Source organism: Humulus lupulus, chromosome 8 (assembly GCF_963169125.1).
Source record: "Humulus lupulus chromosome 8, drHumLupu1.1, whole genome shotgun sequence".
Lineage (NCBI taxonomy): Eukaryota > Viridiplantae > Streptophyta > Magnoliopsida > Rosales > Cannabaceae > Humulus > Humulus lupulus.
Window position 1 is genome coordinate 64,862,067 of NC_084800.1, and position 132,946 is coordinate 64,995,012.

The 132,946-nt window shown below is 34.3% G+C and overlaps 3 protein-coding genes and 1 pseudogene across 4 annotated transcripts; all 4 read right to left on the reverse strand.

The window, feature by feature from the left end:
• Window positions 1-4,416: 4,416 nt before the first annotated feature.
• Window positions 4,417-49,722, reverse strand: LOC133795514 (uncharacterized; annotated as a pseudogene).
• A 4,024-nt stretch (window positions 49,723-53,746) lies between these two features.
• Window positions 53,747-56,601, reverse strand: LOC133797566 (uncharacterized). Of its 2 annotated transcripts, none has more exons than XM_062235509.1 (4): window positions 56,580-56,601; window positions 54,993-55,877; window positions 54,215-54,376; window positions 53,747-54,125 (listed from the first exon to the last, which is right to left on the reverse strand). In XM_062235509.1, exons 2-4 carry the CDS (start codon window positions 55,824-55,826, stop codon window positions 53,868-53,870), a joined length of 1,254 nt encoding a protein of 417 aa, XP_062091493.1. In that variant the 5' UTR covers window positions 55,827-55,877; window positions 56,580-56,601; the 3' UTR covers window positions 53,747-53,867. The 2 variants fall into 2 exon arrangements, with proteins under 2 accessions (XP_062091493.1, XP_062091491.1); XM_062235507.1 differs by lacking the exon at window positions 56,580-56,601 and adding an exon at window positions 56,362-56,500.
• A 9,453-nt stretch (window positions 56,602-66,054) lies between these two features.
• Window positions 66,055-68,907, reverse strand: LOC133797568 (uncharacterized). Its single transcript, XM_062235511.1, has 4 exons — window positions 68,741-68,907; window positions 67,448-68,288; window positions 66,699-66,860; window positions 66,055-66,610 (listed from the first exon to the last, which is right to left on the reverse strand). The coding sequence occupies exons 2-4, from the start codon at window positions 68,276-68,278 to the stop codon at window positions 66,353-66,355; spliced, it is 1,251 nt and encodes a 416-aa protein (XP_062091495.1). The 5' UTR covers window positions 68,279-68,288; window positions 68,741-68,907; the 3' UTR covers window positions 66,055-66,352.
• A 25,304-nt stretch (window positions 68,908-94,211) lies between these two features.
• LOC133797567 (uncharacterized) lies at window positions 94,212-97,911 on the reverse strand. The gene is made up of 4 exons (XM_062235510.1): window positions 97,809-97,911; window positions 95,444-96,269; window positions 94,784-94,945; window positions 94,212-94,672 (listed from the first exon to the last, which is right to left on the reverse strand). Exons 2-4 carry the CDS (start codon window positions 96,257-96,259, stop codon window positions 94,430-94,432), a joined length of 1,221 nt encoding a protein of 406 aa, XP_062091494.1. The 5' UTR covers window positions 96,260-96,269; window positions 97,809-97,911; the 3' UTR covers window positions 94,212-94,429.
• Window positions 97,912-132,946: the final 35,035 nt, after the last annotated feature.

Genomic DNA, 132,946 nt, shown 5'->3' on the forward strand with positions numbered 1-132,946 from the left:
ATGTAGGCTTTGCGGGAAGCACAACGTGAAAGAGCTCTCAAATATACTTCGAGGCATCGTACATCTCGTAGAGGGCTTGCCAATGTTAGAGAGGACTTGGTAAGTAATTCACATCACTATTTTATAACTGTCAACTTGTTATGAAGAATATTGCACTCACCAACTTTAATTAATTGTTGAATGTTGTAGAAAACTAAACTAGGTGTGGCAGATGTAGAATGGTACTAAGTATGGATAAGAGCACAAGAAAAGAGGAAGGTTCTTGTCACAGATTTGGACAAACAAATTGAAGCAAGAATTGTAAGTGGTTTCAAGCAAGTATTTTAAAGTAATTTAGGAATGATAAAGTTCTTATAAGTCACTAATATAAGTGACCACTGGTTTGTTCCACAGAATGAGCTGAAAGAAAAAGTTAGTAGTGGAGAAATCATTGCAAATGGTCGGAATGACATATTAACGCAAGCTTTAGGGACACCTGAGCACCTAGGGCGTGTTAGAGCACTTGGGTATGATATTATTTTTTATTTGTTGCATTTAACTTAATTCTATAATATTTTAGTTTTAAAATAAATTTGGTTGATTATTGTAGGTCGTTTGCGAAGATTTCGTCCGTCTTTGGAAGAAAACCAAAAATAGCAACAGAAATGGCTGATGTTGTTAGTAAGAAAGATGCAGAAATTGCGAGGCTCAAAGCAGAACTTAAAGCTTTAGAGGAGGAAAAAGCTAAACAAGCAGGTGGGATAGATGATATGGATGAACACGACAATGATGACGAGCAGAGCGACGAAGAATACCACACACCGTACATGCAGGATCACCGTACATGCAGGATGTGTTACTTTGTTCGGATAATATTCATAATGTGGTGGCAGAGGGTGTTATCATTGATGGGGTGGGTCCTCTGACTATTCATGGTGTTCAACTGACAGACGAATACGCGAGGGTGCGAGTCACCAAAATGTTACAAGAGGATGCTGAAATCCCATGTTCTGTTGGGGAGATACACTATGTTCGAGATACTTATGACACATTCCTTCCTTGGCCAAAAGATTTAATTATGACTGACCAGGTATAAACGAATTCTTTAATTTGTTACCTATTAAAATATTTGTTGGTCCAGTATTTTAATATTATTTTTACTTGATGTTGCGTAGGGTCCTCTAAGAAAGAAACCTCCTATGTCAAAAAGTTCATCCAAGGATGTTATACCCAGATTTCGAGCCGTAGCAAATATGACCTCGAAAGCTGAGTTCGCATTAAATGGTCTCGTGAGGGTTAAGGGTATGCTCTACGATTGTAAATCGGAGCCTGCAAAGTATGGTACAGATCTCGAATATGGTGACCTCGAAATGATCTCGATCTCGAAGGATAGCTCTGTGAGCCCCTCATCTTCAGAAGCAACTTCGGAGCAGGGATCTCGAGCTCGATATGCCATCTCGAAAGAAATGTAAGCTCGGGAAGTGTCAGCGGCTCGCACATTGACGTGAAGCCTTGGAGATACGCAATGACTACCTTGAATATCTACAAGTGTTGTAGATATGGGATATGATCCTCATTTATTAATGTAAATCCCCAAGAATCGTGGGATATTATTTGGTCAGTTATGCGTTTCCTGGTCTTCAGGGACGTTTCCTTTTATATCTGATTATAGGCATTTAAAGCCATTTATTTTATTCACAAAAGAGTAACTACCCAAAATATGTGGGATAGTATTCTGCATCCTTCTCTATAAATAGAGAAGGCATGCACCATTGTAAAGGATCGAATTTCTGATTCTTGAGAGAAAACTCTGGAGAATTCATGCTAAAGAATTGTTCAGAGATAATCTTGAGATTAATAACAGAGACTCGTGGACTAGGCAGATTTAACTGCTGAACCACGTAAAAACCGCGTGTCTGATTCGTTTGTTTATTTTAGCCATTGTCTTTAATTGTTTGCGTGCTCTCTTCTTTTATCTGTTGACGAAAAGCGGCGTCAACAAAGGATATGTCAATACCTCCTATGACTAGCCCGCATCTGTCATCAGCTGGGTCTCACGTCAATCCAGAAAACACTCTGACCGAAGGCCAACCATTTGCCGATCACATCATGAATCGCATCCATGTTAGCCTTCAGTTTATGGTGAGAGAATTTTGCATAGTTAAGGGAATAAACTCAGTCGTCTCCATTCCAGTGGACCCAACATTCATGAATCGCGAGTCAATATTCCTAACTTTAGAGGATGTGGAACAAGTTGCTACCTTGCATATGATTGGAGGCTCAGCAATGATATTCGGATTAAGGTATCCCTTAAACTAATTCTTTGGAATGATAGGAATTTAGAATCAGTTATGAGTACTGCTCTGTGATCTGTTGAAAATTTTCATAGACATTGAATGTTTACAGGTTTGGGAAGTCCTATTTATAGGGGAAACTCTGCCGAAATTTTTCAAAATATTTAACACTAAAGAAAATTTTGCAGATGCATTTGGGAGTCCCTATTTCCAAATTAGCGTGTCTATTACAAGTTTTATGACATTGAACGTCTTAGCATTAATAATGTTAACGATGTAGAGCGATCAACCATTGACTTGGCGAATTGGTTGATGACCATGGATAGAGTTGGTCAACTTTACTTTATACCTTGGAACATACGGTAAGAAATAATGTAAAATTTTCTTATTTGATTAGTCATATATTAAAAATTTAATTATTTTACTTAACATACGCTTCTTATTTTAGGGAACATTGGATGTTGGTGATTGCTATGCCAAAAGGAAAAATCGTGTTCTTAGATCCATTGAAATCACACAAACGTCTAGAAGAAATTGATTCAATGATAATGAGGTAAGTTTTAAATTTTTTAAAATATTTCTTAATATGCAACAAATATTACATGTTACTACATTTTAATAACTTTTGTTAATTTTCTTTTTAAATAGTGCATATTATAGAGCTTCTTCCAATGCATTACTTGGCAATCCCACAAAGATATTCAATGTTACATGTCCAAGACAACCACAAAGTCATGAATGTGGTTTTTATGTCTTGAAGTACATTAGAGATCTTGTACGGGCATCAAATGCAATGACTACCCTAAAAGAAAAAGTAAGTTCATTTTTTATAATTTATTTGCTATCGATAATCTATGAAATTAATTTATATTTATTAATTTTACAGTTTGGTGGGAAGACGTAATATTGTGAGATTGCAGACCTCTTGCCAATCCAACACGAATGGTTAGGCAAATTGATACCATACATTTATCAGTAAGCCTATTTTTGTTTAGTTGTAAGTTTAGTCTTTTGTAAATGTATTAATGTTAAGGCTAGTTATCTTACTTAAGTACTTGTATTTTATATGTTTATGTACAACATTTTTAATTAATAAAAGTTATCATATTTTCATTCAAAAAAAATTCTTAACCAATTTCAATTGTAAAAATATATATAATTGTAATATCATATAATTAAATTGTTGAAAAATAATTAGGCCAAAAAAAAAATTTAATTAGATCAATTAAATAAAATTAGGCCAAAATATATATATATATAAAAATAGAAACCATCCATTTAAAAATAATTAGAAACATATATTAAATAAAAAAGGCGGGCACTTTCTACTTCGGTTTTACCTAAGAACCGAAGTAGAAAGTGGCCTTTTACTTCGGTTCTTAGGTAAAACCGAAGTAGAAAGTGCACATTTTACTTCGGTTTTACCTAAAAACCGAAGTAGAAAGTGCCCAGGATGCTAGCGTATATACACTTTCTACTTCGGTTATTATGTAAAAATCGAAGTAGAAAGTGGAGATTCTACTTCGGTTTTTAGCTAGTTTTTACTTCGCTCCGAACTACTGCGGTTGCGAATTTTAGCGAAAACCGAAGTAAATCAAGCTTAAAAACCGAAGTAAAAGTCATTTTTCCTTGTTGTGACGTAAAGTCAATATAGTAGTACACTTATATATGTTGCTTCCTTACCATGTGTTTCTTCTTTTGTATTTATAATTATACACATTGCCCTTATAAATTTTTCCTAGTCAATATGCTGGTAGTGGAAGATGTTAAATATTACATGCATAAATAGTATTCTAGTATATCATCACAAGCTTAGTTATGCTTTTACACTGATCACAATACATAAAAAGTACATCGAACTCAAACTATTTTACAACTTATTATGAATTCAAGTATATTCAAGTTAATACATACCATACAGCTTTTTTTTTTTATAAGGTACATAAATACCATATAAACTTGTTTCATATTGTTGCTGTCATTGAACAGAACCCAGTACTCTTCAATGCCATCATCATCAGATCATATCTGCAGGATCAAAATTCAAAAGCCACACACACAATCAAAATTCACTAATTAGGCATTGATTATTATATTAGACAGACAATGCATGTTTTGGATTAAAAAAAAGACTCACTCAGACTCAGAGAGGAGAGTGACCAAAGATCTTCAATGGGTTTGGCAATTGATCTGCAACTAGAATGTAAAATAGCCCCATAGCTCCAGTATGTGGTTGGCTGCTACTATGACTGGACTCATGTATAAGAGTCTCACCATCAACTATCTTGACTGAGCCTGGTTCAGGATAACAAGTGGACATACCCACAACATAACCGGCCTCATTCCCTGCCTTCTTCCCATTTCCATAGATTGGAATTGAAGAACATATAACCCTTCCATCCTGAAAATCACAGATCAAAATATGATAGTTTTTTTTTATGACCAACAGTTAGCTTGTTATGCAAGGCAAAATCTCACCCTCTCCATATAATGTGGAACCAACTCCGTTTGTATGCTGATGAGCAACACCATAGACAGCATATCCACTGGTTGGAGCTCTAAACCTTTTCCTTTTGGTGTCAATGCACCTGTGACTTGTCCCTCTAGTGCCTTTGCATGATTTTGCAACATCATATTCAAGCTGGCACACAAGCAGAGAGCAAAATATTACCCTCAAAATTACTAAATTTGGCATGTACTTATAGCCCAATCCAAGGGAACAAGATTAGAAAATTATGGGGTGAGCAAGACAAGGTAAAATGAATTCGATCAATGAAGCTTATTGTAACATTAATAATACTCCACCAGAATAAGGTCTTAGAAAACTATGCAAAAGCACAATATGTTGATTATAGTCATGATGCATGTGTTAATGTGTCAAAACAAATTGACATCTTAAGAGCATTCCTAATGGTGGAGGTAAAATGTTTTATTTTTTATAATATAGAAAAAAAAATAGTTAAATAGTCTTCCAATGGGTATTTCTCAACACTATTCATCAAACTATAAATATATATTTTTTTATAATTATTTTATTTCTTAAAATAAAAAAAATAATTTTAAAAAATATAATATTTAAATAATGTAAAGAAAAATAGAGAATCAAATGTATGATATAATGTCAAAATATTTCTCCGCGGAATTTGACCACCTAAAAGTGTATATATGTGAGAGCGGAGTTGTCTTCATTAAACTTGAAGATAAAAGAGAATCCAAAATATCTTCCTAATTCCAAAATATAAAAGAGAAAGTACACTATTTGGAAATAATTCAATAGAATGCAGGTGCAACTATAGGCGGACCTACCTATTACCCAGGGGGGCAATTGCCCCTGCTGACTTTTCCAAATCCTTTTTAATTATTTGCTAAAAATATAAAACTTTAATGCCAATTACTTCAATCACGTGTAGTGCCCCCCTCAAATATCTCAAAAAGTAACTTTCTACATAAATTAAAAATAATAATATAATACTTCAAAAAAATAATAATATAATAATATAATAAAATAAACTCTTAAACTTCTATCAATACACATCTTTCCACTCACACCACATTTTTCTATCTATCACTAATCATTATCAGACTATCACACTTCTCTATAATCTTACTACTCTCTCTCTCTAATCTTTATTATTATTTTTTATCTTCTAACATATCACTTATCAGTTCTTTATCTTCTAACACTTCTCTATAATGCTATTTACTTCTAATCTATTCCCTGTACGAATCTTTTAACTCAAAGTCTAAAATCTAAACCTACTCCAAGACTCCATGACTGGATCTGGGACCACATTTTCAAAAGGTAAGTTTATAATATATAATATAATATTTTACTTTTTAGAATATTTGATGTTTAGACATTTGAGTTATCTTTAATTCTTTATCTACATTGCAATTGTCAATAGGTTTTAAATAGACAATAATTTTTTTTCCAGTTAGTTTCAGATGGGCTTTGAATTGAAATGCATGCCCATTTTTGTTATTGTTTTGGAAAATTTATTTTTAATTACTTATCCTAAAAAAAGCCAATAAATTGGACAAGAATAATATATAAATATAACAGATCATAGATTGGATTTAAATTAATAGACAAATTGACATTAATTTATTAACAATTAATATATATGTAATATGTTTATGTTTATGTGCTATATATATATTTGTAGCTTTATAATTATAATTATGCCTCATTGTCCATGTTTCTTCTATAAACAAATTATTCAATATAGACCATTATTAATATATTTTACAGATAATAATTTCTTGTTTTATAAATTTATTTTTATTTCATATTTGAAACAGGTATGGAAAGATATTATAAAAGAATTGATCCAAATTTATCACATCCTCCGGCACCGAAAGTAGATATTGAATGCAATACAAAAAGCCATTGCAGTACAAAGAGACATTGCATCTCAATTGATATGAGAGATCTTCCTACTGATCCTGGACTGCGAATTCCAATTTCAGATTATAGCCTGAATATTCAAGATCAAATTCGAAGACATTATTTGCAGCAAGGGCCTTGTCAACCAAAAAATCATAAATTTCTTCCGAAACTTTTTGGAGGTGTGGAGCGTCGGTTCAACATTGAATGGTATGATCAATTTCCTACTTGGTTAGAGTATAGCATTGATAAAAATTCCGCATTTTGTCTATATTGTTATCTTTTTAAGCAAAATAATGAAAAACAAGGTGGTGGTGAGATATTTGTTAGTAAGGGTTTTTCAAATTGGAAGAAAACGGAAACATTTGCAAATCATGTTGGAAAACATGATAGTTCTCATTACGAATGTTACAAGAAATGTGAAGCCTTGATGAATGAAAAACAACAAATTCAACACATTTTTGTCAAGAAAAATGACAAAGATCGAAAAAGTTACCGTGTTCGATTAACTGCATCAGTTGACAGTATTCGATTTCTTCTACGACAAGGTCTTGCATTTCGTGGTCATGATGAGTCTGAAGATTCTAATAATCAAGGTAACTTTCTTGAACTTCTAAATTTTTTGGCTGATCATAATGAGGAAGTTAGAGCTGTTGCTTTGAAAAATGCTCCTGAAAACCTTAGATTGACTTTCCCAAGGATTCAGAAAGACATTGTAAATGCATGTGCTATTGAAATAATTGATGTTATTATTAAAGACATGGGAGATGCTGTATTTTCTATTTTAGTTGATGAATCTCGTGATGTATCTATAAAGGAGCAAATGGTTGTAATGTTTCGTTATGTGGACAAGAGAGGGTATGTGATTGAACAATTCATAGGCATTGAACATGTTCCAAATACAACAGCAATGTCACTAAAAATAGCAATTGATAAGCTATTTTCAAAGCATGGGTTGAGCATATCTAGACTACGAGGTCAGGGATATGATGGAGCTAGTAACATGAGTGGAGAATTCAATGGTTTGAAGAGTATTATCATGAAGGAGAATGAATGTGCTTTTTTTGTTCACTGTTTTGCTCATCAGCTTCAATTAGCACTCATGGGTGTAGCCAAAAAACATGATTTAATAGGTATTTTCTTTTCTTGTAATTATATATTAATACTTGTTATTTAATAAACTATGTAACTATGTTTCCATTTAATGATTTGTATTTAATAAAAAAATTAGGTACTTTTCTCACTGTGGTATCCAATGTGGTGAATATTGTTGGAGCATCATCTAAGCGTCGTGACATTCTTCGAGAAAAACAAGCTCAGAAAGTCATTGAAGCCTTAAAAAGTGAACAACTTTCAAGTGGAAAAGGCTTAAATCAAGAAAATGGGATTAAGCGTCTGTTATATTATTTTATAATATAATGTAATATTATATTATTTTATAATATAATGTTTTAGATTAAATAAATGTGACATAGAGTGTCACATATTGTAACATATAATAGAGAGTTACATTATTTGGATATATGTGAAATATCCAAACATGTAACATATTTGGTGTTACAAATTCATCACAAATTTGTAACTCCTAAATATCACCCATTATTGTGTAGATTTGTTGTTACACAATATTGAGATGAATTTCTCAAAGCCATATGAGAAATGGCTGATAGAGATGTGATTTTAACTCCCATATTGTGTATGGAAGTTAAAAAATCATGTGGGAATAAATTTGAACGTTTTGAAAAAAACTGAAAAAATGTGTTGCTGAAATTGACTGAGGGCCACGGCGCCTGGAACAAGCGCCGCGGCCCTAAAGGCTGACAGCTTCATATAATTTCGGTTTTTATCCAATTTTGAACGATTCCAACAGCCAAGTAACTCCCAAATCTCTATTTTAATTCCATAAAACACCTAATTAATCATTGGTAACAGCCATGGGGGTTGGTGGAATTTAAAATTCAAAGGGTGCCTCTAAACTCTATAAATAGGAGCCTAATGCTCACTTGTAAGATACACCATTTTTCTATCCACTAGAGCACTTGGCTAGAAACACCTTGAGGCTTGATTATTCCAGAAAGCATTTCCAAAATCTGAGAGAGATCCCTTAGTGCTTGAGTTAGGGGGAAATAAGCTTTTGGACAAAGGTTTCAAACCTTGTTCAAGTTGGTGATCCCCAATCCTCTTCACTTAGGTTGTGTAAGTGAGAGTTTGTTTGTGGTTTATGTTCTTCCTTTTATTCTATTGTTCTTCTTCTTATTCTCTTGTTTTATTTACTTGTATATTTTGTTTAAGAGTTGTAATCTCTTCATTTGGTCCAAACACTTTATTTTATTTGTAACTTTTGTTTTGAGTTGTATTTTACTATTCTCTTTTTCTTCATCATTTCCTTTGTTTTATTTGTATTTTCAGTTATAGAGTTGTAACACTTTATTTAATCAATCTTGTCCATTGTAATATTTTGCATAGAGTTGTAACATTATCTTACCATTTCCATTGAGGCAATATTATTTTTCATAACATTCAAAAGCTGATCCCTTTTTGTTTCAATGGAAGGGGAGACAATAAAAATCATGAACCAAGACCTAGTGAGATTGGATAGGTTTGATGGATCCAATTTTACTAGGTGGCAAGACAAGGTGAGGTTTCTTTTAACCACTCTCAAAATCGCCTACATCCTTGAGTCTTCCTTGGCACCTCTAGCCGAGCCATCCAACAAAGACACTCCTGAGGAGGTGGAGAAGAGAAGGAAGAGGGAGGAGGACAATCTTCTTTGTAGGGGTCATATCCTCAACGCCATATCCGATAGGCTCTATGACCTCTACACCGAGACCAAATCGGCCAAGGAGATATGGGATGCACTTGAGAAAAAGTTTAAGGCGGAAGAGGAAGGTACCAAAAAGTTTTTGATATCTCAATACTTCGATTTCAAATTTTTTGGTCATAAACCTATTCTTCCTCAAATTCATGAATTGCAAATTATTGTTAATAAATTGAAAGTGTTAAAGATTGAGCTTCCCGAGGCCTTTCAAGTTGGTGCTATAGTGGCTAAATTACCACCAACTTGGAAGAGCTATAGGAGAAGAATCCTTCATAAAAATGAGGATTATTCTTTGGAGGAGATCCAAAAACATATTCGAATCGAAGAGGAATTGATATGTAGAGATAAACTTGTGGAGGGGTCTAATGGAGAGACTTCCAAAGCAAATGCGGTTTCACAACCAAAACATCCCAAAAACAAAGGGAAAAAGGGTAATGAGAAACCTTTGGGTCCAAAAACCAACCCAAACAAGTTTAAGGGCAAGAAAGGTCCTTGCTTTGTGTGTGGGAAAAAGGATCACTATGCTAGAGAGTGTAGACATAGAAAAGACCAACAAGGACCTAAGGTGAACGCAACTCAAGAGGAAAACATAGTTGCTACCCTTAGTGAGGTGAATGCGGTCCAAGGCAAGGTGAAAGGGTGGTGGTATGACACATGTGCCACCGTCCATGTCACCTATGACAAATCATTGTTCAAGACCTTTGAAGAGTCAAAGGGCAACCATGAGATACAAATGAGCAATGAGGGCAAATCCAAGGTACTTGGCAAAGGTACTATTGATGTCTACTTCACCTCCGGCAAGAAAGTTACATTAGTGAATGTACTTTATGTTCCCGAAATGAGTAGAAACTTGGTAAGTGGTGATTTGCTTGGCAAGCCCGGCATTAAAGCCGTTTTTGAGTCTGGTAAACTTATACTTACCAAATCAAATGTATTTTTGGGAAAGGGGTACTCTTGTGGGGGTATAGTTAAATTGTGCACCAATGATGTAACTTTCAATGTTATCAATAAAAATGTTAATTCCGCCTATATTATTGAGTATGATTCTTTATTTTTGTGGCATCTTAGACTATCGCATATAGGTTTTTCAACCATGAAAAGAGTAGTAAAATGTGGTATGATTGCATGCAATATTAAAAACTATGGTAAATGTGAAACATGTGTTAAGGCAAAAATGATTAAGAAACCATTTCCTAGTGTAGAAAGATCATCTAATTTACTAGATTTAATCCATAGTGATCTTTGTGAATTAAATGGTGTTTTAACTAGAGGTGGTAAAATGTATTTTCTTACTTTTATAGATGATTTTAGTAGATATACCTATGTGTTTCTTTTAAAGCATAAAGATGAGACTTTTGATGCTTTTAAATTGTATAAATTAGAAGTTGAAAACTAACTAAATAAAAAGATTAAGGTGCTAAGAAGTGATAGAGGAGGAGAGTACTTCTCTAATGAATTCAATACATTTTGTGAAGAAAATGGTATAATTCATGAGTGCACTGCACCTTATACACCACAACACAATGGTGTTGCCGAAAGGCAAAATAGGACTTATCTAGAGATGATAAATTCTATGTTGGTGTTTTCTAAGTTGAACTTCAACTTATGGGGTGAAGCGCTTTTAACCGCTTGTCACATTCTTAATCGAATACTGATGAAGAAAAATGAGATATCTCCATATGAGTTATGGAAAGGAAGAAAACCCAACATAGGGTACTTCAAAGTGTGGGGGTGTCTTGCATATTGCAAGAAAACCGAACCTAATAGAAAAAAGTTAGGCTCAAGAGCCATAAAGTGTACTTTTGTTGGTTATGCCAACAATAGTAAAGCTTATAGGCTATTAGACTTAGAGTCTAATATTGTGATTGAATCTAGAGAAGTTGAATTCTTTGAGAATATGTTATGTGACAATAATTCTCAAGCTTCAACATCTCTAAAGGAGAATTTGTTATATGAGAATAATTCTCAAGCTTCTACATCCAAAATTGATTCTCAAGAGGAGAATTCTCAAAAGGATGTAAAGCAACCCTTTGAACCTAGAAGAAGTCAAAGGCTTAAAAATCATAAAAGTCTAGTAGTGGATGAGATAGATTCTCAACGAATTTCATTCTATATGGTAGAAGGAAATAGAGAGGAAGTCATTAGGAAAATTCCCATTGTACTTCTCGTTGAGGATGATCCTAAGACTTATAGAGAAGCTATGCAATCGAGAGAAAGTGCATTTTGGAAAGAAGCCATCAATGATGAGATGGATTCCATTCTTTCCAATAACACTTGGGAATTGGTAGACCTCCCACCAGGGTCTAAGCCAATTGGGTGTAAGTGGGTATTTAGGAGAAAATATCACACTGATGGCACTATCCAAACCTTTAAAGCTAGATTAGTAGCTAAAGGGTTTAGGCAAAAAGAGGGTATCGATTATTTCGATACCTATGCGCCTGTTGCAAGAACAACTTCTATAAGAGTTTTGTTCGCTTTAGCTTCTATACACAACTTGTATGTTCATCAAATGGATGTCAAAATGGCATTCCTTAATGGTGACCTCAATGAGGAGGTCTATATGGAACAACCCAAAGGGTTTGTCCTACCAAAATATGAACATAAAGTTTGTAGACTTGTAAAATCCTTATATGGATTGAAACAAGCTCCTAAGCAATGGCATGAGAAATTTGATCAAGCCATCATGTCTAATGGGTTTAGACATAACAATGGAGACAAGTGTTTGTATTCCAAAACTTGTAAGGGATATGTGATCATTGTTTGCTTATATGTGGATGACATGCTTATTCTAAGTAATAGCATGAAAGGGATAGAAGAAACGAAGAGGTTTCCATCATCAACCTTCATGATGAAAGATCTTGGAGAAGTTGATACCATACTCGGTATCAAAGTAAAGAAACATAGTGGGAGTTTTGCGCTAGGACAAGCCCACTACGTTGAGAAAGTATTGAACAAATTTAACCATCTCAAGGTTAAAGATGCCAATACTCCATTCGATCATAGTGTAAAACTAGAGAAGAATGAAGGAAGAGCGGTGGCTCAATTGGAGTACGCTAGTGCTATAGGGAGTCTAATGTACGCTGCCCAGTGTACTAGACCTGATATAGCATTTGCAGTAAGTAAACTTAGTAGGTTTACAAGTAATCCAAGTGTGGATCACTAGAAGGCAATTGGAAGAGTCCTTGGTTATCTCAAGAAAACCAAAGGACTAAGCCTTCACTACTCCAAATTTCCTTCGATATTAGAAGGATATACAGATGCAAGTTGGATATCCAATCTTGGGGACAACTTGTCCACAACTGGTTGGGTATTTACACTTGGTGGAGGTGCAATTTCTTGGGGTTCCAAGAAACAAACCTGTATATCTCATTCCACTATGGAAGCGGAGTTCATAGCTCTAGCTGCTACTGGCAAAGAGGCCGAATGGTTAAGGGATCTGTTGATAGAGATTCCCCTAATCAAAGATAATGTATCTACTATATCGATACATTGTGATAGCCAAGCAACATTGGCTAGAGCATACAGCGGAGTGTATAATGGGAAGTCTAGACATATTAGTCTAAGACATGGATATGTAAGAGAATTGATTCAAAGAGGAGTCATCTCAATATCCTATGTGAGAACAAGTGAAAATCTGGCGGATCCTTTCACTAAGCCACTAACAAGGGATTTAGTGGCTGCATCATCTCGAGGGATGGGACTTAAACTCCCTAAAGAGATTCACGATTGATGGCAACCTATCTTAACACTAGTTATTCAACTAGTGTTAGGTTCAATAGGTAATAACAAGTCAATCAAGTGAATATTAGTTGTACTCAAAACAAGTCCCATCTGAGATATTGAGTACTTGTGTGTTACCAAGTGGAGGGTTAAAACCGAAAGGTTTTTTAATAAAATTCAATCTTGTAAAGACAAGTATTTCTGGTAACAAAATACTGTAAGAATTCTACCTATATGGACCTAGGGGTGGTGCCGCCTCTCATGAGAATTGGGAGTATTCTCAAGAATGTCCATGAATGGAAAGTGCACATGGCCATTAACGGTGCAAAGCGAGACATAGAGGTCTCAAGTGAACATCGCAAAGGTGTGTGTGATAACTCTACAAAATAGAGTTATTTTACCATGTTTTACATGCTAATTGTTGCTTAGTTCATGAGTTTTTAATTAACTTATTAAGTTTTTATGTAATTTTTAATTTATTAGTCTTATTGTAGTTTTCTAGATTTTTATATGTTTTTATAGATATGTTATTATAATATGTTGTAGTTTAATTATTTAAAATTAGTATTGTTAGTTTGAATGCTAAAAATATGATTTTATTGAAATTAAATGTTATGTAAATTAAATTTTAATTAATGTTTTCATGGGAGTTATATGATATATTTTATTAATGAAAATATTTAATTTTAATTTAGTTTATAATTTATTGTGTAGGAAAATTATTGCCCTTGAAAAGCAAGAAAATCAAAGGAAAGATGGTAATTTTGAAAGAAAGTAACAAGAAAAATGGTGTTTCTCCAAAAGCCCAACCACGTGAGGCCCACTCTAGGCCCAACCCGTGGCCCCCCCTCCAACACCCAACCACCACATTGCTGCCATTTCCCTTATTGAGCCCAACAAAAATACATTTTGTCCCTTTGTCCCCTATGACAAAAATGCCAACTTTTTACCCTTTTTCCTACACATTTTCACCACAACATCATCATTACACCCTATAATTTACCTCTACATACCATATTTATTTTATTTAATTAATCTAATCAATTTAATTAATTTAAATTGATTATTTTAATAAACTCACTTTGGCTATAAATATGGACTTTCAAGATCATTTTTGGGGTGCTTAATTTTTTTGTTACCATCTTTTTCTCTCATTTTCTCTCTACCATTCTCTCTTCCATTTGGGTTTTTCAAGAGCATTTTGCAAGTATGTATGTCATTTATTTTGTAATTTCTATTCTAGTTATGTGCTTCTAATCTTTTTCATAAGATTATTAAGATCATGATGAAGCAACTTGTAACTAGGTAATATTTATGTTGTATGTTGATTTCCCTTGTAATGCAACAAAGTCTATGGATTTTTCTTCTTCATATATTTCTTTCATCTTAAATATCTTGTATTTTAGATTGTTAGAACATTTTTACACTTTGTTCTTCATTAGTGCATAAACATAATATTCTTTGTGTAAGATGTGTCATTAAATTGTACACATCCATGCTTAGAACAAAAATATTATGTTTTGCCTTATAAATAATGTTCATTGATTTATTTGTTATTTCATTAGATTGATTTACACTAAATGCTTTGAAATTATAATTTTGAAAAGTGAAGAAAAATCCTATCTTTTTATAAGAAAATTGTGCTTAAAATTATAAATATTTTTGGAAAATGATAGTTTAAATTATTTTAACTATCACTAAAACTTGGGAATCAATATACTAATAAATATTATTAAACTTACATTTTGTGGATTCTAGTATCTTAATAATCTTTTCTTTTAATACTTATTTTCAACTCATTATTGGTATATTTTCATTATCTTAAAAAGCTTTATTTTTCAATATTTCATTTTATGTTCATACTATTAAAACTTATCAATCTTTGGAACTAGGTTAGAATTTATTACTTTTGATTTAAAATAGTTTCATTTTCGATTTTAGACAACTCCTTTGGGTTCGACATCCTTGCTTACGATCACTATTCTATATGGACGATTCGTGCGCTTGCGATATATAAATTTTTAAACATACCCGTTTAGGGTCCATCAGTGTGTATTATCATCGATTTGTCATCATGAAAAGATGGTTCAATGCCTAGTGCAACCAAATTTTCGACAAATTTTGTGATAATTACACTATAGTAAAGTTCAAGTTGAAAAACACTTTACTTTATGCATCAATGCAATGACTCCTATAAGAGAGAGTTCTTATTTAATCAAGTGGGGGATATGTTATATTTTAAATATAATGATTGATTAAATAAGTGTTACAATAGATGACTATTTAATCTAGTGGGGGAATGTTATATTATTTTATAATATAATGTAATATTATATTATTTTATAATATAATGTTTTAGATTAAATAAATGTGACATAGAGTGTCACATATTGTAACATATAATAGAGAGTTACATTATTTGGATATATGTGAAATATCCAAATATGTAACATATTTGGTGTTACAAATTCATCACAAATTTGTAACTCCTAAATATCACCCATTATTGTGTAGATTTGTTGTTACACAATATTGAGATGAATTTCTTAAAACCATATGAGAAACGGCTGATAGAGATGTGATTTTAACTCCCATATTGTGTATGAAAGTTACAAAATAAAGTGGGAATAAATTGGAACGTTTTGAAAAAAACTGAAAAAATGTGTTGCTGAAATTGACTGAGGGCCGCAGCGCCTGGAACAAGCGCCGCGGCCCTAAAGGCTGACAGCTTCATATAATTTCGGTTTTTATCCAATTTTGAACGATTCCAACAGCCAAGTAACTCCCAAATCTCCATTTTAATTCCATAAAACACCCAATTAATCATTGGTAACAGCCATGGGGGTTGGTGGAATTTGAAATTAAAAGGGTGTCTCTAAACTCTATAAATAGGAGCCTAATGCTCACTTGTAAGATACACCATTTTTCTATCCACTAGAGCACTTGGCTAGAAACACCTTGAGGCTTGATTATTCCAGAAAGCATTTCCAAAATCTGAGAGAGATCCCTTAGTGCTTGAGTTAGGGGGAAATAAGCTTTTGGACAAAGGTTTCAAACCTTGTTCAAGTTGGTGATCCCCAATCCTCTTCACTTAGGTTGTGTAAGTGAGAGTTTGTTTGTGGTTTATGTTCTTCCTTTTATTCTATTGTTCTTCTTCTTATTCTCTTGTTTTATTTACTTGTATATTTTGTTTAAGAGTTGTAATCTCTTCATTTGGTCCAAACACTTTATTTTATTTGTAACTTTTGTTTTGAGTTGTATTTTACTATTCTCTTTTTCTTCATCATTTCCTTTGTTTTATTTGTATTTTTAGTTATAGAGTTGTAACACTTTATTTAATCAATCTTGTCCATTGTAATATTTTGCATAGAGTTGTAACATTATCTTACCATTTCCATTGAGGCAATATTATTTTTCATAACAGCGTCCATGTGATACACGATGGGGATCACACTTTGGCACTTTGGTAAGCTTCACTATCATGTTTTCATCTATCCTTGATGTACTTGAGGAAATTACAAATGATAGTTTGAATAGTGACCAAAAATATGAAGCATCTATTATGTTACAAGTGGTGCAATCATATGACTTTGTGTTTAGTTTGCATTTGGTAAAAAATATACTTGGAATCACAAATGAGTTGTTGCAAGTCTTACAAAAAGGTGATCAAGATATTGTGAATGCCATGGATTTAGTTAAAGTATGCAAGGAGCAATTACAAATAATGAGAGATAATGGATGGGATTCCTTCGTAGAAGAAGTTTCTAAGTTTTGTGTGGAATTCAATATCGATGTTCTAAATATGGATGGAATGTATTGTGCTCAAGGAAAATCACGACGTAGAGCTTCGAAGCTTACAAATTTTCACTATTTTCGTATTTATTTTTTCAACAGTGTGATAGATTTACAACTACAAGAGCTAAATAGTCGTTTTAATGAGGCTAACACTGAGTTGCTACTTTGTGTAGCATGTTTGTCTCCAAATAATTCTTTTGATGCTTTTGACTAGGAAAAGCTAATTCGTCTTGCTCAGCTCTATCCTCATGATTTTTCTACAGTCAATTTGAGGGTACTTGAATTTCAACTTCAAACTTATGTTGATGATCTGCGTTCACATACTGAATTTTCAGAATTGAAAGGAATTGCTGACCTTTCAAAAAGATTAGTGGAGACAAATAAACATGAGGTATATCCATTGATATATTTGCTTATTAAATTGGCATTAACACTCCCAGTTGCAACAGCTTCAGTAGAAAGGGCATTTTCAGCTATGAACATTGTGAAAAATCAAATGCGCAACAAAATGGGAGATGAATGATTGAATGATAGCTTGACTGTGTATCTTGAAAAAGATATATTCAATACTATTGACAATGAGACTATTATTCATCGTTTTCAAAACATGAAAACTCGTCGAGGACAACTTTAAATATATGTGTTGAATGATTGCTTTATTTTGTTAACTTTTTGGAATATTGAGAATGCTTTTTAAGCATCTGTTTGAATGAGTTTGTAATCAATATTAACTTTTTAAATATTTACAGAGTAAATTAATTTTTTTTTTTTTTTTTGGCATTGAGAAATTTTTTTTTATGCCCCCCTAGTATCAAATCCTGGGTCCGCCACTGGGTGCAACTATTCTAATGCGTACAATACAACAAACATGAAATAATGGAAAGATTTAAACCAAAAAAGCAAAATAAAACACGGAAGACATAAAAAAATTAATCTACAATAAAACAAATGTATATACGGTTTTAGTATTATGCAAATTTATCAAAACAGAAGTTTCAAGACAGTACAAAGATGCAAGGAAATTAACCAATCTCAGTGATCATGATTTTTAAATGAATTAACCATTCACACACTCATACGTAGCAGAGACACTGAAGAAACAAAATAAAATAAAGCAACAACAGCAGCGGGCAGAAACAAAAAATTATATAGATTTAGTTTGTAGAAAAAACTGTTCAAAAAGGAAGAAAAAAACAAAAAATTTACAAGAATTTAGGAATTGTGTGATAATTATGCAAAAGATAGCCAAAGATGAAGAGAGAAAAATGAGGCTAGAGTATATTGCAAAAAAGAGAGAAAATAGTTCTAGGTTATAAAACTAATTAGCCAAGCCTTTTATATAAGGCAAAAGATATAAAATAGCAATAATTAAGAAAAGACTAAAATACCCTCAAATAATAACTCTAACACCCCTCAAACTCAAGATGCAGCAACAATAAGCATCTAGAGTTTGCCAACTAGAAACTGCAAACGAGAAATAGAATGAGACTTAGTAAAGAAGTCAGCAATCTGTAAAGAAGAAGGAACAAAAGGCAAAATGATAGTGCCAAACTTCAGGTGGTGACGAGTGAAGTGACAATCAATCTCAATGTGCTTGGTGCGTTCATGAAAAACTGAGTTGTGAGCAATCTGGATGGCACTCTGATTGTCGCAATACATAGGAGTGGGTTGAGAATGACGTACACCCATATCTATAAGCAGCCATCTTAACCAAACAATTTCTTTGGTAGTAGATGTCATAGCGCGGTACTCTGCTTCAGTGGAAGATTGAGAGACAACAATTTGTTTCTTACTTTTTCAAGAAATAAGAGAATCACCCAAAAAGATACAGAAACCAGTAACAGACTTCCGATCCGTGGGATGACGACCATGATCAACATCAGAGTATGCACGCAGCTCTAAGGAAGAAGTGGAGGGAAACAAAAGGCTTTGAAAGATAGTACCCCGAAGATACCTCAAAATGCGAAGAACAACTGTCTAGTGAACAGTAGTAGGAGAGGCAACAAATTAACTAACAATGTGAACAACATATGCAATATCGGGGTGAGTGATAGTGAGATAAACCAAACTGCCAACAATAGTGCGATACAAAGTAGGATCATGCAAGCGAGTGCCATCAGAGGGAGAATACTGAACATTGAGCTCAAAAGGGAGTGGCAACTATTTTTGTATCTGTAAGACAAGCACACTCAATAATGTCAAAAGTGTATTTTGACTGAGAAAGAAGATAGCCTTTTGGGGAGAATGCAACTTCAATACTTAGAAAATACCGAAGAGGACCCAAATCCTTCATCTCAAACTGAGAAGCTAATTAAGACTTTAACACTGCAATTCCATCTAAATCATCACCAGTAATGATCATATCATCAACATATAAGGAAAGGAGAATACGACCTACATTGGTACACTTAACGAATAGAGCTGAGTCATGATTACTAGGGAGAAACCCAAGAGAACTAATAACGTTGGAGAACTTCTCAAACCATGCTCGAGGAGCCTGTTTGAGACCATACAGAGCTTTCTTAAGCTTAAAAACTTCTCCATGATTGTGAGGGACCCCAGGAGGAGGAACCATGTAGACCTCTTCATGTAAATCACCATTCAAGAAAGCATTCTTAACATCCAACTAGGGGTGTGCAGAAACGATCCGATCCAATACCAAACCGACCGATCCAATGTGAACCGACCGATAAAAATTGGATATCCAATCATGATTGGATTGGATCGGATGACATTTTTAAAAATCCAATATTGGATCGGTCGGTTCTTGGATGACATGTAAATCCAATGGATCCAACCGACCGATCCAATCCAATAATGATCCAATACCATCCAATTATATATATTATATTTTATTATATTTACTTTACTGTTCAGTGTTTACATTACATTTAAAAACATTTATATTCTAAAAGAAAAAAAAAAGCAAATCCCTAACAGACCTCTCTCTCTCTATCGTATTCACATTCAGATCTCTCTCTCTCTATCGTATTCAGATCTAAGCCGCCATCTCCACTCGCAGACGATCGAAGACAGTTGACGACGGAAACTCTCCACTCGCAGACGATCGAAGACACCGCAGCTTCTCCCCTACTCGCTGACGACGACGACGTCTTCTCCCTCAGTCACCGACGGAAACGACACAGCTTCTCCCTCCCCGACGACGGCACAGCTTCTCCCTCCCCGACGACGGCACAGCTTCTCCCTCGGCAGCAACTCATTGTCTGTTCGCCCAGGTAGATGTTCGGCTATCACTGACCACCTTCATAATATATATATAAATATAGGCATGTTAATTAATATAATATATATATATATTCTAGCAAAACCATGAGAATGTCAACTCTTCTCATCTATAAATATTTATATATGTATGTATGCGAAAGTAATCTGAATTAACATGCCTATATTGATAAATGAGAGTTCCAGTAGTTCTTAATCTCATTGTCCGTTCGCCCAGGTAGATGTTCGGCTATCACTGACCACCTTCATAATATATATATATATAAATATCAAGGTTAAAATAAAATGTAACAACAATAATTAATGTTCATCAAGGCCAGTCATTATTAATGTAGCTTCAATTAATTAATTAATATAATACTAATATAAGAGTGTGTGGTATGTACAAAGGCCAAGTCTATATATTATGCTGCTTGTGGTCCTAGCTAGCTAAGCTATAATTGATATTTTGTGAGTGTGTATTGAATCTGAAATGTTAGAATATACATTGTTTTGAATGAGGTGAGTAGTTGTGTTCTGTTGAACTTTATACAGGGCTATTAGCACTTAATTTGGATATAGGAAAATCCCCAGTTATTTTTAACTTCTTGTAAGCAACCAGAAGTCAACAATGGGAACATTGAATATAATTTTGTGGGACCAACTATTGATATTTCGTTGTTGTTTGACCCATTAATCAAAACTTTTTGATACTCTCTGTAGTTTGAAAAATTATAATTGCTTTGATATTTTATGAATTTTTACTTAAGATAATGAGAATAAATAGGACTGATTTTAATGTAAGAATGTCAATTAAGTGTGGTTAGTTTGTGATGATTGAACTAGTGAGTTTATTGATTGGCAGAATGAAGTGATTAAGCCAACAATAAGTGGAATGTTAGACATAATGAAAGCATGCATTGAAGCAAAGACAATAAAGAAACTAGTGTTCACATTGAATATATTATTGGTCCATACATAACCATCTTTACTACAAAAATCTTAGTTTTAGTCAAAGCAAATTTATGACTGAAAAATAATAACTTTATTTATGTCAAAGCAAATTTTTTATATATGTATGTATATATATTATATGTATAGCGTTTTTGGTGTATATGCATTAGTATAGAGTTTTAACATAATGTTCTTTTATAAATTATCTTTGCAGGCTTTGATGTATATGCATTACAGCATTCCTTAGTATAGAGTTTTAATATAAAGTTCTTTTTTTGTATTCTAGATTATTAGAGTGGGGTTGGGAAAAAATTCATCATCACACTAGACACCACTACGGATTCTGCAAGTGCATCTAGCTCGGTGAGTTTAATTATTTATCATTTTCTTTAATTTAGAAATTAAAATTTAATTTAACACTAATATTTTATATTTTAAAATTTTTGTTCACATAGATGGCTTCAACTGGACACAAACCTAAATCTCTTGATGAGGAAGAAGATCCTGGGATTGAGCATATAAGCAATGAAGGAACAGATGCACAAGATGTGGATGAAAGTACAGCACCATCATCTACCACTTTGTCTACTACTGATGATGGGATTGAGGAAAATAAATTGAAGAGGAAGTCAAAACCTTCATCATGGGTTTGGGAGCACTTTACTAAGGTTTGTGATACTAAAAAGAATGAAAAAGCTAAATGCAATTATTGTGGTGCTGAATATGCTTGTGGTAGTAAGAAAAATGGGACTAGTAATTTGGCTCATCATATTAGAAATCAATGTAAGAAGTATGAGGGGGCTTTGGGAGTTGACAAGAAGCAAAAAACACTATGTTTTGAAATGAAAGGGGATGGAAACTCTTTGGTGACACATAAATTTGATCCTGAAGGAATTAGAGAATATGTTGCTAGGATGATTATCAAAGATGAACTTCCATTTTCTTTTGTGGAAAATGAAGGTTTTAGAGAACTACTTTGGAAAATTGAGCCTAAATTTAGTGTCCCTTCTCGCACTACAATTACAAGGGATGTCATGGATCTTTACGTTAGGGAGAAAAAGAAGTTGAGAGATTTTTTTGTGAGAAAAAAACAGAGAGTTAGTCTTACAACTGATACATGGACATCTTGTCAAAATTTGCATTACATGTGTTTAACTGCTCACTTTATTGATGATTCTTGGATCTTGCATAAGAAGATATTGAGTTATATTGTTGTTCCTAACTCTAAAGGTGACACACTTGGCAAAGCTATTGAACAATGTTTGTTAGATTAGGGGCTTGAGAGGGTATATACCGTTACTTTAGATAATGCAACATCAAATAATATTTCTGTTCAATATGTCATAAATACTGTAAATCAGTGGGGTGGTGCAATCTTGAGAGGTGAACACATGCACTTAAGATGTGCTTCACATATCTTGAACTTGATTGTTCAAGATGGGTTAAAGCAGTATGACCAAAGTATAAGCAAGATTAGAGATGTTGTGAGATATGTGAAATATTCAAGTGCTAGAATGCAAAAGCTGAAGGAGTGTGTTGAGCAGGCTAAAATCACATGTAAGAAATCAGTTTCCTTAGATGTCCCAACTCGTTGGAATTCTACTTACTTGATGTTAGAGGCAGCTGAAAAGTATCAAAAGGCATTTGAAAGGATGGAGATGCATGATGTAGGATATGTCAAAGAGTTTTGCACTTATGAGGAGAAAGCATGTCCCAATGAGAGTGATTGGGAGAGTGCTAGATTATTCATAAAGTTCTTAAAGATCTTTTATGATTGCACCTTAAGATTCTCCGGGTCTAATTATGTAACATCAAACCACTTTCTAGATCGAGTTTCTTTTATCCATAGTCGGTTGGCATTCTGGTGTGGGAATAAGAATAATTATAAACTGACTATTATGGCTGAATCAATGAAGCAAAAATTTGACAAGTATTGGGGGGAAATAGAGAAATTGAACCCTTTATTACTTGTGGCTGTTTTACTTGATCCTCGTTATAAGGAGCCATTTTTGAAAGTATGCTTCGAGATGATGTGTGGTGATTCACTTGAAGCTTCAAGACATGCAAACGATGTTAGGAAGACTTTGGATCAAATGTACAAAGAGTACTCCATCATTGATTTTAATGGTGGTATGCATAATTCTTCTAGTACTCACCTTGGGGAAGAGAGTAGGGATTATGATGAGGATGATGATGATTACACTTGGTTTGATTAACAACGCAAAGAAAAGTTGAAGGCGCCTGAACACTCAGAGAACAAAACAGAAGTTGATAAGTATTTCATAGAAGCATGTGAGAACTTTGAAAATTCTTATTTTGATATTTTGAAATGGTGGAAACATAATGCTAGTAGATTTAAGATTCTTTCGAAGATAGCACAAGATATCTTTGCCATTCCTGTATCTACTGTTGCATCAGAATCTGCATTCTCTACTGGGGGGCGAGTCATTGATCCATATAGGAGTTGCTTAACTCCTAAAGCTGTACAAGCACTCATATGTACTCAGAATTGGATTCGCCATACAACAACAATTGATATCCCTGGAACAATTGAAGAAGTGGAAGCATTAGAAAATGGTAAATGCATTTATATTTTTACTATATTTTATACCTGTTTTCAATACTAAATACTTATCATTTTTATTTTCAATTTGCAGAAATACTGGCTGGAATTGGTGATATCAGAATTGAGTGATATTGTCACTTTGGACCGATGAAGGATTCTATGATATTCATAATTTGTGCATTCTTGTTTATGTAGCATGTATTATTATAACTTGATGTGAGACTTATGTTACAATTTAGGTTGGATTTATGTTGGACTTATGTTACAATTTAGGTTGGATTTATGTTGGGTTTGTAATGTTTTGAACTAATATATTAGTCGTTTATGTGAAAAATCAGGTTTAACTCTTCTAAGGATCGGATTGGATGGATCCAATCAATCCAATTAATATTGGATCAGAAATATTGGATGGATCTGATCCGATCTAATAAATATTGGATCAAAAATATTGGATGGATCCGATCCAATCCGATCCAATACAGGGATTCATATCCATTGGATGGAACCGATCCAATCCAATGACTTATTGGATCGGTTCGGTTCGGTTGAGCATCCAGTATTGGATTGGATCGGTTGGAGAAATCCGACATCCAATGTATAATTGGATTGGATCTGGATGGGTCCAAAAACATTGGATATGGTCCAATGAACACCCCTACATCCAACTGAGATATATTCCACTGATGAGCAGATGCAACTGCTATAAGAGCACGGACAGTAGTCATTTTTGCAACAGGAGCAAAAGTTTCCTCAAATTCCATACCATACTGCTGAGAAAATCCCTTAGCCACCAATCTTGCTTTGTAGCATTCAACAGACCCATCAGACTTGGTCTTGATTTTATAGACCCAACGAGAACCAATTGTATGTTTACTAGGTGGTAAAGATACCAAATCCCAAGTATCTGTCTTGTGCAAAGCTGAAAGTTCCTCATTCATAGCATGCTACCAAAGAGGGTCAGTAACTGCTTCTTTATAGGATAAAGGCTCAGAGAGACAATGAATAGACGCTAAAAATGAAGTGAAAGGGGTAGAATAAGATGAATAAAAAAAATGTGGTAGTTTAGTAGACTTACGAGTGCGCTGAGGATAGTGAGGAGGATCCACAATATCAGAAGGATCTAGAACAGTTGTAGGTGGAGGTGTTTCAGAAATGTCAACCTGCGAAATACCAGTATCAATAGCTCGAGACCTGCGAGAGTAATGACGTGGAAAATGGACTATAGGATCCGGAGAAGATTCAGACTCTACAATTTGAGGAACTTGAGGAGAAGAGGTACTTGTATGCTCACAAAAAGGATCAATATGAATAAGATCTGATTTGGTCAAGTTGTGAGTAGTGCTAGGAATAGAAAAGAAGGGTATATGCTCAAGAAAAAAAACATGGCGAGATACATATAATTTTTGAGAAGTTGGATCAAAACAACGATATCCTTTTTGGTCATCACCATAACCAAGGAACACACAAAGTGCAGAGCGTGATGACAGTTGTGTACGCTCTACACTAGGACGAAGAACAAAGCAAGTAGAACCACTCTCAAAGAAGAATAATTAGGATTATGTCCGTATAGTTTTTCAAAAGGAGACAAACCTGAAGTGATTGAAGATGGAATCTTATTAATAAGGTTGACTGCAGTGAGAACTGCTTCTTCCCAAAACTGACTAGGCACAGATGAGGACAACAAAAGAGAACGAGCAGTTTCAATAATGTGTCTATGCTTTCTTTCAGCAACACCATTTTGTTCAGGGGTATCTATACATGAAGTTTGATACACAGTTCCATCTAAAGCAAGCAAATCACATAATTTATTTGAAGTATATTCACTACCTTGATCACATCTAAAACATTTAATAACAGAAGCATGTTGAGTTTTTACATAAGCTCGAAAACGATCATAAATATCATAGAAATCAAAATGACATTTCATAAGAAAAACCCAACAAAATCTAGTGTGATCATCAACAAAAGAGACATAATATCTAGACCCTCCTTTTGTAGCAATAGGAGAGGGTCCCCACACATCAGAATGAACTAAGTCAAAATGTGCAACAGAACATGAAGTACTTTTACTGAAAGGTAAAGTAGAAAATTTTGCAAGTTTACAACCACTACAATCAGAAATATCATAAACTTGCAAATCTCCTAAGGTTCCTGTAGAAGCTAAGAATCTTAAACGGGAAGCTGAAACATGACCAAGGCGAGAGTGCCATAAATAAAAACTAGACAATGATGGAGACAAATGAAAGGAAGACAGATCAACACTAGAAGCTGCAAATACTGGTAATCTCAGATCATCCAAAACATATAACCCCTCCCTCCCCCCCCCCCCCCCCCCCCGCCTACGGCCGGTCCCAATTAGCTTCTGAGACTACGGATCCTGCACATGACAAGAGGTAGAAGAAAAAGACACTGAGTAACCAGAATCAAACAATTGACCAACAGATACAAGGTTTAGTGAAAGATTAGGAATATGGTAAACAGCAGGAAGTGATAAATGATGACTGACAACAGAACCAACACCTACTAATGGCATATGAGTACCATCAGCAGTCATGACAGGCACAGATGATGCATGACACAAAGAAACAAAGGATTTCAAATGTGGAGACATATGGTGTGAGGCTCCAGAATCTAAAATCCATGTAGAGGAGGTCATACCTGAAGTGCTAGTGGGGGGCTGACCTACCGAAGAAGAGGCGGACATGGCATGTGGCTGCATGGTAAGAAACTTCTGAAACTGTTCTAAGAGGGTAGCAAGAGCAGGATTGGAAGATGAGGCCCCAAAATCATACGAGTCAGATGGAGGTACATTAGCAGCGGCATTAAATTGCGGAGGACGGTATGGTCGAGGTTGTGAGTGGTTGCCAAACTGTGGTTGGCTACCATAATGAGGCGGTTGATTACCGAATTGAGGAGGTATGAGTTGATGTCTCTGTTGCTGAGGTGCACGATTTACTAATTTAGGACACTGAGCCTTCTAGTGACCTTTTTGTGTTACGAAAGTTGCATTCATCAACTCCAACCTTTGTGTGGGGTTTATTCTCATAGTGAGTAAAATGTCTAGGAGGGACTACCAAAAAGAGAGGGACTGGGTGCTGTGAGGATGCCTTTTCTTGCTTAAGACTCAAGATGAATTTCATCTGCCAACAATCATTGACTACTGAATCAACCGAAGGAAGTGTAGAACGATGCAAAATAGAGCCACGGAGTCCCTCAAAGTCATCACGAAGTGTAACGCCCCAACTCCAGGGACCGTTACGGTGTGCCTTGTAAACAGTGCCAAACTCGCTAATCGAGTTATTTGGCCAAAATCGTGAACTAAGTATGATTAGCGGTTTAGGGATTAAACATTTTGGTTAAGGTGTAACGTTTCACTAGAACGTTTAATATATACATTGGGATCCCGAAAATATAATTTCAAAGTCTATTACAGAAAATATTTACAACAGGCCGTTCTAAGCGGCAAAACAGGGTTCAACCCTAGTTCCACTTTAAACCTCGGCCGTGGAGGACGAGCAGCTGCATATGTACACATCATCACCTAAGCTCTCCAACTCAAGGATGGTCCAACTTCCTTTTTCCTTTACCTGCACCACGTAGCACCCATGAGCCGAAGCCCAACACAGGAAAGAGATTAAACATACTTAGATACACTTCTTTTAGCTACACTTCTTTTAGACAAAGAATATAGTCAAAGAAGTTCAAAGTTGAAACACAAATTAAAATAAGAATGAATGAACTAATCTAAACAAAAACAACACAAAATAATGCATTGATCGGTAGTTTATAGTGTGTGTGAGAGAGAATATATACATATACATAGGTAAATAAATAATATAATCGCAACACAAAATCAAAATTAATAATATAGTCACATATTATGAAACATTTGTAAAGTGGGCTGACTGGATAATCCTTATACAACCATCAACAAACACAACTTGTAGCGTATACTGAATCAAACGAAATGCTTAAGAAATATAATCAGAATTGAATTTTTGAAAAAATATATATAATTAGTAATTATTTAAAAAAAAAAAAAAATCTTTCTCTGCGGTTGTGTTAAATAAATCGCAGAGAAAGAACATCTTTCTCTGCGGTTTATTTAACACAACCGCAATGAAAAGTAATCTTTTTATGCGGTTTTTTCAACACAATCGCAGAGAAAGATGTGACTTTTCTCTGCGATTTTCGCAGCACTTTTCTATGCGGTCGAACACACTGCGCTTTACACTATTCCCAAAAACCGCAGTGTATTAAGTAAAAAAACTGCAGAGAAAAGCATTTTTTGTAGTAGTGAGTATGCTATTAGAAAAGAGGAAAAAAATAATATAACAATTTTAATTTAACTGCTAATGCATTGTCTAATAAAAAGTGATAACTTGCCTTTTAATGGTAAAATGTGACAGTGATTAACGTAGTCCAATACCTATCAAAACATCTAGATGTCTTCCCATTAAAATCTTTTGCATCTTTTCGGTTACTTTTCGAGGCAATTCAAGCGCACTAGTAAAATCTGTCAACGATGCGTCTTTAACCAATTATTGTTCCAGCAGCAAAACTCATGCATCAAATTGGTCATCCTCAACAGCCGCAACATCCTCAGCCACAGCAGGAACTGCAGCATCCTCAACAACCTCATGAATCCTACGCCTACGACGTGCTAAGAACTAGAGAAGAGACACCCTGTGTGTCAACAACCATTGAGAATATTTCATGGTTCAATCCTGTTAAAAAAACAAGAAAAACACATAATTAGTAAATCAAATATAATAATGACTTATCACAAACTTAGGAACATGAAAAAACATATTTAAAATTCAAATAAAAGTAATTACAAAAATAAAAGAAATGAATAGAAAATCAACAAAAGTTACAACATGGACGCATAGAACACACCAACACAGGAAAGAGATTAAACATACTTAGATACACTTCTTTTAGCTACACTTCTTTTAGACAAAGAATATAGTCAAAGAAGTTCAAAGTTGAAACACAAATTAAAATAAGAATGAATGAACTAATCTAAACAAAAACAACACAAAATAATGTATTGACCGGCAGTTTATAGTGTGTGTGAGAGAGAATATATACATATACATAGGTAAATAAATAATATAATCACAAGACAAAATCAAAATTAATAATATAGTCACATATTATGAAATATTTGAAAAGTCGGCTGACTGGATAATCCTTATACAACCATCAACAAACACAACTTGTAGCGTATACTGAATCAAATGAAATGCTCAAGAAATATAATCAGAATTGAATTTTTGAAAAAATATATATAATTAGTAATTATTTTTTTTTTAAAAAAACCTTTCTCCGCGGTTGTGTTAAATAAATCGCAGAGAAAGAACATCTTTCTCCGCGGTCTTTCTCTGCGGTTTATTTAACACAACCGCAGAGAAAGATGTGACTTTTCTCTGTGATTTTCGCAGCACTTTTCTATGCGGTCGAACACACTACGCTTTACACTACTCCCAAAAACCGCAGTGTATTAAGTAAAAAAACCGCAGAGAAAATCATTTTTTGTAGTAGTGAGTATGCTATTAGAAAAGAGGAAAAAAAATAATATAACAATTTTAATTTAACTACTAATGCATTGTCTAATAAAAAGTGATAACTTGCCTCTTAATGGTAAAATGTGACAGTGATTAACGTAGTCCAATACCTATCAAAACATCTAGATGTCTTCCCACTAAAATCTTTTGCATCTTTTCGAGGCAATTCAAGCGCACTAGTAAAATCTGTCGACGATGCGTCTTTAACCAATTATTGTTCCAGTAGCAAAACTCATGCATCAAATTGGTCAGCCTCAACAACCGCAACATCCTCAGCCACAGTAGGAACTGCAGCATCCTCAGCAACCTCATGAATCCTACGCCTACGACGTGCTAAGAACTAGCGAAGAGACACCCTGTGTGTCAACAACCATTGAGAATATTTCATGGTTCAATCCTGTTAAAAAAGCAAGAAAAACACATAATTAGTAAATCAAATATAATAATGACTTATCACAAACTTAGGAACATGAAAAAACATATTTAAAATTCAAATAAAAGTAATTACAAAAATAAAAGAAATGAATAGAAAATCAACAAAAGTTACAACATGGACGCATAGAACACACCAACACAGGAAAGAGATTAAACATACTTAGATACACTTCTTTTAGCTACACTTCTTTTAGACAAAGAATATAGTCAAAGAAGTTCAAAGTTGAAACACAAATTAAAATAAGAATGAATGAACTAATCTAAACAAAAACAACACAAAATAATGTATTGACCGGCAGTTTATAGTGTGTGTGAGAGAGAATATATACATATACATAGGTAAATAAATAATATATTCGCAACACAAAATCAAAATTAATAATATAGTCACATATTATGAAATATTTGTAAAGTGGGCTGATTGGATAATCCTTATACAACCATCAACAAACACAACTTGTAGCGTATACTGAATCAAACGAAATGCTCAAGAAATATAATCAGAATTGAATTTTTGAAAAAATATATATAATTAGTAATTATTTTTTTAAAAAAAAAACCTTTCTCTGCGGTTGTGTTAAATAAATCGCAGAGAAAGAACATCTTTCTCTGCGGTCTATTTAACACAACCACAGAGAAAAGTAATATTTTTATGCGGTTTTTTCAACACAACCGCAGAGAAAGATGTGACTTTTCTCTGCGATTTTCGCAGCACTTTTCTATGCGGTCGAACACACTGCGCTTTACACTACTCCCAAAAACCGCAGTGTATTAAGTAAAAAAACCGCAGAGAAAATCATTTTTTGTAGTAGTGAGTATGCTTTTAGAAAAGAGGAAAAAAAATAATATAACAATTTTAATTTAACTACTAATGCATTGTCTAATAAAAAGTGATAACTTTCCTCTTAATGGTAAAATGTGACAGTGATTAACGTAGTCCAATACCTATCAAAACATCTAGATGTCTTCCCACTAAAATCTTTTGCATCTTTTCGAGGCAATTCAAGCGCACTAGTAAAATCTGTCGACGATGCGTCTTTAACCAATTATTGTTCCATCAGCAAAACTAATGCATCAAATTGGTCATCCTCAACAACCGCAACATCCTCAGCCACAGCAGGAACTGCAGCATCCTCAGCAACCTCATGAATCCTACGCCTACGATGTGCTAAGAACCAGCGAAGAGACACCCTGTGTGTCAACAACCATTGAGAATATTTCATGGTTCAATCCTGTTAAAAAAAACAAGAAAAACACATAATTAGTAAATCAAATATAATAATGACTTATCACAAACTTAGGAACATGAAAAAACATATTTAAAATTCAAATAAAAGTAATTACAAAAATAAAAGAAATGAATAGAAAATCAACAAAAGTTACAACATGGACGCATAGAACACACCAACACAGGAAATAGATTAAACATACTTAGATACACTTCTTTTAGCTACACTTCTTTTAGACAAAGAATATAGTCAAAGAAGTTCAAAGTTGAAACACAAATTAAAATAAGAATGAATGAACTAATCTAAACAAAAACAACACAAAATAATGCATTGACCGGTAGTTTATAGTGTGTGTGTGAGAGAATATATACATATACATAGGTAAATAAATAATATAATCGCAACACAAAATCAGAATTAATAATATAGTCACATATTATGAAATATCAATATGAAATATTTGAAAAGTCGGTTGACTGGATAATCCTTACACAACCATCAACAAAGACAACTTGTAGCGCATACTGAATCAAACAAAATGCTAAAGAAATAAATTCAATAACCCTTCATCACACCATTAAAATCACATAGAACTGGGGACATCCCCACAAAAAAGAAAATATATAATTCTGAAAACCCTAATTTCGATTCGAAAGCCAGAAACTTAAAAATCAAAAGGAAAACTCACCTTCAGTTGTTTCTTCCCTCTTCAACCTTGGTGAGATGCTACCCTTCATCACACCATTAAAATCTCAGAGAGCAGCGGGAACCGTAGACAGACATCAAACACTAGAGTTGTTATCCCCAAAATTTGAATATGATGACGTGGCAATCAAAAGTGACAAGTGGCAATGAATGGCAGGGCAAAGGTGTGGAATTAATCTTCAGAGTTGTGATAATCTGGTCTGGAAAAGTAATTTGACCAACCAGTAAACTTTCTGTCCGGTCAGTAAAGATTGTTGGCCGACCAGTGAAGCGTTTTGGCCGACCAGTCATTTGGGAATCAGTTTATCCGGCCAGTCACCTTATGAAGATGTTTTGCCCGACCAGTAAAGTGATATAGCCGACCAGTCTCACTTCAGGGAAGGAGTTGGCCGACCGGACAGATAAAAAACTCAACCCAGTGACTCTTCATAGTTTCAGTAACGACTTCAGTTAGGATCTTTCGTAGCTACAACGAGAATTTCTCAGATATCCTGAAGATATTGCATATTGTTGTATTTTAAATTTGATTATTAATTAAATATTGGTTAGAACAACTGAATTATCCCGATTATTCAGGGACTTTGATTTGTACTGTAACACCCTAAACTCCAGGGACCGTTACGGTGCGCCTTGTAAACAGTGCTAAACTTGCTAATCGAGTCATTTGGCCAAAATTGTGTAACTAAGTAAGATTAGCGGTTTAGGGATTAAATTTTTTGGTTAAGATATAACGTTTCATTAGAACGTTTACTATATACATTGAGATCCCAAAAATATAATTTAGAGGTCTATTACAAGAAAATATTTACAACCAGCCGATCTAGGCGGCAAAACAGGGTTTAACCCTAGTTCCTCTTCAAACCTCGGCCATGGTGGTCAAGCAGCTGCATATGTATACATCATCACCTCAGCTCTCCAACTCAAGGATGATCTAGCTTTCTTTTGCCTTTACGTGCACCACATAGCACCCGTGAGCCGAAGCCCAGCAAGAAAACTCAATATGCTCATGAACAGTAATAACATGTCATCAAATCATAAGGCACACGCCTATCAGATATAGCCTTAGTCAAGTAGGAAAACAAATCCATGTAATGATGGGTATCCAGGATAAGAAATCCTGCCCTCCTAAGTGGATGACTATCAAGTCAATCTCAATCAGATAAGTGATTTAACACTGGTGGTTCCGGTAACTGTAACGACCCGAATTTTCTAATCGGGCTTGGGGCCTTGATTAGTGTGCCTGGAGGGAAATAAATGATTTATTATGCTTTAATATGCTAATGGGTGAATTCATGTGAATATATGATAGTGATGCATGTTTAGTGAGTTAAATGTGCATGTGGGCCCCGTCTGGATATTAGGGGCATGAAAGTGATAAATGTCATATGTGTGATATATCTGTGCAGCACGATCTGAGATAGTCCTGGGGAGCGCTTAGCCAGAGGGTCACAACAGGGTTGAGATTCGGACTCGGGGCGAGTCGAGGGGTAATTTGGGTACTAGGTGTTATGGGATTATTGGGACATAAAAATAAATATTTGGAGATATATTTGATGATAGAATGTGTAGGTGGGAATATTGGGGAAATTTACCATTTTGCCCTCGGGGACGTTTCGGTACCCCGAGCCTTGAGGTAACCACATAGACTTAAGCTGAATAAAACAAAAAGAGGGAATTAATTAGAAGCTTTGGGAAACCGACATATATTTCTGTTTTCAGCTAAGGATAGCATCTCTTACCATTTTCATCTCTCTCTTTCACTCTCTAAGAAACAACTCAAGGGAATTTGGTGTAAGCTAGCTTAAGCAAGGATTTGGGCTGAGGAAACTTGGGAGCTTGAAGCTTGGGGAATTGAGGATCAACTTCAAGGATTGAGTTCAGCAAGGGGTAAGTTTTAATTATAGGATTATGCTTAAATTTGCTGCTGGTTTGTAAGAGTTGCATGTTGGTTGAGTTTGATCTGTTTTAAGTGCTTTAGTTGAGCTTTAGAGTAGGATTCAATGGGGTTTTGGTGCTGTGATTGAGCTGAAATGATTGTGTTAATTATCTGAGCTTGTTATACAAGTTTTAAGTGTGTTAGCTTGAGGAAAAATGCAAGAAAGTGATAGAAATTCTGGGTTCGGTGGTGAGGGCCGCGGCCCGTGCGCGCGCGGCCATGGGAGGCCGAGAGGATTCAAGCACGCCGCGGTGCTTGGTGGGCGCGCCGCGGCCCGTGTGGGTGTTAGTGAGATGCTAGCCTCTGCTTTGAGGCTAGCCGCGGCGCTTGAGGGTAGAGCCGCGACCCTTTGCGCCAGTTTGAGTTTTAAGGGTATTTTAGGCTTGGGAACTCAAGGGGTAAAGCTCGGGATGGATTTTATCACCCGGATTGATAGAATTCAAGGACCCGGAGGTTAGGGTTATGGCTCTAAGTTATTTATTGGATTAGAATTTTATGGATGGACATTGTTAATGTGTTGTGACTAGGGTTTCGGCAAGGCTCACGTTGGAGGACTGTGCTCGGGGCATCGGTGCTCAGGAAGCTCGGAGCTTAGGTAAGAGAACCCTTGTTCCCATAGAGCTTGTGTGTAGGGCTGAGCCCAATGTGTTTGAATGGACTAATATGCAGGGCTGAGCCCAGTGTGTTTGAATGGATTGATATACAGGGCCGAGCCCAATATGTTAGAACTGCGGGGAGTAGCCTTTTATCTGATTATGCTAGAATTCTATACTTGCTTGTTATGCTATGTGTATTATGATGTGAATGGTCGGCTTGAGCCGGGAACGGTGTAGGCCGAGAACGGCGAAGGGCCGGAAACGACATTGGGCACATTGAGTGCAAGGCCGAGAACGGTAAGGGGCCGGGAGCAGTGTTAAGCACGTGAAGTGCAAGTTGCCAGGGCGAGTCCCTAGAAGGATACCTGGGATATCCTCACGGCGTGGTCTGCAGACCCAGGGCTTGGTAAACGCCTGGGACGGCTAGGCCGTATGTGTTTAGCCGATTGGTGGTCTATTTATATGTGTTGCATATGTTATCTGTGTGTGGGTTCTCTTGCTGGGCTTCGGCTCACAGATGCTCTGTGGTGCAGGTAAGGGTAAAGTGAAGATCAACCAACCATGAGTATAGCAGGCGTGGGGCGGCGTGTACATGTTTGGCCAGCCTGGCTGCCACAGCCAGAGGATTTTGGGAGATGCTTGTAAATAAACTCTGATTTTGTCGTCTAGTCGACTTGGTTTAATTAATATGTTGTAAACATTTCTAAACTATATTTTGGGATCCCAAGTGTAAACCTTATATGATTTTCTATGGGAACTACTATTTCTAAGGTTTTTCCTCCGTTTATAGCTTAATTACACTGTTTGATCTAAAACCTCGATTAGCGAGATGAAAGCACGTTTTTAAACTCACTTAGTAACGACTCTAAGGAAGTAGGGCGCTACAGTAACCATACCGGGCTGATAGCCCAGAATAAAAGAGTGACAGTGGTACAAGTCACTAAGGTGGGTTCCGTTCCCTTTATAAATAAGTGATCCTTTCACTAGCTTAAACATGATAGGTGCATGATGATTAGTCACCAACATAACCTTCCTCATGACCCTAGAGTCATAACTATGGAACACTGTTCCCTAGCCATGTGACAAACAGTCACCTAGGCCTTAGGTGTAACGACCCAAAATTACTAATAAGGCTTAAGGGCCTTGATTAGTGTGCCAGGAGGGCATGATTGGAGGTTAAGAGAATTAATGGTAAGGAAGTGTGAATATGGGTATTGAATAAGTATGTGGGCCCTGTTTGGCTGGTAAGGGCATAATGATAATCTTTGCCCGTTAGGGCATAAATGTGGATGTGTGTGATAAATTGTTGATTCCACATTATTATGTGGATAGATGGATAAATATATATGCGTGTACAGGTGTGTGCATTTGTAATTAGCGCCACGAGGCGATCCTAGGGAGCAGGTAGCGGGGATAGTCACAACGGGGGCTTAATAGTTGACTTCGGATAAGTCAGGGATATTATAGGTATCAGGTAGTTATTTAGACTATCGGGTAATGGAAATAAATATATGGAGATATATTTGAGGTTAGGAAGTTTAGGCAGGAATATTGGGTAATTTTACCGTTTTGCCCTCGGGGACGGTTCCGGCACCTCGAGCCTCGGGCTTGACCTAAATGATAAGGTTAGACTTACTAAAAATAGAAAACAGTAGAACCACAAATGAATCGACCTTTCTTTTTCAGCTCTCTTCTCTCTCTCAAGGGAAACACAAGGGAAATAAACAGAGAAAATCAAGTGGGATTTTAAGGGGATTGAGCTAAGGATTTCTAGGAATTGAAGAGGGGATTTTGAGGTTTAACTCAAGGGTTATCCAAGTAATTGAATCAGCACTAAGGTAAGCAGTAAATTCCTTTCTTTTGGTTAGAAAATTCTGAGTTCTAGCTGGGTGTTGAGATAATTGTAACTTTAATGTTTAAGGTTGAATTTGAGCTGAAAGCTTGGGAACTAGCTGGGGTTTGGCTTAGAGAAGGTGTTCAACGAAAGAGGTAAACTCTAACTCATGATTTAAAAGTTTAAATTTAGGTTTTGACTGGTTGGTTTTGGGTGTTTGTGTTCTTGGGTCTCAGAAATTTAAGATGGGATTTCTATGAGTTTTAGGCTGAGTTTTCTGTTGAATTATGTTGCTAAAGTTGTTCTGGAAGTGTTGGGAGTGATTTTCTTTGAATTAGGAAGCTTTGGGATGGTTTTGGGTAAGGTTTTAAGCTTAGAAATGGAGGAATTTCTGGGTTCGAAGGGAAGGGCCGCGACTCTGTTCTAGAGCGCTGCGGCCCTAGGATGAAGATGAGCCAAAGAGGCTCGGCCAGGGGTGAGCGCCGCGGCGCCCAATTCTAGGGCCGCGACGCGTGTCTTTTTCCAAGGAGGCCCTTGGTTCTGTTATGAGGGTAGGGCCGCGGCTAGGCTTCAAGGGCCGCAGCCCTTGGATGCATAAATGAACATTTGGGGTTTTAAAGCATGGGAATCATACCTAAAGTGCTCAGGATCGATTTCACCACCGTGCTTGGTGGGATTTGTTTTCCCAGAAGCTAGTTTTGTACCCGAAAATCTATATTTGAATATTAATGGAATCCATTACCTTGGTTGTGACTAGGTGATAAGCTAGGGCTTAGGAATGGATCGTGCTCGGGGGTCGTCCTTTCTAATTAAAGCATTTGGCATTAAGGTAACAAAACTGCACCTGTGTATGTGGATAGGATGGGACTAAGTGTTCCCTATATTTGAATGTATTGTTATGTGATTGCGATACACCATGTGAATATGTTGGGACTAAGAGTTCCCTATAATGGTATGAATGTCATAAGGTGGTATTATGCCACGGGGACATGTGGTAATGGCATAAGGGTGCTGAAATCCACACTTGCGCACATGGCACGGCTCGGACAATGGTATCCGAGGACAGCTTATTATGCACTGAGCTCGGTTTAAGCGGGCCGGAGTCAGTGGGTTAAACGGAGGGTGCGGCCTAAGTCGTCGGCCCTGAATATTATGTGATAAGAGTGTATTATGTGATTGATTGTATCTTGAATCTGATTGTACGTGCTGAATATCTGTTGTAGATTATTGTCTATGACTTAATGAGTATCTGGAACTGGATTATTGGTTATTGACCAGTGTGTTGTCTTGAATGGATTTTATGGCTTGAAGGAACCGAGTAATGCTTTGTGGTTATTGGATTATGCTCCGTGAACTGTTTAGCTGTTAATAATGTTATGTTATGATATTATGTTTTCTTGCTGGGCTTCGGCTCACGGGTGCTACATGGTGCAGGTAAGGCAGGTTGGCCATGGGTTGGAGAGCTCTGGGGGCGAGATGTACATTGTCAGCTGCACGGCCACCACGGTTGATAATTTGTACAGGAACGGGAACCTAAAACGTATATTTTTCCATTAGAGTGGCTTGGTCATTTATCTGTAATTAAGAGTTTTGTATTTACGTTATTTAAACCCTGATTTGGGATCCCATGTAGCAAACACCAGTTTTAAGAAAGTTTAACTGTTTATAAATCAAAATTCTGTTTAACCTAATCTTTTGTGTCATTAGATACACAGTTCAAACTAAATGACTTGATTAGCAAGTCTTGTACTATTTCAAACACACAGTGTAACGGTCTTGGTTATCCAGGGCGTTACATTAGGCCTTGGCTCTGAGTAACTAGTCCTAGACTAGCCCAGCGCTTATAAGATTCATCGACCTTAGGGTCGGTCCAGCGTTAATGCCTTAGAGTCATTCAACGCTGATATCGATTAGATGTAATCTTCATTCGGCCCTGCGTTCAGGACGCTTATGCCGTTTCTGACTCTTAGGTCAATTTCCCTGACTAGTCAGTACCATATACAAGTAAACAATATTCGCTAGCATTTAATATGCAATCAATGTCCACATTTATCAACCAACATACCTTAACAAAAATCATGCATGTCATATACACAGGGTGTAGTTTTCTTACCTCGGGTTCGAGCAAGAATTAGTAAAAGAACGACCCTTGAGAATGATCAATCATTTGATTCTTTAGCGGTTACCTAGTCATAACCAAATATGAAATCCCATCAATAAAATAAATCATAAAAATGTTTATAATCTAAAACCTCACTCCCGGGATCCATCCCGCACTCTCGGGACTCTTAATCTACCCAAACGGGGTAAAAGAACCAACCCCCGAGCCTTAAAAGTCACCCCGAGCCCTAAAATAGGCTTGCTGGAAAATTCACTAGCGCCGGGGCACTGCCTAGTGGCGCTGCCCCAAAGTAAGAGAAGCCCAAAACCAGCCTTGCCTAGCGCTGGGGCGTCATCAGCAGACCAGAAACTTTTATGGTTTCCCTCCTTGCGATTTCCCCCTGAAACCAAGCCTCAAAACCAATCCCAAACATCATCCAAACATCTAATTCAACCCCTAAACTTCATCTACAACACACCCTCATCAAAACCCAAGCAACCAAACTCAAGAACTTCCATTAATTCCCAACTAACACATCAAAATCCTCAACTGAAAACTTATTAGAAAAACAGGGTATAACAACACTTTCATGGCTGAATTTCTTATCTCAAGCTTGATTTAAATCCTCTTCAATGGATGAACTAAGTTCCTAAGCTCCCACCTTTGATCTCCTAGCTTGCTACCTCAAGTTGGCTCTCAAAAATCAAAAGGAAGAAGGAGAGAAGAACATGTACGGGAGAGAAAGAGATGAGGATGATGCTCTGTTTTTTTTACAATTCCACAGCCTTCTAAATGATACATATCCTTTGCCAAATGACCATATTGCCCCTAGGTCAATTAAATCCCTCTAAAGACTTCCAAGGGTAAAATCGTCATTTCCTGCCTATCTCGTTAATTATAATTAACACCATCCAATTCCCGTTATTCTCAATATTCTCAAATACCAATAATTCATATCTCGTTATCCTCTAATTCCCGGCAACGTTCTAATCACCAAATTACCCCGAGACTCACTCCGAGCCCCGAACTTAATCCCGTTATGACTAGACCGAAAACTTGCATTCCATGATCGTCTCATGCCGAATGGCTCGAACCGATCCACATATAATGTGATATTATTTATAATTCACCCACATGCACGAAAATACACAATCACGCCCTCAACGGGCCAAATTACCAAAATGCCCTTATAGTTCAAAATGAACCCATATGCATGCATTTATATCATATAATAATATAATTCACATAAACATGCATATAATCATTAAATATCATAATAAATCACTTATGGCCCTCCCGGCCTCCTAATCAAGGTCCCAAACCTTATTAGGAAATTTGAGGCATTACAACTATCCCCTCCTTACAGAAATTTCGTCCTCGAAATTTATCTAACTTGCCGGAATATCAATTACGCACGACTGATCCCAGATTCCCAGGTCATTCCTTCGACCTCACTGTTTCTGCAACATACCTTAACCCAAGGTACACTTTGTTCCTTAGAACCTTATTCTTTCTGTTTCAATCTGAACTAGCTATTCCTTACAGGATAACTTAGCCACAAATCCCCAGATTTACATAACTCAACTCATGAGTTTCTTTCAACTCATGTCCTCAGCATGGAAATACATATCACACTGTACAATTCTTAGCTAATCCAGCTAAGACCTTCCATTCAATCTTTCCTATCTGTGGTTCACTTAGTCATCTTTCCTTTTGATCTTCTCTGAGATAGTATTCTCAAGCATAAAACTGGCCACCTGGCCCACCAGAAACTCTACTCCAGTTCTGGTCAGATCCTTTAACCAACATGTTGCACAAGCAATCACTTCTTTCTGCTACTGAGGTGTCATAACCACCTACTAACTGATAAGCACCTATAATATCCTGCCCATCCAAGGAAACTCCTGCCCCTAAGGCCTTCCTTAACCTTGGAAAATTTCCACTGAGAAAATACCACAAATCATTGTCCAAGTCATTCGCAATTCCCATTCAAATATTCCTTTGAATGCTTTGTTCATCTGATTCACCAACGCTTGGCATTAAACCAATAAGCGTAACTTAGAAATCAGAACTAGTAAACTAACCTGCCATCCATGAGGAGCTAGTCTCAGTCTCAGACTCTGACTGCCTTGGAATGAACACTCGAGCTGGAGTCGAGCTATCCATCCCCTCTTGTTCATGCTCTCTTAGCCTTGGGAAATCCTTCTTGAAATGCCCAACCATTCCACATAAGTAACATGCCCTTGCTCGACATTCTCCCAAATGATGCCTCTTGCACCGAGCGCATTCTCGGTAAGGCTTCCAGCTCTTCTTCTCATCTCTGATGCTTTCAACAGCAAGACTCTTCTCTACCACCTGAGCATAGGTAGAGACTTCATGCACTGGGGCAACTCTAATGCCCTGAGCTATTCCAGGATTCAATCCTTGGATAAACCTTTCCTTCCGAGCTATATCTGTGGGTACCAGATCAAAAGAAAAATCGACCAACCCATAAAATTTATTAACATACTCGGTTACTGTTGCCTTACCCTGAACGAGATTCAAAAACTCATTCATCTTAGCTGTCTTAGCTACATCACAATAATACTTTTCATTAAACAACTGCCTAAACTCTTTCTTGTCCATCACAGCTGTGTCTCGTGTCTGGGATACTACTTCCCACCATGTCCGGGCATCATCCCGCAATACATATGTCGCACAAGCCACCTTATCGTGACTTACCAGCCCCATACTGTCAAGAATGGAACTGATCATGGCCATCCATTGCTCAGCTCTGAATGGATCTAGGCCTCCCTCGAAGATTGGAGGGTAATATTCCTGGAATCTTCCACAGAGAAATTCCCATCTGCTCTCAACCCTAGGCTGAGCCAAAGCTGATGCCACTCCTGGCATAACCAAGGAAGAAGTGCTCCCCAACAGACTCTGCTGTTGCTTCAGACACATAATCTCTTCCTCATGCCTCTGCAATCTCGATTGCAAATCTATGACTATCTGCTGGAAGTTCATAAAAGCATATGAAGAACTGATACCCTGGCTGTAATTCCCAGCCTCTGTATAACCACCACCAGGCCTCATTATCTGCCTTGGATATAAACCTGCTCTGCAGTCAATAACTTGACTCATTAAACATGATGAGCATATCAAGAGTTTCCCCCATGGAATTTAATTTTACCACACCACATTCACAATTCACTGCAGTGCTATAAACATTCCCATGGCATTCATACATCAATCAAAATCCCTGCTCTTTCAACATTCACACCATGCCTCAACTCCAGCATGCAAATATTGCAATTATATATTCATGGAGCGAGTAATCATATGATCACAATCATATACATAATCACGGAGCATATAATCATATAGCCAAGAGTCATGCTCTATCAAAATCTCATGCTCCCTAGTACAATGTGCAGGTAAAGCATTTACATTCTATTTAAGCGGTTAAGCACATAACTACAGAAATAGTTACCATTCCTTGAGTGAAGCTATCTTCAGTGATGAGTGTACATGCCCAACTTGTCTTCAGGAATACATAAACCTTGACAGACTCTGATACCAAAATTGTAACGCCCCAACTCCAGGGACCGTTACGGTGCACATTGCAAACAGTGCTAAACTCGCTAATCGAGTCATTTGGCCATAAATGTGTAACTAAGTATGATTAGCGGTTTAGGGATTAAAAATTTCGGTTAAGATTTAATGTTTCACTAGAACGTTTAATATATACATTGGGATCCCAAAAACATAATTTAAAGGTTTATCACAACAAAATATTTACAACCAGCTGGTCTAAACGGAAAAACAGGGTTTAACCCTAGTTCCTTTCCTTCAAACCTCGGCTGTGGCGGTCGAGCAGCTGCATATGTACACGCCATCACCTATGCTCTCCAACTCACGGATGATCCAGCTTTCTTTTACCTTTACCTGCACCACATAGCACTCGTGAGCCAAAGCCCAGCAAGAAAACTCATATGCTCATGAACAGTCATATCATGATATCAAATCATATCTGGCATGCCTAGCAAACATAGCTTTATTCAAGCATGCAAATGAATTCAAACAATGCTGGGGTATCCAGGATAAGAAATCCTGCCCTTCTAATTGGATGACTATCAAGTCAATCCTAATCAGATGAGTGTTTCAACACGTGAGGTTTTGGTAAACCATACTGAGTGACCAAAGAGCAAGTCACTACAGGGCTCAGCACACAAAGCCATGCATATGATGATCAAAATGATCATACAGAGCTTATAGCTCTGAACAGATGAGTGAATATCACTTTGAGGTTCAGTTAACCATACTGAGTGACTGACAAGCAAGTCACTACGGGGCTCAGTGCCCATAGCTGTGTAACGAACCTGTTACCTGGGCTTTCCTGCAATGGCTCTAATCAAATGAGTGACTGATGGGTAGTCACTAGCTTTAACAGATGAGTGACTGATGGGTAAATCACACAAGCGCTTTTAGTTTTCATCGAACTTGAGGTCGGTCCGGAATTAATGCTCTTGTTGAGTCATCTAATGCAGAATGTCGATTAGATTTAATCTTTATTGGGTTGCATTGAACACGCTAAGGCCGTCCTGACTTATAAGTCAGCACCGTGTGACCAGTGCCCAGTACCACTGTCAAACCTGACTAATGAGTCACAGCTTCGTAATTGATACTAACACCTTTGCCAATTCTGACTAATGAGTGAGTGCCATGCACAAGTAAGCATTGCTACCAAACATATGTCATATGTCGAATATTCAAACGTAGGGCATTCAGCATGCTTACTTAACAGTTGCTAGCACAATTATGATCATGCACAAACACAAAGACTCAAGCTCTGATCATTCTCACAGTCAATATTCATGGCATGCCCTAATCTCATGTTTCTCGTGCATCACACTTAATCATTCAGCATGCCTCAATAATAACCATATGCAAATGAGCAAGATTGCTTAAGCATTCAATATGCTATCAATGTTTACATTTAAACATCCAACATGCATCAAAATAACCATGCATGTCACACATGGGGTGTAGTTTTCTTACCTCGGGTTCGAGCAAGAATTAGTAAAAGAACGACCCTTGAGAACGATCAATCCTTTGGTCCTTTAACGGTCACCTAGTCATAACCAAATATGGAATCTCATTAATAAAATAAATCATAGAAAGGTTTATAATCTAAAACCACACTCCCGGGATCCATCCCGCACTCTTGGGACTCTTAATCTACCCAAACGGGGTAAAGGGACCAACCCCCGAGCCTTAAAAGTCATATCGAGCCCTAAAAATAGGTTGCTGGAAAATGCACTAGCGTTGGGGTGCTGCCTAGTGGCGCTGCCCCAAAGTTAGAGAGCTCCAGAATCAGCCCTGCCTAGCGCTGGGGCGCCAGGAATGGCGCTGAGGCGCCATCAGCAAACCAGAGAAAATTCTGGTCTTCTCCCTTGCGATTTCCCTCTGAAACCAAGTCTCCAAACCAATCCCAAACATCATCAAAACATCAAATTCAACCCCAAACCTCATCTACATCACACCCTCATCAAAACCCAAGCAATCTTACACAAGAACTTCCATGAATTCTCACAATTAACACCTCAAATTCCCAACTGAAAACTAACTTGTAAAACCGGGTAAAGCTTAAGTTCTTGGATGAAACCTTACCTCAAGTTGGATTTGAGTCCTCTTCAATGATTGAACTAAGTTCCTAAGCTCCCACCTTTGATCTCCTAGCTTGTTACCTCAAGTTGGCTCTCAAAAATTGAAAGGAAGAAGGAGGAGAAATGGTGTACGGGTGAGGGAGAGAGATGAGGATGATGATGCTCTGTTTTCAACAATTCCACAGCCTTCTAAACTCAAAGGGCTGATATATATCTTAGGGGTGAAAAGACCATTTTGCCCCTAGGTCAAATAAAGGCTTCTAAAGACTCCAAAGGGTAAAATCGTCATTTCCTGCCTATCTCGTTAATTATAATTAACACCCTCCAATTCCCATTATTCTCAATATTCCCAAATACCAATAATTCACATCCCGTTACCCTTTAATTCTCGGCAACGTTCTAATCACCAAATTACCCCGAGACTCACTCCGAGCCCCGAACTTAATCCCGTTATGACTAGACCAAAAACTTGCATTCCATGATCGTCTCATGCCGAATGGCTCGAACTGATCCACATATAATGTGGTATTATTTAGAATTCACCCACATGCACAAAAATACACAATCACGCCCTCAATAGGCCAAATTACCAAAATGCCCTTATAGTTAAAAATGAACCCATATGCATGCATTTATCATCATATAATAATATAATTCACATAAACATGCATATAATCATTAAATATCATAATAAATCACTTATGGCCCTCCCGACCTCCTAATTAAGGTCCTAAACCTTATTAGGAAATTTGGGGCATTACAAGTAGAACCAATTCTCGGGGATCGGACATAAGTAGGAGTAACCCCCTTGGTCGGGAGGATGATGGGGTCCGCTCCGGAATTGCCTCGACACAAAGGGAGAACTCTAGAACTCCCTCCAAGAGCCACCAGTCAGATACTTCTAGATCAGGAAGTCACCGGTCGGGCAGTAAGAAGACTCCACCCAGGCAGGATCAAACCAGAACTCCCCAAGATAAGGGAACTTCATAATTCAAAGATGGACATAGTCGTGATGAGGCTGATAGTCATCACACCGACCAGTCAAAGGAAAAAGAGGCCAACAACCAACAAGGAGGAAAAGACTGCCCAGCTGGTGCAGGAAGGCCACCACTACATCCCAACCAGCAGCGCAGTGGGAGAGAGTAGGTCCCACGCGGTAAGCCTTATGAAAAAACTCGGAGCACAGTGTTTGATCGCCTAGGAGGGCACACTTCCCGATCGAAGGGCAAAATCTGAACCACCCTGCTAGCCAAGTAGAAATACTTGACGACGGTGCACCAGATGAAAATGCCCGACCAGACAGTCACGACCTTGGCACCTCGTCAATTGCACCAGCCATCCAAGCCTCGCTTGATGTGCTAACGGCCGCAGTGCACGGTTTGTCAAAACGTCCCTTCGGAATGGAAGTGATAAACCACAGAAGTGGTAGTCCCTTTTATGCTAGGATCAGAGCAGCCCAACCGCCAGCTAAGTATAAAGCACCAGTTCTGCCAGTATATACAGAAAAGGCAAATCCCATTAGGCACGTTGGGAAATTTGAAGACCAAATGGAACTGCTCGGTGTAAGTGACGATTACCGGTGTAGATTCTTTCCGACTACATTGTCTGATACTGCCCAAGAATGGTATTGGAAATTCAAGCCAAACTCCATTACCTCTTGAAATCTTTTAGGAAGGAATTTTGTAGGCAATTCAGTGCTGCTCGGACCCCTCCAGTTTATGCCAACCATTTGGCTGACATCAAACAAGGAAAGGATGAATCTCTGAAGAATTATATACAGAGATTCATGAGAATTATATAAAGGAGCTGATGGAAGATGTTTTTGTGAGTTTTAGCTAAATATTATAGAGAAAGTGTATTACAAAATACATCACCAAAACATACTTTTAATAATTTACCTCAAACTTTTACATTATACCATACATCAGCTTCTCTATTTTTTCTATACATCATTTGAATATTATATATTTTAAAAATATTTTATTCATTTTAAAAAATAAAATAATTAAATATAATAGTATCACACTCATATATATACAAAAGTTTATAAAAAAATAATAAAATATATTATATCTTGATGAATAGTCTTTCACTACATATAGAGAAATACTATTCATTTAGGTAAAAAAAAATATAAGTTTACATCACCTATTGGAAGACTATTTAACCATTTTTTCTATATATTATAAAGAATAAGACATTTTACCTTCTCCACAGGGAGTGCTCTAATACATTTTCTCTATAATATTTAGCTAAAACTCATAAAAACATATTCTATCAGTTTCTTTATATATATTTATAATAACTATGCACAAACTCCAATTAATTCATATCTATATGGGTTTATACCTTTTTGGACCCTATGTTTTTTTCCATTACCTATTTGGACCCTGTATTTTGATAAATTACTTTTTAGACCCTATATTTTGTAATATGGTTAAAATAGAACCATAAACCCGATTTTGGTTAATGTTTTCTCAACTAAAATCACAAATAATTTACCAAACTAACAATTCAGAACAAAAATAAAATCATTCTGCTTAAAAACAATGTTGTTATATTCAATTTTTTCTTCATCAAAATTGAGTTTAGGGTTCTATTTTAACCATTTTACAAAACATAGGGTCCAAAAAATAATTTGTCAAAACACAGGATCCAAACAGGTAATGGGACAAAACACAGGGTCCAAAAATGTATAAACCCTATCTACATTTACATAACATTTATATATTATTTATATAATATTTTAAAATTATTATTTTTCTTTATAATCTTTCTCACTCCCATTTAGTATATTTTTATTATTTCTTTTTTCCTTTTCAATTATTTTATTTTACTTTAATTAATAAAATATGTTTAAAATATAATAATTAAATGATGTAGAGAAATATATAGAGAAGCTGATGTATGGTATAATGTAAAACTTAGAGGTAAAATAGAAAAAAAATGTGTTTTGGGGAGGTATTTTAAAGGATAATGTAGAGCACCCATTGGGAGTGCTCTAAGTGGATTAAAGTTAGCTTCCGACTGTAGCTTATGTATGTTAGAGATATTTGTATTGTGTTAATGGAAAATAAGAAATACTATTACAACTCTATGAAAAATAATACAAAGACGCAATGCTTGATTAAATAAAACTCAATACTCAAAATACAAATAGATATAGAAAAAAAATAGATGAAGATAATGATAAATACTACAACTCTAAAACAAAATATACAAATAAATATGTAAAGATAAAATAGAAGAATATAAAATAAAAGCAATGGTAGAAGAAATAACAAGAACAAAAAAAGTAAAACACTCTCACTCACACAACCAAAATGAAGAACATTGGGGATCACCAACTTCAACAAGATTTACAACATTTGCCCAAAAACTTATTTTCCCTTATCTCAAGCACTATGGGATTCTCTCAATATTGGAAATAGCTCTCTCGAATATAATTAAGCTTTTTTGGTGTATTTCTAGCCAAGTGCTCTAGTGGATAGAGATAGAGTTGTCTTACAAGTGAGCATTAGGCTTCTATTTATAGAGTTTTGAGATACCCTTTGAATTTCAAATTCCACCAACCTCCATGGCTGTTACCAATGATTAATTGGATTTTTATGGAATTAAAAAAGGAGTTTGGAGAGTTACTTGGGGCGTTAGAATCGTTTAAAGTGGAAAAAAATGTTGAAAATTAGCTGAACACATCTCTGGTCGCAGCCACTAGCATGCCTGGCCACGGCCGTGGCTCGTTGTCCCCCAAGCCGCGGCCACCAATGCTCCTAGCCACGACCACAGGCTATTTTCAGCTCAAAAATGTCATTTTTCCAAAACATTCGAACACGTCCCAAACCATTTCTCACATTATTTTGTAACCTCCAAACACCTAATGAGAGTTAAAAACATGTCTCCAATAGCTATATTTCATTAAGACTTTGTGAAATTTAATCTCAAATATGTAACATACAATCTACATATTATTGAGTAATATTTGGGAGTTACAAATTTGTAACTGATTTTGTAACTCCAAAATATGTCAAATTTTGGCACACACATGTGTCCAATTTTGTAACTCTCAATAATATGTTACAAGATGTGACAAATCACATTTGTGTGACAGATCACATTTTGTCACATTATTTAATCTAACATTATATTATATGAAATAATATAACATTCCCCCACTAAATTAAATAATCATTTTTTGTATCACCTATTTAATCAATCAAACATTATCCTAAAATATAATAATATAAGCTCTCGTCCGTTGAATAAATTATCTTTTTCAACGTAAAAATCTCAAAGCTTGACATGTAATTAGATTAAGCACAACCCCACGATAACAGCTTGCAGAACTTTTGTCCAATCCTATCAACTGATACAAGAAAAGAATCCACTAGCCTATGTCTTACTTTCACATGTCCTGCTCAGGGAGTTTCATTAGTCCTGAGTATACAATTAACCAGTGACAATAATCTTACTGGTACATAGTTATATGGAAATGTTATTAATAAAAATCAAAACAAGAATAACAGATAATAATTCAATTACATTATGTTAGGAAGTTGTTAATATAGTGACTTACTTGGCAATCATGTTCAGCAGAGTCCATACCATTCCAAGCATCAGTGATATCCAAAACATAAATCTTAGCAGGCAATACAGAATCAGTCCAATCAACCCATTCCACAGTATATCTGAGGAAGAGGCTTATCTTGACACCTTGAAAGCCATTTCTCACTCTGCAATGTGTTTGATGATGGCAACAATGACCCCTCCTTTGTAATCTGGTCTCAGAGGCCGGCCAAGCTGGTCCTTGGTGATGTTATACAGATCACACCTACACTCAGTGCATCTCAACCTGTCTTCCACTCCTCGCACATCGATTGCGTGCACTTGAGATACCATCTCTCCTCAAAGTCATCAGGAATTTCTGTCGGGTTACCGACTTCGATTCCATAAGGATCAGGAACAGATAAAGGTGTTTTTCTTGTTTCTGAGCCAAGGCCAAAATACTGCCCAAGAACATCCTTCTGGCACACTCCATGGTTCCTTGCAGGCATATAGATTGATTGGTTTCTTTGGTTGAAGCTACCATGCTTGCGCTGATAGTATCTGAACACCACCCAATGGTGCATATAAGTTTCATGAAGAGGGCTTGGAAAGTCAATGTTGTAGTAAATTTTGCTCACCACTAACCCTGGTTCCAACTCAAACTTGGGGGATCGAAAAACCATAGAATTCGTCTTTGTAATTCGCAGAGAATTTGAACATGGTATGCTCAATGTCAACACTAGTATTACTATCAGTAAAGCTGTTACCCATAAAGACCTGCCTCCAAAAGGGTGTACCATTTTCGTTCTGTCAGTAATGAACAAAAACCAACATTAAGACATTAAACGAAGACTAATTAATGACATGATTAAAGATCAACTTTGCCAGAGTACTAGGACTTTTGCCGAAAAAGGAAAAACAAAAATCACTTTTGTGGTCTCTTCAAACTGTCAGCTAAAAAATCATAAAGTCGAAAGTGTGAAGAGCTAGCTAAACAAATAACGACACTAGATAACACAAATCACATTAAAGAAAAGAATAGCAACACTGGATGCTAGCTAATCATAAGAACTAATAACTTGAAAGTTATGAAAAAACAATTAACAAATCATTATTGGTGCAAAGGAAAAAATTGTACAATAAAATATCAGCAAAAAGTAGACAGTAGTATTATTAATAAGAGATTAGAAGAAAATAATAATTATCTAGTAATAAATTAATAATGGTTTTGGTTTTGATATTGGTTCTTTAGAAATAAAAGAACTTACCAAAGCTCCCAGTAATTGGATACGGCAATAACCAAAGACCATAAGACACAACTTTGAAGCCATGGAAGTGCTTCCATTATATAGGGTAAGACGAAATCCCCCGCCATATGTATTTATAGGTTACTATGAGTACTCACAATGAATAAGCTAAATTAGCTAATTTTTAAAAATATTAAGAAAAATGGTAAAGATGAGCTTTCAAGAGCTAAATTTGAGTTATTTTACACATTTTTTAATAAATAGTATTACTACACATGTAAAATTAATTATTTATTGAGTTAAAATTATTTTATTATTATTTCTTTTTTTCTTTTTCTATATTAATTATATTTTATTCTATTTTGTTTCTTTCCCTTTCCTATTTTAGTATTTTAATAAATAAATAAAATAATATATTTAAATGATGTAGAGAAAATATAAAATATAAATAGAGAATGATGTAATATAAAATTTGATGTAAAATAGAAAAAGTAAAATTTTAGTAATGTATTTGAAAAAATAGAATTAGCGCACCCATTATACTCTAAGTAGGTAAAGAAGACTATTGATGTAAAAATACATTAAAAATAATTAATTGTATGTTTAGTACTTCAAATTTTTTATTTTTTAAAAATAGATTTTTATTTTTTATTTGTCACTTCCATGTTAAAAAAATAAAATATCTTTTATTTTTGACAAATTAAAATCTATATATATATAAAAGAGAGCTTCAAGGAGATTATGTGGCACTCTAAAATCTCTTCAAATCACTCTTTATATTTTCTCATTTAATCTAATTTTTTTATTCATTTTCTATTTTCTAAAATATCTTAACAATTAAAAATATTAATATATATATATACATATTAATTTAATTAAAAATTTAATTTGCTTAAATATCTTAACTACTTAATCATTGAAAAATACTAAAAAAATTTAATTAAAAATTACATAATAGTTTTCGGTTATCTATATATCTATTTTTCTCATTTTTATATATATATAAAGGAGAGCTTCAAGGAGATTATGTGGCACTCTAAAATCTCTTCAAATCACTCTTTCTATTTTCTCATTTAATCTAATTTTTTTATTCATTTTCTATTTTCTAAAATATCTTAACAATTAAAAATATTAATATATATACATATTAATTTAATTAAAAATTTAATTTGCTTAAATATCTTAACTTTGAAAAATACTAAAAAAATTTAATTTAAAATTACATAATAGTTTTCGACAAAATACAGGATCCAAATATTAACTTTTAACAATAAAATATTCAAACGGGTAATCAATCAAATTATACGTGGTTCAAATAATCTATCTTTACATTCTTATTTTTTAATTTTTGACAAAACGCAAGATCCACAAGGTAATTTAAAAAAAAATTAATGGTCAAAATAGGTAAACAACTAAAATACAAGGTGAAAATTATAATCAATATGTCTTCACGTGTCCATATAAAGAACATGTTGTACGAGTATGGTGAAAATGAATCACCACCCCACAATCTCTCAAAAAATATTTTAAAATATATATATTTTAATAATTACAACAGACTACGCGAAACGCGGTTATATTTTCTAGTTAATCTTATAAGACAAAGCCTTTACGAATGAATATTAAAGGGGCTGCCGAGAAAATTGTGCAAAACCATATTGTTCGGTTTCAAAAAACTTTGTGGGGACCAATTATATGAACTTCAACTCCATATGATATATCGAGTCATTAATTAAATTAAATAATTTAGCCTCAAACATCAAAAGTCATAATCAGTAAATGAGTACAAGCAGTAATATATTTGTGGGGGAATTAAGTTGGAGTATCTAAAGGTAACAAACTAACTAAAGTTAGAGTAACAAACTAACCAATACGATAATGTCACATTTGGATAGTGAGATTAGATAGGATTAGATTGAGTTGAATTAAAAAAAATATAAGATAAAAACATAGAAAAATACATAAGTTATTCATTTAAGACATTCTATAATTTTTTAGTAAATTCGAGATAATTTACAAAGTAGAAAACAGAGTATAAAACAATTTATTTTGCAAGTATATAAAAAAAAAATAGCACACATGCAAAATACTATAATTAGAAATCTAATTTTGGCATCTTAAATTATTTTAAATTTTTTAAAAATTTGAAGGATTTACTAAATAGTTATAATTTACACTATTATATATATAAAAAATAAGTTAGAACTTATTTATGTATCAAAAATAGAAAAATAACACAGGTGTGTCCAAAAAAATAAGCATAGCACAGTAACTCCCTATATTATACAATGTTTATAATTGTCATTTTTACAAATATGTATATTCTTAAACTTTTTTTTCTTTGCAAAATAATTTATTTTAGTTATAAATCGATCGCATTCAAAATAATTATGTTAAAAAATTATAAGTATTAAATACAGCCTAATGTTAAACTTAGTCTCATATAAGTTTTGTTTACAGTTAAATGAGAGTCGTGCTTCTACGTTAACAAATGAAAGAGGTCATGTTTTACTGCGCCAAAATTCAAATGTATACACAAACACAAACATAATTATCCTTGGTCTGAGCCACGACGTAGACTTGTAATATATGTAGTAATAAGTAGTAGTAGGGTGTGGATATTTATTTATTTATTATTTTGTCTATTTTTGTTTGATACAAGAAAATAAAACCCTAGTACCTTGGGGTCCCTTTGTTTCAGGGTACTAACACATGGAATTAGACAATTTGGTCCAGTCTCATGTTTGGACAAAACATTGGCTTTCTTGAGGATTAGACATAATTGTCCCTCCTCCAAAGTAGTATTGATTTGAAGAGTAATGGGGGGTTGTACACTATTAATTTGAGTAGACTAGTATACTTATTATAGTAATTCATCCTAATATTGTAATTGATAAATCAATTAAGAGTTTATCATGTATAATTTTTTATTGTTAAGGGGCACCAGGATACTCAACACCATAATAAAGTGTCATATTGTTTTTGGTGAAATTTAATATTGGACTCCGCACACTGAATTGATTGAATTTAACAATTATTATAGAATATCTCTAACCAATTATAACGTGTCATCTCTTGTAGTATTGGACACCTGAAGTGTCAAATAACAACATTTTTTCTATATATTTATATCCGTGGTATATTCTACATTATAATGAAATGAACGCTAATTGGTCGAGTAGCAAGAGGTTCGTGAACTCCACACTCATATTTGCCACATAAGTCCTTTAAACCTCTTTTTAGTGGGTTTAATCTAATATAAGATATACACAATGTGATTGGTATATTAGATAAAGAAGAGAAGTCATCTTATTGATCATCTTTCTATCTTGTACGATTGATTGATTATTGTTAAATTTTAGGAAATGTACTCATTTGTACCTATCATTTTATAAATTATCATTTTAGTAATCTCTTTTCCCAATAATGCTTTTATGATATTGTGTATTTTAAATTTATACATATTTGATATTTTAGACTCAGATTTAATAAATAGAAATTTATCAATATTACCAAATTACAATTAGTTTTGTGTGATTAAGTAATTAAATTTGAATTTGGAATTTATGTAAATGAGAGCACTTTGATTAAATTAGTAAAATTAATAAAATTTGAATTTAAGATAACAAATATGTACAATTTCAAAATATAAAGTACCAAATGATTATTATTGTAAACATATATTACAAAAATCATACTTTACAAAATCAGAGTAAATGATTACCAACCCTAAATTTATTTGGAATAATTGTTAAAAAGAAAATTGTGCTCTTTCTCAAAATTATTTTCAAGATCACTTCAAAAAATTTCAACTTTAACAGGTAACAAGAACCACATTGAGACAAGGAACATGATTTACATTTAGTATGATCCTTGAAACAAGTAACATGATCGACATTGAGTTATATAAATAACTCATATTTTATTATTGATCAACAAACTCATACTCTTATACAAATTATACTAATGGATCAAAGTTAAAAGCAACTAAATTAAAACTTAATTACTTCTCCAAACCCAATATACCCAAACTCTACCACAATCAGAATATTAAACTTTTAACTAAAATCATAAAATAAATATAATTAATATGATTATATATCTTAATCTTATTATTAATAAATTTTTTATATCTAAACTACTCAACCTACTCCTCTTATAAACAATGTGAGACTAAAATCCCATTTATTTTTTAATTCAACACAAAATTCTAACACATTATTGGAATTCACTTACTGGATTCACTTACGATATATAGTTAATTTTAGATAGACAACGTTTTATATCACTCAGATAGGAGAGTGATCAGAGATCTTCAATGTGTTGGGTAATTGGTCTGCAACAAAAATGTGAAATATCCCCATAACTCCAGTGTGTGATTGGGTGCTATTGTACTTGGACTCAAGAACCAATGTCTCACCATCGAGTATTTGGACTGAGCCTGGTTTAGGATAACAAGTAGACATTCCCACAACGTAACCGGCCTCATTCCCTGCTTCATTTCCTTTTCCATAGATTGGATTCGACGAACATATCACCCTTCCATCCTGAAAATCACAGTTCAAATTGTTAATAGTCCCATATTTATAGATTTATAAGAGCACGAAACCAGTTTGGAAAAGCAAAAAAGAGTCACCTCTCCATATAATGTTGAACCAGCTCCCCCAGTATGCTGGTGAGCGACACCATACACAACATATCCACCTGTTGGTATGCTGACCCTTGTGCTTTCAGTGTCAATGCATCTGTCCCTACTCACACCAGTGCCTTTGCATGATTCCACAACTTGGTATTCGGTCTTACACACAAGAAATTTTGATTAAGCTAATCAAATTGGGAGTTGAATTGATAAATAATTCTTACAACTACTGCACAATTAGTATAAGCTTTTTGTGGATTTAAGTGTCCAGTTGACTTCTATTAAAGTACAGTGTCCCCCATGAAAAGTGTGTGAGAATATTTAACAATTTATAAGAACATGAGTTAATCCAATTAGTAAGTAATAGGTTTTAAGAAGAACCTCATCATTCTTAACAACTCCAAATTATTATGTGCATATATGATAGATGTACTCTAGTATTCCATAATATGTGCATATATGATAGATGTACTCTAGTACTCTCAAACGGACTCAAAGCATCTAAGATAAGTTATACAAGGTCTTTCTTAATGTGTCATTCTGTTTCTAACATAAACATCATGTAGCTTTTCATGGAAACAGACTGCAATAACTTAGAACAAAATCTTACATAATTTTTTCCTATACCGAACATCTGATACAATAGAATAATCCACTACTCTCTTTCAAAAAAAAAAAAAAGAATAATCCAGTACTAGTCAAGATTAACATCCATTACAGTAGTCATGTGTGTGTATAAAATTCAGGTGTTAGTAAGGAGGTAATATTCACTTACTTGGCAATCATGTTTAGCAGAGTTCAAACCATTCCAAGTATCAGTAACATCAAGAATATATATCTTCAGAGGCAAAACAGAATCAGTCCAATCAATCCATTCCACAGTATATCTGAGGTAGAGGCTTCTCTTGACCCCCTGAAAGCCTTTTCTCACTCTACATTGTGTTTGATCATAGCAACACAAAAGGCCTCCTTTATAATCTGACCTCAAAGGCCGGCCATACTCATCCTTGGAGATGTTATACAAATCACATCTGCACTCAGTGCATCCGAATCGGTCGACCGCGCCTCGCGCATCAATTGCGTGCACATTGAGAAACCATCTCTCCTCATAACCATCAGGAATTTCAGTAGGATTACCAACTTCAATTCCATAAGGATCAGGAGCAAACGTAGACGTTTTACGTGTTTCGGAGCCAAAACCATAATACTGCCCAAGAATATCATCCTGGCATATTCCACTGTTTCTAGCAATCGTGATATTCGACATATTATGCTTCTGATTGTCATCTTTGGGTTGATAATATCTGACGATGGCCCAATGATGAATATAAGTTTCGTGAAGAGGGACAGAGTGTCCTGCCTCATCAACTACTTCAGCATAAAAACTCTTTAGAGCAATATGGCCTCTTGGAAAGTCAACGTCGTAGTAAAATTTGTTCACGACTGATCCTGGTTCCAGCTCAAACTTGGGGGATCGAAAAACCATAGATTTCATCTTTGTTATTCGAAGGGAATTTGAACACGGTATGGTCGATGTGAATATTACTAGTTGTGTTACTATTAGTAATGCTGCCACACATAAAGACCTGCCTCCGAAAGGGTGTACCATTTTTGTACTGCCGCCAGTAATGACACCGAAAAATTTCTCAGTGGATATAGCCTAAACCAACAATAAAATATTAAAGCCACATTTGGATAAGATTAGATGGGACAATAATAACTATATATAAAAACGAAAAAAATATAGAAAAATTAAGATTAATGACACGAAGGTTTAAGGTTGAACTTTGGCAGAACTAGGATATTTTTGGAAAGAAAAAAAATCCACTTTTGCGGTCTCTTTAAACTGTCAGTTGAAGATTTTAAAGTTAAAAGTGCGAAGAATTAGCTTATCAAACACTAGATAGCGCAAATGGCAAATCTTATTAAAATAAATAAATAAAATAGCAACAAGAATTAACTAGAAAGTTAGGAAGAAACAATTAACAAATCATTATTGGTGCAAAGGAAAAAATATATATATAACTACAAAATATCAGCAAAAAGTAGAGAGCAGTATTATTAATAAGAGGTTAGAAGAATTTTTTATAATTATTCAGTACAAAATGATTTTAATTTGGAATAGAAACTTATGTGGAACGTACCAAAGCAACCAGTAATTGGGTGTGGCAATAAAACGGCACCGGGCACAATAAAATGAAAAAAAAATTAATTGAAACCTGAAATTTTCTAGATAGAAGAGCAAACTACAGAAAAGAAAAAAAAAAGAACACACAATACATATTCAAACTAGAAAAGAGAAGCAGAGATCACTCTTCCTCAGTTTTATATCTGACATTCTCTTATCCAATCCAAAGAGTACCTGTGGCTGTAGGGATACAATACAAGATAAGCGAGGCGATGATGGTTTGTTTCTGTAATGTTATTAAGTTAAAGTGCGATAGTGTTTTTATGTACTACATAATCATTTGCCAACGTACAAGTTTCTCTTTTTTTAGGGGCATGTGATAATTGACAGCTCATTATCTGATCAATCACGTTTTTTTTTTATAAAAACTATCTAAATAAGACATTCAGCCATTGTAATCTTTAATGAATTTTGACATTACTTTTTGTCATTGTCTAGCTATCTGGCCATTCTTAGTGTAATTTGTAATGATGTCGTCTTGACAATCTTTTTTTTTTCCTCAGCTTTTTTATTTTCTCTCGTAGTGTCTCTTTCTCTCTCTAAAAGGTGTGGACCACATGTGATTTAAGGTAGTACTGTGTTAGTTATGTTATATAATTACAGCATCTCCAACCTTGATATTTTATTTGGTGTTACACCAATATCAAATTTGTTGTCAAAAACCATTTTTACTCCAATCACAATATTAAAAACTACACATACAAAAAAAATCTTTATTATTATATTATTTATTTAAATAAATTAAATATTCTTTTTATTATTATATTAATTTATCAAAATCATCACAATTATTATATCTAATTAATATTTTAAATAAAACTACTCATTAATTACATGACAATAATATTATATAAATAATTAAAACTCGATAAATTAAAAAATTATATTACATGTAGTAACATAAAGATTATATCACTAGAGAAAAAAAAAATTACATTACATTAGATGAAATTATAATGACAATGTGATGTTTAATGTGTTCAATTTTAATTTTTTTTAATGTGTCTTTAAATTTGTAATGTTTGTATTGTGTAATATTAAGAAAAATACAAATATTTAATAATGTTTTATTTAAATTATAATTAAAAAAATAATTTGTGGTATATACAATTTAATCTCCACATAATAAACTAAATTCTAAATTCTATATATAATAATATAAATATATATATAAATAATAATATAAATGTATATAATAATAATTATATATAATAAAATAATGAAAGAAAAAATATATATATACCGTGTACTACAGTACACGACATATATGCTGTGTACTGTAGCCAAAATATCAAATTTGATATATATATGCAGCTTCATTGGAGTGCCACCTACTGCATATATGCAATTATAGTGATACATTGGAGAAGCCCTTAGTGATGGTTTTTTTTTTTGAGAGGTGTTGGACTTTTATAGTTTATAAATAGTTACTTTTATTTATTTATATATAGTTAGGGGTTTCACTTTAAGTTTTATTGGTAGAGTTCTAAGTGTTCTCGATCCGTGAACAGTTTTTTGTGTGAATTTTGTTATGGCCGTATGTATTGTAGCTATCTAGAGCATCCTGCAAATTTTCAGAAAATTCTTAATAGTTTACAGTATCGAAAACTAAGTTCAAACATGATGTTGCACGCGTAACTAATTTTTTTTTATGCGCATAGAAAATAATATGTTTGAACATAGTTTTCGGTACTGTAAACTATTTGGAATTTTCTAAAAATTTGCAGGATGCTCTAAATAGCTACAATATATATGGTCATAAAAAAAATCGCGCCGAAAACTGTTCACGGGTCGAAAAACACTGAGAGACCCACCAGTAGAGCTTAAAGTGAAGCGCTTATAAAAAAATTATCATGTATATGTACTTGTTTAGTTTTATTTATATAATTTATTAATTATTTTTATTAAATTTATATTAATGTCATATAGATTTCAAATAAATATTTTATTTTAATTAAATAATCTATTTATTTTTGTTTAAGTTAATGTTTGTTCTAGTTTTTAAATTTAAGTATAACGACAAGAGATTATATATTATATGTTTAATGTATTATTAAATATTATACGCGGATTGCTAGTTTTTTTAAAAAAAATAATTTATTGTTAATTGACAATAAAATATATTATATGATATTATTCTAATAAGTGAGTTTAAGTTTAATTAAATTTTACTTAAGTTATAAAACGTATAATTTTATTATTTTTAAATAATTATTATTGTAAAATATCTCAAAAATATCATATTTTAACTTGTTTAATTATTATTTATTTTATTTTATTTAAGTTCAATTATTTACAAACTATAGTTAAATATAATAATAATATGTTAAATATAAGAATATTCCATAAAAATTAATATTAAAATAATTAAAAATTATTAAAATTAAAATTTTTTGTTAACTACATAGTTCACACTTATTATATAGAAGAAATGTTAGATCCATTCACTGCACTTTAATAAAATTATATATATTATACGCAAATTACCTTCAACATCTTAATTATTAATATTTTATGAGATAAAACTTCAAATGTTATAGGCATAATTTCGATGATTGATAAAATCTAATAATTGGACCGATCAACAGCCAGTTCTTGAATGATGAGAAATTAATATCACACTATTATACAGCTACTAGGTGGTGACAGTGCCACAATGTGTTAGAGCTTCTTTAACCCTACCAACTGTACAAGAACCTTAAATATTCACAAGATCATATTAAATGTTGGAGCGAAAAAAGAAAAAAAAAATCCAAAATGAATGGTTTTTATTTGGTCCTTAAATAACATTTGAGTTTGGTTTGAAGGAATGAAAATGGAGGATTTTTTAATATTGTATTAGAGTGATTTTTTCTATTATTTTTTAATGGATTATAGTCATTCTACTAAAACGGTGGAAAAATCATTTTATTTGAATGACATTCTAATATTCTAAAATGTAACAAAACAAAACAATGTAATGAAAATTGATTCATTTCCATTTTACTACAGGTAATGTTTGGTTGTAGAGAATGAAAATAGAAAAATAGGAGTGAGAATAAGAAAAACAATTAGAATGAAATGGAATAAAAATGAATTTAAATAAAAAAAATAAGAAAATGACAGGAAAAATACCAAATGTTTTAAAATACTTAAACTTATATATCAATTCTTTTATTTTTTCAGCCGTAAAAATATGAAATATTTGTTAATAATTTTATTTAAGTAATAATATTAAATATTTATTAATAGTTGCACTGAGTACCAAAAATTTTAAATAATTTTTTGTTATAAATAAAATTGATTTTATATATTTTATAAAAACCATGTCAGTAATATAAATATATATATATGTAGCAATAATATTAAATTTGTACTGATAGTGGCACTTAAATATAAATTCATGTTTCTCTAAGTTTTTATGTTTCTTTAATTTTTATTAGTTTTTATATGCTTTTATACATTAAAATTGATTTCATACAATTTTTAAAAATAATTTAAGGAATATTTAGAACAATAATTCTAAATCTCTACTAATATTTACCCTTAAATATAAATTCAATTTTTTTTTATTCTCTATCTTTTTCATTTAATTTTTTAGATTTTAATAATTTAAAATTGACTTTATATATTTTTAAAATTATTCAAGGAATATTTGAAATAATTTTCTTTTAAAATTAGCAAATATTTGGTATTATTGTCGTGACAAAAAAAAAAGAATTGTTCTTAAGTGCAACTATTAATAAAAATTTGGTATTATTGCCGCAAAAATAAAATAATTAATTGGTACTTAAGTGAAACTATTAACAAATATTTGATATTTTTGCTGCCGAAAAAAAAATTGGTATATAAGTAAAAGTATTTGAAAATATTTGGTATTTTTTCCCATTATTTATTATTTTTTTACAATCTTGCACTGAAATTGTCTTTTCTCCCATTTTCAAATGAAATAGTCATTCTACTAAAATGGTAGAAAAACTATTTCATTGGAATAGCATTCCAATACTCTAAATGCAACCAAATAAATGGATGGAATGAAAATTGATTCATTTCTATTTCATTCTGTTACCTCCAACCAAACATCACCTTAATTATTAGAGGTGTAATTGACCAACAATCGTGGTGGAGTAGTCCATGATCCCTATTACAAATACAAACCTCTTTATACAAATGCATTTGCCATTATTTCAAATACAAACCGTGTGTTCATCTCTTACAATCCATTTTATTTATTGATAGTGTTGTCTGTATTTTCACCAATTGACACGTGGCACTCATTAGAGAAGTGATTAAGTACTACAGAAGCTAATGAAGTCCTTAAGAGCTCACTTAGAGCTCTTGGGAAGGTAGGCCCTTCCCAGTATGTTGTGGTTCACTTCCAGAGGTGAATGTCTCCATGTAGAGTTACGTTTCGAGGACCATCATAGTGGTCCTCCCGTTCTCTTGTTCATCTAGTCCTCCAGGCCTAGGAGGTTGTCCTCGGGGCCTGGGGTGAAGTGTCAGGTGTCATGCATAGTGACCCTTGACCACCAGTAGCCATCTGAAAAAATTACAGGTCCCTTAAGTAGTGGTCTCGAGTTCGTACATTCGACAACTCGACAAGCAACATATCCCAATGAGCCGCTTTATGTGGGAAAGCGTGCAACTATCAGGGGCGTGTCTCCCCAAGAATTTGTGGCTGCAACCTCGGAAATGGACCCCGTTTGATACGCACGGGCCCACCACCACCTTTATTACAAGAATGTGTATTAACTAGCATTTAGTCCCCAGTTAATTGGGGATGTTTGTAATAATCCCTATTAAGGGAATTAATTGTCCTCAACCACTATAAATAGGGTTAGGGCACCCATTGTAAAGGATCCCCAACTTTTTGTATTCAAAGCATTGCTAAAACGCTGTCTGAAACTCCATAGAACCTTGACTCCTTAAGCTCCTTAAATCATAATACAATCGCCTCGTGGAAAAAGGTTAATTATCAACCTGAAACACGTGAATCCCCGTGTCCATTACTACATTTCTTTAAACAAAGAAAGCTTTGAAGATTCAACAGTGGTGACCACCAGAAGAAACGTGCTTGACAACGTTACTCCTCCCACCGTCGTTAAGTGAGGATAGCCAAGCCGACCAACTCCGCCAACAAACCCGGAGGTGGCCCAGGAAGATTACGATGAGAATGTCGTGTACAATGACGGGGACAGCGAGTACTACGAGAGTGACTACTCCTAGTCCTTTTACACGGAAGGGCCACCAGAAGTGATGGCCCTCAGGGCCAAATCTCCTCTTAGCAGCAAAAATAGATGCCCATGAGGGGAATATCACCGCCTTGCAGGAGATGGTTAACGCCATAAGGGCCACTTTAGCGACTCAAGGGCTGGAAGTGGACCCCTATGGAGAAATACTGCCTAGGCAGCCAGCTGGTGTACCACCTGCTCTGCTAGTGGGCCTGCCTCTTGAGCACCCCGCTGACATGGTGCAAGATGCGGCAGCTGGCTTGCCACTCGTGCACCCAGCTAGAGCTAGAGCCCCACCTGTGACACAGAATCGAGGCAAAGGGAAGGTTGATGAAAAGCCCTTTTCAGAGAAAAAAGCTCATCAGGCTTCTGAGCCCATTCAAGCACTGAGAATGCCCAATGCTAATTAGGGACATGGTGTCCGAGGACACCGTTAGGCCTTTGGCGTCAGTGGAGCCCAGGGCCTTCTGACCAGGCACACTGCGATAGAACGTGTTAGGCCTGGAGATGGTGTCCTACCAGCACCTCGCTAGACTTAGAGAAATCTTGGCCAAAGGGCCAACATGAGAAACGTCTCCGCCAACTGAGGACAATGAATTAGTGTCTCAATTAGAAATGAATACATTGATTTTGAGGGGGAGACTTGATGGACCCAAAACGGGTATGTTTTAAAAATTTATAACTCGCAAGCGCACGAATCGTATATGGACTATAGTGTTCGTGTAAGCATGAGATCGAACCCAAAGGAGTTGTCTAAAATCGAAAAGAAAACTATTTAAAACCAAAATTAATAAATTCTAACCTAGTTCCAAAGATTGATGAGAATTTGTAACAATAAAATCTAATAAGAGACAATAATAAAGAAATTGAAGACAATACATAAAAATAAATTAATATTAGAAATCAAGATGGTAAAATAAGATTCTTAAGGATTAGAATCCACAAAATATAAGTTTAATAATATTTAAAAGTACATTGATTCCCAAGTTTTAGTGATAGTTAAAATAAATCAAACTATCATTTTCTAAAGAGATTTATAATTTTAAGCACAAATTACTTCTAAAAAGATAAGATTTTTCTTCACTTTTCAAAATTATAATTTCAAAGCATTTAGTGTAAATCAATCTAATGAAATAAAAAATAAAAAATAAATCAATGAACATTATTTATAAGGCAAAACATAATATTTTTGTTCTAAGCATGGATGTGTACAATTTAATGACACATCTTACACAAAGAATATTATGATTTTGCACTAATGAAAACCAAAGTGTAAATATGTGCTAACAATCCAAAATACATGATATTTAAGATGAAAGAAGATATTTGAAGAAGAAAATTCCATAAACTTTGTTGCACAAAATGGGAAATCAACATACAAAATAAACACTATCTAGTTACAAATTGTTTCATCATCACCTTAATAATCTTAAAAAGATTAGAAACACATAACTAGAATAGCAAATACAAACTAAAAATTACAAACATAAATAGGAAAATTTGGAGGAGAAACCCCCAAATTTTTCCTCTAAAAATACATAGAAAGTAACCAAAAAGAAAAAAAAGATGAAGAGAATTGAGAGGTTTTGAATGTGTAGAAATTATGGTATAGTAACCTCTCTCTAAAAATGGACACCCTAAATGGTCTTCAAAACTCCATATTTACAACCAAAATGAGATATATTAAAATAATCAATTTAAATTAATTTAATTAATTATAATATGGAAAATATGGGTAAATTATAATGTGTAATAATGATATTTTTTGGGTAAAATATGTAGAAAGTGGGGTAAAAAGTGGTATTTTTAGACAAAATGGGCAATGTTCGGCTTAAGAAAATTGGGCAGTGTGGCTGTGTTGGCAGCTTGGTCTGGCGTGGTGGGCTGGGAAGAGAGTGCAGGCGTTGGTGGAGTTGGGTGCAGCTGCAAGGTGGCAGCTGATGGGTTGTGTTGTTGATGGTGGAGGCAAATGGGAGCAGCTTGCAGGGAGGAGGGCTTGAACGTGGAGGTGTTGATGGGTGAATTGGGCTGTGTTGTTGATGGTGGAACATCAGGCGTGGGCCCAAGGTGCTGAGAAGAAGAAGCTTGGGGAGGCAGCTGCTGGACCTTCGCCTGGGCCTGGGCCTGCTGAAAGCAAATACCATTTTTTTCTTATTTTCTCTCAAAAATGCCAATTTTCTTACAAAATAAATATAAAATAAATCATAATAAAATATTTTCAACTATTAAATAAATGAAGTTAATTTTTTTTAAATATTAATTATAACTTAATTTATATTTAACATTTAATTTCAATAAAACACATTTTTTTACTTCTAACTAGACACAATAATTTAAATAATTAAATGCAACATTTTACAACAAAATAACTATAAAAACACACAAAAATATAAAAAATCAAAATAAACCCAATAAATTCAAAATTACTTTAAAACTTAATAAATCAATTAAAAATTCAAGAATTAAACAACAATTAGCACATAAAAAGTGGTAAAATAACTCTATTTTGTAGAGTTATCAAGACTAAAGTAAAATACCCCAAGGACGGTTGTTTCCACCATGCATATCGTGACCTGCGAGATGACCTGAACACTCCTAGGAATAGAGTGGCTCCCGAGGACAACCCAGGGAGACGACAACAGCCAGACCTCAAAGATGATTTTAATGCTCGGAGGAGAGAACACTAGGTACAGAGTGCCAATCAAGTTCACAACAATCTATGTGCAGAATTTCTCCTCTGTAGTTCCTCCGCAGGCAAACAGGCAAGTTGAAGCAGTCAACAAGATGCTAAAGGCTACTTTGAAGAAAATGTTAGAACATGCGACAGACGCTTGGCCCGAGGAGCAACCTAAAGCATTGTGGAGTTACCACACAACGACTAGGACCTCTACTGGTTATTCACCATTCTCCATGTCCTTTAGCTATGAAGCCATACTCCCAGTTGAGGCAGCAATATCCACGCATCGAAGAGACACACAATCCAACCAGAAATCATGCTTTACCCCGAGAATCTCTGGACCTTATGGAGGAGCTCTGAGAAGCTTCACAACTATGTGTAACGTCCTACCAGCAGAAGGTGGCCATATATTTCAACTCCAAAGTGAAGGATAAGAAGTTTGGGATCCGAGATTCGGTGTTGTGAAGAGTCTTTCTAGCATTCGAGACCCAGGTGCTGAAGTATTGGGCCATAACTGGGAAGACCCATACCATGTCGAGAGCATCGTGTGTCCTGAAACATACCAACTGGCCCGACTGAATGGGGAGCTAGTGCCCCACGCCTGTAATCATTTCGTAGCCTCCGAGCATAATTAGTAGAAATTGTGTGTACACTTTCAGCACACTTGAAGTTTGTTTAAACAACTTTAACTGAGTATTACAAGATCCTAACAGTTGAGGGAAGGTTCTAGACTACCTAGACTTATCCTTAATTAATTTATTCATCTAAAATTCTTAAATCCTTAATAAACATCCATGTGACAAGTGTCACGTTCTTAATTATTTTATTTAAACCTTAGGTTATTTCAAATATCATTTCTATGACCAGTTATATTAATCAAACCTTATGTTAAAATTTATATTTCTAAACAATAAGCTAAACTTATAAAATCCATAATTTTCTCTATGAGTTTCTAGCTAAATCCAGGATTTGACCAATATTTACGAAAACTAAAATACTACAGCGCAAGCTACTACTATCTAACTAAGTAAAATTTCGAGACGCTATAGAGATAGGGTCGACCATGGAGGTTTAGCCCAGATTTAGAAATAGATAAGAAGAAGAAAAAGTCAGCCATGGAGGTTTTGCACCTTAGATCTACAAATAGATAAAGTAGAAGATGAAGAATGAGAAAGAGAAGTTGAAGATGGTCGACTTGGAATCATTAGATTATTGATGGTGGTGGTGGTTGTTATGGTTCTGATTAGGTTAGAGTTGTTGGAGGCTGGGTAGGGAGAGAAGAAACAGAAGAGGAGAAAACAAGGAGAGAGAATAAAATAACTTAATTTGAATATTTTTATTTTAAAATTAATTTAATTTATTTTTTATTATAAAATTTAATTATTAAATTATTAAAAATAGGGGTATTTTAGTCATATTGAAAAATTATTTAACAAAAATCAGACTCATGGTATCATTTTATTCTATTTTACAAAACACGGGGTCTAATTTGTCATTTAACAAAACGTAGGGGCTGATCGAATATTCGAGCAAAACAAAGGATCCAAACTGGTATTTTCTCTTAAATACCATAACTAAACTAAGAATAATTAAAGGGACATTTATTGACCTATTAAAAAATGAGAGACATACGCTGCAATTTCTCTTATTTGGAGTACCGAAAGGATGATTGAAGCTATGATTCCGGCATTGGAACTAATTGTTGTGCCCATAAAGTCGATGGGAACTCAAGTTTAGGTATACTAAACTCAAATGGTAGATGTAAGCAAAAAGGTGAACTTTATTACATGCATAACTCATATTTTATTACATAACAAACTTATACTTTTCTACTCATGACTGCAGAGTATACATAATGATATTTAAACTAATTATAAATTCCAGTATATATTGTTGCTACCATTAAACAGAAACCAGGCACAACCATTCTCACATCATATTTTACAGAATATAAGTTTAAAGCAACACGTGACATTGGAATTCACACGCGAGGTATGGTTATTAAAGATAGACAAGTAAACAACGTTAGATTACAAAAGTAAAAACAGACACTCAACAACTCAGACAGGAGAGTGACCAGAGATCTTCAATGTGTTGGGCAATTGGTCTGCAATGAAAATGTGAAATAGCGCCATAACTCCAGTGTGTGATTGGGTGCTATTGTACTTGGACTCAAGAACCAATGTCTCACCATCGAGTATTTTGACTGAGCCTGGTTTAGGATAACAAGCAGACATTCCCACAACGTAACCGGCCTCATTCCCTGCTTCCTTTCCTTTTCCGTAGATTGGATTCGACGAACATATCACCCTTCCATCCTGAAAATCACAGTTCAAATTGTTAATAGTCCCATATTTATAGATTTATAAGAGCACGAAAACAGTTTGGAAAAGCAAAAAGAGTCACCTCTCCATATAATGTTGAACCAGCTCCCCCGGGATGCTGATGAGCAGCACCATACACAACATATCCACCGGTTGGTATGCTGACCCTTGTGCTTTTGGTGTCGATGCATCTGTCCCCAGTCATACCAGTGTCATTGCATGACTCCACAACTTCGTATTCGATCTAACAGACAAGAAAGTTTGGTTAATTAAGCTAATCAAAATGGGGTTGAATTGATAAATTTTCACAACTACTGCACAATTAGTATAAGCTTTTTGTGGATTTAAGTGTCCAGTTGACTTCTATTAAAAGTATAGTGTCTCTCATAGAAAGTGTGAAAATATTGAACCATTTATAAGAATTTATGAGAATATGAGTTACCCCACTTCTTACTACTAATTGGTTTTAAGATGAACCTCATCATTCTTAACAATTCCAAATTATTATGTGCATATATGTACTCTAGAAATTATTTAGATCTCAAATGGACTCAAAGCATCTAAGATAAGTTATATAAGGTCTTTCCTAATGTGTCATTCTGTTTCTAACCTAAACATCATGTAGCTTTTCATGGAAACAGACTGCAATAACTTAGAACAAAATCTTACATAATTTTCTCCTATACTAAGCATCTGATGTAATAGAATAATCCACTACTCTCTTTCGAAAAAAAAAAGAATAATCCAGTACTAGTCAAGATTAACATCCATTACAGTAGTCCAGTGTGTGTATAAAATTCAGGTGTTAGTAAGGAGGTAATATTCACTTACTTGGCAATCATGTTTAGCAGAGTTCAAACCATTCCAGGTATCAGTAACATCAAGAATATATATCTTCAGCGGCAAAACAGAATCAGTCCAATCAATCCATTCCACAGTATATCTGAGGTAGAGGCTTCTCTTGACCCCCTGAAAGCCTTTTCTCACTCTACATTGTGTTTGGTCATAGCAACACAAAAGGCCTCCTTTATAATCTGACCTCAGAGGCCGACCATACTCATCCTTGGAGATGTTATACAGATCACATCTGCACTCAGTGCATCCGAATATATCGACCGCGCCTCGCGTATCGATTGCGTGCACATTGAGCAGCCATCTCTCCTCATAGCCATCAGGGATTTCAGCAGGATTACCAACTTCAACTCCATAAGGATCAGGAACAAAAGTAGGCGTTTTTCTTGCTTCGGAGCCAATACCATAATACTGCCCAAGAATATCATCCTGGCATATTCCACTATTTCGGACAAATATGACTTTTGACATATTATGTTTCTGAAAGACATCTTTGGGTTGATAAGATCGAACAATGACCCAATGGTGAAGATAAGTTTCATGAAGAGGAATAGGGTCCCCTGCCTCATCAACCACGTCAGCAATAAAACTCTTGAGAGCAATATGACCTCTTGGAAAGTCAATGTTGTAGAAAGTTTTGTTCGCCACTGATCCTGGTTCCAGCTCAATCTTCGGGGATCGAAAAACCATTGATTTCATCTTAGTCATTTGAAGAGAATTTGAACATGATATGGTCGATGTGAATACTAGTAGTATTACTACTAGTAATGCTGCTACTGATAAAGACCTGCCTCTGAAAGGGTGCACCATTTTGTTCTGCCTGTTATGAAACCACCAAGAACAACATTAAAACGTCAACGAAGACTTATGACATGAAGTTTAATCAAAGTTTGAACTTTGCCAATACTACGAATTCTGCAACAACAACAAAAAAAACCATTTTTGTGGTCTTTTTAAACTGTGTGCTGAAAATCTTTGAGTAAAAAATTGTGAAGAACTAGCTTAACAGATAACACTAGATAACACCAATCCCAGAAATGAAAAGAATAGCATAGCAGCACTAGTAGATGCTAATCTATCACCATAAGAATAGGAAATTATAAAGAAACAATAAACAAATCAGTAATGGTGATGGGGAAAAAAACAAAATATCAGCATATAGTAGAGATCAGGATTTTAATAAGATGTTAGAAAGAAAATAATAATTTTCTATAAAATGGTTTTGGCTATGATAATGGTTTTAGGAATAAAAAAATCTGCGGAAGAACGTACCAAAGATAACAGTATAGGGTACGACAATAACCAAAGATCACAGGGCACAGCTTTGAAGCGATGGAAGTGCTGCTATATATATACTGTGACGTGACTTTATGCAGGTTGCCGTTGATGATAGTTATATTAAAAATAATTAGTTGTATGTTGGTTAGGTTATTATTACAATAAAATTATGCAAGAAAACATTATAACAACTGAAATTATTTAACCAATTAAATTTATTTAAGGCAAAACTCACTGTTTTTAAAAAATAATGTCATATCAGTTAGTGTAATATTTTAGTACTTAATTTATTTTAATGCACATATCACCATTTCATAATGGCATAGTTTATTATTTTTTTAATTATTTTATATTAAAAAGTATTAATTATTTTAATTTATTTAATTTTTTTTTAAATTAAACATATATATTAAACTGGTACTCGATGGGGCCTTGAACCCGAGACGAGACGGGGATGGGGGAGGCATCCCTACCCCACCTCGCCGGTTTACATCCCTAGCTTACATGTGTTCCTATGTTTTTATATTTTCAACAATATGAATATTCATTCGCGTGTTTAACAAGGTAAAATAAAATACCTCGTCGTTTTAAATTTAGCCAAAATTATTATTGATAATAACATGTTACTTTCGGATTAATTACTTCAAATAATTCAAAATTTTATACCATTATTGATTAAAGATTGCCTTTATAGTTTACTTACGGCCTGTGTGTGCATTCGAGATTGATTTTAGGTTGCCATTGTTGAATAATATAATGCATTATTTATAGTAATTTTCAGGGATGTAGCTAGAATTTACATTAAAGAGTTATTCATTTTCAGGGATTCTATGGTAGGGCTTCAGCTCTTTTGTATTTCTGATTCGTAAATAATTTTCGGTACGATTTTTTTTATGATCGTGTATATTATAGTTATTTAAAGCATTCTGCAAATTTTCAGAAAATTCCGAATAATTTACAGTGCTGAAAACTAAGTTCAAACATGTTATTTTTCACTCGCATAAAAAAAATTAGTCATGCATGCAACAACTTGTTTTTAAACTAGTTTTCGGCACTGTAAATTATTCATAATTTTCTAAGAATTTACTGGATACTCAATAACTACAATATACATGGTCATAAAAAAATTGCGCTGAAAACTATTTATGGGGTGAGAACAAAAAAGAGCATCACTGGTATGGCTCTTTTTGAAGCCCCTACCATAAAAATTTCCTATGTTATAACTCTTATTCAATTTTTTATTTATTTTGTAAAACAATTTTATTTTAATAAATTTAGTTTACTTCTTAATACTAATTTAAAAATAAATCTATATTTTATCTTATTCTTTAATTCAAAGTTTTATATTTTTTACAAGTTTGTCATTAATTGTTATATTGGCATCTATTAAAGAATTTTTCATTTATTTAAAAGTCAAAATTAATTAGAACTTTTTTTATGTTTTTAATAAACATTAAATTAAATTAATTATAGTTTCATCTTTTTATGATAATTTAAATTTATGTGCATTAGAGCACAATTACAAATATTATCTCAAATATAATATTTATTTATGTTTTTGTATAAAATTTGGCAATATATTGGCATCATCTATGGAGATTATCTAAATTTTCCAGCTTACTTAATAAATGAAAGATGTCATATTTTGCTACTCCGAAATTCTCTCTTATTATAAAATATATATACACAAATATAATTACTAGATAAGAGCACTTAAATGGTTTTTGTATACCATGGTTCTCTGCAAAATATAAAGAAATGGTGTTAAAATCTGATACACTATTCATCCTATAAACATTTTTAATGAATATCTTCTCTTTTTTTTTTCTTTTATATTTAAATGAATAAAACATTAATTAAATATAATATTTAAAAGATATGAAGAAAAAAATAAAGAAACTAAAATAAGGTAAAAGATTTATATCATTTTGGATCTTGTATTTTATGTTAATTCCATGATCGACCTTCTATTTTAAAAAATATATTTTTGGACTCTATGTTTTATAAATGGTTAAATATAGTCTCCTAAATAAATCCAATTAAAATATTTTTAAATATAATCTCATAAAGATTAATGGCCGTTGTAGATTCATACATTTTCCAAGTCAATGATCCCATAAATAAAGTCCTCATGTCAAAAATATTTTGATTGAATTCAAATTCAAATAACCATTTTTAACCATTTGATAAAACACATGATCCAAATATGCATATTTTTAAAATAGATAGTACATTGTAGACTTAAGGGAAAATACATGGCCTCAAATGGTATTGACCCTAAGATCAATGTGTTGGGAATTGTGCCTTGAAAGCATATGTTGTAGATATTGTTTTAAGAAATAAATAAATAAATTGAATTTGTTATGCATATATTTTATGGACTATATTATTCTGTGATAATATTAAGTAAATATCAAAAAAATTCATATGTTCATATATGTGATCTCAACCACGTATTGGTACAGGAAGATTGTGTTTGAGATAAATGAACTTGAATAGTTCTTTAGATTAATTACAGCAAGTACGGTCCACTGGTATTATGAATACATGTGATCTAGATCCGGATCACTTGTATAGTAGGACACTTTAGTGGATGTACTTTATATATTAGAGAATATATAGAAATGGACCATATATATGTTTATTAATACTTAGTTAAATACTATTTCAACGTATTAATTAAATATATCATCTGATAATCATATACAAATAGATCTTAATCCTGAAGTTACTATGAACTCTTGTTTATGTTATATGAGTTCTTTGATTCACTCGTTAGGGTCTGTCAGAATGATCAGGCTAGAAACTTTTGTTTTGGGAACCCATTAATGTAAATGGCTGGGGACATAGTATATAGATATGGAATCTATACCTTCTCGTAAAAGATTGAATAATGGTTATCTTAAGGGTTGACTTTTGGGAATGAAAATGTTATTGAGCTCAAATTCATAATTTAGTTATGAATTAACCTTCACTAGTAAAGTCAATGGTACTTAAGGAAACAAGATATAATTAAAAGGGTAAAACGGTAATTTTATTCCCGATTAATTATGAATCATTATTAGAGGGTTAATTTGTATGTAATGATTATATCAATTGACACTTTATTATTATAAAGTACTCAGTAAATGAAATGTCTATAATTACAAGAGTGCAATCTCATATTTATAGTGGAGTAATTATGAGATTAATAAATTAAGATTATTTAATTAATAATCTCAAATTTATTGGAGCTAGGAATTATAGGTCCATAGGTCCCCACAGCGACTCTATCAACACTATTCAAGGCAAGAGTTGATATAAAGGAAAAAATAGTGAAAAGATATATTTAAGAAGAAATTTGTTCTTCGGACCAAATATGCAATTATGTGATAATAGTGATTAATTAATTAATTACAAATTAGTTGTAATTGACAAAATTAATTAATATATAATTTTCGAAGTTATATTAATTAATTAAAAGATAAATTGTAAATTAGTTACAGAATTATTTTTTAAATTTAAATATTTTCTTTTTAAGTTAGACTTATTATAAAATAAAAGATACTCTTTTATTCGCTCTAAAAGAAAAGAACAATACTTTTCAATCTCTCCCTGAAAAAGATACAGAACCAATTTCAGACCTATTGTCTTGATCTTATGTGTTGAGCACATCAAGTTGAATCATAAATTTACCATCATTTATTCTCTAAGTGCCCACACACTTCTTGAGGTGTAGAGAACGTTGTGGAAGATCTTGGTGTGAGTACCTGGGAGCAGCTTGGATAGGAAGTTCGTTCTAATTACGAAAAGATAGCAATGACACTTGATAGGCATCAAGATGTATGTTTTCTATTGTTTTCTTGCTTATGATTAATGTATGTATATTAATGGATCTGCATATTTAAAAGTAGTTTAAATATGTTACAAAAAATGTTGTTGTACACTGGGTCAACCCACCACTATTCCACTGCGTATTAGGAAACTCATTCCTAACAAAATGAGCCATTGTGAGTACTCTAAAAACAATAGAGTTGCATGCAGCCATGACATGACGCAAATAAAATTTTTTTTTTTTCCAAATTATTCATTTCTTTATCATCCAATTTTTTAAAATTTAACCAATAATTATACTTAAATTTACTTTGTCATATATTTATTTAAATTCACATTTTTTTCTTTTTTGGAAATGATTTAATTCACACTCTTTTTTTAGATAAATTTTTGTTATATTATTTATAATAATATAATGTTAGATTAAATAAATATTTTTGTCACATTGTGTAACATAATTTGAGAGTTACAAATGTGTGTCCAAATTTGTAGCATACTTTTGGGAGTTACAAAATCAGTAGCTATTTGTAACCTCCAAAATATCACATATTAATGGGTAAAATAAGAAAATGTTTCCAAATTGAATTCAATGAGCTGTTATGTTGAATAGTTGTTCGATAAGTGATTTTGACTACTATTAGGTGTATGGAAGTTACAAAATCAAAAGAGAAAGATTTAAAACGTTTTTGTGGAAAAGTGTAAAAATTGAGAGGTTACAAGCGCTCCAGGTCGCGGCCTAGAGTATCCCAGACCGCGACCTGGGAGGCAGAGCCTCATGGCTGCAGCCTAGAGTGGCTCAGGCCACAGTCTAGGACGATGACAGCCAAATCTCATTTTTTGCATTTTCAATAATTTGAACGTTTGAAACACTTCAAGTAACTCTCGAATCCTCCTTTTAATTCCATATAACTAATTACTAAACTTTGAGAGTATTTTAGTGCTAAAAGAATAGGGTGAAATAAGTTTTTGGACAAAAAAATTTAACATTGTTCAAGTATAGTGATCATCACTACTCTTTACTTTAGTAGTGTGAGTGAAAGTTTATTTTCTTCCTTCATTTTTATTTTTATTGTATTTATTTGTAGATTATTGCCTTGAGTTACATTCTCTCTTCTTCTACTTTATCTTCATTTATTTGTATTTTCGAGTATTGAATTATAACTTTATTGAATCCAATTATATTCTTGTGTTGAGTTGTAAATTTGGTTTCTATTATTATTTTGAATTTATAATATTCTCTAACAAATTCATACTTTAATATATGAAGAATGATATTTCACATTTTAAATAATGAAACATGTAATTTGAGATAAAGATTGCCACAACCGTGGTGTGGTAATTTGAGGTAAAAGCTACTAGCTTGCTTAGATTAGGTAGGGACGGTCCCCCACCACCATAAATTGTAAAAATGTCAAATTTCTTCCATGTAAACAGTGACCCCAATTTATTTTCTACGCTGCAATGCTACTTAGAGCACTCCCAATAGATATTTTACTCTATTTTTTAAAATATCTCTCAAAAACACATATTTTTTTATTTTACCTCTAAATTTTACATTATACCATACATCAACTTCTCTATATATTTTTCTACATCAGTTAAATATTATATCTTTAAACATGTTTTTATTAATTACAATAAAATAAAATAATTGAAAGAAAAAAAATAATAAATATATATACTAAATGAGAAAAAAAAAGCTTATAAAGAAAAATAATAATATTAAAATATTATATAAAGGATATGTAAATGTTATGTAAATATAGATATAGATTAATTGGAGTTTGTGCATAACTATTATAAATATATGTATAAAGGAGTTGATGGAAGATGTTTTTGTAAGTTTACCTAAATATTATAGAAAAAGTGTATTACAAAATACACCACCAAAATACTTTTTTTTTATAATATACCTCAAACTTTTACATTATATCATACATTAGCTTCTTTATTTTTTCTCTACATCATTTAAATATTATATTTTTTAAAAATATTTTATTCATTTTAAGAAATAAAATAATTAAATATAATAGTATCATACTCATATATATACAAAAGTTTATAAAAAAATAATAAAATATTTATAGCTTAATGAATAGTATTTCATTACATATACAGAATTATTATTTATTTATTAGGTAAAAAAATATAGCTTTATATCACTCATTGGAAGACTATTTAACAATTTTTTCTCTATATTATAAAAAATTATACATTTTACCTCATTCATTGAGAGTGCTCTTAGTACTTGCTACTACACCCTTCCAAAATTTATTATAGAAATATTTTTGGATAAAATTATAAATTTATTAGTAATAACTATTGCCATACGTAGATAAAATATGTATTAAAGCTACAATAAATATACTTTAAATATGTCTACCAATCAATTTGGGCCACAGATGTTTTTTTCAGACTATGCCATCCATTTTTTTCTCACTTTTCTTAATTGTTTAATTATTATTATTATTATTATTTAGTAAATTGACTTATAAATCTTCATTAAATATTAAAAAAATTAAAATCAAAATCAAAATTTAGCACTCCAAAATATATTTGAGTTTAACTAAAATTGCTGTTTTACGTTAATTTAACACTTTTTTTTATTGTAATCTAACACCATTAGTTTTAAAGTTAATTAAATAAGATTAATAAATTTAAAAACAATTCTGTCTTATGTGTTATTATATCTAACCGCAGCAGGGGTCATATGGCCAGTAGATAATCTTAGAGCAACATTTTCAAGCAGATCTTCTATCTAATTTATTTGTTTTCCTCCAATCAAATTCTGACACATTATCTATAAAATATAGAGTACTACACTTAAAACTAATAATAAATAGTGTTGGTCTCAAGTTCAATTCAATTCCCCCCTCCCCAAGTCAAAAAAAGAAACCAAGCAGATTCTACACTATTGATTTAAGTAGACTAGAATATAATTTTTATAGCAGCTCATCTTAATATATACCATAATTTAATATACATCAATTACGTGTTTATATATAATTTTCTATGTATGGTATTCTACATTATAATTAAATTATAATGAAATGAACGCTAATTGGTGGAGTAGCAAGAGGTTGATGAAATCCACTCATATATGCCATATAATAAGTTCAATAAACCTATTTTTACTGGGTTTATAAGACATATGGTTAAGATTGATCTCAATTTCTATATATTCCATTTAATTTATTCTCTCTACAAATCTTTCTCTTGACATCCTTACTCTTGACAGTGTAGGACAGATGTAAACTGGGGACTATGGACCTATAATATGAAGCTTCAATAAAGCAAATTATTAATTAAACTATTTAATTCAATAATCTTATTTATTAATTCCATGATTGCTCCACTATAAATATGAAATTGCACTCTAAGTATTTATAGAATTATATTTACAGAGTTTTCTCTTGTAGTCCATTGATATAATCAATAAAGTAATTATGTCCTCCATTTATTGGTTCGTTAATTAGAGCTGGTCAAGATTATCGTTTTACCTTTCTAATTACCTCTTGATCCTTAAGTACCATTAATTTACTATCGAATAATTAATCTATAATCAAATTATAGATTTGAGTTCAATAACTATTCAATTCCAAAATTAACCCTTAAGGGAACCAATATTCGATCCATTAGGAAAGTATGGATTCCATTAATGTAATTCATGTTCTCAGTCATTCATGATATTGAATCTCCAAAACAAAAGTTGTTGACCCTCATTTTGGTCAACGACACGGAGTTAAATATACGACAGGAAAATAGTACGATGCTTGAGAAAACAATCTAATGGAAAGTAAGGAACACAAAGAATTATAGTGGTTCGGCCCCAGTGATTGGTAATGACCTACGTCTACTTGATACTATTATTAATATTGAGCTTCAAAGGTGTGATCAAAGAACTAGGGTTCCTGAGTTTCACAGACCTTAGAATGAGAAACAATACAGACGATGGATAATAGCAATACAATTCCGAAAAAGATCCAAAAATTAAAAGATCAAATCGTCCCTCCTTGAGCTATTTCTTGACTATTTATAGGCTCAAGGGGGGTTACATGAGTCAATTAATCATATATTTCCTTAATAAACGGATATTCAGGTTATAATGAAGAGATATTCTCGGATATCATTACAACTATACAAATTTATACATAAATAAACGTTACAAATGTATATGGAAGTTACAAAATCAGTAGCCATTTGTAACCTCCAAAATATCACATATTAATGTGTAAAATAAGAACATGTTTCCTGTAACGCCCCAACTCCAAGGACCGTTACGGTGTGCCTTGCAAATAGTGCTAAACTCGCTAATCGAGTTGTTTGGCCAAAATCGTGTAACTAAGTGTGATTAGCGATTTAGGGATTAAAAACTTTGGTTAAGATGTAACGTTTCATTAGAACGTCTAATATATATACATTGGGATCCCAAAAATATAATTTCAGAGTCTATTACAGAAAAATATTTACAACAGGTCGTTCTATGCGGCAAAACAGGGTTTAACCCTAGTTCCTCTATAAACCTCGGCTGTGACGGACGAGCAGCTGCATATGTACACGTCATCACCTAAGCTCTCCAACTCAAGGATGGTCCAGCTTTCTTTTGCCTTTACCTGCACCACATAGCACCCGTGAGTCGAAGCCCAGCAAGAAAACACAATATAACATGATATAATATCAACAGTAATTGAATTAATTATTCAGGACCAACAGTCCAAACAAATAGGTGACTATCTCAAAAGTCACAAATGTGGGGACAACACCCTTTAGCCATGTGATGATAGGATCACCATGGCTTAACTGATATCAAAAGTCACTAATATGGGAACAACACCCTTTAGCCATGTGACGATAGGATCACCAGGGCTTAGCAAATGAGTGAACATCTTACTAGCTTCAACAGGATAGGTGCATGGTGATTGGTCACCAACATAACCTTCCTCCCGACTCTAGAGTCGTAACTATGGAACAGCGTTCCCTAGCCATGTGACAGACAGTCACCAGGGCCCTATGCCCTGGCTTTGAGTGCTAGTCTTGGACTAGTCAAGCGCTTGTATGTTCATCGACTTTAGGGTCGGTCCAGCGTTAATGCCATAGAGCCATTCAATGCTGATATTGATTAGATCTAATCTTCATTCGGCCCTGCGTCCTCGACGCTCATGCCGTTTCTGACCCTCAGGTCAGTGAAACACGACCAGTGCTCAACTCGTTGTGAACTTAACTAATAAGTCATAGTCTCACAGACGGATCTGACACCATTGCCGATTCTGACTAATAAGTCAGTGCCATACACAAGTAAGCCATGCCACCAACATATATCACATGTCCAATATCCATAAACAAGGTATTCAGCATGCTTACTTAACAGGTACTAGTACAATTAGGACTATGCACAAACACAGAGGCTCAAGCTCTGAACGATATCATACTCAGTATACAAAGCATGTCCTAATCACATGTTTCTCGTGCATCACATGCATCATATTTAACAATCCAACATGCATCAATAATAGCCATGCATGTCACGTTTAATAATCAACCAACATGCATCAAGAATAACCATGCATGTCACATATACACAGGGTGCAGTTTTCTTACCTCAGATTCGAGCTAGAATAATTAAAAGAACGACTCTTGAGAACGATCAACTTTTAGTCCTTTAGCGGTCACCTAGTCATGACAAAAATATAGGATACCATCAATAAAATGATCAACATAGGTTCCCAAACCAAAACCTAGCCTCCGAGACATCAAACATTACTCAACCGGGTAGTAGATTCGACCCCGAGGTCTTAGGCTTAAATCCCCAAGCTAAAAACACATTTTTGGCCAAAAAGCCACGAAGGGTCGCGGCCCTCCCTAGCTGCGCCGCGGTGCGCCCCTCAAACAGAGGCGACCTTCCCTGTCAAGCACCATGGGCCGCGGCTCACCATTGCCATGCCGCGACTCATTACGCAAATCAGCCAAAAACCCAGCACACACCAGCTCGACTTCCCCTGCGTTTTCCCTTGAAATCAGCCCTTCAAACCAATCCAAAACACCAACCTAACACCCAATTCAACCACTAAACATCATCCACAACTCACCCTCACCAAAACCCAAAGTAGACATCAATCAAAACTTCCATAAATCCAAACTTTCCATCAATAAATCACCAACTAAAACTTAACTCAAAAACAGAGTATGGCTCAAACTCAGGTTCAATTCCTTACCTTAAGCTGATTTGAATCCTTCCCAATGGCTGAACTCAATCTATAATCCCCAAGCTTTGACTCCCTAGCTTGCTTCTTCAATTTGAGACCAAAAACCTCCAAGGGTAAGAAGAGGAGACGATGCACGGGTGAGAAGGAGATAAGGGCTCTGTTTTTTACACTTCTACAGCCTTCTAACCACTCCCAAAGGCTTATATAACTTAGGGGTGAAAAGACTATTTTGCCCCTAGGTCAAATAAAGGCTCCTAAACACTCCCAAGGGTAAAACCGTCATTTCCCGCTTATCTCGTTAATTATAATTAACGCTCTCCAATTCCCGCTATTCTCAATATTCTCAAATGCCAATAAATCATATCTCATTACCTTTTAATTCCCGTTAATGTTCTAATCATCAAAATGACCCCGAGACTCACCCCGAGCCCCGAACTTAAACCCGTTATGACTAGACCGAACACTTACATCTCATGATCGTCTCATGTCGAATAGCTCGAACCAATCCACCTTATAATATGGCTATATTAATTAATCACAACCATGCATCCAAAATACACAATTACGCCCACAGCAGCCACATTACAAAATGCCCTTGCAATTAAAATATGAACTCATATGCATGCATTCACCATCATATAATAATATAATTCACATAAACATGCATATAATCATTAAATACCATAACAAATCAATTATGGCCCTCCCGGCCTCCTAATCAAGGTCCTAAACCTTATTAGGAAATTTGGGGCATTACATTTCCAAATTGACTTCAATGAGCTATTATGTTGAATAATTGTTCGATAAGTGATTTTGACTACTATTAGATGTATGGAAGTTACAAAATTAAAAGGGAAAGATTTAAGACGTTTTTGTGGAAAAGTGCAAAAATTGGGAGGTTACAAGCGCTCTAAGCCGCGGCCTAGAGTATCCCAGACCGCGACCTGGGAGGCAGAGCCTCATGGCTGCAGCCTAGAGTGGGTCAGGCCACGGCCTAGGACGATGACAGCCAAATCTCATTTTTTGCATTCTCAATAATTTGAACGTTTGAAACACTTCAAGTAACTCTCGAATCTTCCTTTTAATTCTATAAACACTCAATTTAACATTGGTAACAGACAATGAATTAGTGAAATTTTTTGAAATTCAAAAGATTTCCCAAAACTCTATAAATATAGATCATTTAGTCACTTGTGAATAGGATTTTCCATCCATTTTAGCACTTTCCTGGAAAAAATAAGGCTTGATAATTCCATATAACTAATTCCTAAACTTTGAGAGTATTTTAGTGCTAAAAGAATATGGTGAAATAAGTTTTTAGACAAAGTTTTTTAACCTTGTTCAAGTATAGTGATCATCACTACTCTTCACTTTAGTAGTGTGAGTGAAATTTTATTTTCTTCCTTTATTTTTATTTTTATTGTATTTATTTGTAGATTATTGCCTTGAGTTACATTCTCTCTTTTTCTACTTTATCTTCATTTATTTGTATTTTCGAGTATTGAATTATAACTTTATTGAATCCAATTATATTCTTGTGTTGAGTTGTAAATTTGGTTTCTATTATTATTTTGAATTTATAATATTCTCTAACAAATTCATACTTTAATATATCAAAAATGATATTTCAAATTTTAAATAATGAAACATGTAATTTGAGATAAAGATTGCCACAACCGTGGTGTGGTAATTTGAGATTAAAGCTACTAGCTTGCTTGGATTAGGTAAGGACGGTCTCCCACCACCATAAATTGTAAAAATGTCAAATTTCTTCAATGTAAACTCTGAACCCCAAGTTATTTTCTATGCTGCAATGCTACTTACTACTACACCCTTCCAAAATTTATTATAGAAATATTTTTGGATAAAATTATAAATTTATTAGTAATAACTATTGCCATATTTGGATAAAATTATAAATTTATTAGTAATAACTGTTGCCATACGTAGATAAAATATGTATTAAAGCTACAATAAATATACTTTAAATATGTCTACCAATCAATCTTAATCTACCAATCAATTTGGGCCACAGATGTTTTTTTCAGACTATGCCATCCATTTTTTTTTCTCACTTTTCGTAATTGTTTAATTATTATTATTATTATTATTATTATTATTTAGTGAATTGACTTATATATCTTCATTAAATATTAAAAAAATTAAAATCAAAATCAAAATCAAAATTTAGCACTCCAAAATATATTTGAGTTTAACTAAAATTGCTGTTTTACGTTAATTTAACACTTTTTTTATTGTAATCTAACACTATTAGTTTTAAAGTTAATTAAATAAGATAAATAAATTTAAAAACAATTCTGTCTTATGTGTTATTATATCTAACCGCAGGGGCCATATGGCCAGTGGATAATCTTAGAGCAACATTTTCAAGCAGATCTTCTATCAAATTTATTTGTTTTCCTCCAATCAAATTCTGACACATTACCTATAAAAAATAGAGTACTACACTTAAAACTAATAATAAATAGTGTTGGTCTCAAGTTCAATTCAATTCCCCCCTCCCCAAGTCAAAAAAAGAAACCAATAAAGTAGATTCTACACTATTGATTTAAGTAGATTAGTATATAGTTTTTATAGCAGCCCATCTTAATATATACCATAATTTAATATATATCAATTACGTGTTTATATATAATTTACTATGTATGGTATTCTACATTATACTTAAATTATAATGAAATGAACGCTAATTGGTGGAGTAGCAAGAGGTTGATGAAATCCACTCATATATGCCATATAATAAGTCCAATAAACCTATTTTTACGGGTTTGTAAGACATATTGTTAAGATATCTCAATTTTTGTATATTCCATTTAATTCATAATCACTAAATATATACAAATTACATCATCAAAAAAATAGAAAACCAAATATCACGCCTATCCTTGCGTCCCAAGACTATTTCTAATAATATCTTTACATAATAATAGTATTAATTACAAAATATTTCATAATACTCCCCTCAAGTTGGAGCGTGAAGATCTCGAACACCAAACTTGTGCAATAGAAATTCGAACACCAATACCTAGGAGCTTGTTTTAAACTATATAGAGACTTCTTCATCCCGCACACCAAATTAGACTTATGTGTCTCAAAATCTGGAGGAATTTTCATGTATACCTCTTCTGCTAAATCATCATGCAAGATAGCATTATGTACATTCATCTGATGAATTTCCATTGTTGGTATTAAAAGAACAAATCAAAGATACGCATCAAGGAATGGGCCATTTTCAATAATTATTAATATCAGCCAATATCACACACACATATATATATATATTATATCACATACAATCAGATTAGAGATTATCTCTTGTAGCCTATCAAGTGTCATTGAATCTTTTTGTATAAAATCAACGATCTTCCTATCCAAGTTCTGAAAGCTCATACATTTATCTTCTAGATCAATCCTTAAACACACAAGGACGTGTGTGGGCACGTATGATTCAAAATGTTGATTTATGACTCTCTAGATGTACTCAACACATGAGATATAAAGAGGTTTGATTGAGAGAAGATGAATTGAACAGTTTTTAGGTTTATGAAAACTATGGCTTCTGTCTCAGAGAGAGTGACTATATTTTTAATCACATAAAAAATCATCTTTTTTGAAGTATGGCTCTATCAATTTTTAAAAAGATAATTAATCTAATTAATTAATATTTATTTTATTAAAAATATAATTCAAATTAAAACTGATATGTTATAATTATTTTATTTAAATCATATTTAAAAATGAATAATTAAATAACTGATTAAATAAATAATTTGAAATTCAAAATTCAAATCTCATGAATTGGGGAATCCTTGTGTGGGGTCACACTCACTGCACAGCAAGTGTGTCGCCCCACATATTAGAATTTTCCATAATTTTCTTATTTATTTGTTTAATCAACTTTTAAGACAATATATTTATCCAAACATAAATATTAGTTAATTCAAAATTAATTTTATCTCAAAATATTAGTTTTAAATAAATAAATAAATATCATATTCTATATAAGATATTTATTATTCTCTATATATATTAATCCAAACAAGATTAATATTAATTTTAACCTACTATAGTTTTTCAAAATAAAAACTATATAGTTAAATAATTAATTAATTCATAATTAATCAATTGCTCATAAATATCACATAATTATAATATTGCCCAAGAAAATTAATTCATTTGCAATTAAGTCATTCTCTCTACAAATATTTTTTTTGACATCCTTACCCTTGACAATATAAGACAGAGGTGATCTAGGGACCATGGACCAATAATATAAAGCTCCAATAAAGCAAATTATTAATTAAACTATTTAATCCAATAATCTTATTTATTAATTCCATGATTACTCCACTATAAATATGGAATTGCACTCTAAGTATTTATAGAATTATATTTACAAAGTTTTCTCTTGTAGTCCATTGATATAATCAATAAATGTAGTTATGTCATTCATTTATTGGTTCGTTAATTAGAGTTGGTCAAGATTATCGTTTTACCCTTCTAATTACATCTTGATCCTTAAGTACCATTAATTTACTATCAAATAATTAATCTATAATCAAATTATAGATTTGAGTTCAATAACTATTCAGTTCCAGAATTAACCCTTAAGGGAACCAATATTCGATCAGTTAGGAAAGTATGGATTCCATTAAGGTAATTCATGTTCCCAGCCATTCATGATATTGAATCTCCAAAACAAAAGTTATTAGCCTCATTATACTAAGAAACCTTAACGAGTGAATCAAAAGATCCAATAAACACAACAGGAGTTTGTGAATAATCAGGATTTATACTGATCTACAAATGATCATCTATTATGATAAGAATCAAATCTTTATGTCAAACGACAAGTTTATAAAGATAATTAATTCTTATCGTTCCTGTCATATATAATCTCTATTATATATAGCACATTTACTAAGATGTCTATCCACATCAGTAATCTGAATCTAGATCATTTGCATCTCGTATGCTTAGTAAACCGCACTAGTAACCATTCATTAAAGATTTCTTACTTTAATATGTTACTGATTATTTTATTCATTATATATGATCTTAATTCTCTTATACTAATACAAGATCATATTCTCATGAATAAATAAGGAATTTTATTGATATTATTATATAATTAATTCAAAAATTAATTATAACATTCAAATATAATAAAATTATTCTTTTATTTAATTCAATAAAATGTCTTTACATTCTTTTAGGGCATTAATCCTAACACTCACTTCTTCACTGCAGCTATTGTAAGAAAAGTACAAATTGTCACCATTTTTGCAACTGGAGCAAAAGTCTCGTTGTAGTCAATACCTTCTACCTGATGATGGACAAATATCACAAGCCTTGCTTTCAATCTTTGCAAATTTCCTAGTTCATCATGCTTTTCAGTATACACCCATTTACTCCTAAGTGATTTCTTACCTGGAGGTAATTCCTGCAAGACCCAAGTGCCCTGATCTTCCAATGCTCATTTCTCTTCGGCCATAGCCCTTCTCCAACCTTCATGTTGTACTGCCTCCTTAAAACTTTTAGGGGGATTACCTGCAGTTACTGCCAGTATATATTTTCTATGGTTATCAGAAAATCTATCACAAGATACAAAGTGTGAAATGGGATAAGAAGTACCTGAGGAAGTTGGTGAAGAGGATGAGTTTGCATAAGGACCTTTCTTTTTCACAATGGTATAAGTCACAAATTCACGATAGCGAGAATTAGGTAATTTGGAACGCTTCCCTCGTCCTAGTTTTATTTCAGTCCCCTCATGAGTACCACTCGTGGATGCAGCTTGTTGTTGTGTCTCATTGGTGGTCTCTGCTCCTTTAATCTGAAACAGTCACCGACACTAAACCCCCTTCGCCTTTCTTCCCATCATCACCCACCATCTCAGCAATACTCCCCCCCCCCCCCCCCCCTCATCCTACACCACATTGTCCTCCATGGCAGTAGGTAAGGCATCATGACAAGCCACCCGTACACTGTCATCAAAGTCATCCTCATAAAAGGCTTGAGTACCCATAATATTTCTAGAAGCATCATTGTGAGGCATAACATTAGTTTCGGACAATGGAAACACATTCTCAAGAAATTTAACATCAATAGAAACAAATATTTCTTTCGTTTCTAAATCATACAACATTCATCCTTTTTTAGCAAATGAGTACCCCAATAAAATGTACTTACGACTTCGACTTGCAAATTTATCTTCTTGGTGTTTTTTATTATGAGCATAACATAGGCAACCCAAAACACAAATGACTTTTAAATTAGGAACTTTACCAAAAAAACATTCATACGGCGTTTTATAATTAAGGACACTAGAAGGTGTGCGATTAATTAAGTAACACGCCGCCATCACACATTCCCCCCAAAAATTAATAGGCAAATGACCTTGAAAACGCAACGCATGTGCCACATTTTATAGATGCTAATGTTTATGCTCAACACGTCCATTTTGTTGAAGAGTCCCAACACAAGAGGTTTAAAAAATAATGCCATTCTTCACAAAATATTCATTCAAGCATGTAAACTCGGTTCCATTATCACTTCTAACACGCTTAATATTGTTGGGGTTTTATGCTCTAATTAAAACTCAAATTCTTTGTAATCTCATTTTATTATCAATAAAATAATAGAAATCATTTTTTGACTTGGTTAATCACTTTGCTCATATGTTTTATTTTCATGATTATTTATTTAATATAAACTTCTATTAAATCCTGAGCATATAACTAATCTTATTTATAGTGACATAATCACAGTGGAATAATAATATGATTATATGTTCAAAATAAGTTAGTCCTAAGATTAGTCAGTGCACCAGATTTACACTAACTTGCCAATCTACGATATGATCTACTTACACATTACAGTGTTATGTTCTTTCCAGAACATTAGCAAAGTAGATAAGATCGGATGTATTTGTTACATCGGACAGGACCGATATTGACAGTTGATAAGATAAGTAAACATACCGTTATTATCTATTCTAGTCATATCATATAGTTGACCATAGGTCAATTCAATCTCAATTATGAGTGGTTAGTATTTTAACTGATTGTATTTGTAAGAAAATCATTCTATTTTTAGTATTATTCTTGTGTGGCTGTAAGTCAGCTATTGTAATTTATTGTTCCATATTTTTAGGGTATAGTTAAGAGTTTTATTCTGTCATTATTATTTGATTTTATTTCCCTTTTAAGGGATCCTTGTACATGTTAAATACATGGTTTTTTATGAGAAATAATATACAGAAATTACCCTCGTTGACTTGTTCGTTACCAGCTTACCCTACGGACTAGCCCATACTTACATCTTGGGAACTCGGTAGTACAATTGAGTGGGAGTGTTAATCATAGATATGAACATCTATAGCTTCTAATGAGGATGTGGAATGATGGTTTCCTTTTAGTTTGGTTCAAGGTGTTAAATGATAGAGATCTCATTTCAGTAATTAAATTAGTTTACCGAAATATCATTTACAAGGAACTAAGTGTTTTAAGGATAAAATACAATGAGGGGTAAAACGGTATTTTAGTCATATCTCATTGTAGATCATCTATAGAGGATTGAGTGACAATTATGGTTGTAACAATGGATAATTAATAGCGTGTCTATATTTGTTATAGAGCGTTCTATGAATTCAATAGTGCAATTCCGAGTCTATAGTGGAGTCACGAGGAATTAATAAGTTAGTAAATTTATTTGTTAGATTTATGATAACTTATTGGAGCTTGATTTCATAGGCCCATGGTCCCCATTGTACCTTGGATAAAATCATCTAGATAGTCTCAATTAATTGATTTAATTATCAATTAGAATTATCAAAGTTGACCAGGTCAATTTTGGATAGTTTCATAGAGTTGTGTAATTTTGAAAAAAAAAGAGAAATTATGGCAGATTTATTAATTAAGATAAATTGGTATCTAAATTAATAAATAAGTTTAAATCAAGGTTCAAATTATAAATAATTAATTTGATAAAGGATTTAAATAATTATTTAATTAATTAAATCAATAGAAAATAATACAGGCCTTGATTTTAAGTCCAATGGGCTTATAATCACATGAGAAATTTCACGGGCCTAAACCCCATGATAATTTCGACCTAGGGCTTTAAAATGGCTATTATTTTATTGATTTTTTAATTAAATTAAATGGTCTAATTGAGTCTATAAAAGGAGTGCTCAGAGAGAAGTCAAAACATAAGTTTAATCACTGGTTTTCTGATAGTTTTAGATTCTCTCTAAACACAAGTCCTTTTCTAAGCCTCTTTGATTATTTTCTCTTCTTCTTCTTTGTATCTATCTCATGTGTTGAGAATTGCCCACACTAGTCTAGGTGATTCTAAGGGTACATTGGAAGGCTGTGAAGAAAATAGAAGATCAGTTCAGTTTCTTGATAATACTCTGCGACAGAGAGGATACAAGAGTTAGAGAAACTGAATTAATGACTCTTTCATTCCGTTGCGTATACTGTAAGTATTCTATTCATTGTTTCTCTTTGAATTCAATTTTAGAAATATGTTTTAGGCTATCTCGTATTGATTTGTTTAATGTTAGATATACATGAAAATAAATAAAGATCATGTATAAGTTTCCTAACAAATATTGTAATGCCCCAAACTCCAGGGACCGTTATAGTGTGCCTTATAAATAGTGATAAACTCGCTAATCGAGTCATTTGGCCAAAATCGTGTAACTAAGTATGATTAGCGGTTTAGGGATTTAAAATTTTGGTTGAGATGTAACGTTTCATTAGAACGTTTACTGTATACATTGGGATCCCAAAATTATAATTTAAGAGTCTATTACAGGAAAATATTTACAACAGGCCGATCTAAGCGGCAAAACAGGGTTAACCCTAGTTCCTCTTTCAACCCTCGACCATGGTGGTCGAGCAGCCGCATATGTACACTTCATCACCTATGCTCTCCAACTCAAGGATGATTCAGCTTTCTTTTGCCTTTACCTGCACCACATAACACCCGTGAGCCGAAGCCCAGCAAGAAAACTTAATATGCTCATGAACAGTAATAACATATCATCAAATCATAAGGCACACGCCTAGCAGATATAGCCTTATTCCAGCAGGCAAACAAATCCACATAATGTTGAGTATAACACATCAACCAATGACCATAATAGTCATCCATGGATTTTAGCCTCAATAGAAGAGTGACAGTGGTACAATCACTAGGGTGGGTTCCGTTCCTAATAGCCATGCGACGATAGGGTCACCAGAGCTTATAGATAAGTGATCATTTCACTAGCTTAAACAAGATAGGTATTTAGTGAAATAGTCACCAGCATAAACCTGTCGAGTAGATAAGTGATCCTTTCACTAGTTTAAATAGGATAGGTGCATGATGACTAGTCATCAACATAACCTTCCTCATGACCATAGAGTCATAACCATGGAACTCTGTTCCCTAGCCATGTGACAAGCAGTCACCTAGGCCTTACGCCCTGGCTCTGAGTAACTAGTCCCAGAGTAGCCAAGTGCTTATAAGTTTCATCGACCTTAGGGTCGGTCCAGCATTAATACCCCATATGAGTCATTCAATGCTGATATCGATTAGGTCTAATCTTCATTCGGCCCCACGTTCAGGACGCTTATGCCGTTTTTGACTCTTAGGTCAGTGTCCTTGACTAGTCAGTGCCATATACAAGTAAGCAATGCCACTAAACATATATCACATATCCAATATCCGAATACAGGGCATTCAGCATGCTTACTTAACAAACACTAGCACAATTAGGATCATGCATAAACACAGACGCTCAAGCTCTGAACAATATCATACTCAGTATACAAAGCATGTCCTAAACACATGTTTCTCGTGCATTATATTTAAACATCCAACATGCATCAAGAATAATCATGCATGTCACATATACACATGGTGCAGTTTTCTTACCTCCAGTTCGAGCGAGAATTAGAACAAGAACGACCCTTGAGAACAATCGATCATTAATCCTTTAGCGGTCACCTAGTCATAACCAAATACAATCTCTGATTAATGAAAATCAACCAAGATAGGATCTTAACCTAAACCCCACTCTCGGGACCTCGAAACATGCCCACACAGTGAGTAGATTCGATCCCGGGCCTTAAGGACTGAAACCTCGAGCCAAAAACCCTTAAAAACACTCAAAACAAGGTTCTGAAGAAATAGGGTAGCGCTACCCTCCTAGCGCCCCAACGCTCTTCACAGAGCCAAAACGCCCTAGCCTCCTCTGTAGGTAGCGTTGTAGCGCCCTATACTGGGCATTGTAGCGCTACCTTCAGCCAGCAACAGCCCAAAAAGTTCTTCCTTCGATTCCACCATTTCTAACCCAAACCAAAAGCTTCCAAACATCAAATTAAGTCCCAAATGAACCCAAATACCACCTCCACATGTCCTAGGCACGACAACCCCAAGAACCCTAGCCAAAACTCCAATTAATTCCTCACTTTCCAACCCAAAAACCAGCTGGAACTCAACTAAGAAAACAGAGCAAAACCAAGAGTTCTAATGGCTAAAAACTCACCTCAATCTAAGCAACACACCCTCTTCAATGGTGGAGCATAACCCTAGCTTATCCCAGCTTGGTTCCTTGGCTTAATTCCTCAAAAGAAGCTTGAAAATCCAAAGAGAAATGGAGGAGAAAAACCATCGGGAGAGAAGGAAGGCAACACTCTGTTTTCCTCTTCTTTCTACAGTCTTAATGGCTTATATCAATCTCTAAGGGTGAAAAGACCTAAATGCCCTTAGGTCTAAAATAAAACCTTAACAGCCACCAAGGGCAAAACCGTCCTTTCGCACCTATTTCGTTAATCATAATTAACACCCTCCAATTCCTGCTATTCTCAATATTCTCACATACCAATAAATCATATCCTATTACCCTTTAATTCCCGGTAATGCTCTAATCATTAAAATCACCCCGAGACCCGAACTTAATCCCGTTATGACCAGACCGAACACTTGCATCCCATGATCGTCTCATGCCGAAAAGCTCGAACAAATCCACATATAATGTGGTACCATTCATAACTCACCCACATGCACGAAAATACACAATTAAACCCTCAACGGGCCAAATTACCAAAATGCCCTTGTAATTATAAATACACTCATATGCATGCATTTATCATCATATTATAATATAATTCACATAAACATGCATATGATCACTAAATAACATAATAAGTCAATTATGGCCCTCCCGGCCTCCTAATCAAAGTTCTACCCTTATTAGGAAATTCGGGGCATTACAAATATGCTGCCTAAATCTCCTTTCAACCAATGCAACAAAATTTAGACACATGAGTCCAACCTCCAATTTATTATAAAGCAAATAATCCCAAACTATTCGTGAGAAATCATCCACAATAGTCAAAAAATAAGAAGCCCCACCACAGAATGAACGGGTCCTATAGGGTCCCCACAAATCACAATGAATAAGTTCAAAAATCTATACTAGCTCGACTACTACTAATAGGAAAATAGTATCGAGGTTGCTTTGCACGGAAACATACATCACAACCATCTTTATTCAAACCACTAAATGGACTCACAAGCGAAATCTTCTGAAGAAATTTCTCCGATGGATGCCCCAGATGCTTGTGCCATAACTCCATTGACTCGCCACCATCAATTGTTAGGACCTTTGCATGTGGAACACCTCAGAAAAAGAAAAGCCCATCCTTGCACTCACCCACTCCAATCAACCTCCTCATCGCTTGGTCCTGTATAACACACAAAGTATCAATGATTTGAACAGTGCATTTGTGTTCATCTAAGAGTTGTGTCACAGAGATTAAATTACAATCCAAATTCGGGACAAATAACACATTATTAATTCTGAAATTTCCAGGAAACACCACACTCCCCTCATGCGTAGCTTCAGCAGACCGACCATTTGGTAATCCCACAGGGCAATGGCTAATTATCTTCAGACTTATGAATGATTTTAATGTACCTATAACATGGTGTGTTGCCCCGATGTCAATAATCCATAAACACTCACCCGTCAAACGATCTGTTGGCTTAGGAAAATTAAGAAGACCAAGAATGGTCTGCCATAGGGTAGGTGTAATGCTAGACAAGCCCATTACCTCTAGAGTCTTCGCCCATGCCTGAGAAGAAGTTGCATGTCCTAAAATACCAACAGTGGTTTTATTGGCACAAACAACGGTGCTTCTCCCTTACACGCACCACTACTAGCTCCCCCACGGCCACCACGTCCAGTAGACACACTGCTACTACCACCGCCTCTTCCACCATGACCGGGACCACGTCCATCACGAGGTCTATCCCCCCACTAGTCTGGAAAACCATGTAGTTAAAAGCATGAACTCTGGTCATGTCCTTCACGATTGCAATGCACACAAAATTTGTCAGAATTATCAACATATCGATATTTACCTCAAATGTCTGTCTGAACCTTAAAATACATTATATTATCACGTTCCTTCTTCTTAGTATGAAAATCTCCTCTACACAATCTCTCCTCTTGGATCAGATTCCGATACGCCTTGTCCAGCGAAGGCAGCGGATCTTGAGTCAATAGTTGTGAGCGCACTGAGGCATATGCACTCTCCAGGCCAATGAAGAACCACATGAGCCAATCTTCCTACAATAACTTGACATATTAGGCAGCAAGATTACACTTGCATCCATCACACGTACAACCAGGACAAGAATAGGTTGGTAGTGAAATATTAATTGGCCAATTCATCCAAGATCTTGCTAAGGCGGCTAAAGTACGATGTTATGGACTCCGTCTTCACTTGTTTGCACTCGGAAAGAGACGTCTTGAGTTGACAGATCCGTGTACCATTCACCACGCAAAATCGTCCCTTCACTATGTTCCACAATTCTCACGCATCCTCATAGTACGAGAGGGTGGAGCGAAGTGAGGATCAATAGTGTTCATCAACCATGCAACCAACATGGAGTGCACAGTATGCCAATCGTTAAATTTCTCTACATCTTTGGGAGTCGGGACCGTCCCTTCCAGAAACCTAAATTTTCTCTTTACCTTCAAAGTCGTGCGAATAGCTCTCGCCCATTCATCATAATTATCCCATTTCAATTGAATTGGTGTGATGAGAATACCAGGATTGTCATTCGATCTAAGAAAAAAACATCCACCTTTTTTTCACAACCTGTGCTTTTAGTTTTGGAAGCTTCATCACTGGCCATGTCTCCCAAAACAATCGAAAATGAGTGTGTAAAACTATCGCCTCACCAATCTCTTAGTAAAAAAAAAAAACTTCTCCTAGAATGAAACCTTAGGCTCTTGATATTGATCTCAATTTCTGTATATTCCATTTAACTCATAATCACCAAATATATACAAATTACATCCTCAAAAAATAGGAAACCAAATTATCTCGCATATCCTTGCCTCCCAAGACTATTTCTAAGAATATATTTGCACAGAATAATAGTATTAATTATAGAATAATACTCTTTCCTTTTCTTTTTCTTTTTTTTTGAGAGAGAGAGATAAAGAATGCTCTACTATAAGACAAATACTTAGTGTGGGGATATGGGACATAATAGTCTAATTTTGGTGCATGAGAGAATGAAGAGAAGATTTGTTAGAATGTGGAAGGTGGTGTCAAAAGTATAATGCAGTGCATGGTAATAAGCACGTGGTTCCATCTCAAAACTAATTAGTAATTAGTGAAGTAACTTACACTTTATAAATGGTATTAAGTTTCCATACACTCTCTATGTGGGATTCTCTAACATCCCTCTTCAAGATGGTGATTATTTTTGTTCATCAATCTTGAACGGCTCGATTGCAAATGACTCTTTTGGCTCTTTTTAGCTAACTATTCCCGAATCACAAGGGGCTCTTTAGCTCTCCTTTTTAAATTGGTTTGGATTTGGATTAGACATTCATTAGAGTTTTCTTTTTGCTCATGATACTATGTTAGAATGTGGAAGGTGGTTTAGAATGTAGAATGGAGTGCATGATAAGAACATAGGGTTCCATCTCAAAACCAATTACCAAATTAGTTTTGAGATAGAACATCATATTTCTTATCATACACCATATTCTACTTCTAAACTATTTTCCACATTCTAACAGGTTTCATCATCTTATTGTCGTTAAGCTTTTTGGTGTGCCTTTGAGGCAACAACTCATTGACTAACTAAACTCGTCTTGTAAATGTTTTGATTGATTATTGATAACTTTTATTTGTAATGATAATTTAAAATTAATTGTGCTCACACTGAAAGTAATTTTGACATACTATTCAGGAGATATTTATTCGAGCTAAAATAGACTAAGATAAAGGAATAACAGTTAATTTCTGTCCAACTAAATAAATATACCATAAACTCTTGTGTAAACAATGCTTAAAGGCATCATCACATAAAAAATGATTCATGGGGATGCTTGTGTCTCAGCAAATTAAAGGAACTGCAAAGATGATAGGTGACCATACAAATCAAAGGGCTGCACTAGAAGGATCACGATCATTAAAAGAAAAGACATGTTAGTAGCAGTTGTCAATAGGAGATGGAGAAAGACAATGCAAAGATGAGTTCAAAACAGTGTTTCTAGAGCTCTCTTTTAAAAAAATAGAGGTGTTATGACCGAAAATTCAAAATAAATTGATCGTTCGAGATTTTTTACTCAAGACATATTACTTCAACGTTGAGAACAGGAATAATCGGTATTGTGTTATAGAACTTAATTTTATCAATTTTTTAGTGGATGTAATAGAATGTAATGAATAGATTTTGTTGATGTAAAATGTAATAATCTGTTACAGTAGTGAGCCTTTATTTATATAGGCTAATCAATGAAATAACAAGACTCTTAACTAACTAACAGACTAACTAAATCATATTCTAATAGGATGAGACAACAAATGGAATAATAAGAAAACCTTAAAGCCAGAAATTATTAGTGTTGACTTGTTGCTTTGATACAAATCATTCAAAGGCTTGTCATGTCTAAAGTTATTTCTTTCAATTTCATAAATTATTAAGAGGGTAAAATTATCTCTTGTTGGAAAGCCTTTTCCAACGTTTTACAAGCTTAAGTTTACCCTTTTTCTCTAACAAAATTTTCCAATTGAGACCGAGACTAAGAGCTTCTCCAACCGAACTATATATATGCATTTTAATGTGAAATTCACACTAATTCAATTCCAATAGAACGACAAATATTACAGTATTTTGGTGGAATACTGCAGTGTCCCACCATGCATAATGCATTTTTTACTTTTTTTGTGGTTTTCTGCTTTTTATATTAATATTTTATAAATAAATATATATTTGTATCATTTTATTTATAAGATAAAATATACTTTTTTGTGTAACTTTTATAATTATGGTTGGAATTAATCTTATAGTGTTGAGCTAACACTAAAATGATTTGTGTGATTGGAGTTGTCCTGAAAGCGTCAAAATGCTGAAATCTTGAATTTCACACTCATAACTAATATTTATACATGACACATAAATGTCAAAACCAAACTGAAACCTAAATTATTTTGCAACAAATTATGAATCCAAGGATATATTGTTGCAACCATTAATCAGAAACCAGTACTCTTCACTTCCCAAGTCATTTTATATAGACAACGCTTTATTTATGTTACAAAAGTGAAAAACAACACTCACTCGATCAAAAGATCTTCGATGAGTTTGGCAATTGGTCGGCGACTAGAATGTAAAATAGCCCCATAACTCCAGTGTGTGCTTGGCTGCTACTGTACTTGGACTCAAGAACCAATGTCTCACCATCAAGAATCTTGACTGAACCCGGTTCAGGATAACAAGTGGACATTCCCACAATGTAACCGGCCTCGTCCCCTGCTTGCTTCCCTTTTCCATAGATTGGATTCGACCAACATATCACCCTTCCATCCTGAAAACCACACTTAAAATTGTTAAGAGCTCCATATCAATACATTTATAAGAACATAAACCAGTAAATATCCCCTTATGACAAACAGTTTGGGCAAGAAAAAAGAGTGACCTCTCCATATAATGTTGAGCCAGCTCCCCCGGTATGCTGGTGAGCAGCACCATACACAACATATCCACCTTTTGGTATGCTGACCCTTGTGCTTTTGGTGTCAATGCATCTGTCACTAGTCATACCAGTGCCCTTGCATGACTCCACAACTTCATATTCCACCTAACACACAAGAAATTTTGGTTAAGCTGATCAAAATGGGGGCTAAATTGATAAATTCTTATCACTACTGCACATCACAGTTAGTATGAGCCTTTTTGGAATCAAGTGCCCAGTTGACTCCAAATCACTATGTACTTGTGTAGTGTCATATGCACAGATATATTAAGTACCTGGTAGTGCAATGTACTAAAGTTTTTCTTAATGTTTCATTCCAAAGAATTAGATCAGCACATTATGGGGTCAGAAAGACCACAAGGAAAATTATATTACTTAATGAATTCATTCTGTTTCAACATAAATATCTTGTAACTTTTCGTGGAAACAGATTGCAACGTAGAACAAAATTTTACAGAATTTATGACCTGTACTTGCAATAGAAGAATTTACTACTAATTTAGATTCACTTTCACATCCCTTCTCATAGAAACCTTAAAATAATTTCAAAAATCCAGTGTGCATAAAATTCAGATAGTTAGAAAGGAGGTAATATTAACTTACTTGACAATGATGTTCAGAGTTCAAACCATTCCAAGTATCAGTAACATCAAAAATATAGATCTTCACAGGCAAAATAGAATCAGTCCAATCAATCCATTCCACAGTATATCTGAGGTAGAGACTTCTCTTGACCCCCTGAAAGCCTTTCCTCACTTTACACTCTGTTTGATCATAGCAACACAACAGGCCTCCTCTATAATCTGACCTCAAAGGCCGGCCATACTCATCCTTGGAGACGTTATAAAGATCACACCTGCACTCAGTGCATCCCAGCCCATCCACCGCGCCTCGCGTATCGATTGCGTGCACATTGACCAGCCATCTCTCCTCATAGCCATCAGGAATTTCAGCAGGATTACCAACTTCAACACCATAAGGATCAGGAACAAACGTAGGCGTTTTTCTTGTTTCGGAGCCAAGACCATAATACTGCCCAAGATTCTGGCATATTCCATTGTTACCGACTATCATAACTTTTGATCTGTTATGTTTCTGATGGTCATCTTTGGGTTGATAGTATCTGTAAACAACCCAATGGTGAAGATAAGTTTCATGAAGAGGGATAGGGTTCCCTGCTTCATCAACAACTTCTGCATTAAAACTCTTCACAGCAATATGACCTCTTGGGAAGTCAATGTCATAGTAAAATCTATTGATCACTGATCCTGGTCCCAACTCAAACTCAGGGGATAGAAATACAGCGGATTTGGTCTTAACTTGTTTTTTGATCCTCAGAGAATTTGAACTTGATATGCTGCTCAATACTAGTACTAATATTGCTACACAAAAAGACCAATCTCCAAAACGAAATACCATTTTGTTATGCCTGCCAATAATGAAGTTTCAGTCACCATAAAACCATTAAAGGCATACTTCATGAGTGTCACATAAAGATTTGAAATTTTTAGTAAGAATTCTTTACTATATCTTCTTATTATACAAAGATCAAACATATAGATGTTGGTGGCAGGTAGGTAATACAGGGAATATACTATTTTAGTACCCATAGTTTATACAAAAATACCAAATATACCTCTCAGTTTTTATAAATACTAAAATGTTATCCTCTGATTGTTGTTCATGCCAAAATAGTAGTCTAGACTTAAATTTATTTTTTCAAAGACCCTTTTACCTCACTTATATGTTTTATCTATAATTAAAATTAATTTTAATTATTTTAATAAACTAATAATAATACTTAAATTTTATTTTTAAGAACATATAAACTTAAAAAAAATAATAAAATAAATAAAAAATAAAAATAAATAAAATCAAGTATATAAAGTTATTTAAGTTTTATTATTATTTACGTTTTATATAAGTTTATTTAATATATTAAATAATTATAAATAACTTTAATTATTAATAAAAAAATATATAAATAAAGGGTGGAAGTGTAAACCAGGAGTCGTTTCTGGTATCTTTCATAAACCCTGGGGACCAAAATAATATATTTTTGATAATATATACAAGACAATTAAACGAGGAAAAGAGAAGATAACAGATGAGTAAGAGCTTAATTATAATCATGAAAATTCATGATGATGGTATACAGATATATATTTATACTAGATACAACTAACGTGCGATATGCACGTTCGCATAGATTTATTTATAGAGTTTATTAATTATTTTTATTAAATTTATATTAATGTCATATAGATTTTGAAATAAATATCTTATTTTAATTAAATAATTTATTTATTTTTGTTTAAGTTTATGTTTGTTATAGTTTTTTAATTTGAGAGTGATAATAAGATATTATATATTATATATTTAATGTAATATTAAATATTATACGTGAATTTTAAATTTAAGTTTCTTGCTAATTTTTTAAAAGAAAGTAATTTGTTGCTAATTCACAGTATAATATATTATATGTTTAATATGATATTATTCTAATAAGTGAGTTTAAGTTTAATTAAATTTTATTTAAGTTATAAAACGTATGATTTTATTATTTTTAAATAATTATTATTATAAAATATCTCAAAAATATCATATTTTAATTTATTTATTATTTATTATTTTAAAATAATTATCATTGTAAAATATGTGAAAAATATCATATTTTAATTTGTTTAATTATTTATTATTTTTAAATAATTATCATTATAAAATATCTCAAAAATATTATATTTTAATTACTTATTTTATTTTATTTTATTTAAGTTTAAGGGTTTACAAACTACCATTAAATATAAGAATATTCTGTTAAATATAAGAATATTCTGTTAAAGTTAACATTAACAAAATAAAAAACCGTTAAAACCAAACATTTTCGTTATCTATACACTTGTTATATAGAAGAGATATATTTATATATACATGAATTGTATGGTTATGAATATGATGAAAGAGGTACCTTAATGAAACTTTCACAGACACAATCAAAACCAGTCTTGGTATGATGAAAGAACGAAAGAGAAGGAGGGGCAGAGGTTTCTTCCACTTGTAATATAGAAATATATAATGAGAGAGTGAGGTTAGTGTTCCAATTTTTCTTCTCTCTGGAGTAACTTTCTTAACAATTAACAACCAAACGTCACATCATAAAATATCAATGGTAATCTATTAGTTTTTTTAAAAGGGATGTCGGCAAAATCACATTTAATATTATATGAAAGTAAGTAAATTTTTATATTTTTAATTTTGTAATAAAATAATATAACCATTTCTTTAATATCATATATTACTAAATATGTCATTTAATAAATTACTATTTTATTCTAAATATTTTAATATTATGAAATATATATATTAGTTTTTGTTTAATTAATTTTTATTTTAAAGCTATTTTGATTTTTTTCGTTTTTTATAAGTTGTTGAATGATATTTCATACCACAAAATATATATACTGAGTTGAAAAATAATATACCATCAAAACTTACAAAATTATTACTAAAAAATGTATATATTGTGCTAACAAAGTTATATACTACTATTAAAATGTATATACCATGATACAAAATCATATATTATCATTATGTATAATAAAATAAAACTAAATATCACACAAAAAAAATTATATATCATACCACAAAAAATATATACACTAATTGAAAAATAATATACCAACAACCTATAAAAAACTTAAAAAGTCAATATAACTTTAAAATAAAAACTAATTAAACAAAACTAATATACATATATCATTATATTAAAATCATACAGTTCTAAATAATTAAATAAATTATAAAAAATAGTAATTTAGATAATCAACAATATAAAATTATCATTTCTCTACCATTTTAAAAATGAAGACATTAGTTTCTTGATCTCTTAATTTGAATACAATACATCTTCTAATATACCTTTGATCTCTTAATTTGAATACAATACATCTTCTAATATACCTTTAACCAAGAGAGTATCAAATTTGTCCCAACAAAAAAGCCCGTATAAAGGAGGTTTGATCCAAGTCAGAGGGAGAGGCCCCTCATAATATTATTTGGAAGTGTAGTGTAGTGTAGTGTAGTGTTATAAATATATATTTTGTCAAAACAAAAAAACAATATAAATATATAAAAATAATAAATTAAATATTGTTTGACTATAAATAACTTTTACAATTGATTTAATTCTAAAATTAAAATAGAGTTCATGCGGATTTCAAATGCTTTTTACTATTCAAATTTCTTTTAATTTAAAAACAAAAAGTTTATTGTGTAATAATTGCATTTTAAGCATAAAATAATACCTTTTTTTATTTAAATAAAGTTGTTTTCTAATTTATTATAAATGATATTATTTATAATAATTGTTTATAAATTAATATTTTTTATTAGAAAAATATTATTTTTTATAATAATATTATAATAAGCGCAAGAAAAACGCGAAACATTAATAAACATGTTTGGACTAGTGCTAATAAAGTCCTACAATACAACCTAATTAATATCTATGTTTAATTCGTTTCCATTAAAAATAAATCACAAACTTATATTAACTTACCATCACGAATAGTATAATCCACTACAAGAACATAATGCTCATTGAGCAAAATTAAATGACACAAACATACCAAATTATTTACAATAATCAAAAGAACAAAAGTCCCTACAAATTTTTTAATTAAAAGTCTAATACGGCACAAGCAACTTAGCTTCCAAAGAGTACCAAGTAAACTAAGTTTTTTTTCTTTACAAATAGATAAATGAGAGAGCAATCTCACCAATAACTACAAGCCAACGAAAAATAACAATTCTATTCTTCTAACTAAAATATTGAAAAATAAAATCACTTCTTAATTCTGAGAAATCATAACACATAAATTAAAAAAATAAACTTATAAATATAATAAAAGAATCTTTCTTTTAATTTGGTTTAAATTTTTTTTTTTTTGGTTTGCCTTTTTAGTTTCAATAAGGGATCATTAAAGGTAGGTGTCCACCATTTCTTTTTTCAAATCTTAGGTAAGGTAATCAGTTACTTGATTAATCTTTGACAGTTATGTAAAAAAAAATCCTAGAGCTAGGTTAAATAACATGTACCAGGAAGAGTAACCAGTTATCCTGAGAGAAGTAACTTCTCTAACATCCCAAATTTCTTAATGTGGCTTAGTGCTTGGATTAAGGGGCATGGAGGCAATAATTGTGTTAATTATGTGTTAATATAGTATGAACATGTTATTATGTGAATTATATTATAATATAATTATGCTTGCATGTTAGAAAAGTTAAACATGTGTATGTGGGCCCGTTTCTTAGAAGAAGGGTATTTTAGTAATTTGACCCGTTCAGGGTATAAATGCAAATATGTGTTTGTGTGATTGAGACCACATTATTATGTGGATATATTTGGGTTACTCCACGTGAGGCAATCCTGATGAGCAAGTTAGCGGAAAAGTCACAACAGGGTTTTATACCCGGCTTGGGGTGAGCTTGGGGGTATTTTAGTAATTTAGTACATTGCCAGGATTTAGTGGGTAATGGGAAAATTATGTGGTAATCATGTGAGAATATTGGAAGTAACGGGAATTATAGGACGTAAATTGTGAATAGCGGGGTATGAGACAAAGGACAAAATTGCCCTTGAGAGCATATGATGAATAGGCTAAGGGCAAAGGGACAATTTGGTCATTTATGCCCAAGTTTAAGACTTGGTTGGCTGGGAACCCCTTAGAAGACTTAGGAAACTTAAGGAAGGAAGATTCTAAGCAGCTCACTCCTTCTCTCTCACGTTCTATTCTTTACCTCTTGGAGCTTTGGTGGGTTGAGTCAAATTGAAAGAAAATTGGCTTGGAAGGGAGGCTTGAAACCAGGGAATTGTTGGGAGCAGATTAAAACTTAAGTCAGTTTTAATTTGAAGTTCTTATGTTAGTTTTGTTGATTTATTGAGAGCTATGGTGTTTTGCATGTTTGATAGTTGGGAGGATGAGTTTTGAGATTATTGGTGGGTTTTAGTCTAGTAATTAGTTGGGTTTGGTTGCTGGAAATAAGTATATTGATTATGGGAATTGAGTTGGAAGATTTGGGGTATAATTAGGTTGTTTCTAGTTGGGTTCGGCTAAAGAAAAACCCATAAATTCTAGGTTCAAAGGACTGGGCCGCAACTCTGTTCTTGGTGTGTCGCGGCCCTATGGAGCAAAATGGGAGCCAGGTTGGCTCAGTGGCAAGGGAGCGCCACGGCGCCACAGATGTTGGTGGCAGGTAGGTAATACAGGGAATATATTTTAGTACCCATAGTTTATACAAAATACCAAATATACCTCTTAGTTTTCATAAATACTAAAATGTTATCCTTTATTGTTCATAGCAAAATAGTATTCTAGACTTGAATTTATTTTTTCAAAGAACTTTTACCCTCACCTATATATTTTATCTATAACTAAAATTAGTTTTAATTCATTTAATAAACTAATAATAATACTTAAACTTTGTTTCTAAGAACATATAAACTTAAAGAAATAATAAAAAAATAAATAAAAAATAAGAATAAAATAAATAAAATCAAGTATATAAAGTTATTTAAGTTTTATTATTATTTACATTTTATCTAAGTTTATTTAATTTATTAAATAATTATAAATAAATTTAATTATTAATAAAAAAATATAAATGAAGGGTAAAAATGTCTTTAAAAAAATAATGTTGACTAAAAATAAGTCTAGGATATGATCATTTCGGTATGAACAGGGTACTATTTTAATATTTATAAAAACTAAGAGGCATTTCTAGTCTTTTCCATAAACTCAGACGACAAAAATGGTATATTCCCGATAACATATACAAAACAATTAAACCAGACAAAAAGAAGATAACAAATGAGTATGAGCTTAATTATAATCACGAAAAATCACATGCAAAGCATAACAATATCCGATATGATGATGATGATGGTGGTGGTGGTGGTGATGATACAGATATATATGGATTGTATGGTTATGATGAAAGAGGTACCTTAATGAAACTTTCCCAGACACAATCAGAACCAGTCTTGGTATGATGAAAGAACGAAAGAGAAGGAGTAGCAGAGGTTTCTTCCGCTTGTAATATAGAAATATATAATGAGAGAGTGAGGTTAGTGTTCCAATTTTTCTTCTCTCTGTAGTAACTTTCTTGACAATTAACAACCAAACGTCACATCATAAAATATCAATTGTATTCTTTTAATTTTTTAAAATCTATAGATGATATAAGCTCCTTATTCACAATATTAATCCTTAATTCCAAAACAACACATCTTCTAATATACCTTTGACCAAGAGTGAATCAAATTTGTCACAACAAAAGACCCCATTAAAATAACAATAAATACAACAAAAACAGAGATAAATGAAAATACAAGTCACTGTCACATGTCACAGCATACAATACAATATTAATATCAAATATGTGTAAAGGAGGTTTGATCCAAGGCCCCACCACCACCTAAAAGGTGGAGGTCCCTCGTATAAATATAAATATAAAAAAAAACAATATAAATATATAAAAAGAATAAATTAAGTATTACTAGGGCTCTCCATAAATTTTTACAACCCGCTCAATCTGAATAATTTGTCCAAACCAACCCAAAAAAACTGCCAAAAAATACAAGCCGAATAAACTGACAAAAATTTAAACCGCCCAATATAACCTGACCCGTCCAATTAAGAGCTTACTATTTTTTAATACATTTAAATATATTAATGTAATGCCCTAAACTTCAGGGATCGTTACGGTGTGCGTTTTAAACAGTGTTAAACTCGCTAATTGAGTCATTTAGCCATAATCGTGTAGCTAAGTATGATTAGTGGTTTAGGGTTAAAATTTTTGGTTAAGATATAATGTTTCACTAAAACGTTTACTGTATACATTAGGATCCCAAAAATATAATTTAAAGGTTAATTACAAGAAAATATTTACAACTAACCGATCTAAGCGGTAAAATAGGGTTTAACCCTAGTTCCTCTTTAAACCATCGGCCGTGGCGGTCGAGTAGCCACATATGTACACATCGTCACCTAAGCTCTCCAACTCAAGGATGGTCCAGCTTTCTTTTGCCTTTACCTGCACCACATAGCACCCATGAACCGAAGCCCAGCAAGAAAACTCAATATGCTCATGAACAGTAACAACATGTTACAAAATCATAATGTGCATGCCTAGCAATAGCAGCCCTATTCACGCATGCAAATAAGTCCAAACAATGATGATTGTGGGATATGCCCTCCTGTAAGGACAACTATAAGTCAATCCTAAACAGATGAGTCTGGAGGTTCCGATAACCATGCTGGGGCTTATAGCCCTAATCAGATGAGTGACAGAGGAGTAAGTCACTAACATGGATTCTGCACCCTCAGATGAGTGACTGATGAGCAAGTCACTAACTTAAACCAGATGAGTGACTAATGAGCAAGTCACTAACATGGGTTCCGCACCCTCCAATGAGTGATTGATGAAGGAGTCACTACGTAAACCAAATGAGTGACCAAGGAGTCACTAGTGTGGGTTCCGTACCCATAGCCATGTGACGATGCGGTCACCTGGGCCTTCTGGCCCTGGCTTTGAGTGACTAGTCATAGACTAGACAAACACTTATAGTTTTCATCGAACTTGAGGTCGGTCCAGCATTAATGCTCATGATGAGTCATTCAATGCAGATGTCGATTAGATCTAATCTTTTCGGCTCTGCGTTCATGACGCTTATGCCGCTCCTGACTCATAGGTTAATAACACACGACCAGTGCTCAGTACTACTGTCGAACTTGACTAGTAAGTCACAACTTCACAGTCAGTTCTGACACAATTGCCGATTCTGACTAATAAGTCAGTGCCACGCACAAGTAAGCAATGCAACCCGACATATATCATATGTCAAATATCCAAATGTAGGGCATTCAACATGCTTACTTAACAACTGCTAGCATACTTATGATCATGCAAAACTGCAGAGACTCAAGCTTTGATCAAACTCATATTCAACATTCACGGCATGCCCTAATCACATGTTTCTCGTGCATTACATGAATCACATACTGGGTGCAGTTTTCTTACCTCTGGTTTGCGCGAGCAATAACAATTGAACGACCCTTGAGAACGATCAATCATTCGATCCCTTAGCGGTCACCAAGTCATAACCAATTACTATCTTCATTAATGAAAATCAACCTTAAAAGGGTCTTGACCTAAACCTCACTCCCGGGACCCCGAATTGTACCCAAATGGTGAGTAGATTCGATCCTGAGCCTTAGGAATTGAAACCCCGAGCCAAAAACCCTCAACAGTGCCCAAAATATGCATCAGGGAAAACAGGGTAGCGCTACCCCCTAGTGCCTCAGCGCTACAACCAGGGGAATTTTTCCTTGGCTAGCGCTGTAGCGCTAGGACCAGGCAGAATTGCCCTGGTTCCTCTCTCCTTCGACTCCTCCATTCCCAACCTGAAAAAAAGCTCCCAAACTCCATTTAAACCCCCAATTGAACCCAAATAGCATCTACACATGTCCTAGGCATCATAACCCAAGTAACATTTTCCAAAAATCTCATTGAAACTCAACTTTCAAACCAAAAAACCCAACTGAAACTCAATGAGAAAACAGAGAAAGAACTAAGGTTTTAATGGCCAGAAATTCAGCTCAATCTCAGCTTTGAACCATCTTCAATGGTAAAGCATAACCCAAAACCCTCAAGGCTTGGTTCCTCAAAAGGAGCTTCAAAATTCAATGGAAAATGAAGAAGAAATGATGAACGGTTGAAGGGAAGAAGGAGACTCTGTTTTGGCCAGGTTTCTACAGCTTCAAAGGCTTATATCTATCCTTAAGGTCGAAAGACCAAAATGCCCCTAGGTCATTTAAAATCCTTTAAAGGCTTCAAGGGTAAAATCGTCATTTCGCGCCTATCTCGTTAATCATAATTAACGCCCTCCAATTCCCGCTATTCTCAATATTCTCAAATGCTAATAAATCATATCTCATTACCCTTTAATTCCAGGTAATGTTCTAATCCTCAAAATTACCCTAAGACTCACCCCGAGCCCCGAAATTAACTCCGTTATTACCAGACCGAAAACTTGCATTCCATGTTCGTTTCATGCCGAATGGCTCGAACAAATCCACATATAATGTTGTCTCACTCACAATTCACCAATATGCATGAAAATACACAATTACGCCCTCAACGGGCCAAATTACCAAAATGTCCTTATAATGAAATGTGGACCCACATGCATGCATTTATCATCATATTATAATATAATCCACATAAACATGCATATAATCATTTAATGGCATAATAAATCAATTACGGACCTCCCGGCCTCCTAATCAAGGTCCTAACCTTATTAGAGATTTTGGGGCATTACAATTAATATATTATCTACATAATTAAATTTATATTTTTTTAATTATATTTGGACTTTGGTTTGTAATTGGACTTTAGACTATATTAATTTTCCTTTTCATTTTAAGGATATATGTTTGTTACTTTGTTTAATACATTTAATGTTGATGCAATTATTAATATATTATTTAATATATTACCAATTAATCCAAATAAATATATAAATTAATTAAGTTTTGTTTTATTTTTTTTACTATAAATTCAAAATATTTTTTTAATCTTAAAAAGATAAATTTCACACTATTAGTACTAGCATTTAAAGGAAAAAAACTACAAAAATGTAATCTTAAAAAAAAAATCCTTCTCACTTCGGTTTGGGTGGGTTGACCTGACCAACCCGCCCAAACTATTGGACAGGTTAAAATGATTTTTTTTTTATTTGGGCAAGTTACGGGTTCACTTTTCCTAACCCGATTATGACATTGGACAGGTAAAAATGCCCTATAACCCGACCAACCTGCCCAATGATCAGTCCTAAGTATTGCTTGACTATAAATAAATTTTACAATTGACTTAATTCTAAAGTTAAAATAGAGTTCATGCGGATTTCAAATGCTTTTTACTATTCAAATTTCTTTTAATTTAAAAACAAAAGGTTTATTGTGTAAGAATTGTATTTTAAGCATAAAATAATACCTTTTTTTATTTAAATAAAGTTGTTTTTTAATTTATTATAAATGATATTATTTATAATAATTGTTTATAAATTAATATATTTTATTAGAAAAATATTAGTTTTTATAATAATATTATAATAAGCGCAAGAAAAATGCGAAACATTAAGGGTTTATACCTTTTTGGACCCTGTGTTTTTTTCCATTACCTGTTTGGACCCTGTGTTTTGACAAATTACTTTTTGGACCCTATGTTTTGTAAAATGGTTAAAATAGAACCTGTTAACCGAGATTTTCGGTAACTATATTAATAAATATTATGTAACGATAATTGTAATAAAAGCTGAAGATTAACACGGGGTTTTTACGTGGTTGGGGCGTTAACTAGCCTTAGTCCACGAGTCTATAGTATTAGAGCTTGAAAGACCTTTTATAATGGAGTTTCTCTCTGTATTTTTACAGGGTTACTGTATCTTAGTTGAAGATCGATCCTTTTCATAGTGTTCTGTAGCTTGTACTTATAGGCTTATGGGAACACTGGGTCTGGGTCGGGTACGACCCGAGCCCATCAGAGATATGGATATTCTTGGCCTTTTTAGCGGAAGCCCAATACAAAAGATACAACATACATGAATTCCAGACCAACTAAGGCCCAATAAGTTGACTTAAGAGCTATATCTCGCCTGACAAAATGGTGCATTTGGTCTGGCCACTTCGAGTATTCAGGAGACAAGACCAGTCAGAGTACTTGACAGCGCAGACCTGAAACAACGGCGTGCAATCCCGAGGTGGCCTTTTCTGCAGGTGAAAAGTGGGGACAATGCCCACGCAGAGTGGGGCGGCTTCAGGGTCCCGGACGCTTGACCCCTCAAACGGGGACAAAGGTGATCCGGGTCCGTTTACCTTTGTTCCTCTTCATTTACCACAGACCCGGACCGTACCAGGGTCCGGGACCAAGACGTGTAGGTTGAGGGATCCGAATGATCTGCACATTACCCGAATTACCGTCCCGGAGGACGGAACTCGGAGGTCCATGCCAGACCCCTCAAATGGGCCCAGACATGCACCCCCGGTCCATACCCCTCCTCTCGGACATTCCCGTACCAAGAGGCCTTGGGCCGGGCCCGCACGCTTACACGGCCCCTGACAATGGGCCTGGACGAAGGCCCCGAGTTCATGCAGGAAATGGGGATAACATTTACCCCCCAAGCCTTCGCCTAGATCTGCCAGGAGGAAGGTTGCATCGTTCCCAGGACGCTCGCATGATCGCCTCCCCAACTCCTGCCCGGGACATAAGGTCCGTGATAGTGGGCCGTGGTACTGGCCGTATGCTTGGCCCGCATCGTTTACCAATGTTCGGGGACGTTCACCTTTGTCCCGCTCCGTGGCAAGGATACACGTGTCACCAGGCGATTTCTGCACAGGTCTTGAAAGGTCGCCTAGCCCTAGCAAGGGTCGCTAGGCCTAGGCTAATGTGTCAGCGCACGTCACGAAGCGTCCCATCCGCACGGGGGTCCATCATTAATGTCCCTGGGACGAGGTGGACCGTAGGATGGGGCGACCTTTGGCATTCGCCCCTCCTGGGTCGTTAGATCTGAGATGGCGTGGATCCAACCTGAAAGGACTCATAAATGTCCCTGCGCGACTCCTGACCATCCGATGAAGAGACACCTGTCCGTTGGATCGGGGGCCAGGACTTGGGGCCACTATAAATACCCCACGAAAGCTAATTTGGCACTTTTACACCTTCGAACCAGCCTAAGAACCGATAAGCATTACTCGAGCTTTGCATGTCCGACATTGCCGACGGCATATATCGCCATCTGTTGACTCTGCGCCGCCGCCTGATCCCCAGAACCCCAACTTCGGCCCTTCTGCCTGAAGACGCATCTCGGGTCTGTCCTGTCGACGAACTGCTGCACCGGCTACACCACTTCAAGAACGAGATTCTGCCGTCCCTACAGTCGAACCATCATCATCTTCTACGGCCAACAACTCACAGTAAGTCCTCTTGACTCTCTTGACAACTTTATGAACTTATGATGTTCTTTCAATGCGTGTGTTTAGGCTTTACATTTAGGAGTTGTTAGGAAGGCCGCCTGGTTCGGGTTGCTCTGTATCCAGACGCTTCTCGGACTGAGGACGAGTCTTAGTAGTCTCCTCCTTTCCCGATCAGGGTCCCGTGGCTCTTCGGAGTCCTGGACCTGATCCGAAGGGGCTCCAAGCAGTCCTTAGGAGACCCCCTGTACCTTGACCGACTTTCTTAGGTTTAGGTACTGACTGCTTGGCTTTCTTTCTTTCTTTGTTCCCAGATCGTCAGCTATGGCAACGGGCGTTACGCTCCATTCTGAAGAAGAGGTCAATAGGGCCCCTGTCGTCATTCCTGGATCCCAGACGCCTAAGGGCAACAGGTGGGAAATGGACGTGACCCCCAACTTGTTCCGGAATTACCAGATGATGCTGCTCCTGGAGCGGCGTCTGGGCATCGAATCAACTCCTGGACTCTTTCACAACCGCCTGGCCAGGATCGAGGAGCGGGCGCATACGTCCGTGGAAGGATTCGGGGCCTGGAGCGCCGATCACATCAGCGCGAGAGCTACGCTCCCGCTTCACGACTATTTCGTGCGGTTCTTGACGTACGTGGGAATCGCATCGTTCCAGCTTCTGCCCCAAGCGTACCGGCTACTCGCTGGATGGAGGGTGTTTTGCATCGCGAAGGAGATCGCGGAGCCCATCCCTGCGGAGATCCTGTACTTCTACAAGTTGGAGCCGCAGGTCAACGTCAAGGACAAGACCCTGGACGGCTTTTATAGACTGAAGCAGCGGAGTAGCTATCCCGCTCCTACCAGCTCCTGGAGGCATCCCCCGGACGTCAGGCATTACTGGTTCCTGACGTCCGGGTTCCTCGTAGACAAGAACCCCACACTGCTGCTGGACTTCCAGCGAGTGGGTAAGTATTTTCCTGGTCCTCTCTTTCTTTTTAGTCGTCCCTTATCATATCTTCCGGGTGGCAGGGCCTTTCGCTCAAACTCCCCTTACCGAGTTCATTCTGGAAAGGAGGAGGTTTTACTCCGAGTTGAGCGCGGAGGATCTGAACGTGGGTGGCTACATCACAGACGACAATCTCTGACTAGTCGGGATGCTCGCGGCCACCCAGACCATCGATATCCCGAACCTTCGGGGCATCCCCTACGAGAAGAATGCCGACGTCCGGGAGCAGTTGGCCCTGGATCACATCGTCAGTGTGGTAAGGGTGGCACGAGATGACGCGGCCCGGCGCAAGAAGGACCAGGCCTCGACAGAGGCAGCCACCTCAGAGGAGCTCTTTGAAGACGCCCTACCAAACATCGGGACTCCCGGGGCTAGCGTATCGGGGCGAGGTAACTCCCCTTTAATCTTAACTTATGCTCCCCGAGTCGGGGACTAAGCTAGGGATAGGCTAGTACCCCCAGGCCCCGCGTTTGGGGCCGATGGGGCGATGAGACCTTCAGTTCTCGTCCCCGTAGGCTCGGAGGTCCTTATGTTTTTATCCGGGTTCCTCTAGTACGGGGGCTTCCTGAACCCCCGGACGACATAGGGGATCGGGTCCATTCATTTGCTTTAGAGGAATTGAGTCACGCCCGGGGCCTAGATGAGGGTTCGTCCCGGGTCATTTCTAACTTTGATTTGCATGTTTTCATCTGTTTGGTTTATCGTCCTAACTCATTTTTTTGTACTTTTGCAGGGGACTCCGATATGTCAACCCCTGCCAGCGAAATGAGGCGGCTCATCAAGGACAGGGCGCCCAAGAAGGCAGCCAAGAAGAACAGCGAGGTGACGGGCCCGGAGCCCCACCTTACCAAGGAACTATCTGGGACGGAGCTCCGTCCCGGTGAAGGAGTTCTGGCCGCGATTCCCCTCCAGGCCGTGGAGCCTGAAGCAATCTCCGCCTCCGCCCAGCCCCCCATGATTGACTTGAAGGCGGGAGCGGCGGTCAGCCGGAGCTCCGGGAAGAGGGGCCCGGATGCTGGCGCTGTAGAGGACAACGCCGGGAAGAGGCCCCGGACGAGGCGAGCTGGCTCGGCTGAGGAGTCACATGGTGAGATTCGATTGGTCGCGAAGGAAATCCCTGCATCGCCTGCTCTCCCCCTACGCCCGACTCTTCTCGAGGAGGGGGAGTTAGCTCTGCGGGATGAGCATTCTCGGCTGATCAATCGGACCTGGGAATACGGCCGGTGCTGGAGGGACGAAACTTACAAGGCCCTGACGATCCGGCGTCAGGTTGAATTCGCGGAGCGTCCTGCCGAGTTCAGCGCCTCTCAGCCGATAGTGGATCGGCCAACTGCCGAAACAGGCTTTCGCTCTAAACTTGGCCAGTACACGACCCCCCTGGCGGCTGACCTGCTAGACCAGGTTGGGAGCACCATGTCCAACCTCCAGCTCAAGAGGTACGCCACGATAGCCAACCCGGACGTACTGTTCATCTCCCAGGCTCTCCGCCACCAGGCCACCGCAGTAACTTTCACTTCTCTTACATTCCTTCCCTTACTTGTTGACGAGGGTTTTATTTTCTAACTTTTTATTGCTCCAGGTTGACCTGTTATCCCAAAGGAGTGTCGATCTGGTGGCCGAGCTGGCCATAAAGATGGAGACAGCCAAGCTGGAGTTGGAGGCGGCCGTGAATTAGAGGGAGGCCGCCAAGGAGGCTCTCGGCCGGGAGGTGGCCCGTGTCCAGGCAGAGGTGGCCCGTGTAAAGACAGAGCGCGAGGAGCTCGACCGTGCCAAGGCCGGGTTGGAAGAGGAGTTGTCCCAGAAGTCAAAGGAGGCCGATGAACGGGCGACGCTTTTGGAGACGGCCGCGGCTCAGTCCGTGTGGAACAAGGAGGAGATCCAGGCCTTGAAGACCCGTGTCTGCGAACTGGGCGATTCTCTGCTTCAGGAGAAGGCGGCGCATGAAACAACCCGTCGCGAAAAGGAGGAGGCTGAGGGCTTGCTAAATGTCACCTTTGACGAGGCCATCTACATGACCTGGTGCAAGGACAAGAGTATGAATCTCCTTGTCTTCCCTAATCTGGAGTCAAAGCGGGCCGAGTACGAGGCCAAGGAGAGGGAGGATGCGGACCTCCGAGCGGATGAGCTGTAGGCCCGAACCCCTGCCTTGTACTTTTATTAGTGTTTTTAGCTTGTAATTAAATTTAGAACACTGCTACCTTCTTTGGATTTTACGTAGGTTTCCTTTCGTTGTTCCAAGTAGAAATTTCATTCTGTTGCCGCGATTAATTGATTGTGAGGGTTTAGTTCCGGTTCCAACGCCCTGGACTAGACCCAACGACTTAACTCTCCTGGCACTAAGTCTAGGGCCCTCGGGGCTTGGTTTAACTTGGAGCTTCGTTCTCCTTTTATCAGTTTTAGGCCATGGCTTTGCCCTGGGGCAAACCGGATGCTTCTGTCTCCCGGACATCAATTGTCCGAACTGGACAAGCCTTGGGCTTGGTCCTATTTAATTTATTTCCTCGGACGTCGTTCATCCAGGGTGGGACCGGCCTTGGGTCCGGTCCCTCGTTTTTATACCCCCGGACATCGCTCGTCCGGGGTGGGACCGGCCTTGGGTCGATCCTTTTTATTCTGTATCCCCGTACATCGTTTGTCCGGGGCGAGACCAGCCTTTGGCTCGGTCCTCTTTATTTTATACCCCCGGACATCGTTCGTCCGGGGTGGGACCGGCCTCCGGCTCGATCACCTTTTTTATACCCCCGGACGTCGCTCGTCCGGGGTGGGACCGGCCTTGGACTCGGTCCTCTATTTTATCCCCCCGGACGTTGTTCGTCCGGGGTGGGATCGGCCTCCGGCTCGATCCTCTTCTTTATACCCCCGGACGTCGTTCGTCCGGGGTGGGATCGGCCTTGAGCTCGATCCTCTTTATTTTATACCCCCGGACATTGTTCGTCCGGGGTGGGACCGGCCTTGGGCTCGGTCCTCTTTATTTTATACCCCCGGACATCGTTCGTCCGGGATGGGATCGGCCTTGGGCTCGGTCCTCTATTTTATACCCCCGGACATTGTTCGTCCGGGGTGGGACCGGCCTTGGACTCGGTCCTCTTTATTTTATACCCCCGGACATCGTTCGTCCGGGGTGGGACCGACCTTGGGCTCGGTCCTCTATTTTATACCCCCGGACGTCGTTCGTCCGAGGTGGGATCGGCCTCCGGCTCGATCCTCTTTATTTTATACCCCCGGACATTCTTCGTCCGGGGTGGGACCGGCCTTGGGCTCGATCACCTTTTTTATACCCCCGGACGTCGCTCGTCCGGGGTGGGACCGGCCTTGGGCTCGGTCCTCTATTTTATCCCCTCGGACGTCGTTCGTCTGGGTGGGATCGGCCTCCGACTCGATCCTCTTTTTTATACCCCCGGACGTCGTTCGTCCGGGGTGGGATCGGCCTTGGGCTCGGACCTCTTTATTTTATACCCCCAGACATTGTTCGTCCGGGGTGGGACCGGCCTTGGGCCGGTCCTCTTTATTTTATACCCCCGGACATCGTTCGTCCGGGGTGGGATCGGCCTTGGGCTCGGTCCTCTATTTTATACCCCCGGACGTTGTTCGTCCGGGGTGGGATCGGCCTTGGGCTCGGTCCTCTTTATTTTAGACCCCCGGACATCGTTCGTCCGGGGTGGGACCGGCCTTGGGCTCGGTCCTCTATTTTATACCCCCGGACGTCATTCGTCCGGGGTGGGATCGGCCTCCGGCTCGATCCTCTTTATTTTATACCCCCGGACATTGTTCGTCCGGGGTGGGACCGGCCTTGGGCTCGGTCCTCTTTATTTTATACCCCCGGACATCGTTCGTCCGGGGTGGGACCGGCCTTGGGCTCGGTCCTCTTTGTTTTATACCCCCGGACATCGTTCGTCCGGGGTGGGATCGACTTTGGGCTCGGTCCTCTATTTTATACCCCCGGACGTCGTTCGTCCGGGGTGGGATCGGCCTTCGGCTCGATCCTCTTTATTTTATACCCCCGGACATCGTTCGTCCGGGGTGGATCGGGTGGTTTGCGTCTCCCGGACCTTGGTGGTCCAAGCCGGAACTAGCCTAAGCTTGCGCCCCGCCAGGTGTTTGCTTACACCCGGGATACCCCCCGCAAGTGAGCGGAGACGGGTCTGGGGTCACTTGAGAAAGATTAGCATGGTTTCACAATATTTCTTTATGATGTTTTGCACACGTCATTTCCATTGTTTGAAAAAGGTTTGCCCTGAGGCGTACATTGTTTACAACGAAAATATTAAACTGGGAAAGGCTCCCTGACTATTGATAGTATTTACGGAGATGCTCCGCATTCCAGGCTCGCGGGACTTCCGAGCCATCGAGCCGCTTTAAGCGATATGTTCCGGGGCACACTTCGTGTTGGATCTCATATGGCCCCTCCCAATTTGGGCCCAGAACCCCCACTCCCGGATCTTGAGTAGCAGGGAAGACTCTTCGCAAGACCAGGTCGCCGGTTCCAAACTTACGGCTCTTGACTTTGGAGTTGAAGTGCCGCGCGATCTTGCCTTGGTACATCTTCAGTTGCACCTGTGACTCTTCCCGGATCTCTTCTATGAGATATAGTGATTTTTGGAGTAAGGCGTGGTTCTGGGTGGGATCATACGTGTCACGTCGGTGGGACGGGACGGTCGTTTCGGTTGGGATGACGGCTTCGCATCCATAGACCATAGAGTAGGGGGTGTGTCCGGTTGACGTCTGCTCGGTCGTCCGGTAAGCCCATAGTACGCGGGGGAGTTCCTCGGGCCATTTGCTCTTACAGGCCTGGAGCTTTTTCTTCAGTGTCCATATTGATTATGGGAATTGAGTTGGAAGATTTGGGGTATAATTAGGTTGTTTCTAGTTGGGTTCGGCTAAAGAAAAACCCAGAAATTCTGGGTTTGAAGGGCTGGGCCGCGGCTCTGTTCTTGGGTTCAGGATTTATTTTTTATTTTTATTTTAAGATACATTTATTTTATTTTGTAAAAGAAAAGGAAAAGTAAAAAATATATATTTGTTATTAATTAGATATTTAATTTTTGAACATTAAAAAATTTATTGAATTAATTTGAAACTTTTAGTATTGTTTATTTTTTATTTTTAAGGATTTAATTATTATTTTCAGAAAAAAATTAGATTTTCTTAAAAAATATTAAATTAGTTTTAATAAAAATGGTACAATTTGGTAATGTCAAAGTTTAGGGGACAAAATTGTTAATTATTCTACACATCGCACTGTCACATCAACAGACAAAATGCCACATCACTAATCTGTTAGCCACCTAGGACGAAATTTCATAAAAGTCTCATATTTTAGTAATGTGTATAGTTCAATGGTTATTTTTAGCATCATGAATCTTTCGGAAGGCACAATCATATAATATTTATAGTTCGGAGGAAAAATATTATTTATTCTTATTTTTATATTAATAGGGGTAAAAATTATAGGCAAAATCTCGGGTACATCCTCTCGAATGGACACATAGGTGCACCCCCTAATAATGTATTGTAATTGGCTGCAGTTGGGTATGTTTGGCTGGGTTGTATTGCAGTAGATTATTGCTTGGGACACGTGGTTATTGCTGAGAGTTTTATTTGATTGGGACACGTGGGATTAGTGACTATTGCTTTCCATGGATTCAAATCTGCAGTCTAAAATTGTGTCAGGTAAAAATATAATTAACAATAACATTAACTTATTTTTTTTTAGTAGAATAACATTAATCTTTTGTTGTCTCCTTCGAAATCGTTTTTCTTTTTGCAAAAATAAAATTATGTATAGAAATATTTTTTAAGATTTTTTTTTGTCTCTAAAAAGTTAGTTTTAATATGATAACTTTTTATTAATTACTTTTGTCATTATTTGTTTTTAATTTATAAATAATATATATTTTAACCATTAACTTTGTTCACCCGATTTCAAGAATAAGATTCTTGATCTCGGACGTAAGATGTAAGTTTGAGACTAGCACAGTTGTTATGTGATCAGCAAGTTAGAGACATTCTTGCTGAGCAGTAAATGCAACAACATCGGGATTGGGTGAGCTCGAAAACTATGTAGTCTCGAAGATGTTTCGAGACTATAAGTTAGGCTCGAAACTCACAATGGCAATAGTTCAACACTTGTATAAAATCTCATAATTCATTTCTTGTCCTCAAACAGAGCGATTCGAGATCAAGTATTGTGAGCTCGAAGAAGATGGTTTCGTCAATATTACTTGTCGACAACAGAGGCGAACTGAGGTTACGAGCTCATGATAGGTAAACGACCTCGAAGGCGAATCAGTCAAATGTCTACGCTCGTAAACTATGTGTACATATTTATTGTTGTAAAATTCACATTTAATGGATTTGATGTAATTTGTTATTAATCCCAAATATCATGGGATATAACCACGTACGTACTAACTAATGTATTTAATAACATTTTTATTTTAATTGATTTGTATTATATCAACCCGAATTATGTGGGAAGATAAACCATTCATTTGTAGGGGGAGAAAACCGATACTGGGAAAATTCTGTACAATCGCTTCCAAAAAGCCATCAGAGAATTCCAAGAAATTAATAACACATACTCGTGAATTTCAAGAAATTAATAACACATACTCGTGGATTATGCAGATTTTAATTGCTGAACCACGTAAAAAATCTAGTTGCTCTTCTTTTCTAAGTTGACGAAAAACGGCGTCAACAAACTTTTATAAAATTTAGGAGAAAACAGTTAATCACAAGACAAAGATATTTTAATTTAAATATCTATATTTTGTTATTAATTCTTTTGATTTTTTTTAAAGAAATTTATGTGTTATTTTGAACAATAATTCATGTATGAATAATTATTTATTTTCCATTTTAGTTTATAATGGAACGTGACTAAACATTTTAATTATATGATAATATAAATTTTAGATCTAATGTAAAATCATATTAATTTTTTTTTAAGAGATGAAGAATAATATTTATATATAATTCTGATTTTTGTAAGAGATAAAAAAAAAAGTGCTGAGTTTAGTCTAAAAAATAAAATAAAAAGTTAATCTTGGAATTTTTCAGAAAAATAATTTAAGGAAAAATATAAACATAGATAAATTAGTTTGTATATACATATGTCTATGTATTAGAGAAAATAAAGTTAAGTTTAATGTTAAAAAAAAAGTTAACATTGATTTGATGTTATATTTTACTTCTATGTTAATTAGTGTTTATTTTGTTATAGAAAAAGTCTAAAGTATTAAATGTGTTTAATTGTACTGGGATAGAAAGCAAATTTGAAACCTTTTGAAAATAAATGAATAAAGACGAAATGTAAGCGTACTGTCTTTTTCTATTTGTGGTCAGAGACTAAGACTTTTTATTTATTAATTAAATATAAAGAAGTATACAATGTAAGGATGCCTATATGATAAGGTATGATCTAATTTTTCAACTAATAAACAATCATTATTTAGGGGTGCATCTGTATGTTCATTTTTGGGTACACCCGAGATTCACTGCTGATGTAAATAGAATGTTATATTTGCCACAAAAAAATCAATACATTATATATTTAATATAAGTTTTAGTATTATGCTCCAATCTACAATCGTAAAAACTTTATAAAATTTAATATTTTATTAATACTAATTTGATATTTATTGAAAATATACAAAAAGTAATTATTTTTCTTTATATTTTATTGTTAATGGTATATGATAATAATAAAGTAAAAAATATAGCATTTAATGCAAATAGATAAAAATAATATAAATGACATAAAAATAAATAAAAAAATGTATCATTTATGGTGATGCAAAATATGCACAATGCTATATTATGTGCTAAAGCCCAACTTTTAGCATGTCTCAAATTTGGTACAATTTTTAGTACATCATTTGAATAAATTTTTTGTAAAGTAATTTATATTTTAAGAATGCATCACTAATTTGACACTCCGTTAGAGATACTTTTATAAAAGATATTGTAGCTTAATCACAAAGTCAAATTGTGTGGAATTCATTCACATGATCTCCCACAAATTCAATCGTTTAACAATTGGTGTAAAATAAATACAATTGTTTGGTTATTAATTTTTTTTATAACTAATTGTTTAGTTATTAACGTATTATAAGGAGGGTTGCTGTTTTTCAGTAGAAAATTCATTGAATGAGATAAAACCTATGCCCTCAGCCATGACCTGTATAAAATTACACAACTTGTACATTATAGAGATAAAAATACATGGAAATATGTATTCTTGGACAAGAGTTTTTGTCATACATGTGACTGGAAATTACCGTTGAACAATGAATATATTTACTATTAAAAAAATCATAAAATATATCTTTTGAGAACTACTAATAGTATTCTTTACTTTCTGACGTTATTGTTTGATTTTGTTAAAATATTTTTCGTTTTAATGATAATAATATAAATGATCATAAGAAATGAAATATTAGTGAGAGTGCAAAAGAAAAACGGGATAAAAATATAGAATATAGAATATACTATTTTTAGAATGAGTAATCCTAGATACGTTTTTTATTTATACACAAAATATTGTTTAAGGAAGGATTAATCCACTCCACCGAATGCTTCATATTACATATATAATTTACAGAAGCTACAGCATTCATCAACACACTTCTCCACATGTGGTGACATAAGAGTACTCAATGGATACTCTACTCCATCTTTTAAAATATCTCACCAAAATACATATTTTTTTATTTTATCTCTAAGTTTTACGTTATATTATACATCAATTTCTCTATATATTTCTCTACATCATTTAAATATTATATCTTTAAACATATTTTATTAATTAAAATAAAATAAAATAATTGAAAAAAAAAGAAAATAATAAATATATAGATTAAATGAGAGAGAGAAAGTTTATAAAGAAAAATAATAATATTAAAATATTATATAAATGATATGTAAGTGTTATGTAAATGTAGATATAAATTAATTAAAATTTGTGCATAGCTATTATATATATATATGTATAAAGGAGCTGATGGAAGATATTTTTGTGAGTTTTAGCTAAATATTATAGAGAAAGTGTATTACAAAATACACCACCAAAACATATTTTTTTATAATTTACCTCAAATTTTTACATTATACCATACATCAACTTCTCTATTTTTTCTCTACATCATTTAAATATTATATTTTTTTAAAATATTTTATTTATTTTAAGAAATAAAATAATTAAATATAATAGTATCACACTCATATATATATATATACAAAAGTTTATAAAAAATAATAAAATATTTATAACTTGATTAATAATGTTTCACTATATATAGAGAAATATTATTCATTTAGGTAAAAGAAAATATAACTTTACATCACACATTGTAAGACTATTTAATAATTTTTTCTCTATATTATAAATAATTAGATATTTTACCTCCTCCATTAGGAGTGTTCTTCTTCAAATATTTTTTTAATCATTTCCTCCTTATTTCAATCAATTTTTTAATATATATATATATATATATCCACTCTTTGCATCCTATGTTCTCTTATTCAGATAAATAAATAGTATTTAATGATATAAAAATATATATAGAGTAAATATAGATAAGTTATATAGTCTAATATAAAAGTTTAATGTGAAATAGAAAAAATAGAGTTTAGGTAGTGTATTTTGAAAAATAGAGAAGAGATGCCGATGAGAGTGTCCTAAATAAAATATTAGGTTTGATTCTACTTTCTAAACAAAAAGTTAAACTTACCTTCTTTGTTTTTCAATTAGTCCAAAAAACAGAGATATCAATTTGTACTCGTCCCGCCCCAACCCTAATAGGACAGGGACAGGGGATATGATTCCCTCTCCGAACGGCTGTGCCCGAATCCATCCTGTTTATATTTTCTAATAGTATAATTTTTTTTATTAGTTTATATTAAAATACATTAATTTTTAATTTATTTTATCAATTATTCAGGAGATTGTGTGTCCCTCGTGAAGAAATACCACCAATCCTATTTAGAAAGGAACTGGTTACAGATATCCTCCACCAATCTAGAGAGGTTACAAGATATTTAATTCAAACATAATTGGAAAATAACTAATCAAATAGGGGATAAATAATCAGTTCCTAATGTGGAAATAAATTACAATTCAAAAATAGATATTACAATGATATTTCTCTTGTTGTTACACGTATTCGAGCTGAACCATACACGTGTAAACCTCTTAAGCTAACATAGCAAGTATCTCTCCAAGTTGTCACCTGTAAATTCGTGCCAACCCGGCCCGACTCAACACGATTTTTCAAAAGCCCGAAAAAAAATGAGTCGTGTCGTGTTGTCCTATATTTTGATAGGTCAGGCACAACACGACTGATAGGCACGGTAATTTTGTATTGGGTCCCCACCCATGCTATGCTTTTGACAGGTCAGCATGTTTTCTAATGCAAGCATAAATTTGGACCTAATTAAATTGGCCTCGGACCCATTTTAATTGACTGGAAAATATCTTCTTAAATATCTTAATTTCATTTTTATCAAATTTTCAAAACAAAAAAAAAAAAAAATCAAAACTTATTAAGGAGGTGTTGGACCTCTTGATTATATCTTTATATCATATTTTCTAAAAATGTTTTGTTATTCAATTCAAAATTGTAAATTTAGGCTTTAGACCGTTAATCAGATTTTATTATTTGTCTTATATTCATCTTAAAATTAACTAAAAAAAATGTAACTTATAATAAGACATTAATAAAAAAAATACAAAATATTATAACAGCTTAATAAAATCATATAATAAAAATCCAAAATATTATACCTACATGTAAAAAAATGAAAATCTATTACATAAAGTGTGTTTAATATATTTAGACTAAAATAGATTCAAACATAGATTAATAACAATATGTATGATATAAATAACCACTAAGAAAGAGAGCCCATACACTTATCTACAAATTTTTCAACACACAAAAGTGAGAAACTCAAAGCCACAAATCAAACAAATTCAAAAATTCCAAACCCTCCAACAAAGATAAAAAGACCTAAATAATCTTATAAATACTAAAATCTCATATCAGTAACAAAGGTAAAAAAATAGAACTTGTCTGAAAATCATTATTCTTAAGAAAAAGATCTAGAATAGAACTTCAAAGCAAACAAAATCTCCACATCTGATTCATGCTCAACAATAAAACAAACTAAAACATCAAAACAAGATTTTTGTTTTTTGTTTTTAAGAATAAGATCTAAAAACAGAAAAATGAATACACTTACCAACTTACGAAATCAGTGTAGTCACACATACCACAAACAATAACAGAGCCAACGGAGACTCTAAAGCAACAATGGCCTCGCATGTCCACCAAGGAGTATCCAAGAGATAGAGAAAGACAAGGGAGAGGAGCGGTAAGCCAGTCAGAGGGAATATAGGAAACATTGAGAGAGAATGAGAAGAAGGAACATATGAGTGAGAGAGTGAGAGAGATGAGTGAGTGAAGGAAGGAAATGAGGGAGAATGTATGTGAGCGGTTGAGTTAGAGAATAAGGTTTTTTTTGGAGTGAAAATTTATAAAAATGTCTAAGATTTAAAAAAATACTAAAAATACAAAAGAGTATAATCGTAAATACGATTTTTTTTTTTAAATAAAATTTACAAATTTGTAATTATAGTTTATACGTTTGTAACTTATTTTGTAAATAACATTTACAAACTATTATCTGTATTTTTGTAAAATTTTGTACTTCTTTTAAAATTTATAGTGCTATATATATAATATTTTCTCCAAAAGGATATATGTATATAATATGGTCGTGGGGCAAGTGGTGAGTTAAAGAGGTGATGAATGATACCATTTGCATTTGTTTTGTATTATAATAAGAATAAATTATATCTTCCACCGTAATAATAAAAAAGAAATCATTTTATACTGTATATCAAATTAATTACAAAAATACGGTGTATCTTTAAACTGCTAAAAGAATTCTTATATATATAAATATAAATATTTTTACATAAAATACTTAATTTTCTCAAAAATTATATTTTTAAGAACAAATATTTTTCTTTTTAATTTTACGGTTTTAAGATAATTTTTATATTTTTATGATTTTGTCTTTTTTTTCGGTTTTTTTTTTGTTAATGTTTAGTTGTTCTAATATATATTGTTTTTTTAGTTTATTTTATATTGATATAGTAAGTTGTTTTCAAATTGTTTTTCTCAAGACTGTATTTTTTTAATTATAAAACTATAAAAATTGTATTTTAAAAACTTGAGTACGTATTTTTGAAATAAAAATTAAGAACAGTAGAAAAGTAAAAAAAAATTATTTAAGAAAAAACTCCATAAATATAAGATAGTGGGTCTATCTCGGTTGCACCCCATTAAAAGGGGCACACTGACAGACACCCTAATATTTTAAAGAATTTTTAAAAAATATGGCTTTTATGCCATCATTATGCAAAAATGTGAGGATTATATTTTTCCTAATTTGTATGGAAAAAAATCTATTAAAGAAAAAAACAAATTATGGGAAACACAATTACTAGCTAACTAAATATGGGAGCTAAATTGAAAATCAAAACACATCAGCCAAACATGGGTACTATTGTAAATTAGCATTCCACTCTTCTCTCTCTCAAACCCACTTTCTCTCTCAAAACCCACGCACAAACCCTCTTCTCTCAAAACCCAGCTAGCAAATCCCCTCCAACTCCGGCACAAATCTGTTCTAGCTTCGGCGCCATCTCAAGATCTGATCAATCACAACTCAGCCCCGACCTCCCCTCTGGCAAGAAAATTCGCGATCCTCTTCTCCAGAAATCAAATCAATTCCAGCCATGTTTTGCTGCAATACTGACCATCTCCGACGACCTCCATCTCCAACCAACTATTCTTACTCTTCTATTCAATTTTCAGATCATATTTTTTTCTAGGTCTAAATTTTTTCTTTTTTTTTTAGATCTGGAACTAACTTGTAATTTTTTTTAAGTTTAGGTAAACAATTTCCCATATTATTACAGATATATTTTCTTCTTCTTGAGTTACAGATCAAAACTCGTTTGTTTTCTTTGGATGTGTTTATATTTCTGCGTTCTTTATGGTAACCGATTACCTTCACGTTCTCTATGTGTGTATATTTCTAGGTTTTTTTTTCTATCTTCAGATCTGCAATAGGTAATTGGTTACCTTAACGTTATGATATGTGTATATTTCTGGGTTCTTTATGGTAGCTGGTTACCTTCACGTTCTGGTATAGGTGTATATTTCTGGGTTCTTTATGGTAACAGGTTACCTCCACATTCTAATATGTGTGTATATTTTTGGGTTATAAGATCAAATCATGTCTTTTTTTTCCTTCAAATTTAATGTCTCTTTTCATATTTAATATAAGTAACTCGTCACCCCTCGTATGGTAACTGGTTACCCTTCTTATGGCAGAAGGTTACTCCTCTAATGGTAACTGGTTACCCCTCCTGATACAAGTTATTTAACCTAGCTCTAAGATTTTTGTTACATAACTGTGAAAATCAATAGAGTAATTGGTTACCTTACCCAGACTTTTAAAAAACGTACAATCTATAAAAAAAGAAAAAAAAAAGTGTTCATAATAAATAAAAAAAAATGATACACAATTCATATTACAAAAAAAAATTGCAAAACAACCAAAGAAAAATTTAGTATAAAAATATCAAATAAACTAAAAAAATAATAATCAAATTACAAACATACCCTTCCAAATTAATAAAACTTGATTAAGAGTAAAACTATGGCATAAACAAACTTTTATAAAAAAAAATATAGGAAAATAAACCCATAAAAGTGAAAATTCTTAAAAAAAACCATATATTAATTTTTTTTTTTAAAAATCATATTTTTGCAAACTCTATTAAAATCTCATATAAAATGAATTTCCTCAATATTTTATTATAATTGGCTCCAATAAGAGGCCACACGCAATACTCTGTGGGTGTAACATGGAAAATGCTTTGCATCCCGATTAAATTCCCACCTGAGCTGATTTGGCAGCTTTTCACTGGTACAATGGATTATATAGCTGCAGCTCGTCATGATTTTTTTCAAAATATCCAATTGCAATGGGCTAGTTGGCCCGTGATTGTGCACGTCGTTGGGACGTATAACATGCCTTAATCAAATGGGCCAGTTGGTCAAGCATTTCATGTTTATGTTGATAATGCTTATGTTGATTAGATCTAATCTTTTCGGCTTGCGTTAAACACGCCAATACCGTTCTTGAATCATAAGCCAATACCATACGACCAGTGCTCAGTACTATTGCCGAACTTGACTAATAAGTCACAACTTCACAATCAATACTGATACCATTGTCGCTTCTGACTAATAAGTCAGTACCATTCACAAATAAGCAAGACTGCAAAGCATTTAATATGCAATCAATGTCCACATATAGAGCACTCAACATGCCTCATCAATAACCATGCATGTCACATACCAGGTGCAGTTTTCTTACCTCTGGTTCGAGCATGAAATAATAAAAGAACGACCTTTGAGAACGATCAATCCTTTGGTCCCTTGGCGGTCACTTAGTCACAAACAAAAATGGTGCTAAAAAAGTTTGAATTCCAAAACCTAATCCCGGGACCAATCCCACGCTCTCGGGACCTCCAATTTCACCAAACAGGGTGGTGGAATCGTCCCCCGAGCCCTCGTGCCAAAATCCTAAAATGTACCCAAAATCATGCCTTGGAAAAGCGCTGCCTTCCAGGCGCTATGGTGCTACAGACAGAGCTACCAACCCCTGACCAGCGTTGTAGCACCCTATACTGGCGTTGTAGCGCCAGAACCAGAGTTCCCAAACTCTGAGTTTTTTCTCTTCGTGTTCTCCGAGTTTCAAACCTCAAAAATTGACCCCAAACCTTAACCAAACCCACAAATGAACCCAAAAACTAGTTCTACATGTCTTAGACATCAAAACCCAATCAAACCTTCCCTAAAACCCCATTGATTCCCAAAACTAGCATCAAACTATAAACTCTGTAAAAACTGAGGAAAAACTTAAGATCAAAGCTTGGAGAATCATTACCTCAAGAACTCAAGAGCTTCCTAGCAATCCCCAAGCAATTCCCTAGCTTAAACTTCTCAAATCCAAGCTTTTTCCACCAAAGAAATTCAAAGAAAAGGGAGAGAGAGATTATCGAGTGATGGAGAAGAAAATAGTCTCTGTTTTCAGCCTACTTTCTTTTACAACCATCCAATTTCACATGTATCCCTTGGTCAAAAGACCAAAATGCCCCCAAGCCTAATTTATTTCCTTAACAACCCTCAAAAGCAAAATTGTCTTTTCCCGTCTATCCCGTTAATTATAATTAACGTCATTCAATTCCCGTTATTCTCAATATTCTCAAATAATAATTAAATCATATCTCATTACCCTTTAATTCCCAGTAATGTACTAAGCATCAAATTACCCCGAGACTCACCCTGAGCCTGGTAAATAACCCTATTATGACTAAACCGCTAACTTACATTCTAAGATCGTCTCATGTCGAAAAGGTCAAACATATCCACATAATAATGTGGTCTCATCCATAAATCACCAACATGCATGAAAATATACAAATATGCCCTCAACGGGCCAAATTACCAAAATGCCCTTATAATGAAAAGTGGACCCACATGCATGCATTTATCATCATATAATAATATAACTAACATAATCATGCATATAGTCATTAAATTGCATAATAAATCAATTATGACTCTCTCGGCCTCCTTATCCAACCATTAAACCTCATTAGGTATTTTGGGGCATTACATTTTTATTCCCATTTCTTATTCTTTTCTTTCATTTTTTATCTTCTTCAATCAACATTTTATCTACAGTAACTAGTTACCTCTATCAAAATAATTTTGATTTTTTATTTTGTGATAGTAAACCTGTGCCACTATTAATTTTTTTTGGTGATGTGTGGTAACTGGTTATAACAATAAAAATTAGTTTTGTTTTTTAAGTGGTGTTGTAGTAACTAATTACAATTATAAAAATAATTTTGGTTTTTTTAGTAATGTACCATTGTTGGACCCAAAATGGGTATGTTTTAATATTTAAACTCGCAAGTGCACGAATCGTTTCGGAATATAATGTTCATGTAAGTACGAGGTCGAACCCATGGGAGTTGACTAACATCAAAAGAAACTATTTCAAACAAAGCAAGAATATTCTAACCTAGTTCCAAATATTTGATGAGATTTTGTTTTAGAAAAATAAAAGACAAGTAATAAAAATATTTAAGATTAAATAAAAAAATGGTTTTCAAATGAGATATATAAAATAAGATTATTGAGATTTTAGAATCCACAAAATGCAAGTTCAACAGTATTTATAAGTATATTGATTCCCAAGTTTTGATATAGTTGAAATAAATCACACTATATATTTTTTCAAAATATATTTTCTATTCAAGCACAAGTTACTCTTTCAAAAAGGTAGGATTTTTCTTCACTCATATAAGATATAATTTCTAAGCATTAGTTGTGTTACAACCTAATGAAACTACAAAAAATCAAAGAGATTATGTTTAGACAAAATATGATATTTATGCTCTAAGAATTAGATGTGAACAATTTAATGAAAAACATTTAATCAAAGAATATCATATTTTTGCATAATGAAGAACTAAGTGTAATATGCTTTAACAATCAACACTAGATGAAAAATGCATATCTTTGATAGAAAAATCCATAAACAATGTTGTACAAATGGGAAATCAACATACAACAAAAAATACTATCTAGTTACATTTTGCTTCATCATCATCTTAATAACATTTGAAAAAGATTAGAAGCTCATAACTAGATAAAAATAACAAAATAACATACTTGACATGCTCTTCAAAAGATGAAAATGGTAGAGAAAATAGTGAAAAGAAGAGAGAAAAATATGTGTAGAAGATGTTGAAAGATGAAGAAGAGCTCCCCAAATGGTCTTACAAGACTCTATTTATAGGCAAAATATGGAGATTAAATTAATCAAATTAAAATAAATAAATTGATTAATTTAATTGTGTTGGGAAGTGGTAGGATAAATAGAGTAAGTGTAAGAGTATTGGAAAGATGAAATGTTTGGTTGGGTAAAATATTAGTGAAAAGCTAGGGTAAAAAAAAAGAATTAGGAATGTTTATTTAGGTAAGAAAAATGGGGAAGAGTGAATTGATATTTGAGTGAAAAGAAAGAAGGAAAATATTAGGAAAAGATATGATTTTTAGCTTTTTCTTGGTGGCTGTGTTTGGTGAATTCGGTGGTGGGCCAAATGGAGGAAATGGCAGCAGCTGGCTCGGGTTGGGCCGTGTGGTTGGTGCAGGCCCACGATGGGCTGGAATGGGCTTGGGGCTGCTTTGCTGAAGAGGAGGCTTGGGTGCATCAGGCGTTGACAGCTGGCGTTGGAGGAGAATTGGATTGCTTCGGCTGGGTGCTTGAGCTTCGGTGGAGTCACGCTAGGAGGCTGAAGAAAGGAAGTGAATAAGTGCATTGCTGACAGGTGGCGGCGTGTGGATGATGCTGAAGGAGACCTGAAGCAGGCGGTTGGTGGGAAATGAGTGCAGGAGGCGTTGGGCCTGGGTGCAGCTGAAGTGGGCCGGCTAGGAGGTGGTCTTGGGGTTGCTGGGCTTGGGCCCAAATGAGTTGAGGCAGCATTTGGCTGGGCCAAGGAGGCTTGGGCACTTGGAAAAATGCCACTTCCCTTGCTTTTCCTTACTTTTTTAGCTTTCTATTTTTTTTTTCTAAGCACAAAAATACACCAAATTCCTTAACAAAATAAACATAAAATAAATCATAATAAAATATTTTCACTATAAAATAATTCAACTTAATTCTTTGAAAATATTAATTATAACTTAATTTATATTTAACATTTAAGCTTAATAATACCACATTTTTTATCTCAAATTAAACAACAATAATTCAAATAATTAACTATAACATTTTACAACAAAATAACTATAAAAACACACAAAATTATATAAAATCAAAATAAGACTAATAAATTCAAAATTACTTAAAAACTTAATAAATTTCTTAAAAACTCAAGAATTAAGCAACAATTAGCACATAAAAAGTGATAAAATAACTCTATTTTGTAGAGTTATCAACCATTGTCAAAATATCAACAGAATTGTAACTGGTTACTTAGTGAGATTTGGAAAAAAAAAGTTGATATGAAAAAAATAAACTAAATTGATCGTGAAGGTAACTCGTTACAACTAGATTTGAAAAACAAAATAGATATGAAAAAAAAACCCAATTGCGATGGTAACCGGTTACTTTGCCAGACTTGAAAACAAATAGGATCACAAACAAAAAAGCTAAACCAGTCATAATCGTAATTGGTTACAGATTCAGATCTAAAAAAATAATCAATCGCCATGATACTTGGTTACTTAGTCAGGTGTGAAAAAAAAATCAGATCTAAACAAACAAATCCAAATTAATCGCTATTGTAACTAGTTACAACTAGATCTAAAAACATATCAGATATGAATAAAAAGAATCAGACGCCATTGTACCCGGTTACTTAAATAGATCTGGAAAAAAAAACTCATAAATCAGAACAGATCGTGATTGTAACCAGTTAAAGTTACATTTAGGAAGAAAATAATTTAAATATGAAGTGCAAAAATAGATTTGAAATGGCGAAACCAGATGTGAAAAAGAAGAACAAGAACAAAGAAAATAAAAATAAAACTAGATCTGAAGAATAAGAAAGAAGAAGAAGAAGAAGAAGAACCAGAAGAGGATGTACGTCGTCGTCAGGGGCGAGGGTGGAGGTCTGTCGTCGTCATTGGAGGCGGAAGTGCGTCGTTGTTGTCGGGAGCGGAGGCGGAGGTAGCATTGTCGGCGGATGGCTGAGATAAGAGAACCAAATGGGGGAGGAGAAAGGGAGAAAAGATAAAAGAGTGAGTTTTGTGTATTTATGATTATGATAATCTATTTTTATATTATATAAAATTACCATATTTAAATATATTTTTTCAAAACTTACCATGTTTATATGTAAACTTCTCTTTTGATACAACCAACCACAAAACAAAAGTGAAAATGTCCATCGCTCAGATTTTCTCAAACAAACATTTTCATCGTAAATTAAAGAGTAAATAGTATGGGTGGGATAATACATAATATAATATTACTACTTATTCATTTTTGGGAAAATTACAGAATACACTGTATAAAGCAAAAAAATTTGAAATATACGGTTTCCTACTTTTATACGGTTTTTTATAAAGTCTTTTTTCAAATTTCAAACCCCGAAGTTTTATTGTATTCTCTTTCTCTTTCATCTGTTTCATTCTCCCTTGTTTCTCATTTTTTCTTTTTTCTTCATCCGAAAACCTAAGTGAGTTTCTTCATTTTTGCTCAAAATCGTTTGCCATTGATTGGTTAAACAATGGCTGTCACTCGTGCGGGGTCTGCATCTCCTGCTCGGACGGGTGCTGCGTTCTCTGGCCCAGGAGCCTCGAAGGAATCCGAGGATCAAGAGTCTGCCGAAACGAAGGGGAAACTTTTGAAGAGTAATCTTTCTCCTTTGTCTAAAGGTAAAGCTCTTTTGAAGTATTCCTCGGATTCTCCCCTTCCTAATGTGGTCGACGATGATGTTGGTGGTTCAAATGAGTTGAAGGAGGGCGACATGCATGCGAGTTCTGAGTTAATCGGGAAAAAGTTGAAGCGAAAACATGTTCCATTGTCAAAGAGCAAAGTCAGTGCTAAGAAATCAAAGAAACTATCGATTGGAGGTTCTAGTCGAGTAAAGTGCAAGGCTAACAGAAAAATTGCGAAGAAGAATGTTAGTTTACTGGATAAACTTAAGGTATTTATGGTTGTTTCGTTTAAATTCTTTTTGATCTTTTTATCTGTTTTTGAATCTGTTTTGAATATGTTTTTTATGGGTATGTAATTATATGTTATAATTTTTTAACTTATTTTCCCAAATTTTCTTGTTATTGTTTTTTATGGGTTGTTGTTGTTAACATTTGTTAATTTTTTGTGTCGAAGTGTTACAGGTTTGTTAATGGTATTACCGATCTTGTAACCATGTTTTTCTATTATTGTAAACATATGTTACAGGTCATGATTTGGTAGTTTTTGTAACGAAGTGTTACAAGGTTGTTAATTTTCTTACCGATGTTGTAAATATGTTTTTGTTTTCTGCAAACATATGTTACAGGTTCTAATTTGGTAGTTTGTGTATTTTATATATTAGGTTTTATATGCTTGAAATATGTTTTCAATGTTGTTAATGCTCTGATCTGAGTTATGTTTTTAATTTTGTTAATTTTTGTTAGGTTTTTGTACCAAAATGTTACATGTTTGTTAATGGTATTACTGATCTTGTAACCATGTTTTTGTTTTTTTGTAAACATATGTTACAGGTCCTATCTTGGTAGTTTTTGTAACGAAGTGTTACAAGGTTGTTAATGTTCTTACCGATGTTGTAAATATGTTTTTGTTTTCTGTAAACTTATGTTACAGGTTCCAATTTGATAGTTTGTGTATTTATAGATAATAGGTTCTATATTCTTGAAATATGTTTTCATTTTTTCAAGTTTTGATTCTATCTGTTTTAATTTCAATTCATCAATTTGTGTTTTACTTGTCATCTAATCATTGCTTTGTCTTGTTTTAAAATTCTGTTCTTGACTCAGGTATCATTCACAACAATGTGGATTATATTTTTCAAGTTTGATGATATATTTTATTATTTTGTAAATTTATGTTACAAGTTTGTTAATATTGGTTGTCTATTATTCTATGCAGCTTATGGAATGTTTTATCAAACATGATGATCATTATAGAGCAAGAGTCAATTTTCACTGTGGTTTTGAGAAGATCAATGTGATCTCAGAAAAATTGACTAAGTCTCAAAAGGTTTTGTTTAGTAAGACTTGCTTTGGTCATTTTCTAAACCTTAAATCTTATGCTAATCAAGCTAAATTGGTTCACCATGTTTTGTTGAGAGAAGTTAACCAGCCAAACTTAAATGAAATGTGGTTTAAAGTTTGTGGAAAGCTGATTAGGTTTTCATTGGGTGAATTTGGGTTATTGTCTGGGTTAAATGTGTTTGGTGACATTGATAGAGGTGGAATTAAGAATAGTAATCCTATTGGATTGTATTCTAAATTTTTTGGTGACCATACAAGGGGCATTTCAAGAATTATTGTTGAAGAAAGGTTTAAAGCTGCCAATTTTGATAATGATGATGAGGCTGTTAGGATGGTTGTACTTTACCTCATCACTAACTTTTTGTATGCTTGGCAAAAAGAGAAGAACATTGAAAAAACTGACTTGTATCTTTGTGATAGTGGAGGTTTTAATCATTTTCCTTGGGGAAAGGATATTTTTAATGTGACTCTCTCATCTTTGAGAGATGCTTTAAGGGAAAATGAAGTTGTTATTACTAGGCAAGGTTCTTACCCAACCTATAAGTTGAATGGTTTGCCATTTGTTTTCCAAGTTTTCATTTACGAATCAATTCCTAGTTTAGAGGGAACTTATTGTGAGAAGGTTAGTTGTGGTCTGCCTAGGATTATAAATTGGTCATCTGTTGCAATCCCATCTCATAAGGAGCTTGAGAGGAATGTGTTTTCATTACATAAGGTAATTTTTATTCTTTTTGCTTTTCTTTATATATTAATTTATTTGATTTTTTTAATATTGTAAACTGATTTTTCTGTTTTGTTATTTGCAGACCAAAATTGTTAAAGTTTTGCCCACTGATGAAGAGAGCAATGCCTTCAAGCTTGAAGGTTTTTTCCAGTGCAACAAGGATTTGAATGTTGCTGATTTTGAGGATGATGATTTTGTTGCTCCACCAAAGAAACCAACAAGTGAGGCTCCTTCATCATCTTATGTTCCTTGTGTGACATTTGGCTTTTCTGATCTGAAAATTATTGTGGATGAATGTCAGAAGAAGTGTAACATTATGTCTAAGGAAATTGCAATTTTAAAGTCTGCTAGTGAATCTAGACATAGGGCATTGATGGAGATGTTGGTTAATTTGAAAAACGATCAAGATTTAAAACACAAGGCAGTTATGGAAATGTTAGGTGAGTTGAGGCCAAAATCATGTGGTATTAATGATGATATTGATCTTGTTGATGGTGGTTTTGTGGGAGCTGATGTTGGTGATACTTCTGGTGGTGGTGGTGTTTTAAAGGAAAAGGATAAGTTTTTTGAGAATGAAAGTTTTACCCAAATTTTTGATGAATGCATTCAAGCAATGCAAGAAGATGCTGCTGGAGATATGGTAATTGTAGATGATAAGAATGATACAGTAAATGAGAATGAGAAGACTACTGGGAATGATATTGAAGAAACAATGGGATGTATACTTATCTAAATATTAATTTTATTGCTTGGTTGGTTTGTTATTTTTTATTTTATATTTTATAGATGTTTATATTTCTGTTAATATATATAATTAATATTTTCTTTTTATTAATTTTTGTTTTCCCTTTTTGATAGGAATCTGATTTTGTTTCCATTGGAGTATGAGAAGTGGAAGAGAAAGTTTAGAATTCTTGTTTTGTAAACCTTTTGTTATTAATTTGTAAACTTTAAATTTCTAAATTATTTTTGTACAAGACTTTTCCAGAGCATGTATAAACTCTGTTATGTTTTTGTAAACTTATGAATTTTGGAATGTTTTTTTTGGCAATTATTCTTGTTTATTATATCTATAACTTTTTTTTCCAGAGCAATGACCAGGTTATTTTGGTTTCATGATATGTATTTTTTCAAGGTAATGTATTCGTGTATTTCTTTATTAATTTCTAAAACTTTGTTTTTCCATAGAATATTGTCAAACCTCATGATGATGTAGCTGATGTTGTTAAAGATCTAGAAGAAGAGGCTCATATTTTTAACAACATGAATGTGGAGATTTTTTATAAAGTTGTTTATGCAGCTGTTGGTGATTTGGCAAAGAAAAAGGTAACTAAACATGGCAGATATTGCATTTTTTCTTTCTTTTTGCAATATTTTCCAATAGTTGTATTATTGAGTTTTTCATATTATTTTTGTTTCTAGGAAGTTGTTATGGCAACACCCATTGCTGGTTCTTTGATGAATCCAATAGTTGTGTCTACTCCTGTTGTTGGCAAAAGAAATCCAAAGCCTACTACAGTTTTGCAATCTCCTTTTGTGAACCAATTTGGATCATCTTCTTCTGAGGATATGAAACATTTGGATGTTGTGAAGTCTAAAAGGAAGGTTGTGGGACGATATGCATTTGGAGACAATCTTTTTGATATGCCTAATCAAAATGACCAAGATTCTTTTAACAAGTGGTTTTCTCTGGGGCTGAGAAAAAATAATAAGTATGCTTCTATTTTTTAATTGTTTATTTATTTATTTTGTATTTCAGTTTCTATTTCACCATAATTCACTTTTTAATGTTTATATTTGTTATAGGTATAAGAAATTTGATGATAATAATAGTATCATTAAGGAGCCATTTCAGTTTTGTGTAACTGAGATTGAGAGAAAATTTTGGTTTTATGATTTAGTTAAAGATGGGAGGGATTTGGACAATGAGGTATTTTTTTCCCTTAATATTATTAAGTTGTTTTAGTTTTACTGTTTTCATTATTCTTATTATGGTTTGCTTCTGGTTTTTTCAGCATATTAATGTGGCTTTTTATTACCTTAGAAAAAAAGCCAAGTATTGTGAGTTGATAAAGGTTAGAGTTATTACTACAGATAACTCTTTTGATCAAGTTATCACTGCTCTGTATGATGTGTATCTGTCAAGTGACTGTGATCGATCTATTATATCGAATAACAGTGTACTTTTTGAGTATATTTGTGGTTATAAAATGCTTTGTAACACCCCTTGGTCGCTAGTAGATTTTGTTTTATTCCCTATAATATGACTGCTGTTGGCTGTAATCATTGGATTCTTGGTGAGTTCAACGTGAAGCAGAGATTTTTTAAAGTCTACAACTCAATGAGGAATAGAGTTATGGATAAGAAAGTGTTGAAAGTTGTTGAAGCATATTCTACTTTGTTGCCCTTGTTTCTTTCTTTAAATAATTTTTATGAGTCAAGGGAAGATATTGATCTAAATGCACAAGCATTC

Coding starts and splice junctions, on each gene's coding strand:
- LOC133797566 (XM_062235509.1), bottom strand. CDS start 55,826: ATGGTACACCCTTTCGGAGGCAGGTCTTTATGTGTGGCAGCATTACTA. Junction 54,377..54,992: donor CTGCTAAACATGATTGCCAA/GTAAGTGAATAT, acceptor CTTGTGTGTAAG/ACCGAATACCAAGTTGTGGA. Junction 54,126..54,214: donor GTTCAACATTATATGGAGAG/GTGACTCTTTTT, acceptor TGTGATTTTCAG/GATGGAAGGGTGATATGTTC.
- LOC133797568 (XM_062235511.1), bottom strand. CDS start 68,278: ATGGTGCACCCTTTCAGAGGCAGGTCTTTATCAGTAGCAGCATTACTA. Junction 66,861..67,447: donor CTGCTAAACATGATTGCCAA/GTAAGTGAATAT, acceptor CTTGTCTGTTAG/ATCGAATACGAAGTTGTGGA. Junction 66,611..66,698: donor GTTCAACATTATATGGAGAG/GTGACTCTTTTT, acceptor TGTGATTTTCAG/GATGGAAGGGTGATATGTTC.
- LOC133797567 (XM_062235510.1), bottom strand. CDS start 96,259: ATGGTATTTCGTTTTGGAGATTGGTCTTTTTGTGTAGCAATATTAGTA. Junction 94,946..95,443: donor ACTCTGAACATCATTGTCAA/GTAAGTTAATAT, acceptor CTTGTGTGTTAG/GTGGAATATGAAGTTGTGGA. Junction 94,673..94,783: donor GCTCAACATTATATGGAGAG/GTCACTCTTTTT, acceptor TGTGGTTTTCAG/GATGGAAGGGTGATATGTTG.